Source organism: Alnus glutinosa, chromosome 4 (assembly GCF_958979055.1).
Source record: "Alnus glutinosa chromosome 4, dhAlnGlut1.1, whole genome shotgun sequence".
NCBI lineage: Eukaryota > Viridiplantae > Streptophyta > Magnoliopsida > Fagales > Betulaceae > Alnus > Alnus glutinosa.
In genome coordinates this window covers 29,852,123-29,959,768 of record NC_084889.1, presented here as the reverse complement: position 1 = coordinate 29,959,768, position 107,646 = coordinate 29,852,123, and the positions used below count along the sequence as shown (strand labels likewise).

General features: G+C 36.2%; 7 protein-coding genes and 1 pseudogene across 7 annotated transcripts; 3 read left to right on the top strand and 5 right to left on the bottom strand.

Moving 5' to 3' along the window:
• Positions 1 to 2,239: 2,239 nt before the first annotated feature.
• On the top strand, positions 2,240 to 5,670 carry LOC133866805 (probable beta-1,4-xylosyltransferase IRX9H). The gene is made up of 4 exons (XM_062303451.1): positions 2,240 to 3,339; positions 4,298 to 4,547; positions 4,668 to 4,875; positions 5,322 to 5,670. The coding sequence occupies exons 1-3, from the start codon at positions 2,561 to 2,563 to the stop codon at positions 4,836 to 4,838; spliced, it is 1,200 nt and encodes a 399-aa protein (XP_062159435.1). The 5' UTR covers positions 2,240 to 2,560; the 3' UTR covers positions 4,839 to 4,875; positions 5,322 to 5,670.
• Positions 5,671 to 8,243: 2,573 nt separating this feature from the next.
• On the bottom strand, positions 8,244 to 40,589 carry LOC133865510 (uncharacterized). Its single transcript, XM_062301934.1, has 27 exons — positions 40,135 to 40,589; positions 39,896 to 40,055; positions 39,712 to 39,804; positions 38,484 to 38,586; positions 38,142 to 38,304; positions 24,323 to 24,497; positions 23,406 to 23,534; positions 22,703 to 23,284; positions 21,953 to 22,576; positions 21,170 to 21,238; positions 20,753 to 20,866; positions 20,396 to 20,641; positions 18,209 to 18,256; positions 17,916 to 18,062; positions 17,417 to 17,581; positions 17,260 to 17,322; positions 16,243 to 16,353; positions 16,042 to 16,125; positions 15,905 to 15,952; positions 13,759 to 13,833; positions 12,841 to 12,936; positions 11,526 to 11,606; positions 11,046 to 11,117; positions 10,488 to 10,532; positions 10,259 to 10,342; positions 10,063 to 10,166; positions 8,244 to 8,827 (listed from the first exon to the last, which is right to left on the bottom strand). Exons 1-27 carry the CDS (start codon positions 40,335 to 40,337, stop codon positions 8,707 to 8,709), a joined length of 4,005 nt encoding a protein of 1,334 aa, XP_062157918.1. The 5' UTR covers positions 40,338 to 40,589; the 3' UTR covers positions 8,244 to 8,706.
• A 5,551-nt stretch (positions 40,590 to 46,140) lies between these two features.
• LOC133866430 (ubiquitin-fold modifier-conjugating enzyme 1) lies at positions 46,141 to 47,931 on the top strand. Its single transcript, XM_062302956.1, has 3 exons — positions 46,141 to 46,562; positions 46,663 to 46,724; positions 47,641 to 47,931. Exons 1-3 carry the CDS (start codon positions 46,230 to 46,232, stop codon positions 47,768 to 47,770), a joined length of 525 nt encoding a protein of 174 aa, XP_062158940.1. The 5' UTR covers positions 46,141 to 46,229; the 3' UTR covers positions 47,771 to 47,931.
• A 3,620-nt stretch (positions 47,932 to 51,551) lies between these two features.
• Positions 51,552 to 52,717, bottom strand: LOC133866291 (pentatricopeptide repeat-containing protein At3g16610-like; annotated as a pseudogene).
• A 5,400-nt stretch (positions 52,718 to 58,117) lies between these two features.
• On the top strand, positions 58,118 to 61,728 carry LOC133867174 (NAC domain-containing protein 54). Its single transcript, XM_062303871.1, has 3 exons — positions 58,118 to 58,303; positions 58,459 to 58,736; positions 61,123 to 61,728. Exons 1-3 carry the CDS (start codon positions 58,147 to 58,149, stop codon positions 61,411 to 61,413), a joined length of 726 nt encoding a protein of 241 aa, XP_062159855.1. The 5' UTR covers positions 58,118 to 58,146; the 3' UTR covers positions 61,414 to 61,728.
• A 2,942-nt stretch (positions 61,729 to 64,670) lies between these two features.
• LOC133866461 (uncharacterized) lies at positions 64,671 to 69,157 on the bottom strand. The gene is made up of 6 exons (XM_062302996.1): positions 68,736 to 69,157; positions 68,307 to 68,628; positions 68,072 to 68,206; positions 67,669 to 67,751; positions 65,054 to 65,159; positions 64,671 to 64,956 (listed from the first exon to the last, which is right to left on the bottom strand). The coding sequence occupies exons 1-6, from the start codon at positions 69,005 to 69,007 to the stop codon at positions 64,861 to 64,863; spliced, it is 1,014 nt and encodes a 337-aa protein (XP_062158980.1). The 5' UTR covers positions 69,008 to 69,157; the 3' UTR covers positions 64,671 to 64,860.
• A 15,797-nt stretch (positions 69,158 to 84,954) lies between these two features.
• Positions 84,955 to 90,042, bottom strand: LOC133867207 (sucrose synthase 7-like). The gene is made up of 15 exons (XM_062303919.1): positions 89,851 to 90,042; positions 89,630 to 89,762; positions 89,383 to 89,537; positions 88,924 to 89,116; positions 88,696 to 88,814; positions 88,374 to 88,590; positions 87,905 to 88,000; positions 87,651 to 87,824; positions 87,435 to 87,551; positions 86,997 to 87,163; positions 86,677 to 86,901; positions 86,036 to 86,602; positions 85,823 to 85,961; positions 85,383 to 85,561; positions 84,955 to 85,166 (listed from the first exon to the last, which is right to left on the bottom strand). The coding sequence occupies exons 1-15, from the start codon at positions 89,949 to 89,951 to the stop codon at positions 85,067 to 85,069; spliced, it is 2,682 nt and encodes an 893-aa protein (XP_062159903.1). The 5' UTR covers positions 89,952 to 90,042; the 3' UTR covers positions 84,955 to 85,066.
• A 3,284-nt stretch (positions 90,043 to 93,326) lies between these two features.
• Positions 93,327 to 100,119, bottom strand: LOC133865345 (protein argonaute 1). Its single transcript, XM_062301737.1, has 22 exons — positions 99,973 to 100,119; positions 98,449 to 99,164; positions 98,147 to 98,355; positions 97,867 to 98,016; positions 97,634 to 97,767; positions 97,271 to 97,380; positions 97,049 to 97,155; positions 96,809 to 96,947; positions 96,579 to 96,695; positions 96,289 to 96,396; positions 96,113 to 96,184; positions 95,905 to 96,027; positions 95,657 to 95,822; positions 95,302 to 95,561; positions 95,023 to 95,165; positions 94,853 to 94,915; positions 94,714 to 94,777; positions 94,455 to 94,590; positions 94,304 to 94,377; positions 94,110 to 94,204; positions 93,905 to 93,936; positions 93,327 to 93,755 (listed from the first exon to the last, which is right to left on the bottom strand). Exons 2-22 carry the CDS (start codon positions 99,154 to 99,156, stop codon positions 93,538 to 93,540), a joined length of 3,228 nt encoding a protein of 1,075 aa, XP_062157721.1. The 5' UTR covers positions 99,157 to 99,164; positions 99,973 to 100,119; the 3' UTR covers positions 93,327 to 93,537.
• Between the last annotated feature and the right edge of the window lie 7,527 nt (positions 100,120 to 107,646).

The window sequence follows — 107,646 nt, the reverse complement described above, 5'->3', positions numbered from 1 at the left end:
TTTTGGGACCATCACTAATAATGGTTTTTCAAAAAATAAAAATAATATATATAACAAATTTTGGAGGGTTGAGGGACCGTGACCCTTTTGGCCCTATTTAGGATGAGCACGAGGTAGGATTGGGCGGATTTCCGCCTTCTCTGCCACCGCCCCACATTCCTGCAGGTTGAGAATTTCTTACCCGCAGTCCGCATTAAAGAAGGGGAATCCATTTGGGACGGGTTCGTATGGGTGAAAGTGACGCGGGGCTCTTCTCCTTGCATGTGGAGTTTCTTGTCATTATATATATATACACACACACAAATATCTCACAAAATTAACGTGGCCATATTTAGTAATTACTTTAGAGAGAAGAAAAAAAAAAAAAAATCATCCCTTAAGGCCTCGTTTGGTTTGTGGATTAGACCCATGGAAAGGAATAGCTATTCCTATGGAATAGCTATTCTTTTGTTTGGTTGTATATTATTTAAGGGAATAGTTATTCCCACGGAATAGCTATTCTCTTACGAAGAGGAATAGGTATTCCACTCAAAAAGGAGTGGAATACCTATTCCTTTCCTGTGGGAATAAATAAAATTCGTCTTTTGCCCAAAAACCCCAACCATCTCAACACCCAAGTCTCTTATCCCTCTCTCTCTGTTTCTTAACTCATGGTGTGTTTGGATACGAAATTTTGACAATAAAATATAATTCTGATTCTACTTTTTTCAAAAATAAATCATATTTTATTCAACTTTTTAAAAAAACAAATTATATTTTATTCAACTTTTTATAAACAAATCATATTTAATTTAATTTTTTCTAAAAAATCAAATCTCAAAATTCGCAAACAGAATAAGAATTTAATTATGATTTCAAAAATTCATCACTCAAATGCAGCATCAGTATCTCTCTCAATCTCTGCAATTATATTCTCATCCTCCTCTCTCTGTTTCTCAACCAACTTAATTTGTTGTGGGGTAGTCTTTTTTTTTTTTTTTTTCCTCCTCCGATGATTTAGCTTACAGAATGCACTTAGACGTAGCAAAACGAGTACCTCTTAATATTGGGGGGACTCCAATTGTCTTGTGAAGGTTTGAGAAAAAATTTGTAAGCAAAGAACGAATGTTTGTTGCTGAAAAACAAATAAAAAATAATAAAATAAAAAGGGCTTTGTAGATAATTTATTTTTTTTTATGATGATTATGTTTTTTTTTTTTTTTTTTTTTTTTTTTCTTATAAATCATTTTACTTTGTAAGCAAAGAATGAATGTTTATTGCTGGAAAACAAATAAAAAAGAATAAAATAAAAAAGGGCTTTGCAGATAATCTATTTTATTTTATTTTATGATGGTGATATGATGATTATGTCTGTGTGTGTGTGTGTGTGTGTTTTTTTTTTTTTTTTTTTCCCTTATAAATCATTTTGTAGCGTAATTGTATATGAAAAAAAAAAAAAAGCCATGAACTCTATGAAATTAAAAAAAAAAAAAAAAAAACAAAAAAAGGTCATAGTATGATTATTTATGTTTCTTAAATAAAGAAAAAAAAAATGTCCTTAAGAATATAAATTATATTTGTATTATAAGGGCGTTTTAGAAAATTTGATTATAATATGATTCCATTCACCAATGTATTGTACTGTACCAAACAAAAAAATACATATGCAATGTTCTATTCCACCGTTACAACCAAACAAAAGAATAGGAATAGTTATTCCATTCCACCTTCATCTATTCCCATGAATAGTTATTCCTTTTCCTAATGGAATAGACATTCCGCAAACCAAACGAGGCCTAAAGCTTTTAATTTTAACAATTAAGAATTGAGTTTGATCATGTGACAAATAATTCATTCTATCAATATTTTGGTCCAGTTTTAACTGTATAAGTGCCGTTTGACATATTCTCAACGAATGGCCAATAAAATTGTGCCACGTAAATTAAAAGGTTATGTTATCACGCCACATATGCCTATAAATAAATAAAAAATACGAAAAAAAGAAGAAAGTGTAGTCTATCGTCACGTATCTTAATTCTTAAGTACTATTTTGAAACCAAATTATTTGAATAATGGAAAAGTTTATTGGTAGTAAATTAGCAAATGATTAAAGAGAAAAGAACAGGAGGGGGAGCGTACAGAGTTCTATACAACTGGCCACGCGTTACAATCGCAATGGCACGCTACGCGGAGCTCAGAATAAACAAAGCCCCCAACATCGCCTAGATAGAGTTTAAAACTTAAAAGCCAGGTGCCCAACCCTGCCACCTGGCACCTACACTACACTCTCCGCTGTAAAAAGGAAAAAACTCCATAGCGCTCGCTCTTTTTCATTGCACAGAGCTTTTACTCCTTGGATCTCACTACGCTCCTCTCTCTCTATCTCTCTCTCTCTCTCTATCTCTGGTTCTCTTTCTACTGAAGAGCCAATCAATTCAGCTGCTGTTTCTTGGACCATTGGATCGAGCTTGATTCAGTTGTGTTTTGATTTTGTTTCTAGTATAAAATCTTTTTGAAGAATGATTACGACGGCTCGGTGATCATGTAGTGGAATGTTTTGATTTTCGTGTATGATTCGATAATGGCGTCGATCCGCCGGACTTTATCGCCGTATCACGACCGGTCGTACCAGAACGGCGGGAGTCCGTACTCGCCGAAGCTCTTCTCCAGCCCAAGGCATCCCTCGCGGATGCCGGAGTTAGCCGCCCGACTCCGGCGACTCCTCGGATATCCGCAGCGGAAAGGTCAGCACGGCCGGCGAAGAGCGTTCTTCTACAGGTGCTTGTTGTTCTTCTTCTTAGGGTTTCTGCTAGGTCTAGCGCCGTTCGGCCACGTCAATGACGGCGACGACGGGGACATTAGCGTCCGCCGAGACAACTTCTCCTTCGAGATCAAGCCCCCTCTCGTCAACGAGCAGCTGAAAACGACGCAGAACGACGTTGTCTCGGCCGACGAAAAGCGCGAAGCCCTAGTCAGCGCGGTGAGCTTAGGCCTGAGGTTCGATTTGGTGCCGAGGAAGCAGCTGATCGTGGTGACGCCGACGTACGACCGGCCGCTCCAGGCATACTCCCTGAACCGGCTGGGTCACGTGCTGCGACTCGTGCCGCCGCCGCTTCTGTGGATCGTGGTGGAGGCGAACGCGGCGTCGATGGAGACCGCGGAGATACTGAGGAAAACCGGAGTGATGTACAGGCACTTGGTGTGCGCTCGCAACTCCACCAATGTGAAGGACAGGGGCGTCCATCAGAGGAACACGGCGTTAGAGCACATTGAGCGCCACAGGCTCGACGGCGTCGTTTATTTTGCCGACGATGATAACATATATTCGCTTGAGTTGTTTCACAGCTTGAGAGAAATCAGGTTGGTTTTCGCTCCCCATTTTTAGCTATGTTTTCCCCGATCTATCTTTGGGAATATGGCCGATTTTGTTCTTTTTGTTATTGGGAATTAGCTGGAGGATCACATCTTTTCTTATCTTATTCAGAATTGCCTTGAAAGCTAGGACATATATAATTTTTGCTTGTGGATTAGAGCTGCTGTGCTTCCTATTGTGTATGACAGAATGTATTTGTGATTAGAATAGGAGAGTTAAAGTGGTTGCTTTGAAGCAAAATAGCTATGGGCTTCGTCTTTGATTGTTCTTTTGAGTCATTGGAATGTGTCGTGAGCTCCTTTTCTCAACCAGGCCTCAATGTGTATCCAGTCTCCCGCAAACACATCGTTAAAGTGGTTTAGGCTCTTGTGTACATGAATTAACAAAAAATGAAGAAATATGATTTATTTGACTCAGGGTTTTCACACCACTCCTATTAATTACGACATAAATCCTTCAGCCTTAAAGTTGTGGGTTGTGGAGTATGTGATATTGTGATCCTCTGGCTCTAATGGTGTAACACTAATAAGTTTCAATATTTTCAATTTTATTTCACTTATTTGGGTACATTGAATGCTCCAAACACCCGCTCCTTTCTTCTTTCCTTCTATTTCGGCACATTGAATGGTTTCCTCTACACAATCTCTCCCTTCTTCTTATGTTTTCCTCCACACACCCTCTCCTTTATTCTTTTAGTAGAGTAACACATTCAGCCGGAGAAATGTATCTACTATTTCTGAAGGAAACTGAGGATTACCATACTTATTGGGTTAATTATGTCTCTTTGTGAAGCTGCTAATATGTGTTTCGATTAGTATTTATTCGTTGTGGCTATGGTGTCATAGAAATATTTAACTATTAAAACTTTGTCATTAAGAATGCATTGCATCATAACCTACTTCCCTTCTCTTGCAAAATCATGATGTTGGTCTGTTTGCGTTGTAGCCGGTTTGGTACTTGGCCTGTTGCTATGCTTGCACAAAGCAAAAACAAGGCCGTATTGGAGGGTCCAGTCTGCAACGGGAGTCAAGTAATTGGATGGCACACAAATGAGAAAAGTAAGAGACTTCGAAGGTTTCACGTTGATATGTCAGGATTTGCTTTCAACAGTACAATCTTGTGGGATCCCAAGCGATGGAGACGCCTCACTTCGGTTCCAATTCGACAATTAGACATAGTGAAGGAGGGTTTCCAGGTATACATCATACAGTTGCTTCTTCCTGATATTCTTTGCAATATTGTTTTGAAGTTTCCAATTCTAAAAAATACTTGTGCAATATTATACTTTGTGGACTTACTTCATGTATTTTTACAGGAGACCACATTTATAGAGCAAGTGGTGGAAGATGAAAGTCAAATGGAAGGTATACCGCCTGGTTGTTCAAGGATAATGAACTGGCATCTTCATTTGGAAGCTCGTCATTTTTTTTATCCCAGAGGCTGGCTGCTTCAGAAAAACCTCGATGTTGTCATCCCATTTAAGTGAATCAAACTTCAATGCTGCAATTTCGAAGCCTTGAGAGGTGAGATTTTAATTGTTTCCTCTACTTCTTTTGGACACAATTTTTCTTTTTCTTTTTCTTATTCTTTTTTAAAAGTAATTGACCCAAGGGGAAGGGAGACTTGTTCCTTTAGATGAATAAGAAATTTCATTCAAACACCTGGAAGCTCATGAAAACCTGCTTCAACCGTACACAACACAATAAGCTTAATGCTGCACACTAGGGGCACTTCAACTAACAAGAATAAAACCTTTATAAGAAAACTCAAATACAGGAAACTTTTTACACTTGTAATATTTGACCAGCCCGTTGAGTTATGAAAGAGGCCAGTACCCTTAACAATTTGAAAAGTAGCTGGACCGGAGAATACAAATAATTACATATATATAGAAATTTTTGGTTATTAAGGCAATGGCACTTATAAGAGCTTCTTCATTTAATTTAACACTTAATTTCTTTCATGACAGCATTTCGCTATTTTCATGTTGGTGGTCCATTTGTCCCTGAACGGATGTTGTTTGCTTCAACTTGCCACCATCGGCATTAAGTAGCACTGACAAAGAGCTCTGCTGGGAACAACAAAGAAATAGAAATATTTCTAAATTTTGTTTTTGTAGAATTTTTCCTGCATGATATTCTTTTAACAGAAACGAAATTCCGTTTTTGTTGTAGAGTTTTGGTACATGGTTTTCTTGGGGTATCAGCCAGAACGTGAAGTGTCGGTGCTGTGTGGGGTAAGCCTTGTCATGGATCCCCTACTCTGTATGTGATATATAGGAATTACATCAAAACTAAGGGAGGGCAACTTGATCATCATTTTAGTTCTCTCAATTTTCCTTAAAAATTATATGCTTTAGGAATCGGTCTTCCAAAAGAGATACTCTTTCCTACGGCTGACATTGATTCACTGGCAAATTCCTCTTTTATATATGTATGAGCTCATAATTCTAATAATAATAATAATAATAAAGAAAAATTATGAAAATAACTTTTATTAATGAGTAATACTACTCATCATCCCCTTGTCCTGCTTTTGTTACCCCAAAATTGATGTGGCTCTTAAAATTACCATTGGATTTATGATAGATTACTATTGAATTTTGATTCAATGGTGATTTTAAGAGTCACATCAATTTTGGGAGGATAAAAAGAGGACAAGAGGATGATGTGTAGCATTACTCTTTATTAATTAGCTCTCCTTGAGCTTTTAATTATATCAATTAAATCCCTGAGATTTGAAGTGCTATCAAATTTGTTTTTTGTCCCTCTTCCGTCAAATCGTAACAGCATATTTGTAAAATTCCAATAATACCCCAAAGGGAAAAAAAATAAAATTAACAGCATAGGGACCTAATTGACAAAATTAGAAACTCACAAAACTAAAGGATAAAATCCAAAGCCACGTGGGATTATTTGATATTTATATATAGACAAAATAACAAGAAATTAGATAATGTTAATGCACTTTTCTCTGATTTGTTGGTTGCTAAGAATTTCAAATTGACATTATAATCATTTGAATAACTTAGAGAATCGAATTAGAGTGAAAATGCGGATAGGATAGTGAAGAGTGATAACTGCGAGCGATAGTGACCTTTAAGCTTTCGCCCTAAGCGTGGGTTATAAAATAACCATCGGTTAGTGGTTATTAATCCTATAACCGCTCGGTTATAACCACTTTTCAAAGTGAGAATCCAAATGAGCACACAAAAATAACAATAGCTAAGATTCACGAACCAAAATTCTTAGAAGGTGAATTCAAAAGAATTCTTCAACTTTGATTTTACCAAAATTTTAACACAAGAAATAAATAAAATAAAATAAAATAAAAAAACAATAAATCAAAGCCTTTAAATCAATCCTCACCCAAAAGACGCTCCATTCAATCCCACAATGACACGCTCATCACTTGTGCAAAAAAAAATTATTGCATCTGTTTATGCACTTCAAGACAAGCACACAACAATAAACCCTTGATGGTGTGGGAATGAGAGGAGGAAAAGAAGAGTCATGGCTTGTAGGCGAGGATGATGAAAAGGAGTTGGGTCAAAAGCAGCATAAGGAGTAGGGCACTATCACGATTAGCAGTGCAAAGATGAAGGAAGAAAGATGTGAAAGGTGAGTGGAACGAAGGTATAACTAGGGAAATACATAAATGGGAAATTGCATAGGCTCTTGTAAGATGTATACACATTCTCAAGTTGTTAGAATTAGAGGTCTATATAAATAAGCTATTAGTAGAGAAGAAATGAATCTTTCATATGTATATATAGGCGGTTAGCGGTTATAGTCGCTACTCGCCTACTTCTATAACCACTAACTGCCTACCTCTATAACTGCTAACTGCATTTCTATAGGTAGTTAGTAGTTTTTTCTAACCTCATTTAAAAGCGGTTAGCGATTAGGCTGTTTAGGGCGATTAACAGTTAACGGGCAGTTAATAACCTCCTACCTTTTCAGCCTTAATAATATATTTTAGGCAATCTTATCTTTAAAAATATAAATTAAGATTATTTGAAATCATTTTCAATATTCATTTAAGCTCTACTTGTTTCGACGTAAAATGTTTTCTGTAAAACATTTTTAATCTATTTTGAATGTTTGGCAGCACTTACAAAACTTGGTTAACTAAAGAACATTTTCGGTGAACTATAAAATGCCTATTGTTTTCTGTAAAGTGGTTTGTGTTTTATTTAAGGCATAAAACATTTTTCTTCCGCAAGTCCCCTTCTAAATCCACCACAATACACCCCGAACGCCACCCCGCTTTCGTCGGAATCATCTCACCGAGAATTTGAATGTCAATAATTTGACTTTCTCAGTGCAAACCTAACATTGAAAAAGGTTTTCAACAAAACATTTAAGAATGCCAGTCAAGAACCAAAAACCCAAGTTTTTTCAAAAAAATGTTCAGTCAAAAATGTTTTATGTTAAAATAAAGTTTTAGGTCAAGCTCAAATATAAAAATATTTTTCTAAAAATGCCTTTGTGGTTGCTTTCTTAGTTAAAAAAAATCAATTAATTAATTAATTAAATGTTATATTAGTAATGAGAAATGACTTTCTAACCTAAAATATGGGATTTTCTTTGTACATGAATCTAAAGTGTGAGAAAAATAAAATAAAATTTGGGAAATCAATAAAAATTGTAGCTCTTGAGAATTTTGTCTAACAATCTAGCTTTCACGAATTCCTAAGAATTAAAATAGGCAAATCCTCTTCAGTAGATGGTGCTGGTGCAACTGTTATGGTGGCTTATTTTCTCACCTCTTACAAGCCTTTCTGAAGCTCAAAAGGGGAGGCAGCAGAACACCTCAGCCCCAACATAATACAATATCGATTGAAACCTGCCCCAGATAGGGTAGAAGATGTAAATGAAAATTTGAAAGATTGTACACAAAACATGGAGGATAATTATCAAAAATTACAACTTATATTACACAAAGGGGCCTGTGACAGCCTCAACTGTATTCTAAGCGACTACTCAACAAAATATGTTACTTAAACTGCCCCAGATGAGGCAGAAAATTAAAAAAAAATTGAAAAAAATTTGAAAGAATGAAACTACAAAAGAAATTGGAAATAAGATAGAATTGTAACTATGGTACATTCCTCAGGGCAGTTGCAGGCGGGAGGATTCCTTTGGCGATAGAATCGTCATCCCGATCCCACGTTACCGGACTGGTCTAGTTTCATGTTGGTTCAACAGGTCAGCAGCAGTCAAATATCCAAGCAATCGGCCGCTCTATGAGCAACAAATTTGTTTCCAACAACTGGAACCAGTGGTACCAATGTTGACTGCAGGTTTAAACACAGAGGGTCAATTTGCAAAACCTCAGGCTTTCTACTTATATCACGTTGGAGTTGCTCCTTGAACTGAAGAACTTGCGTTGTCAGAAGAGTGCAAAGATGATGAGACATGAGGTTGTTGCATATTCGATTCATTTGCAAGACCAAGAACTGCTAGTGTCGATCTGCCGAAATGCAAACCCAGTAGGTTAACCAAAAATACAAAACTAAAATTCAAAGAGTATTAAAGAAAAAAACAAAAACCAAACAAAGGTGAATACCTAATTTATTGACGTGGTAACACTACAGCTAAATAGAAAAACCAAATAAATTTTCTAGAAAGTATTATCGTTACAAGAATACCCAAGGGTGCCATGACTTTTTTCTATTTAGTTTCCATATTCCACAACTTCAGCAGCTGAAGAAAAGCTTGATGATATGTAGAGAATCAACAATTTATTTTATGGATTTAGTTTTCATGTCACACTGGCTAGCGTGACGTATTTCAAGTGGCTAACACTTTTGGTTTTTTAAGTGACTGGCATGAGAGGCCACTCAAAATATGTCACGCCAGTCGGTGTGGCATAGGTATGATAATGGGTGTGAAGAGTCACCTTACTCTTTGCTAGTATTATCCCCACCCTCAAAGAGCCCGTGATCTAAAAGCTTAATATTAGTATTAATGTTACTGCCTCGAGAATTTTGAACCATATCTTCCATATTATTAATGTTTTTAATGTTATGATCAGTTTTGCACATATGCAATGGTCTCTGACAGCTCAATCATTAGGAGAACGTTATCAGATGTGTACTAAATGGAAAAATCATGTACAAACAGAAACAATAATATACGTGACTACTTTAGATCTATAATAACATCTTTTCTAATTCAAAAGGTCAAACAAAACAGTATGTGCTGGTAGATGTTTGAAAGCACTTACAGTTAATTTATTAAGGCTTTCCCAAACATATTATAACTAATTACACTTCGGGGACCAAATCTCAACCAAAGGTTGGAATTCTAGATTTTAACTTTTTTCCAGTTGATTTGAGTGATGAACTTCATGAATTAAACCCACTTAATGACCAAATATCACTATATGCCAAACTTTGAAAGGTTGAATGAATTTCAATTCAATTGAGAATGATCCAGAAAAATTCTTTCCAACAGTAAAGGTAAAGACAGTACCTTCTGACACCTCAAATAAATTCAAAAATAAAGAAATATGATAAATATCTATAATTCATTTATATACTGTGAATACACAGCCTTGTCAAAGAACTAAAAGTTTGCAATATTGCATAGGAAAGGCCTCCAAAAAGACCAGAAAACACTAGTTAAATATAAAAGCAAAAGGCAGCAGCTAGCAGATTTATTTGATACAGGGTGGACAGTTGATCAAATCCAAGAAAACTGTACCTAGGTACTGAGGTTCTAACACTTGGCTGCCTTGCATAGGCAGCAAGGGGACCTCTAAGTTTAGAGTGTTTATTCAGAGAGCTTTCAAGTTGTGGTGCTGGCAACTGCAAAGAACACGAGGAAAAAAAAATTTAAAGTGAAAATACATTAAAGCAAGAAGAACTCTCTACACTTTATAATATATATTATAAGATACCTGTAACAGCACATCAAAAGAATGTGGCTGCGTCTGAGAGACACATTTCAAAAATCCTACCCACAGCTTAGGCATTCTCCACACCTGCACTCAAAAAGTACGTATAAACATCACATCTAGCACAATTATGCTAACAATCAGTATGAGTTGATAAAACATAGAGCACACATGGTTAAATTTTTTGGTTGTATGCTTCAGAAAACCCTAATTCTATGTTGAGTAAGCATACCTGTCTGTTCACAAGTTTGGAAAGAATCTCCATCACGAAATCAACCTAAATAGAACAAACGTGATGGTTACAAATTATTCTTCATTTATAAGTTGTATCTACCACAGACAAATAGCACATTCATATTCAATGAGATGCTTCATGTCATCGAAAGTAACAAATACCACTAATTATTGAAAAAAAATAAAAACAAAAATAGAGGGAAAATCCCATTTAGCATAACCAACTACTGATTTATGTACTGTATGTGACCACAAATACTGATGGATGCACCCAAAAGGCCCATAACTTGCACAAACTTCATAAAACAATACCTGGTTACTTTGGTTTGACCGCTGAAAACAAGTAGAAATTATTTTGAAATGTAATAGAAAGAAGCAGAAAATCTTTCCTCAAAAAAAATAAATAAATAACCTGACCATCCTCATTGCAACGAAGTGAAAATTTCACATACAGTCCATATTTTCACATTGTAAACAAAATATATATGACTTCAACATAGACATTACCATAGTAACAAAGATGTCAACATAGCATATTTTAGGAAAAAATCTTTACCAGTTTAGGAAAAGCATCAATTGCCTGAATCACTGTTCTCATGAAGAGTAGAGGTATAGGAGTTTCATCAACCTGAAAATACAACAATTTTTTTTTGATAAGTAAGATTAGTTTTATTGAAAACGTAAGGCGCCGCTACGTACACTAGAAGTATACAACAGAAAACACCTAACTAGAAAGCGAACAAGCCCAAAAGACAAAACACCCTAACAACACCCACAAAACCCTAAAACGCCCGCCCCCCCCCCCCCCCCCCCCCCAAAAAAAAAAAAAAAAAAAACACCCACTACAACAAAACCCAAAGACACCCATAGACCAAGCCTATTGAAGACGACCTAAACCACAATAGACACCCCAAAAACCCAAGCCAGCCGAAGCCGAACTACAAAGCAAAACCAAAAAGCACTGAAAATACAACAATTACTACTAACAAAGAATTGAAGATGATAATATTCTAGATCATATATGATATTCGCATACCATCTGGTTCAATGCCTTTGCCAAGACCTGCTGCGTGAAGACTGTGCGTTGCTCAAAACAGGCTGAGCAAGCATCTGTTATCTGATAACATGAAACAGAAGCATAAAAAACAAAAAATATTGATGCATTGCACAGTACATAAATGGCACAGCCACTTAATTGCCTGTAACAACAATCTACATGTGACATGACCACTAGCAAATGTGATGCAACTGGAATTTAATGATTAACATCAATCAGAAATCCTATGAGCTAATTCAAAACATTTTGCAGAGATCCACTCCAAAAGAGTTAAAACCAGATATTCCTGGATTGGGCTGCATTTTGAGCAGGGCCATAAAACCTCCAAACCTACCTTACCCAACCAATAGTGAGACTGGACCAGAGTTTTCAGGCAATCTCAAATTGACCCATAGTTGAAGTGTTGCGCACTTAAGAAACAAAGGTCAATAAAACAACTTGGGGATATTCAACCAGAAAACGCTAGTCAACAGAAAACATAATTTCAGGACAAAGACTGATGAGTGGCCACAGTAAAAAGAAAAAAAGATTAAACTAGTACACGAACACCCATCTTGAGAAGTGAAACCAATTGACAACAGATGAGGGAAGGTGTGCACTGTCAAATTTAATACTGATGAATTAAAGCACCAGAAGGAGACTAATTCAATTGAATTTGGTGGCACCAAAAGGACAAAAAGAAAAGATGATACTGATATAGGTGGTGAGATAAGATATGATTGTCAAACATTATTCGGGTAGTGGTATAACCCTAAAAGGACTAAACAGTAAAAAAGGAATTACAAAGTCACCTTTAAGTGATGGGGATTGGGAATCGTACAATATAGTAAGTTTTAGTTCATGCCATTAATTTTCATTTACGACAAATTATGTAATCCAATAGACATTGCAAAAAAAGTAATAAACTTACAACCCACACAAACCTCAACTTATGCTGAACTAGGGTTTGAGCTATCCTTACTAGGGTAGTGAGGTTGGAATGTGAGTGACCCACTTGATCAATATAGGTGCCATACTCACCCCGTTACGTCATCCCAAATTTATATTGCTTTCACATTTATATACAAGCACAAACAACTTTACAATATCAAAAGACTATGACGACTCTATTGGGTGAAATTTGGGCATAGAACTCCTATTTGTGAAAGATGGAACAGAAGGAAGAAGCTTGCAGCAGAGAGGCTGAGCATAATATGAATATGCAGTTCATATAATATCTTAATACTCTACCATATGGAAAGCTAAGGCTTGCTTGATGAATAAAAACAATTACTAAAAAATATAGAAGACATGCCTTCTTAAGTGCAAGGCCATCTTTCTCAGGAACTATGTGATGGATGGCGACCAACACTTCCACAGGAGTTAAAGCTGGACCCATATGAGCTGAACCCTGGCATGAACAGATATGAACTCTCAATGTTTGTTGACTTGAGGTAGGGGAGGGAAAGAGTAATACTAATGTTTTCTTTTAATAGCATTAAAAATCAATATTTTTGCTAAAAATGCAAATGCTAACATACTTCCAAAATAGATGGAATGCAAGTTTTTCTTTCTTTCTTTCTTCCTTTTTTTTTTTTTTTTTTTTTTTTTGTAGTCAGAAGAAATGAGAAAGAAAGAAATGAAGCACAATCTAATAATTTCAATTCTTGACTGAACTTCTGCTTTAACAAGTGCATCAGAGAAGAAATTAGTTGCTTTAGAAGCATGACTGATCAACAAAAGCAAATTATTCATAACATCTTCATATAGATTTGCTAGTTCTTCAAAAACAATCTAAAGTTAGGGAACCTTTACTTTACCCCAGCCACAACTACAATCAACAGAAGTCTTCTTTTTCCTCTCCCTCTCTCCCTCTCTCTTCAAGAAGAATCTAAGGTCAAAGAGCCTTGACATTAGCCCAGCCACAACTAGAATCAACTTCAGTCTTATTCTCTATTAGAATGATAAAATAACAAAGGAATGTGGAATCAATTCTTTTCCCTCACTATTAAACTGATAAAATAACATAGGAATGTGGAAGGAGAAAAGATTTCAAATATGTGAAGATCCCACTCCTACAAACAAACCTACATGTCAGGGGGTCCATTGATAAGTAGAAAATAAGAGTGACTTCATTATGTTACAATTATGAATTATACTTGAACTTTGTTAAAAAAAAATTGAAAAAAAAAAATACAATAAGAGATGGCGTAGGTAAAACATTCACATTTACCTGTAGTATGTGAGCAAGCGCCATCTGGAACTTTTCTAATGGAAGGTCAACAAGCCGAGGGAAAATAGGTAAAACCTGCTAGCACAGAATGATTAAAGTCCACACACACAAGAAAACACGTATGTCAAGTAAACAACACATCAGAGTCGATAATGCAACTACTTTTTTGTAATTGAGGAAAAACTTCTGAGAAAATATTTAAGGAGTGGATGCAAACACTAAAATCACACAAACATGACATATTCTCGTGAATGAAAAATCATCTCGAAGATGCATTTCTTTTTTTCTGTCGTAAATGTAAGATTGAGCCTTGTCTTCAACATGATCTCGATCTGAGTCTATTTTGAGGATGCCTTGAGGTTCATCTCAAAAGGCTAATGCAGTGTGGAATAATATCATTGAAAGAATGGAGAGAAAGTTACAGGATGAAGAAAAAAAATACCTATCTAAGGAGGGAAGGCTCTTATCAAAAGTAAATTACCAAGTTAACCTATATATTTCCTCTCTCTATTCAATACAGCTATTCATTAAGCTAAAAGAATGGAAAGGTATAACATGATTTTGTGGGAGGGAATTGCTGAACAATTTAACTTGCATTTGGAGTGTAGTGTGTTCTCCTATCAAATGTGAAGGCCTATCTAAGGAGGGAAGGCTCTTATCAAAAGTAAATTACCAAGTTAACCAATATATTTCCTCTCTCTCTATTCAATACAGCTATTCATTAAGCTAAAAGAATGGAAAGGCATAACATGATTTTGTGGGAGGGAATTGCTGAACAATTTAACTTGCATTTGGAGTGTAGTGTGTTCTCCTATCAAATGTGGAGGCTTGAGTGTCAGAAAGTTGAGCGCTTCCAATCATGCCTTGCTGGAACGTGGTTGTGAAGATAGGTACGTGAAAGAGAGCACATTTGACAACGCCTTATTGGGTGGAGATATGGAGAGTTAGATAATCAATGGACATCAGCCATGGTGAAAAGCCCATTTGGATGTATTCTATGCCAGAGCACTAGGAATGAGAGGTAGCGGTTTTATGGTTTCATTATGATTGTGGTGGGGGATAGCAAAATGGTTAGCTTTGGCATGATGAGTTGTGTGAGTAGCCCGTAAGGATTTACTTCCTGATTTGTTCTGTACTCCTGATGACAAAGAAGTGTTGGTAGAGGGAAGAGGTGGATCAAACAAGGAATCATAGATTTGTGCATGCATTTCAAGATAGGGAATCAGAATTGGATGCATTCTTTGCACTTCTTTATGCTTAATTTCTGTAAGGTAGATGGTAAGATAAGATGGTGCAGAGACAGAATAGAAATGGTAAGTTCGATCTACACTTTGTTTTTATGGAAGTCTGAGAGAATCTTCTGGTGTACCCTCCACTGGAAAAGTGGTGTGCAAAGGTAGTACGCAAGATAGCTTTTTCTTTTCATGGACTGCGTCTATGGGCAAAATTCTGACTGGATAATCTTATCAAAAGAAAAATTATTATTATGGATTGCTGCTGCAGTGGGGGGAGTCAGTAGATCATTTGTTACTTCACTGTCCTGTTGCAAAGGGTTTGTGGTTGTTTGTCTTTTCTCTCTTTGGAGTTTCATTGGATGATAAGCGGAAAAAAAGGTGGTAGATATGCTTCATTGTTTGAGTGGAAAATATGGCTGTCACAATGTCTGGAATGCTGTCACACTTTGTTGATGTGGATCACTTGGTGTGACAGAAAAGCGCAGATATCTTCAAACACACTGAAAACTTTATTTTATGATTGTTATTTAACTGGATGACTACTTTGAGTAGTCTTCCTTCTTCTTCTTTTGGGATTTTCTTGATTTGTTAAAACTTTAGATTGTTCTAAAGCGAATTTCTTGTATACAGCCAGTATACTTGAGGTTTCCCTTTTGTCTTAATAATATTTTATTCACTTACATAAAAAGAAAAAAGATATAATTTCACTAGTCAATTTGGATTTGAGTTCAGCTCGAGTCTTTCTAATCCAACTATGTCTGGTTTATTTTAAAGGTACTCCAAATTCTACACTTCTTGAAGAAGGAAAAAGAAAAATAATGAACTAGACAATAACACACCAAGAGTACAGCAAGACTTAGCAATCACATAAAGAGTAAAGATAGTACAAAGAAGACAAAATTGAAACAAACCTCATTTTTGGAAAGTGATGACAACATTGGAATAAGAATTGTGACATCCTGCAAAGAACAATAGGCTACATGAGAACCAAAATGGCAAAAAAATTATTTAGGTAAGAAACAGAAGAAGTTTTAGTTACAAGAAGAACCTTTAATTTAGTTTCATATAAATGTTTAACAGTGGCTATCAGATTAGAAGAAGGCGTTGTCTCTTGAGTCAATATTTCCAACACCTTGCCAGAAAACAAAACCACTATCAGCATCATTCATGTACAGGATAGGACATCTGAGAATAAAATAGTTTCAAGGTTGAAACAGATAACTGTGACAAAAAATGGAAAGTAACCTACCAGCGTCAAAAGATTTTCACTTCCTTTGGGTGGATCAGATATTATATGGAGCAATTCAGAACAAGATGACCCTAAGGACCTTACAAGAATGGGGATATGGCGATGAAAAGCCTGATCATCCAAATAGGTTACAGAGCAACAGTTAGACAGTGTACATATAATCATCATGTATATCACATTTATGTTGACAAACTTGTCAAAAAGGGCCTTGTTTAATGGTAATGACAAAAGATCTTAGTTACATTACAGAGCATCTAGCCAATCTGGTAAGACTGCTCAAAATTTTCACTGCATATAGATGATGAAGTATAAATATTTCCATAAATATTGTATTCATTAATCCGTCCCCCAACAAACAAATTATGTGAAAACAGATGGAAAGGACAAACTTAGAGAGATGCTATTCAGTTTAACAAGTTTACAACTAACATCAGGGAGCTACTAGCATCCAACAGTTGGACAAACAAATGGATTGGATTTAATATTCTTAGCACTATGGTATGAAGACATAAACTAAATTGAAGGCCTAGAGTTTCATCCAAGAGTCACACACATGCCAAGATACAAACATTTATTTATTTATTTTATTTCAATCATGCAGAAATATAGCATTAATTTATAAAATTATCTGCTCATTTTGAGTAAGTTTACTTGGAGACCCAATTTAGACCAACCTGACTGGAAAAAGTCGGCCCAAAAAACTTAGTCTGGAAGTTGTCCACAATTGGTTTAATTTTACTAGGTCATTAATTTGAACCAACTCAAGTAGCACCCAACATATTTTCGATAAGTTCCTTTTTTTCCCCTTATTTTCCTCCGTTGATTTGCTCTCGCAACTTTTTTCAAGATAGTAGAGGCTATTACTAAGATGTCAGGTTGCTACACAGGCTACACATAATGCAGGTACGTCAACTTTCATGTATTAGGTCGCTGGAAGGACATGCTAACAAAGAGTTACTTAACCTAGTCTGTTCCAACAACTACATGACAAAAAACATTACAACCAACAAAAAATACCTGCTTTAGAGATTTTGGAGCTTGGCAGTAATTATTAAATACAAGTTGAAGAAGAATGGGTTTCTGCAGGGCAAGAAAACCCTTGTCAGTATTTCCAAGAGATCAAGCGTTCAAAGCATATATTCTAGTCACCAGTTATGGAGATACATAGGCAAACCTTTGTACATAAAGCAAAAAACAAAGAAATGAGTCGTTGAGCTTCAGCTAACGACATAGTTGAAGTGTTCTGCACTAATGATTGTGCACTCCTCGTGAAGTCATTCTCAGAAGTCCTGGGCTCTGAAACCTGAGAACCACTAGTGGATGTTTCCTGGTTTTCAACCTGAAGAAATCCACATGGTATAAAAAAATCAGTGGGTAAAACCAAATGAAAGAATGCCCCTTTTTTCCCATCCCAAGAATTAGTCGGAACCTCAAAAGGCAAACTGATTCTGGCTAAAGGTCAAATTTCTTTCTTGGGACCTAAATAGCTACTGTTAGAATTATATCAACCCCACAATCCACTCATTGTGTTCCAAGTACCTTAACAAGATTCATGGTGGAAATTTTCACATCAGTCAACCCTTCAGAGTTTAAACGCATCAAGTACCAGGAGGAATCAAGTAGAAAAATTAATATAACAAGGGGAAGGTAATGAAAGAATAACGGCTTGATACCTCCCCTTGGACTCTATGCTCGGTGGACCCAGACTGTGAAAGTTCTATATCTGGAATATGCTGATCTACAGCAGCCAGCAACATATTTGTTGCAAATTGCTCAATACTTTCGGATATGTAGCTAAGTTGATAGAGTTTGTTTGCCACCTATCCAACACCAAAAAAAAAAAGGGGGAAAACCGACACGTTATTAGCACATAAAGACATCAAATAGGATTTTTGCATCCCCAGAAGAAGACAACTTCTTCATTTCAACAAACTCAAGGAGGTTATATGGTGCAAAGTTAAAATACCAGCCGGATTGCTCTGGCTCGGATCTCATCTTGTGGATGAACAGCACACTGCCAGCAGAAAATAAATACCTTAGTAGAATATCTACACATATAAAATCCCTTTGCACAACCAAAAGACAAACAAATGCACACCCCAGCAATGGGACTGCACTCTGTGTTACATTTATTTATCTTGGCCAAAATACCAGAGGACACTAGTAAAACTCTACATTTGAGATCCTCAAGAGCAACATTATGGAAAATTTTGATATCTTATCGTTTTGGTAAAAAGGGAAGCGTAAAAACACACTTTGTTTATAATATTACAAAACAAGTCCATTATATCCGCATCATGTTGCTCAGCAAGACCATTGCACTGAATAAATATTCAACATAAACAATGAGTAACAAGCTTTTTATAAGTAAACGCGTTTTACTAAAATGCACAAGAGGCGCAAACCAAGTACATAGGAACCAAGTACACAGGAAGTATACAAGAGAAAAAACCTAGCTAGCAGAAAAAAGAAAATCAAGAAAAAAACATGAAAGTTAGAAATATTTAAGTCAAAAGTAGCTGCCAAGTTGAAAGCTTGCACAAATTGTCTGGATGAATAGATTCTACATAACAGGTGATAAAGGGTCTTGAATATTTATCACAATCCATGAGTAACATGAAAAGCTAAACATCTTCTCATTCACTTTGAAAGCTTTGGTTCATTTACAATAACTAACAAACTTACCCCATATTTGAATGTGGTGAAAACTCTTTCTAAATACTGAAGTTAGAGCTCTTCCCAAGAATCTTTAATTCAATTTCCATTTCACTTTTTTATTGAAAATGAAGAGAAGCCAATGCTTACCTCCTCCCCCCAACACCCCAAAAAAGGAAGAAAAAAAAGAAGAAAAAAAAAAAGATATATCTGAATACAACTTCTTCTTTTTTGCTATATAATGGCAAGGAACAAAAGAATGAAATGAGGTGAGAGGCCGCGGTTTAGGGATAAGAAATGAGTTCAATCAGGCTGGCCTGACAGGTAGAAGCAAAGCAAATTAGGATTTAGCCGAAAAAGAAGCAACACTAGGGATATTATCACCCTCAACCTCAATGAAGACAGAAGATTTTTTTATAAGTAATCGAGATATCATTAAAAGCGTAAGGCGCCCCCAGATACACAGAAAGTATTCAAGAGAATCCACTTGGTTAGTAGGGGCAAAAAGAACAAGAAAATCATGAAGGCAGGAGTTAATCCATGCCTTTCGTACTATCCTCTGCAGACCTCACCAGCAGGCTAGGGGGAACTTTCAAGTATTGTTGCATGTTCTAAGCTATCATATGATGATATGTCAATACCAAGGACAACTCATTTGACACACTAATTTCACCTGGTCAGTATTAACGCACATATGACTCCCAGTTCTCATCCACTTAGTAATGATCAAGTCAAGAATAAGAGTCCAAGTGAACCTCATGATAAGAATCCAAGTGATAAGGCATGAGAAGATAAGTATAAGAAGAAGAGTTATAGTTGTACATGTATCAATAAACAGAGTCCTAGCAAGATGTGTATCAGAGTTAGAGTTAGAGTTGGAGTTAACTTGTAAACAACCTCATCATGTAATCTCTATATATATCATACAAGCTCACTTAGATGAGCAAGGGAGAATACAGATCATTAACCTAATATTCAGTTCTTATAGTCAGTGCTTCAGATGATAGATTCAGATCCATTACTTATTGATACTGGAAAGTGAACTTCACAACATCCAATACTTTAAGCTGTACATAGAATCTTAGATCATTAATCATGGTATGATTTAAAAAGCTTGATTCGTTCATCAGCTAAGGCAAAGATATAGAGCATTTTAGAGATGCTAATTAATTTGCAATTCGACAGTCTGGCAAAAAAAAAAGTGAATCTATAGAAGGATCAAGATTGTTACATGGTCCTGAAAAATGGTTTTAACACTAAAGAATAACTTCTTCCGCTATATCCTACACTTAAAAGAGAAAAATATAATCTTTTCCTGAAAGTCTCAGCATCCAAATAATATCCTATATGTTGGACAGGAGAACTCCTAACTGCAGACACATTATACACGGTAAATATACGATAACCCACAAATTAAATGCTATGAGATGCTTACTCAGAAAAAAAAAAACAAAAAAACAAAAACAAAAAATGCTATGAGATGCTCGAGTCAAGTTACCTTCAAAGCTATATCCAAGCAGTCTCGCCGATTAAGTGGGCGTCCCAAAATCAAAATCCAGACAGCACCAAGGCCTTGAGTAACACGCTCAACATCACGTTCATCTTTCCCAAGGGGATCAGTAACATCAGCATAGCAGAGTTCAAATAATAATTTCAAGGCTGAGTCAGGCAAAAGTGGGACTTCACCAAAAAGTCTACTAAAAGACTTGTCTGAAGCTGGAAAAGAGTCCAGCAAAGATTTGGCCTACAGTGAGAAAGGATAAAATATATCTCACTGGCATGCAAATGTTCAAGAACAACAGGATATTGAAATAGGTGGTGAAAATAACGTTAAACCAGCTAAAAAGGTGCCTACCACTGCCAAGAGGAGCTTCTCGTACACAACAGCAGCGACCGAAGAGTTCTCCGCAGAATCCAAGATCATGAGAGTGTGCAGATGATACAAGACATGTAATACAAGCTCATGCCCCTGGAAACCAGTTCTCTAATATTAAATATGGTTCAAAAATTAATCACTTAACAGACAAACATAAAGTTCAAACCATTAAAAATATACTCGTATGCTTGGGCATTACCATTTCTCCTTTTTCTTTTTCCCATATACATGTTCATTGGAGCATACTAATAACTTTATGAATAAGTAGAAGAAGTTCAAACAAAATGAGCTGGAGGTAACATATTTCTGTCCCACAAATAGCAGCAATCATACTAAACAACATTTACTCACAGAAAAACTTCAGAACAGTCATCCAGACAAAACAAAAAGAGATACCTTTTGCCATTGGTATTGCATGACAACATGATTTTTCAGCATTGTTACAACATCATCATCAGTACCAATCTGTGAAAAAAAAATGACAGATTACAATTATACATGAACATCATATGAACGAAACATTAAACTTTGATATACAATAAAAAGCTTCATCTATTGTTTACTAATTCAATATAGTTTTTTACTACATGCTGAACGCTGACTTTGACAGAGCATTTCAAGTGCAGTTGACTAAGCACATGTCAGTTGGAACCAAAGAATCATAAAGGCACAAGACATGCTGGTTTAACAAGCAATGTCCAGAACCACTTTTATCTTGATCATACTTCCAATCAACACACAAAATTTACCAACTCAGCGAGCTAGTCTCTTCAACTGACATTTTCACCATTGATTACATTCTGGCATCGTGGACTTGAGTAACTTTCAATTTCATTAATCCCCAATATTACTTGCCACAAAAGAAGGTTGTTTACAACTCAATGGACCTTATTTACAACTTAAATCTCCAGTAGATGATGGAACTTTTAAGTTTTAAGAAGGTTCTCAATATCTACTATACTCGATTACCAAGAGAAAGTGCATAGATTTACACCAAACACAAAGTATGTATGCCAGTGTTTGTTAGTGTGTGTGTGTGTGTTTCTCTGTGTATAGATACACATTAATTTAGGACATAATTCTTCCTGATCTTCAATGACATCCCACTGTTTGCTTGGTTTACAAATTTGGAACAAAAAAGTTACCTATTTGCATTAGAACAATTAGAAGATAACCTACCTGAGCAACCAATCGTGCAAGTAATGCCATGCGCATGTGGCTACACTCAGTCCCACATGAATGCTTGTATGATTCAATAATTTGTTCAATTGCCAATTTCCTCACACTTCTTTCTTGCTCTTGGGTCAGCTCTACATATGACGGAAGCAGAGGTAAATCCTGACAGGTATCTTCAGATGCAGATGCGTTTGAAACAGTTGGAGAATTCTGATCAGATTCTAGAAAAGACAATTTATCAGCCCCATTTGCCACTACAACATCCGACAACTTCAATGCAACTGAGTCCTCATCAACTTTGTTAGCAGGGAAAGGTGCGGGATCTGAAGGAGTAACCTCTGTGACTGGGTCAATTTCCTCGGTTTTATCCAGAACCTCCTTTTTGGGAGTTAGCTGATCAGCGCCAGAAACCAATGGACTATTCACAATCTTATCTTCACTTCTAATCTTGGACATGAGAGATGTAGAAGGATTTTCAAGACTGGTTGTAACAGCAAGTGAAATAGGTTTACTCAAAGAAATACTAGTGTCAAACTCAGATTGCACAACCCCAGTGTCCTCCACAACAGAAATTGAAGGTGCCCCAACTGGGGCTACTACACGCCGTGGATCCAGCCGACGGGGATCCTAGAAAAGTTACAAGGAGTTCATTTTAAGGTATCTAAAAGTTTTAAATTTGCAAGGGATTAAAACAAATTCAACAGTTGCAATAGACACCAACATGAATAGCAACTAAAAGCTGGTGAAGTTTACCCTACGCAGATCACGTTTAGAATCAGCAGGGAGATTATTGACCGGAGGTGTATCAGACAATGTTGAACTAGTTGCAGTAGTTGAAGAAAGAGGTGCTTGTGCACTGACATCTGAAGATTCCTCAAAATTGGTTGGAGCAGAGATTGAAACAACCTGGGCTGGGCTACTTACAGAACCTATTTGCCGCAAGTTCCCAAGCCTTGTTAAAGGTGGAAGCGTCTTTGGCAAGTGCTTCATATTTGTTATGACAATATCGGCCAACAGATCAGGATGGATTTTTGAAATAAGGATTTCAAGTGATTCGGCACCTCTTTCTCCTTCAGCAAGCAAAGCACCTATCATGGCAATCATTTGTTCCACAGGAGTCAATTGACCATGCAATGTGGGAGATACTCCATTAAGAAGAGAAGAATCCTGCCCAGCATCATTTACTTGAACTGGCAAAGCCAACTGGTCAGGACCATAACGGATTCGCTTGGAACCTGCCTCATGACCATTAGCTAGCTCTTCATTATCAAAAGGCAAAGACCTTTTTTTAAACAGATCACCTGATACAGGCAGCTGGCTTGATAATTGATCGTCCTAATTAGAAATATAAAAACCAGTGAGTAGATTTCCAATAAATAAGAAATTGCTACAATGTTATACACCCCCAATAAATAAGAAATTGCTACAGTATTATACACAGTTACTTTGTAATTACCTTGCCCAACCGAGCATCACGTGAAGCGCGCTCACTATTTTTAATTATTTTATCAACTTGCCGGATAACCTGATCAGCAGCATCCCCAGCATTCATAGCCCGGAGAGCCCTGAGCAATCTATCTCTTGACTGAAAATGAAATAGAAGACCAAACTTGTCAGGCAAGACCAGGTGAACAACAGCAAAATTTTAGGGGCTTTTTGCATTTAATCATATAAGACATTTTTTTTTTATAAGTAATTTCAAATTCAATAAAAAGCGCAGAGGGACGCAACCCTAATACACGGGAAGTATACAAGAGAGCCCCTAAACGGGAGGAACAGCATGCCACATAAGACATTATGGGCCTCACCATTTCTTTCCTTTACTAGCATGCCACATCTACAAAGAGCACAAGAAACATAACTTTCTGTCTTCTTTTTCCCATTTTGGAGCTTCTTGCTACTAAACAAATGCTTATATCTATTAAGATCAAAATGCAAAGATCCACCCACTAAATAAAAGTCCAGACACACAAAAAGAGCCAGGGGAAGTTTTGAAGTCAATTTTAAGTATGGTATATTCTGCTCCTGGCATCACGTTGATAGGAAATGTTCTACTAGTAGAAATACAAGGGACAATCTAGAATTTCACATCACTACAAGATACATCATAAGTGTTCCAGTAGCTAAGAAAGAATTGAACTGAAAATTCGAAGACCGCATTTACTAAAAGAAGCTATGTCAACATTCCTACAAACAGTAACAAGAAATAAAATTTATTTCTAAAATCATCAGTGACTCCAAATTGTAAATTTACAATAATTCAGCTAATTTAAAGCTCAACCATCCACAATGAAGAGGAACAGAAAATCCATAGTTAAGGAACTTATGCAAAGGGAACTAAAAGAAAAACGAAAAATGTAAAAATTATTTTACCTCTATGATGGCTGGATAAGTACACCTTAGGAATCCCAAAAACGCAGTTCTTAAGGAATACTGGATACTGGCAGCATGACATCCTTTGACCGTCTCAAAGTTTAGATCAAAATCAAGCATAGCAGAAAGAACAGTACTATAGTGGATTGGCCTCTTCCTTGCTATGGCTGCAAGACTGGGAAAACAAAGAGTTTCAGATTTATGAACAAATTAAAAATATATATAGAAAAACATCCAATACCAAGAGTGGCAGAAGGAAGAAAAGTGCAACCAAGATTTCCGGCAAAACTAAGGTCAACGGCTAAACAATAACACAAACTACAGCAAGAGAAAAGAAACAACTACATATATAGACACATTTTCAGATTCAAGCACCATGAGATGAAGCACGTGTTCACCAGTTGAACAACAAAAATAAGGGCCAAGTGGCAACACAAACAACAAAAGAATCAACAAAATATATTCAGATCCAAGCTCCTTGAGATGAAAACTCAATTTTCGAAACACATAAAATCAATTTGAGCACATCATCAACATTTGCAAACTGACAGTTGACAATGAAGTAACACAACCTGCAGGAATCCGCAAAGTAAAAATAAAGTGTCACCTCAATACTACTGAATGACTATCAAAAGACCAGCTACCTCAAGTTCCCTATCAGGAGTTTTAAGACCCTCTAGAATGGTTTTAAATAGAATTTGATTCAGATACATAATCACTTAATTTGTATGCCAGGTATTCTGCAAACTTTGGGCTTCTGAGTTGTGACAACAGCCAAAAGTTTCAGACATTACAACTTCTTCAAGCATACATCTCATAGTACATTCAATTAGCATACCATACATCTCATAGTATATTCAATTGTGTATGCTATTCAGCAAGGCGAGATGGATAGGAATGTCCAACAAGTCAACCTCAAGACAAGATGAATTGTGATATGAGTTGCAGTACATGTAAGAGTACCGAAAACAGGAAAATAAGCTATATTAAAGTGCCCTAGTTACAACACCCAATAAGGCATCCCAACAACTTTAAAAGTCATTTAATGCTTTTCAGGATCAGATGCCTGACTCCTATCTCACTGCCCAAGTTTTACGGGAAAAAAATAATAATAATCAATGGCATTTGAAAAGGCCATGTATGCCGAAAATCGAAAAGAGATAATGCACTAATGTCCATGTAAGAGGTATATATTTCATAGATAAAAAATAGCAAACTAAATTGTGGACCTCCAGAAGCAACATTGTAGTGTGTGGACCTTCCAAGACAAGATTGTAGTGCGTTATGATTAATGTATGAGTGAGAGAGACAGACAGACAGAGAGAGCTTCAGGATAGCTGGTTGAATCTTGAAGAAAGACGCAATAGTTCTCAAAAATTCAACAGTTGCAAGGAAGAAAGATACAATAGCAGAAAGATGAAATTGAAAAGAAAGCGAATACATTTTAAGCAGCAAAAATTTCAACAGCAGCAAGGTTGATCTAGTGAAGTCCAAATGGTAGATAATTGAGTTCTAATAGAATTTAAGGCTTGATAATGAACTAGAAATCATTTTTTTTTTGAAGTAATAATGAACTAGAAATCATGAAACAAAAGAAGCACCGATGGCGCACCTTCTTGCTTTTTACACCTCAAATCAGGAGTAGTACACTCTAAAACAACTTTTCTATATTTTTTTTCTTTATAAGTAACAAAAAAAATATTAAAAAAAGTGTAAGGCGCCCCTAAGTACATAGGTAGTATACACAGAAACAACCAACCAAGCCCAAACAAAAAAAAAAAACCAACAAACCCGCTAGACCCTAAAACCCTTAAAACCCAAGACCCACATGAGGCAATCAACACTACATCATGTGAGCCTTCCCTTTCCAACGCCGAGAGGGTGCACTTGCATCGCCGTAGTTAATGGAGCTTTTCAAGTTCAACAGCTCCCTCATACCTTTGGTCTTTTGGCACGCAACCATATTTTTCCGATGAAACTCCTCATCAATGGCATCTAGGATTGCCAAGGACGGATCGTCGCTCTCATCAGCATCCATGCAGGAAAGAAAAAAAAAAAACAAACAAAACAAAACAAAAGAGGCCGACACTTATTTTATGGTTTGATTATGCTTTTCTCTTGTTTTGCTTATTAGTAATGCCTTTTCTCTGTCCAGTCAATCTAGTATACTCCTAAAATGTCTAAAAAGTGGTTATATTTTGTTTATTTTGTTCTCTTCTTCAATATCTTAATTATATAAAAACCCAAAGGCTCAAGTGTTATGACATGAGCCTCACGCATCACCTTGCATGAGTAAAATGCATTATACTAAAATCATACTTGAAATACGCATACAAAATTGGGTCAAAACAATTGTTAATATGACTCCAAAAACAAAACAAATGCAAACTACAGAGAAGAAAAAGAAAAGGTCGACATGAAAGTCGCAATACTCAAGCAGGGTGCAAATGAAATCACATAATTCCATGCAGACCACAGTAAAAACTTAAATAAAGTTGTACAGCACTTCATGAACAAAGGCGAACTAAAAGAGTGACAACCCCACCACACAACCCTCAACAATCAATCTTTAGGTTCATTTCCAATCATAAAGAAGAAAATAATAGTATTGTATAATATGGATCTCCACAAAAATTGATGAGTTCCTTTACCACATTGCCATCTCAACCACTATCCTAAAAACCATACCACATTGCAACTACACTAAGGAAATCTCCACAACAATTTACCAATCAGAGCTTTGTTCAACGAGGCCACACTTACCAACCAAAGATTAACCACAATTTATGATTACATATATAGGGTAACTGTAATTTGATTTGTGATCAAAAGTTCTTTCAGTTACATGCCACAGGAGGCTTATTTCTCATCTAGAAGGCAACTTTTCATTAGGTACAATATTACATTTAACTAGCCCCCGAAGAATTTAGCATTTTTATTTAATCTCTTCCTCCTCCACCTTGGCAAAGGTCTCTTACAGACAAATTATGTCAAAAAGCATACAAGATACTCATTTTAAGTTCCAATGCATTATAAAACCATGGCAAGCATCTCTATAAATAGAATAAGAAACCATTGAGAGATTGAAGTAATACGTAGCAACTACGGATCACTTGATTCATTCTTAAATTTCCAGGAAAAAAAATTAAGAGCCATTAGGTATTGATTGAGTATAACAGAAATTTTTTCCAATATTTACAGAATGGGAAAAAATAAAGAAACAAGATGATTACTTCACATAAAGCTTGAAATGGTCATAAGTTTATAGAATAAAATAATTTTTTTTTTTTTTATAAGTAATAAGCCAATCTCATTAAAAGCATAAGGCACCCATTAGTACACTTGGGAGTTCACAAAAAGAAACGCCTAACTAGAGAAACGAATAAGGAAGTCAAGAAAGCTAAAAGATAAGGAGAACACATAGGCCGTAATCCAAAGATACAGAGTATGATAGAAGGAGGATAAAAGTTCCTGAGAGGTCTTCCCCACGTCCTCAAAGCTCCGGTTATTTTTTTCCATCCATAAGTAGCAAAAGAGGCAAGTGGACCACCAACAAGCAAGCAGATCGATAACCTATCGTGGCATAACCCTAGACAACCCAAAGCAAATAAAAAAAGATGAGCTTATCATCGCCATCATCATTCTCATAGTGACTCCGACCACCATCTCCTTCAACTTGACATTATCATTGACACTAACATGGCCACCACCAACTCCACCGGTAACTTTCAATTCTCATCCCCAACACCACCAACTTTTCAACATGACTCCATATTCAATATCAATAATTCAAAAGGGAAAGAATTCCATTTATCCAGCTAATTTCCAAAGTTTTAAACTAATAGATCCAGTTCTCCAAATAAAGCATCCATCAGAGATTCAAAAGATCCATTCTGATTCCTGCACTGAACACAGTCTACCTTAAAAGGTCAAATCGCTGCTTAATGCATTAAGTATTCTACACAAGTCATTAATTCATAAACAAGCCACTATGATCTCTATAGGACGTGGTCGAAAAGAATTTCCTCAATATTGAGGACAGAGAAACCAGGAAAAAGGCAGTAGTCACATAGACGATTCTCAATCAACAAGGGCAAATGTAATATGTGTTTATGTCCCTATAGGTCAAAAAGTATATTGTGTGGCTCAGGTAGTGACTACTTTACCACAAAGGGGAGAAATGGAATACATGGTTGTGGAGCAAAAACAGCAGATTCTCTAGCTACATTACAATACCTTGATCCTTATACAAGAGCAGGTTTGATATAATATTTTATGTACCGTGAATGACACTTCAATCATTTACGATGATCCTTCCAAACGAGTGCAGGCTTATAACCAAATGCCTCTTCTATTACAAAACCTACCAGGCCACAAAGCTTATCTAGGAGATGCATCAGATAGACTTGAAAAAGAGTATAACGCATGCTAATAATTTTAATAGTTCCCCTGCTTACACTCAGCCATTTTAAACCTAGTCAATGCGAACCAATGAGACAAGGATCAAATGAGGATATAGTAATAAATTTCTATGTGCCTAATCACACACTAAAATTATATCTTAAGTAGTCTCCCGCCCCCTGCTGAATGTATTCATAACCATAAACTTGCTAACTATTCCATTGGCATCAACCAAGATCTTATGTAAATTTGAATTTCTTGAGAGTTATTTGGAAGACATGATTGTGTCTTCATAGAGCCATGCCACCAATAACACATTTGTCACCCAACAAAACACTCCAAGTAATATCTTCAAAACTAACTGAATCTCCAAGAGCTGAAAGTACAAATTCCAATTTGTTCCTACATATGAGAAATGGAGGAGCAATCTACAACTGTTCCCTCACCAAAATATGGCTACTTGGGAAGGCCCAGCCCTCAATGCTACAATGATCATCTCAAATTATATTTTCCCAAGTGACTGTCCATGAGAGTAGCACTTGTAATGATATCAGCTAACCATGCTTGCTTCTTTGAAAAGTGAATGATGCCTGATTCACATTTGTGAGAGTACCATTAAGAAGAAAAAAAAAAAATCAGTGTTAAATTCCCCTTTTCAGTTTATTCAATATCTCTTAACTGGAACACTCTTCTCCAAGCTAAAAATCATACCACCAATTACTTATTGTAACTCCTAGTAAAGAAACTTAATAAAATGAAACAATTATTTGAAGCTCTAGGGGCTCAAACCGCTTCAGTTACAAGACACGCTTTTGGTGCATGGTTAGCCTAACCTACAAAACACATTTTTCCCCAACAAATATGGAAAATAGACACGACCATTGCTAATCTAAACTAAGCAAACATAATGTTTGAGCAAGCCTTTGTAAAGTCACACCAAGCAAGATTAGTTAAGTTGCTGACATAGAAAAGACAGCATTGACTGATGAGTAAAGTATCTCCATATCCATGTAGTGCACCAAATAAGAACAAAATAAAATATGGCAACCAGGGCAGCGAATTCATTTATAACATTGCATGGGACTATGCCACAACAAAGGGGGAACTTGGTTGCTTCATAATTATGACAAGAACATAGTTATGCATCTAACTCATTGCAAGTTGCCAGAAAGTTGCATCCATGAACAAGACCAACTCAACTTTGATTCCACTGTTTTCCTGACACATTCCGGAAGAATATCTCCCCTATTATAGGGCTCACCCCAAGTTCACAACACCAGCAGTCTCCAATACTTCATGGCTCTTGAACTTCTTTATAACAGCACAAAACTGTCGTTACATTCCATTTCATCAAAATAAGGGATCCTTGATGAAGCACCACAGACTCTACTTTAGCATAAAGTACTCTATAAAATCTTTCCACATTGTCCTCAGAATGATTGATCATTTCTGTATCTATGATCCTTTAATCAAAACAAATTCACCATTTTCTTTATTAAAATCATGTCTCAACACCATTTGAATATTACAAGGTTCACACAAACTACTGAGATGAGTATTACCTTCCTATAAATTGGCCCATCTTCACCAAATGATAGAAATGGAATTTAAAGATTGATCGACTATTGCTAATCTAAACTAATCAACATAATGTTTATCTCCAAATGGAAATTGGCCCATCTTTTATAAATTAAAAATGAGTTAAGAAAAGCTATGTTTTTCTGGATGATGTCAAGATGTGTCAGCAGATGTAGCTCATCTAGTGGGCTAAAATGACTCTACTGCTACATAGTATATTATGAGGCCATGCATTATTACTAGCGAGAAAAAACAATATGAGTACCACAAATTGACATAAATGCATCTTTAATCAACCTAGATTTTTAAATTTCTTTTATCTGAAAGCCAAAAAAATATATATATAGTATGTAAATAAAGTATAGGAAAAAAACCAAATATGGAGAATAAACAATGAAGAGGTGCACTGCACCCATATTCCAAACAGAATGCCCTCATTTTTATGTAAAAGAATAAAGTATTAACCAAATATGCTTCCATTTCCAAACAAGACTATCTCCCAGCAAGACTCCATTGCCAATGCCTGGTCACCGTTATATAATTTTTTTTATAAGTAATTCAATTTTAATAAAAGCGCTAAGGGGGAACAACTCTAGTACACAAAAAATATCCAAGAGAAATATCCAATAACTCAGAAAAACTGGTAATGGGCAAACTATTGAATGCTGCTGTCCATGTGTAGAGTGATTGGAGCAACATACTTCTCAGCCCAAACATTGAAGCCACTCGATCTTCAAAGCTCCTTTCATTTCGTTCTATCCAAATACACCACATTAGACACAAAGGAGCCAACCTCTACACTTTTAGAGCATTTCGATTTCTCATTTGCCCTCTCCAACATCTCTCTCACCCTTCTAGGCATTACCCAAACAACACCGAACAATTGGAAAAGCGAACTCCATAATTCTCTTGCAATTGTACAATGAAGGAGGAGCTAATCAATAGACTCCCCACTTTTCTTGCACATACAGCACTAATCCACCACAATGACGTTCCTCCTCCTCAAGTTATCCAAAGTTAAGATTTTCCCTAAAACTATCGTCCACACAAAGAACGTCACTCTTGACAGAGTCTTAACCTTACAAATACTCTTCTAAGGAAAAGGGGAACTTGCATGTATGGATAACACATGATAGTAAGACTTCACATCAAACTTTTTCCTTTTAGAAGGGATCCAACAAATTTTGTCCTTATCTCCTTGCCTTACGCGATGAGAATACAACCCCTCAAAGAAATAAGAGACTACTTTCACCTCCCAATCATGCATTGGCCTAGTAAATAATATATTCCAATGAAGATTTCCATTTCAGAACTGCACATGATCCACCACCCACGCATCCTTAAAATGTGTAATACTAAATAAGTCTGGATAAGAAATCTTCAAAGGTTGTTCCCCGCACCATAAATCATGCCAAAACCTCACCCTAGATCCATCTCCCACCTCATACCTAACAAATTTATTAAAAAACTTCCCACCCCCTCCCTATACATTTACACACTCCCACTCCGGAAGGCCCCGCAACCTCCTTAGAACACCAACCTCCCTTCAACCTACCATACTTAGTTTCCAGCATTGCTCTCCACAACGCCTTCCTCTTCGTAACACAATGCCACAACCATTTTCCCAAAAGAGATCAGTTAAACTGAATCAATTTACCCCCAATCCTCCTAATTGTATCGAAGTACAAATCGTCGACCACTTCACTAAATAAAACTTAAACTCATCGCCAAGTCCACCCCATAGAAAATTTCTCTTAAGTTTTTCAAGTCTATTAGCCACACCTATCAGAATAGGGAACAAAGACAAATAATATGTTGGCAGATTAGAAGAGTGCTTTTACTCAAAGTCAACCTACATTCCTTAGATAAATAAAGCCTCTTCCAGCCCGTCAAAAGATATTCCATCACCCACATCACCAATGGGAATTATCTCTTATTTAGACAAATTAATCTTCAGCCCCAACAGCACTTCAAAACATAAGAAGAGAGACCGCAAATAACGAGATAATCACCATTAACCTCAAAAAAGTTCAAAATCTCATCCACAAACAATACATGCAACACTATAAACTCTTCATTATTCCTCAACCCCACCAAAAATCCTGATAAGAGTCCCTTGTCCACAATAGCAGACATCATCCTACACAGTAACTCTATAATAACCAAAAACAATAATGGAGACAATGGATCCTCATGTCTTAATCCACGCAAACTGCTAAAAAATCTAGGAGAATTATTAATGAGAATGAAAAACAACACCGTAGAAATACAATGCGCTATCCAATCTCGCCGTCCCTCCCCAAAGCCACATCTCTTCAACAAATATAGCAGAACCCCAAATTTTTTTTTTGATTCTCCAAATCCAATTTACACAACACTCCAGATTCCTCAGATTTTACTATCCAAACATTCATTATCCACTAGAACAGAACCCAGAATTTGTCTACCTCTAATAAACGCATTCAGCGAATTTAAAACAATCTTCCCCAACACTGATTTTCAACCTGTTTACGAAGACCTTAGAAATAATTTTGTACACTATCCCTAAACTAATAGGACAAAAACCCATAATCTTGGCCCCAGCTTTCTTAGGGATGAGGAACACAAAAGTAGCACTAAAGCTCTCAGCTATGAAACTATGAAAAAAACTTCCATGATGTCCTCTTTTAATATCTCCCAACACTTTCGGAAAAAAGCTATAGAAAATCCGTCAGGTCCCAGAGCCTTATCACCATTGGACTCTCGTACCACTCCTAACACCTCACTCTCCTCAAAGTCTCTTTCCAACTAAGTTCTCTCCTCCACATCAATAGATATGAATGATAGGCCGTCCAATTTTGGTCGTCAATTATATTGTTCAAAGTACAATTGTTTGGAGAAATACACAACATGTTCCTTTATTTATGGAGAATCATAAAACATAGTCCCATTAACAGCTAAGGACTCCACTGAGTTATTTCTTCTACACAAGTTCGCCACTCAATGGAAAAAATTAGTATTTTTGTCGCCCTCTCTCAACCAAAGTGTCGTTGACTTATGCCTCCAACTTACTTCTTCAAGAAGGATCATGCTCTCCAACTCTCTACAAATAGCTTTTTTCTTTAACCTTTCATCTTCAGTTAAAGATCTTCCTTTTGCGATCATATCCAACTCACTTATATGATCCACCATCTCCTTCTTCCGCTTCCTACTTTACCAAAAACCTCCTCATTCCATTTCTTCAAATCCAATTTCAATGCTTTCGATTTCAGTGCCAACACATAATAGGAGAACCATGAAATTTATAGGACACCCACCACAATTTTACCATCTCCACAAAACCTTCTGACTTTAGCCACATATTCTTAAATTAAAATACCTACTGCCCTGCTCACCACACCACAATCCAACATCAAAGGAAAGTGATCCGACAAAAGTCTAGGAAGACGTCTTTGAGATACATCCGAAAAATGTTCTTCCCAATCCGGAGATAGAACCTATCAATTCAAAACCATGCTTAAAAATCACGATCTTCCACTCACACTCAAATCCAAAACACTACCCACACCATTTTGATTTTGACTAGCTTCAATCGCAGTGAACAAAGCCAACAACTGATCCTCAAAACCTTCACCTTCACATGACAGCCCCACAACATGACAAAAACTTTTTACCCTCTCAAAATGTAACTTATTAAGTGATAATAAAGAAACTTTAGATGATAATAACTAATGACCATGGCACAACGACACCAACAACAAAAATACGAACTTTAAAAAATAAAAAAGAAAAAGAGGGAGCACGCAAATAACTATGGCTTAGCATGATAAACAAACAAACAGGGGAATTAGCCAACCGAATTTAACAAAAAAGGTGGAAGATTAGAAGCACAAGCAAGACCTGATTTGCAAAAGGCATCTAAGTGAAAGAAGTACAGCTAAAAGGCAATCTACAAGTACATTTTCAATCCATCACGATGAAATTATTACTCACTGGTACAGAACCGAACCAAACCAAACCAACCAGGCCTTCTAGCAATCTTATGATCTCTTTAGCAATTGAGAATTCAAATATCCAATCTATGCACATAGAACTCAAGACCATATTAACTTCAACCAAGACAAAGCATCACCACAAAAGTACAACCATTCACTTTCAAACTCACCATGGCTTTACAAATACTTCTAAAATGTGGTGAGTTTGGAAGTGAAGGGTTGTACCTTCAAACTCACAATAGCTTTACAGGCACTTTTCAGCAGGTATATAAAGTTCCAAAATTTCAATCACATTCTTACCATTTCAAACATCCTCAAAAAAGACATTGATATCCATAATTAAACAATTCATATTTGTTCAAAATTTATAAGAATTTGATACTTTTAATGCTTAAAATGCTCTCACAGTCCTCAATCATTTCTGAAAATTTCTTCTTTTTTTTAGTGACGACAATCTATACCATTATTTAAAGCTGCAAATCAAGCACATGCACATGATCCATGCAAAACAAGAATATTTACGTTTCTATCTATAGAAACTTACAAAAGAAATGGTCAATAGCTGCAGTTCATCAAACAAAACACACTACATTCCATCTCATCTCATCTCATAAAACTTGGTGCATGATTCCAAGCGCGAATCCTGTGCATCACATTTTTTTCTTGCTATTTTCAGTTTCTTATCTCTCTTTTTTATGATTAATCAGTGGCTTCCATTCCATTAAAACAACAAGCACAGGCTGTGGATCAAAATGATTTTTTAAAAAATAAAAAAATAAAAAAATGTTCAGAATAGGCTTTGATTAACGAGAAGATATCATTGAGAAACGGCTATGACAGTTATAATCATGATAATAAATTTTTATGTCAAAGAAAACAGAACAGTATGTAACTATTTTTGTCAAAGAAAAAATTCTAATCTAAGTTATGATTTCATACAGATACCAATATTAAGCCTTCACACATTTTACAAGCATTTGACTGTGTAAGAACTGATGAGAGCCAAACGAACTGAGTGAACAATTTCTACAAATTATTCTGGAATTGCTTGCCTCTAAATTTGTTCAAATGCATGATCCTTATGAAAATGAATCTGGATCAAAACCATTGGATGAATTAGTCATATTGTTACTTCAATGTCTTTCATTCTGCAGACATCAACTGCTTGAAATATGGCTTAAAAAAGCTGCTATTTAAAATTGTTTCAGAGATGATGAGAAGATTCCATCAAGGCCAAGTTGACAGCAGACACGATGCAATCTAATTTCAGGGAACCAGGATTGTATCACCTATCGGGTAAAGAAATGAAATATGAGATGACAACTCATTTTATTTAGACCTAATAACCAAACAGGTTAAGAGTCATTTTCTTTTTTTCATTAGTAAGTTACAAACACACCCAGTGTGTCTTAAAAACATGACCTCACGCTGCACCTCATTCTTAATAGGAAAAGTGCTATTTGAGCCATAGCTCATTGGCCAAACAGTGTAGGGTCATTACTGCTGATTGTCTAAAAAATGCATGTGTAATTTGTAAATCATATAATTAATCAAGTATTGTGATCAAAAAAAAAAGAGAGATGAAAAATTGGGAAACATAACAAAGAAAAAGAGCTAAAATTGCAGGGTCATCCCCAGATAAAAAGAAATTTTGATTATTAGAGGTATTAAGTGTGCATCAATGTAATAATCAATACATTTTCAAATAGCTCGCCATCATTAGCTGTACGCAAATACAGCATTAAAACTCAAACAATGTTAAAGTAAATGGTCTTTCTAACAGTTTACAAAGCATAAACTGCGTCGCTTGACCACCATATTTCCCTCAGCACACGAGAAGACCATTTTTATCCATCAGTTATCCATTCCTATCACTGCCAATGATGCTCCACTGTAACCAAATAATGTGCAGTCTAACATTGTCTAGCCCTGTAACTCCCATAATCTGAACCACCAATGCAGCAGTATCCAATGCCATTTAACTCCTCATAAGAGAGCTGGTCAGCATGCTGCAATGATATCACAAACAAGCAGTTGAACTTGTCCTACAACCTGTTTCCAAGCTTCAGTTATCCCTCCATAATTTTCAAGATAGTAAAAATGTGGGCAAAATGAAGTCTACCACCTATATGTTAAAGTTTTAAGGCCTTCATTACTCTGAGGATATTTAATGGAATAAGCAATTGTAAAGACATGATAACATCATGTAAAAAGGAAATAAAATATTTATGCTGCAGAGTACTAGAACTGCTAGAGACAAGCTACCTTTCTGCTTGGAAGGAAGAAGGAAAATTAACTAGTATATATTTCAATATGTAAGGGTATTATACATCATGGACTTGAAATAAATAAAAGGTGGAGAAAACATGCAAAGAGGCTGCAAATAAGCTTCCGAGTTTACCATTGAAAGAAAAATAAATAAATAAAAAAGGATATCCTTCAAGTTCAATCCAAGAAACATTATCGTGCTAAGCAATTAGGCATATATTGCTGCATAAGGAAACACTTCCATCTTACATGCATATTTAGCATATGCGCACACAAATACTGTGTGTGCCTGCGAAGCATTGAAATTTAAGTATGATAAATCAATATATACATATATCCATGTTCCCGATGAACCTGCCTTTAAGCATACCAATATATGCTTTCATGCTGTATATTCATAACACTGACACAGATATATCAATAGACACACATATTTACATATGCATCAAATGCTCGTTGTCCAAAATGGAATCAGCATATTAGTATCTCATTATAATCTTTCAAATGATTTTACAAGTTTGGCATTACATATGCAGAAGAGCCATTTGGAATTTCTAGGCACATGTGCACATGCACATGTGAGTGTGGATGTGTGTGTGTGTGTGTGTGTGAGAGAGAGAGAGAGAGAGATTAAAAATGCTTCATGGTTCTGTCATCCCTCATGTTTTTTGATTGATTTCTACTCATTCCTCTCTTCTCTATTGAAATTTATGTACTATGAATTAAAACTTTTGTGGAACAAATTGACGATTGGTAAGAGTTGTTATGTCTCAACTTTCCAGAATTTATAAGTCTACATAAAATGCTATAACAATTGCTACCAACAAGAGCTTCTCCCCATGGACTAGAAAGATCCATTCATGCTAAAACCACATCATTCAAACAACGCCCCTTGCATCTTTCAAGGGAAGATCCACATCAAAAGCCCTTCAATAACTAGTTATACAGGAGCCATTCAGGTTCATTGAAAAGAAACAATCAACATGAAACTTAAGAGTTCACAAGCTAGCACCTACAGTGAGGATAACTGACCATATAAACAGGAGCTCATCCAACTTAATCCAAAAGAAAACAATCACCACAGAGTTCAAACTGCTAGCAACCAACCACAGTCAAGGTAACTGATGGTTACCTTCCCCCAAAACTTTTCTCTATTCATAAGTTGTTGATAGTTGGAAAGATTGTATTTAATAGTTTATTAAAGTGGTCAGACAACTTTAAATATTACAGTCTGCCTGACATATATCCTATACTGACTCATTAGTTAAACATATGCTACAACAGATTCTCTGGGCACAATTAGATTTAACATATACGAAATTCATAAGGCAGTATATGAGAGACCATTTATATGACCGTGGTTCATTTGAATGCAATCTACCCATCAAAACCTGCTTAGTTGTCAACATCCTCTTCTTTTACAAGACTCACACCACGCACCATGACAAATTAAAAAATAAAACAAAACAAAAAAGAACCACATGTATTCAAAGGAAATGTTTCGCCTGTAGGAGTGTCATGAGAAAATGGAAGATCACAAAAAAATGCAAAAATAAAAATGAGATAATATTTTTGAGTAGCACTACATGAAATCTCACCAGTTAATAACAGTTATTGTCAATGAACCAGGGAGGCCATTGGACAAAGGCAACAAATTTAATAGATTGGCAAGAGTTCTGTCTGCTTCTGACATAAGCATAACTGGGTCCAGAACAGGGTGACCACCAACCAGCCGCGACACATTAAAAGCCCGCCTATTTGCTGTTGTAAAGAACCAAATTAATATCCAAATGAAATAATGGCTGAATAAGTCAAAACTCAAATTCCTGAAAGAACACTGGCCAAGGAATCAGAAGAGAGAGTAAAATGCAACCATGTGAAACCTAAACCACATCATTCTCAGAAAAACCATTAAAACCTCGAAAGTCAATATGCATTACCTTCTGTGACAGGCTTTTCCAACTCATCGGTGTCGGACGTAAAAAGTAAAACATACGTTTCCAAAAATTTCAAAGCCAGCAACTTTGTCCCAACAGAACCAGGCTACAGAATCAAGTTAATACTACTTTCAGGTTAGATAAATATTGCAAATATTTAACAGCTACAAAATAAAGGTCTATTTAGAACACAACACTTAAGTTCTAATGACAAAACCAAAATGCATTGATCTCACTGGCAGTATCATAAATGATGCAGAAAGAAAATGGAAATGCAAGTAGATGTGCAATTGCAAGTAAATTTTGTGCCAAAAATTTCTACTGAAACAATTAAACTTCGGACACGACCTAAACAGTCAAATATCACATTTCTTATAAGAGACATTAAGCAAATAGCAACAAATTTGTAATGATCACATAAAATGCATTTTGGAAATCCAACGGGTACAGGAAAATTTTATAATATGAATGCAGAACACTTTCAGCCATAATTATTAACTGCAATGTGCAGCAGAAGAAGACGTGATCAAAAAACAGTGTAGCAAAAGAAGACAATGCTAAAGTAGAGACACGTGGACCCCCTATCTCTTTAGTGACCCCACCCAGCACACGCACCTACCCGGCACACCTTGCCAAGGCCACAGCCTCAACAACCATCAGACCAATTTAGTTCACCACTTCATGAACTTGAGCATTGTCACTTAAAGTACATGAAGCTCTTTTACTAAAAAAAAAAAAAACCAAACAATTCCTTAATAGAGCATCATAGTTCATGTCATGATCCGCCACTACACAACAAATATAGCATCAGTTGTCCCCAATCATAAATTAAACCGAATAACCATAACAGCAAACCAAACACCCAAAATATGCCAATCTCTTGAAGAAGCTACAAAAGTGTTCACATAGTTTACAATACAGTTTCTTTTTTTTTTTTGATAAGTAAGAGAAATATCATTAAAAAGCGCAAAGCGCAATCAAGTACACAAGCATAGTTTACACTACAGTTTCACCACTCAAAAGATGTTGTTTGTCTAACCCTGTATTGAATTTATACAATTTATAATGGAGATATTAACTTTTTCATTGCTAAGTATCGCATCATCAATGTAAGATTACCATGATGAGTTATACTGTAAGTTGGAAAAAACAAAAAGAAAGATAAGCTTTAGAAACTAATTTGCATTTATAGTAGAAGTAAAAGGGACGAGTCAACATGATCTACACACACCTCCAATGCAATGGCAAGGACGGAGTCTTTGAACTTAACCATCCACGTCCAAAGCTCTTCAAGCCACCTCTCAACTTTACCACGGCGGAGAAACTACAATTTTTCAGAATGAGCATGAGTAGTTGAATTGGGAAAAGTAGGAAAAAATAAAAGGGAATCCAACTAGGAATTGCGTGTGTTTTACCTGCAATGCCAACTCCTCCAGAACACTGCAGAAGAAATTCGTGCCACTAACAATACATTGCTTTGCAACAATGGAGTCGCCATCTCTTACAAGTGCCAATAACACAGACATTAGCACCGAAGAAAGCTCCATTGCTTTCAACCCAACCTCTTCAACCACCCTATCAACCACATCAAATAAGACCAAACCAGAGAGAGAACGAAGAGAAAAGCGATAGAATATAGGGTTTTGGAACTCACTCGACGAGCAGTTTGCGGACGAGGCTTTCGGGGGAGGACTGGAGCTCGACCAAGTAGGGGAAAAGCTCGGCTGCCAAGGACGTCTCTACGGACAATAGAATGTCTCTAGCCTGCTTTAGAGAAGACATCTTCACCGCCAAGTCGCCGTGGTTGTTGGCGGCGGCGAGGAGAGCGAGCGCCTGGTCTCTGGGAGCTCCGGCCATGCCTGACAACCCAAGAATTCACGGTGATTATCCAGTTAGGGTTTCAATTTTGGTTGATTAGGGTTTTGAAAAGGGAGGGAGATAGAAAAATCGAATCAGTATGAGCGATGTGCTTCTCAATTGGGGACCAACTTCATACGAATCATACGATCGCCTCACGTGTGTGGATATAATCGTCCCAGGTAGGAATCGGGTTATAACATGCACGAATTGCTGATTAGGGTTCAATTGAAAAGGAAGGAACGGTGGGTGTGCATCCTCTCCGGTTTGTCTTTACATCTGGACCGTTCATTTATCTTTCGGTAAGTCATAACTCCTAATTTTGTTAGTGTTTATCAGTTGAAAATTGACAATGATTCTGAGTACTAATATTTTTTATTTTAATTTAAAAATATATATATTTTCATTTGATATAAAAATGAAAAGTATATTTTATTTAGGGTTTATATTTAAAAAAAAATTATATTTTAAGAAAAAAAAATTGTGTTTTGAATTATATATTAATAATTTAAAAAAAAAATCATATTTTTATTTTAAAATTTGACCAGTTAATTAACCACATTGCTTCTTCTGGAAACTGATTCTAGTCGATCGATCATGCGATCTCCATTTTTAAATGCTTTAATTTCTTTTGTCCTTAATTGTGTTATTTGACAGTGCCATCGATTCATTACGCCCACCTTGCCACAAACGGAGACCGCTTCTATATAGAGCGAGAGGCCAAGCATATTGGAGAAATCAATAATTAACCTTTTAGAGGAAACAAGGTTGCCTTTATAACCTTTGAATGGGCGAGATTAGCAGAAAACAATATTTGTTTTCCTGGTTCCAACAAAACAATATTTGTTATGATAACATTTGCTGCATGTGTGGAATTAGGTTATTTAAGAGACTTTTTGCAGGGTTCTTGAAAACTCTTGAACAATGAGAACCCATTGAACAATTTTCAAAATCAACGTCTTAAGTTGTAACCATAACCATAAAAGCTTTAAGAAATGATAAAAAGGTGTGGGAAAATCCCAATGTATGCAAATCGTGGCAACAAATGTCTTATACTTTGCCCACAAATATCTATTAAACTATGAGTAATGTTACTTAATATATTGTTATATGATTGACATACCACTGAGATAACATGGCTGTGAAAATCAACCATTAATCTTCTTTTGCAAGTACTAATCTAATGACTAATTTTTAATGTCACATCATCAAATTGTACGACAGTTGTATACTAAATCTAAGCCACATGGCAATAGGGATTAACAGTTTGTCATCAAGTTTACAAGCAAACAACTTTCAAAAAAATGAATGCATTAGATCATGATATAACTAGGAAAAATGACCCACTATATTAAAAACCCATTAAATACAGTAATAAAACTTCGAGGAACCTAGAAACCATAAGCTGGTAGGAAAGTTTCATGGAAACATGTAATGAATCTACAATGTACATCAAAAGTTTCATGAGAAACAAATCCTCCCTTATTTTTATTTTTTATTTTTTTTCAAGATCTTGTAAGTTATGAGCTCTTATTGAGATATCGATGGTGATAAGTTTTTACTTATAACTTATGACTAATTTCATTGAAAGTATATATATAGTTCTTGTGACGGAATCCGCCTTGTGATGGCTCCAAAGTGATGTCATATTAGTGCTAATTCAGTCGGTTATGTTATGTTTTTTCAATAAGTTAATTATGTTATGTTTATTCAATAAACAAGCTTGGCCCAAGCAAGCTAGGTTTAGGTTTTATTATCATCTATTTAAGCTCTTGTTGTAATAGAATAAGGCATCAGATTATTGAATTCAAGCACTATGTTTTTCAGCCTCCTAGAGATGGACTTCTCTTGTCAATGGCAAGACTCCATTGAGTACTCTTTTCGGTTGTTGCTCTATTTCTTTTTGCAAAGTATCCTATTTTCAATTAGCAAGTAGAATTCACATTTAGAATCTTGAGTTTCTGTTACTACGCTGCGTCAATTTGGTATTAGAACACAATGCACACATGGAGTGGCCGAACCTATGGAGAGAGCCGTTACACCCAACAACAACGTGATGATGCTCTATTTAACTTGATTGAAAAGTTTGGTGATTTGTGCGGATCGGTGGATGCCATGTCCAAGAGACTTGATCACTTGTGGGAGACTGCATCCCACAAACCAGAAGGATCCGAGGATCGTGACAAGGATGTGCTGAATGATTCATTTATTAATCAAAAATCATAGAGGCAACCCCAAAAGCAATAATGAAGTTGATGAACTCGAATTTCTTGACCATATTACAAGTGAAAAGTCATTTGCAGGAATAATTTATGTTTAAAACTCTGTTTGTGATATCTTCCAAACATGTATTTATATATATATATATATATATATATATGAGTTTTTGTTATTTCCCATGTCTTTTGCATATATCTTATAGAAATACCGAACTACACGGTACATCCCAGAATCTTAACAGGGTATGTCTTCTCATTTTCCCTATAAAATAATATTGTAAGGTATTCATGGAAGTTTCTGGAGTGTTATTTCATTTTGCATCGATCCGTGTAGCAGTTATCGTAAATACATACTACTTATGGCTAGGCATAATTTCCTATGAGCCTAATTTAAATACAGTTATGTGACTTGACATTTCGTGTGCTATTATTTATCTTAAAAGTAGTGGAAAATAAATGACAAATTTAATCATTTTATTAATGTTTAAAATGTGAAAAACCGACAAATCCGCCTTATATGCCGCAAATTAATTTCAAACCAACATAACGAAAAAGAAAAGTAAAAGGCAAATCTTGATATGACACCTGTCATATTAAAGTTGCCCCCTAGCTATCATTCTCAATTAGGTTAGGATTTCCTATTAAGGAGAAGTCAGTTGTTATTTCTGCATTATTTTTTGTTGCTTACTTGTGTCCCACTCTACCGTGGAATCTCTTTATAGAAACCCACCCACCCACCAACCATAATCTATAAAGATCCTGTGTAAATAATAAATGATATTTTTTACATATCTGTTGTGTGTGTATATATGTTAAATTTATTATTGGATTTGTAGGACGCACAATCATGTTACATATACATTTTTCATACAACTCTCATACATCTATTTTCTAAATCAACAATTAGAAAAATGACATATGAGATATGTAAAAAAGATATACACGTAACATGTCTCGTATGTATATATACATGTATGGGTCCTATATATATGAGACAGGTTACAAGTATATATTTTGTACAAAAGATTAAAATAATTATTTCTCTATATATATCTCTATTTTCTTGCCTTTATTCCAATATATCTTTGTTTTCTTCATTGTCATGGCGGCTGCTATCACCTACTCTACTGCCGACCTCCACTCTCTACTGGGGGTGCAATGGATAAAAAGTAATAAAAATTCTATAATTTATTCCAGATCTTTTTAGTTATGAGCTCTTATTGAGATATCGACCGTGATAAGTTTTTACTTATAACTTATGACTAATTTAATTGAAAGTATTTACATATATAGTTTTTGCTTACAAACTTGATGTGAACATTGTTCTTCCTGAGATACTGTTAGGGATGAGCTATTATTGAGGTATGATATCTTGATTATAAAGATCATTTTCATCATAGAACTATAATTACAAATACTTATCTATACTAATTTCATTACATTTAATCATTTTAAATTGGTCACAAATAATAAATGCAGGAATAAATTATCCACAAACATATCTTTGATCATTTAATGCAATATTTTTTTTTTTTTGGGTATGTTTTCATCTCAATTTACCTTCTTTTTTTCATGCAATAACGAAGCGCTCATGGTAATGATAATGAGATCTTGAAATTCAAGAATCTTATATCAATTGGAGTAGCTGGAGTGTGGCTATGATGATGGATATTGGAGAGAGATGAGCGACTGAAGATCCGACTCTATTCTCGATGATTATATTTAAGTGAACATCCATCTCTAATGGTTTTTTTTTATTTTTTTTCCTCTTCCTTATTTTGTACTTAAAATTTTTTAATTTTTTAATTTTTTGACATTTTACCCCATAAGGAGCATTTTTAAGAGTTCAGTCTAAAAAAGTTACGTACATTGCACATGACTGGCTTTCCGTCAAAAGAGATTAAAAAAATTGGTGGAAAATCTTAGTTAGATACTTTGGGAGGTCAATTGTCACTTTTTGAATATTTGACGTCAACACGAAAAATGGTATATACTTCGGGAGTTAAGTGTATTTTCCCTATAAAAAATATTATATCATTATCTTTCATATCTATAAAGAAAATTAGCTGCTTTTAAGTCATTCATTTTTTGTGGTGTTTTTTGGATGACTTTGCTGTTATGATGGCATATTTATAGTAAATTTGATCCTTTGATTTTACAAGTTATTTAGGAGTGTATTCGAGAAAAAGACAATTTTTTAGTAATTTTTTCTTCTTCATATTTTCAAAATATAGACAAACAGTATGTTTTTAAAAACGCATGATTATAAAGGCTAAATAGTAATTTTAGTAATGCTCATCTCATTTTTAACAATTATATTTTGATCAACTACCTTTTAGAATTGCTATTTATTTAAGCATCACAAAGAGTTAAGCTTTTCTTCGTAACTTTTCCAGTTTTCCTATTTCCATTTCTATTCGCCCTGTTGTTTATATTGTATTTATTTTCAACTCTAACCATTTATCTTTTTATTTATTTATGTTGCGTAAATATTTATATTGGTACGTTTAGAGTACGAGATGTGTTATACACTTTTTTTATATCATTCTCACATCTTCCTATTTTTTAAAATTACTATTTGATATGTGAAGCGTATATGAGAGACTAACATGGACCGTATAAATTCAATGATAATTTTAAAATTTAGAAAAATGAGAGAAGAACATGAAGATGAAATATCAACATAGATTGTACAAATTCAATAATAATTTTAAAAATTAGAAGAATAAGAGAATAATATGAAGAGGAAAGATTAACATGAACCGTACAAATTCAATAATAATTTTAAAAATTAGAAGAATGAGAAAAGAACATAAAAAAAGATGCGAATAATAATATGCTTGTAAAAGCAGCCGTAGATTTGACTCGTCGTTTTACTTAAAAAGAAAAAAAAAAGAAAATGGAAAATTTTCATTCCATTTAATCATATAAAATCTGCCTTATGAAATATATATATATATATATATATATATATATATATATATATATATATAATCTTTTGGTTTTCTTACCACACATACTTCAATAGAAAGTTATTTTGCAGTTTTAGAAAACTTTTTATTTTTTCAGCATAATATCAAGGAAATTATTCCCAAATTTAATAGTTTAAGAAGATTTTTGGATATTTTTTCCTTACATAAATAATAACAATTACATAAAAATACTTTTAAATAAAAAATTAAATAAAAAAATAGAATGAAATAATGACGACGAGATAGGATAGATTTACAACTTTTATACAAATCTAATAATTTTTTTTTTAAAATCAACTATTAAATATGTTATACCTACACGTAGGAAAAGAGATCCAATCAATAGTTTAAAAAGATTTTAAAAAAATTATTAGAATTGTATAGAAATTGTAATTGTATCATATCTTAATTGTGATAGTCTCTATATGTTTTTTTTACATTTTTTTTTTTAATATGAATGACATAATAGTAATTTTATATAATTTTAATTTATTTGAGAAAAAATTATGTCTTAAATTTTAAAATCTTAATATCAATTTTTTTTTTTTTTTTGGAGAAACCAAACGTGGCAGAGCACTTGTCCTTAGTATCGATCTCTGGCTGTTATAATTATTAATTACGGACCAAAAAACTAACGCAGAGAAGAGTAGAGCGATTCCGAGAGATTTGAGCAACATCAAATCTAGGGTTAAGAGAAAGAAATGGAGGGTTGGGACCCGAACACGAAGTCGACGCTGACCCAAATCCCTCTGCTGACGACGAAGGCCGGGCCGAGGGACGGCGCGGCGTGGACGCAGAGGCTGAAGGAGGAGTACAGGGCGCTGATCGCCTACACCCAGATGAACAAGTCCAAGGACAACGACTGGTTTCGGATCTCCGCCGCCAATCCCGAGGGCACGCGCTGGACTGGCAAGTGCTGGTACGTCCACAACCTCCTCAAGTACGAGTTCGACCTCCAGTTCGATATCCCCGTCACCTATCCCTCCACCGCGCCCGAGCTCGAGCTCCCCCAACTCGACGGCAAGACCCAGAAGGTTGCCTTTTCTTTTCTTTTTTTTTTTCTTTTTTTTAACCCCTCCTTTTCCTTTTTATTTTTTCGTCGATTAATTAAATTAATTGGTTGTTTTGTTTCAGATGTATAGAGGGGGGAAGATCTGCTTGACCGTGCATTTCAAGCCGCTTTGGGCAAAAAACTGGTACTACTTAATATTGTACCTTTTATTTTCAAATTCAAAATTTAATTCCAATCGTTCGTTGAATTAGTATGATGTGAACCATAATTTAAACTTTACTCCCTCCTTTTTTCTTAAAAAAAAAATAAAAAATCTTCAATTACTTTACATGTTTAGATTTATTATTATTAGAATGTTGATCAAATGATTAAAATGTCCTTTCCTATCTAAACAACTTATAATTTATCACGATGTCATGCCCTAAGTTTGAAACTTGTCATCTCATTATACTTCCCATAATCTCATTAAAGTTAACTGTTTCACATGTGACATTCCACTTCCATTCAAATAATTTAATCATGGTGTCAGAAAATATGCTAATGTTCATAGTTTTCATGATTTTCCTTTTATTTCGAATATTTATAAAAGAAGAAGAAGAAAATATGGTCATGATTCCTGAGTTCAATCTTTGTCTTCACATTATACTTCCCAAATCCCATTGAAGTTAAATATATCACGTGTTGTATTGTATCCACTTCCACTCGTTGAGGGAAGTTTAGGCATACGCATGAGGGAGAGTATATTAGAATATTGGTTAAGTGATTAAATTTATCATTTTCTATCTGCGTAGGCAACAACCAGTAATTTATCAATTATCTGGGGAAGAAGGCTTTTAGAACTAGTACATTTTCGTTTTAAGATAAATTTGCTGAACATTATTATTTTAAGAATAATATTGTTAAGGGTTTTGTTCCTGGAAATTTGCTTCCCAATTTTTAAGATGGAGCTTTGTATTTCAATTTGGAGCAGCAATGAATTGTATATTAACATGGTGACAGTGGTTTTAATTAGGATTTTTTCTTTTCTTAACCCACTCTGTATTTGATAGTGGACTTGTTGTAGACTGATAGATTTGTTGATCTTGCCTTTTGTTTTGCAGTCCTAGGTTTGGTATAGCACATGCACTCTGCTTAGGGCTTGCGCCATGGCTTGCTGCAGAGGTCCCCATTCTTGTGGATTCTGGTATGATTAAGCACAAAGATGATGCAACCTCATCAAGTGAAACTTAGTTATTTCGCCCTATGTTGAGATTGTAGACCTAAACATCGTTTTCAAAAGTTCTTGCAGCTTATTCAAGGAAAATAACTGTTGAGGTATAAAAGTGCCATTAACAGGTGTACAATTATTACCCTGCTATTACAATCTATTAGATCAGATACATACCCTCAAATTTTCTTGCATTGAGCTCTTGGTTCCAAAATGCATATGCATTATTACTTTCTGTCAACATTGTATTTACTTTCTGGTTACATTACAACCTAAGATGTTCAATTAGGCACAGTGATCTCTACCTTACTCTGCATTACATCTGTAGTATCCTTGTTGATACATTGTTTGAAGCTGTAAATTGGATAAAATTTGGATCATTATGGGATCAAATTCCAAATTTTGTGTTTCTAAAGTTTATTCAACGTGAGTGCTTTTCCTTCTCTATACTTGATCCTTTACTACAACTCGGCCGATTTGTTACTTTTTTAGAGCTCTTCCACATCTTCAAGCATTCCATGTATATAAGCTGTGCACTTTCTGGTTTGTATACCTGCATTTTAAACTATTCCCACTTGGCCAAAGTTTCCAAGATTGGAGATGCGTCTGCCACGAATCTTTGTTAGATCTACTAATAGACTCTTCCTGTCAAGGGTCTCTTGTAGATATTATGGCAGTTGGCCAATCTTGTAGTGTTTAAACTCTGACGAACAGTTGGAGTATAATTGAAAAAGTGAGTTTGATAAAACTTTTTAGAATGTGCTATTTGTTTTTTTGGTTGAATAAGTGTTCTGATGTAAATAAAGGTGAACATAGTTTGGAGTGTTTTGTGTGTAGAGTTGTTTGTTAACAAGCAGAAAAGTTTTCTAAAAAAGCGGAGTCAAACAAGGCTGCTTATTTGTTTTCCTTGGTTTTATATTTCAGTTTTAGCCATGTGCATACATATCATGCTATGCAGTAGCAGCAGTATAATGTGATTCATCGATATGAAAAAAAGAGAAATCATATTCAATCATTAGGTAATGATATACAGCTCGATAACTATAGATAGAGGGGGATACTTGTTTTTCATGTACTCCCAATTTGTAGTACATGAACAAGACGTACTGATGTGGAGGCAATCTTGAAGATTTATAGAGCCAACATGATATTCACTAATAGTTTCCAAAACAGATCCTTAGAAAATTCTATTTTCTGGAGGTGCTTTTTGTTATTTTACATATTTGACCAAAGTTAATAGTTGCTTGTTCTTTCGAGGATTTCATCTTAACCATAGTTTGAATGTTAGTTATAGAGTGCAAAAAAGGACATAATATAAACGGATTTAAGATTTGTTTTGTGTGATGAAAAATGTTTGGGGTATTATAGGCTTTGTTTGGCAAATGTTGGTACAGAACAGAGTAGTGGGTTGTTAATTTTAAAAGTAGTAAAAAGTAATGATGCGATATAAAGTAAAAAGAATTTGTATAAAAAAGTGAAAAAGTTTTGTATTGAAGTAAATTTTTTTATCTGAATAATAATAAAAAATTATTGATATGATATAAAAAGTGAAAAAAGTGGGAATATTTTGAAGTAGATTGTTATTGAAAAATGTGAAAAACTGAGAAAAATAATGGGAATAGTGTGCTCCACTATTGTGTAATGGTATGTTGTTTGTCAAACATACCCATAATTTAATTTCTTGTGACAATTCATATTTTATGCATCAGTTTGTAAATATGGTAAGCGTTGTCAAGTGATAGTTTACATTTTAATTGGATGATATGATAAGTGTTACATATCACATCAATTTATAAAAAACTTATAATAAAAATTGAAATATCAAACATGGATAAACATGGATGCGCTCCTTAAGTGTGCCGAGAAAACAAACTAATGCATACAATTATCCAAAAGTTACTTATCAAAAAAAAAAAAATTATCTGAAAGTTCCATATTGGATAACAATGTAACATGTTCTATAACAATGGCACATGATTCTGCATGGCCGTTGGAGCTATGGAGAGCGACTTCCATGGGTTTCCACGGCTACAGAGGGTCTTTACTGTTGTGACAAAACTAATTTTAATGATAGAATAGAAAATAACAGAATCATACAAGACACTAAGATTTAAGTGGATCGGCTTAACAACATACATTCATTGGCGGAGATGATTCGGAGAATATTCACTAACAAAAGATTGAGTAGAGAGAAAAATCACTCAAATCCAAAAGTTTCAATACACTCAAATTTCATTCTCACTCAAAAGAAAATTATACAAAAGAGATAATAACAAAAGAGAGTTTTCTCTAAATTCTCTAAGTGTTGCGCCGTATCACAAATGTGAGAAATATTGGGATTGAGAAATCTCACAAAAACTCTATGTTTAACGCTCTCACAGGTATCTCTCCTTTATAGATATCGTAGTTTCTGCTTCTCTTGCTCTTCTTTTATAAATGACCGAACAATGTTAAATCTTAAAAACTTTACATTGAAGTAAAATCTTAAAATTTAACTAAGAATGACACATGATTCTGCATGGCCGTTGGAGCTATGGAGAGCGACTTCCATGGGTTTCCACGGCTACAGAGGGTCTTCATTGTTGTGACAAAACTAATTTTAATAGTAGAATAGAAAATAATAGAATCACACAAGACACTAAAATTTAAGTGGATCGGCTTAACAAACATACATTCATTGGCGGAGATGATTCGGAGAATATTCACTAACAAAAGATTGAGTAGAGAGAAAAATCACTCAAATCTAAAAGTTTCAATACACCCAAATTTCACTCTCACTCAAAAGAAAATTATACAAAAGAGATAATAACAAAAGAGAGTTTTCTCTAAATTCTCAAAGTGTTGCGCCGCATCACAAATGTGAGAAATATTGGGATTGAGAAATCTCACAAAAACTCTATGTTTAACGCTCTCACAGGTATCTCTCCTTTATAGATATCGTAGTTTCTGCTTCTCTTGCTCTTTTTTTATAAATGACCGAACAATGTTAAATCTTATAAACTTTACAGTGAAGTAAAATCTTAAAATTTAACTAAGAAGCAAACTTCACCGAGAAGTAAAACAAGGAGAGACAAAATGTGTAGCCAAAGAAACCAATGAGGCCCACGTTTGAGAAATGCAAGTTATAACACGACATCCACCACCGTAGAGGGACCGTCATGGATGTGGGCTTACATGGAAGTCGTTTCATGGTCATGGAGGCATGGGCCAACTCCATGGCTATGGACTCCGGCAATGCAGGTACGTGTGTGTGGAGAGGTTTTTATATTTTATTTTACTAGCATTTTTTTTTCCTGAAAGTATAATTGGTATTTTAGAAATATTCAGTTACAAAAAATTGATAGAACATTAATTGAAGAATCTATTTTTAAATTCTTCATTAATAAGGATATATTTGATTTTTTTTTTAAGGATATATTTGATTTAAAAAAAAATTCAGATAACATTTTAATAGTGAGTAAAAGCACATGTGTGAATTTGATATTTGTTGCACTCAAATGGTGGCACGCCATCCAACTTAGTGAGACTCCTAGAAGGTCTTCTTAGTGAGATTCCGAGGTGTCTTTATTTTTTTCTTCTCATTTTTCTACATCCAGCAAGCAGGGTGCCCCATGCATGCATGAACATTAGGCTTCAATGGCATTGTTTGAATGAAATTGTGTGCCTCATCCAACAGTCCAGCCCGACAGAGAAGATGAGTCTTGCATATGTAATGGTCAATCCTTGGTATAATGTTGGAATCTGAACTCATGGCATAATTAAACCAGTGTTTTCCTTCTGTGACGTGTCCTGAATGACTGCAAGCTAGCAGATAAGAGACCAATGAAAGTCACACCGTCTTGGCTTTAAACCCATTTCTAGAAAGTTCTTGAACAGTCCAAGTGCTTCCGCACCACGCCCATGGATACCATAACCAAATATAATTGCACTCCATGAGATGATATCCCACGTATCCATCCGATCAAAAAATCGCCTAGCAATACTGATCTTCCCACGTACACTTTGAGTACATATCTAAGCGCATTGCAAACAGAGGTCTCAGTCACAAAGCCATGAACAAGCGAGTAACCATGGCAGCAGGCCCCATGTTGGAGAGCATCCAAATGTGAACAAAGAACCCAAGTGCATGCATCATCTATAGCCCCACACTTAGCATACATTGAAAGTAGGGTATTACATACCATTGTGTCTAACTCTAACCCTTATTTGATTGTATAACAATGTAAACGTCTCCCTCTGCCAAAATCAATTAGCCTTGCGCAAGCTCGAAGTATGACTACAAGAGTTATTGGGGTTGTTATCACAGTTTTGAGCACCATCTCATCATCTAATGACATACATCATACGCTCCAATCATGGCACTACAACAAACCTCATTCTTGACATCCATCATGTCAAATATTCTCCTCGCATAAGATATGCAAAGACATTTACCATACATATCCAAAAGCCGGGTTTCAAGCACCACATCGTTACAAAAACTTCTCCTTACAGAGTAGGCATGCATACAGCCTTCCCTTGGCTCAATGCATTTGCTTGCCCAACCGTGGGAAGAACAACTACTATCGTTGAAGAGTTTGGAGTTGTTCCCGCTTTCTGCATTTCGACTACCAACTGTATTGTGTCATCATAGAGTCCATCAAGCGAGAACTCAGCAATCATAGAATTCCATGCTACAACATCTCTATGCGGCATACTATAGAACACCTTTCGTGCATCACCTAAATATCTCCGAACTTTGCATTGGGCATGGAAATTGGTCAATAATCCTCGACTATTGCTAAATCTGCAGAGACGTCTTGCTCCCCATATCATCTTCTTTTTGGGTGCGCCAATGCTATAATACCTTTACCAACCGTTTTTCAAAATTTTCTTTTGAGAGCTCCAAAAGTATATACCACACAATTCGGGTTCGGGGCGAGCATGTTGGGCCTAATTGTTGATCTTTACTTTTTTTTCTTTTTTTGGGAAGGAATTGTTGATCTTTACTTAACAATATAGAGTAGCCGTTATTTTTATTGCTACTAATCTTTTCTTCTTATAATGTTAGGCCATATAACTTATGACATGCTTGAAGCTTTTATTAGATACACTTTTTTTTTAAAAAAACTTTTTGAAAAATATGTGTATTTAATAAAAGCCCCAAACTCATGGATTGAGCTTTTCTGCTTCTGTATTATTAAGTTGCCCAAATTTTTAAAAAAATTCGGGTAGCCTATTAATGGAGAATTCTCGCCCCCAAACTCAATAGTTGTAGGTTTTTGTGTTTAATAACGTCGCAATGTATTATATTACATTATTATTGAAAAACTCCTAAATACGTCAATCTCTCTAATAAATAGTATTAGAGTCGATAGTGATGTGCATAATGGTGAAATAATAATGGTTTCTTGTACTGTTGGAATCGGAATGGTACGCATGCATGTATAGAGATGTTATATTATAGCGTCACTAAAAGGAGTTCCAAGATATCAATCTCCTTAACACATTTGATATCAACATTTAGGTTGGTTTTAATCCCTAATGTTAACTTTGATCATCTCAAAGAAAAAAAGTGATTATTTTTCCTCCAACCTCCATGTCATTTGAAGTCTCCCGTTGCTAATCTCAAAGGTTGGCTTAACTATTCAAGTAGGATAAAGTTTTTCTTTCAAATTAGGTTCGAGAAATGTTCTCTAATCCAATCTATTAAACTAATATGTGTTTAAAATGCATGCGAATTATTCACTCAAGTGCGTACTAAAGGTTAATTAAGGGAGCAATATTAGGGGGGGTTAAAATGTAACAATTCTTAAGAAATAAACTTCTTAATAGACATACTACCCACTTTTCTATTGACCTTGAAGTATGTTTTGCACATTATTGACCTTATAATTGAAGCCACCTAATTGTTGTCCCACAGTATATAAAGTTCAGCAAAGCATAAGTTAGATGATGAGTGCTTTCCTTCGTCACATACATAGTCTGAAAAAAGGTAAGAGATGTCAAATAAGAACCTTATTTTTTTTTTACTTTATCTGAGAATGGGGAGATCTTGAGGAACCGTAGGGCAAAGTGGAAAGAGATAAAAGTGTAGGGGAGGAAAAAAAGTTAACCCAAAGTAGATTGATTGGGGGTCATTTGCTGAGTAATTATTATGCAAAAAGTTGGGTTATAAAGAAAAAGAAAGTTCTGTTTAAAAACATAAATAAAATAAAAGAAGAAAAAAAAAAGAAAAAGAAAAAGAAAGTCCATTAAAGAGTAGCACGCCATGGCTTATCCAAAAAGTGCATGTCCTTAATTAATTAATCCCTAATGCTCCTCTTCACCATCACGTCTTAATTTGTTATCATGTTAATTATGTTTAGTTATTACAAAAAAAAAAAAAAAATCATATAAGTCACTCGGGGAGAGGAGGGTTAGGCCCCTATATAGAAATTAATCTGAAAAATCCTCATTGTTTCTTAAAAATAAAAAATACTTAAAGAAAAAAAAAAATACTACTATGGCCTTATACATTAAAAATCTGAAAAAAAAAATCCCTTCGCCCCTTCCCCCCAAAATTCAGAAGAAAATTACTACAATCTCCAAAATTCAGAAAAAAAAAAATTACTACAAGACACGTGGCTAGTTGCCCGTGTGTCTACAGTAACCAGTACTGTAGACACACAGCAAATTGCTTCTTTTTTTGTAGTTAAACCTTGGATCCTCCAAGACCGATGACCAAAAAAAATTTGGATTTTTCTCTAAAAGAGAAAAGTTTGATCCCCAACATTTAAAAATAAAAAATGTATGGTAGTACCATAAGCAAAATACATATCGCATGGAGAATAAGTTATCAAAACATGGTAGTACTATTTGGATTTCCGAATAGCATATAAAAGTAAAAGAAAATGTTTGGAGGACTACAATTTTTATTGTAATTTCTTTATAAACTTACGTGATAACCCATAATTAGTGAAATGAATAATAGTGTATAGTTGATAAGTCAGCCATTAACTAAATAAGTTGACAAGTCAGATTTTTTATTTAGTTATTTTATCAATTATGAACTGTCGTGTCGGTTTGTAATTAGAAAATTTGTAATAAAATCTGTAATACCTCTAACAACGTACATTCAAAAGTATAAAACATCTTAAACTGTGGTCTTATATATATATATAGCATTTTCTTATAAAGGAGATATGAATTCATTGGACACCTATAAGTGTGAGATTAATTTGTGCTGATTTATGGGATATAGATCAAAGAGAAATATTTCTTTGCATTCTACTATCCATCTCACGTATATCTTCGCTGAATTGGTATATTTTATCCATCGTATCCTCTTTAACAAACATATTATATGCTTTTTTTTTTTTTTTTTAACCTACAGAATATATGAAGTGTTTAATAGGCAAAATGATTCCTGGTATAAGTAATTAAGATATTGTTAAATATCATTTAACCATAATACTTAAACAAAAGGTTCCTCTCCATTTCATTTAGGAGTAGGTTTACGGCTACGATACCTTTAAAACAATCTAAGGTTAACAATTGGCCATGTCATAATTAAGCATAAAGTTAACGACATCTCAAAGGAAAGAAAACGTTAAGTTGAACGCCAAACGTTCACCTCTCCCATCCAAAACCAAATCCCCCTCTTCCCCCACGCCTGCAGCTGGGAGCTTCCTCAACTTGCTCGTGATCACCACCAAGCACCACCGCTTCAGCTTTCTCGCCGCCGCCGGATCTCACTAATTCTGCAAGCACCGCCATCGATCAATTGAGTAACAATGGCTAAATCATTCCTAGTATAAGTAATTAAGATATTGTTAAATAAAATTTAGAGGGCACCCGTAATTGAGTAATAATGGTGGTGATCTATGGTGGTAGCTACTGGTCATGTTAGATGAAGTGGTGGGTACTCCAATTATATATATTTAATTTGGAATGCAATAATATTAACGAGCTCTTTTACTAAATAATATTATGAAAGGAAGTATATATTCTCTCAAAAATATAAAATATATCCAAATGAAATTACTTAAATGATTTTCATCCTAGCTATATATCAAGGAAAGGAGGTCAAGTAATTAGTTTATAAATTAAGCACGTGCGATCATTAATTTCCTTATTAATTCTAGGGTGTTTTTTTATCACTCAATCATTGACATTTATTTATTACAAAGGACTAAAATCCATAATTGGATAGACATGATATTAAGATAGTATATTTAAACTAGAGTTTGTTGAATGAATTTTAATGTGTTTCTTGAAATCATATTACTGGTAAAAAGATATCTAAGGATCTTATAATTGAAATAATTAGATAAAAGTATCAAAATAATAATTAGGTATATATACTACATCAAATATTAAAAGCAACCTCCTCATATTATAAATGATGGGACCTAGTTAATTTGTAAATGATTAGATATACCACATGAAATTTTTTAATTTAAATTAGAGGTAAATTACAAAGATCGACAATGGTTGAATTATGGACTGTACCATTGTTATGGTATCATGTTAAATAACTATATATTCCAAAAGCTTAAACTAATGAAATAAGATTAATTTAATGATTTAATTAATATTCTAACATTCAATAAAAAAAAAAAATTGTTAAGTGTTTTCTTTCGTTGGTTCCCCTTGAAATATAATAATACATCATCTAGATGTTTTGTCCATCTCACAATGTCGGTGTCAATATTTTGTTGTGATATTCTCTCTCTCTCTCTCTCACTCATTATATATATATAGAGTAATGATTCACTACCACCTAAATATACAACTTTTCACCATCTTGCCTATGTGGCAAGGTGGTCACTCACCTTAATTTATTTTTAAAAAATAAAAAAAATTAAAAAGTAGTGGGGGACCACCTTGCCACATAGGCAAGGTGGTGAAAAGTTGTATATTTAAGTGGCAGTGAATCATTATTCATATATATATATATATATATATATATATATATATATATATATATACACAATGCCGCGCGCACGCACACAAATACACAACTTCTTTTTATTTTATAGATGAGTAAAAGAACTATAACAGTATACCAATACAAAAGAAGAGTGTTACACACATAAAGAAAAGACCAACAAAATAATACTATCCATGCAGCAATCCATTCTACATCCCCGGAGAGGATCCTCAAGATGAAAGGAAGATGCGGCAATGCTTCTAGCTAGCGGCTCATGGTGAAAATTTGTGAGTTCACACCTTGGACCGTAAGACAAATGACAACAAATTCAGTATATCCTACCTAAGGTTTAGATATGGATCTTGACTTTTTTGCAGCAAAGGCTTCACCGGAAGAGAGCTGGAAGAGCATGGGTAAAGATCTATCAGATCTACCTAGAGAAAGAAAAGACAGCAGTGGCGAGTGGCATGATACAGCGCTGTAACGAAGGACGTCAGTGGAGCAGTGGCTTGTGGCTTTTGTGGGTGAAAAGGTTGCAGTAGATCTAAGATCCAAAATTAAAAAAAAAAAAAAAAAAAAAAGATGTTGAAACTAAAAGGAAAAGAGAGAATGGGGAACCAAATGGAGACATGAAAAAGTTTATAAGGGCGAGGGTGGTGCGGAGGAGGGAAGCTCTTCCTCCATGGCTAAGAGCGGAAAGATACACACACACACATATATTTGGAAGAGCTGAGAGATCGAGAAGGTATCACACACACACACACACACACATATATATATATATATATATATATATATATTTGGAAGAGCTGAGAGATCGAGAAGGTATTAGAAAGCTACACACACATCTATAACTGAAATATACATACCTCACAATTTATAATGATAATGATTAATTAAAGTTATAAAATCGCCAAGTATGTTCTAAGACATTTCAAGTGTCATTTAATTAGCCACTTCATTGAACACATATAGCTAGCTAGGCATCAACTTGGACGTATATATCTCATGCTTTTTCAAGAAAGAATTAATAACGTGGTTCATTGTGATTAATTGATAGATTAATTGTATAAAACAAATAGATATACAAAGTAAAGAATCATCGATATCTCTCGCAGCAAATAGGTCCAAAAATAAACCCTAGGTTGTTTCATACATATATTATAATATATATACAACCGTACCTATATATATGTTAATAGTGATGGGACCCGGCCAGTCCCGATCACATTGACCTACAAAATGTTGTTGATGAAAATAAGACAGTACTCAATTTAATTAAGAGTAGATCAAAGCAGGATTAGTGGTGCACATATTTTGTTGTTGAAGATAACTTAGACTAGAAAGGGCTTGCAAGAAACGTTTGTCTGAGAATCTGTTAAAGAGAAAGTGAAAAATGAGCCAAAGACAAAGGACTTTGAATCCTTTTCTATATAAATCATGCCGGTGGTAGTCATTATATGAGAAAAATTAGTTTTTACGAGGATCGGAGCTAGCTCAGAAGAAATGGCACCGGTCGGACTCCCTCCTGGTTTTAGGTTCCACCCAACAGACGAAGAGCTTGTCAATTATTATCTCAAGAGGAAAATCAACGGCCAAGAGATCGAACTCGACATTATTCCTGAGGTTGATCTCTACAAATGTGAACCTTGGGAGTTAGCAGGTGTTTGATGTTATATATATTTCTTGTTTTAATTTTACCAAATATATATTTTCCTTACTCATTTTACAAAATGATCAAGTGCATGTAGTTTGATATTTCTTCTTCGATCTTCTTTTTGAACTTCTGCTGTGAAATTATAAATATATGTCGTACAGAAAAATCATTCTTGCCCAGTAGAGACCCAGAATGGTACTTCTTTGGACCTCGGGACCGAAAATACCCAAATGGGTTCAGAACAAATAGAGCGACTCGAGCCGGATATTGGAAGTCTACCGGAAAGGACAGGAGGGTTACATGCCAGAGCCGACCCATTGGAATGAAGAAGACGTTGGTTTACTACAGAGGGCGAGCTCCTCAGGGGATTAGAACCGATTGGGTCATGCATGAATATCGCCTTGACGACAAAGAGTTTGAGGACACCTCCGGAATTCAGGTACTAATTTGTTCATGCCTTACATATACATACATTCTTTCAACAAAAGTTTGTCATGTTTCCCTATATATTTGGTTTTGATCTTCATCATCACTAGCTGATATATTAATTAAGTTCTGCAAATTCCTTCCATCTAGAGGAAATACTTATTTATTCAGTATTGGATCATCCATATAGTAATTCCTTTTGATTATCATTGTTTTAGTTGATCTCAATATCGGTTTTTTATTATTATTATTATAATAATAATATGTATTGGGGTTTCTAAGTATTGCTCCCATTGGACTTCTTAATTATGTCAGGATATGGTTCAAATAATAAATATTCATTTTTCGATTAGTTATGAAATACCATTAACCCTAGCTATTGCGGTTCTTTCTTCATGAGTATTCTAATGGTAATATTCTTATTAATTATTTCAAATAAATCTATTTCTATCTTTTCAAAAAGTAATTCAAGATTATTGTTATTCCTCTATAATTCTTATATATATGTGAATACGAATCCGTAGAGGAGAAAAGGAAAAATTAAACCCCGACCCACACTCATACACATACACATACACATTCACATATATGCATGCAATAATACTCTAGAGCAAAATGCATTAATGTTTTAGATGTAGAAATTTTTATTCCTTCCCAGCCTTCTTCAATAGTGGAAATGTCAAAATATTAATTTAAAAATTAAATTTACAATTTCTTATAATTAAGATTAATTTTTTAGAATAAGCGCTGATTTAACGACATGGTATAAAAAACGAAATCCTAACTTCAAATATTAACTCTAAAATTTATTTAATTTCTCATGACAATGGTAAAATAATTAATTTACCATTTCCTAATCAGATCCTCATGGAAAAAATCACCCTTAACAATTTTGATGTTTCCCTCTAATTTATTTTTGGTAGAATGTTGGGTTAGTGTGTTGTTCATTACTTAACAATTTAATTGGGAAATCCAATTGATCAAATTTCTTTGTCTTGTATGGTACTTCTTGGCTCTAAATTAGCTCGATAAGTGATGAACTTTTTAATGAATGAATAATTCATACGGATTTTCACCAAAAGCCTTACATTTAGGAAGCCATTTTGCAAAAGTAAGTATTCTGATGTCAAGAGCACTCCTTTTAGAATTAGTCCCCAACCAACCTCATCTAACTCAGCTGACTCTCTCTCCCTCTTTTTTTTTTTTTTGGCAAGTACTTTTTAATGGCAAAAGACATGAATCCTAATTAACAACTACTATAATTACCATTTCTTAAATTTATTAATTACATGATATTTTTTGATTTCTTTGGTTCTCCTTCATGAAGCCGATGCTTAATTCCCCCAATTATGAGAAAAGCATTTTCCTTGCTTTATTTTTTTTCCACCACCTCTTTTACACCGAAGGGCAGAAAGCAATTAAGTTAAAGCTAGCTAGCTTCTTCACCAATTGCCACCATTCTACTGTTGAAATACACTCCCAAACATGAGGTATTGAGGTGTGTGTAGGAATGTGGGAAATGCATGACGTGCATGCAAAGTTAGGATCTCTCTCTCTCTCTCTCTCTCTCGTGCCTTTTTATATGTTTATTATATCTAACATGATCAAACAATGACTGACATATTCGTTACTTGCACTGTTCTTAGATCTCTTAAGTGTCAAAGTGTTTTCTCCACTTTGTCTTTCTCTCTAATGAGACAAAAGTGTTATCCCAGTACGACCCAAATCCCTGCTAAAACCGTTTTATTAAATAATTTTACCAACTTTTTAACATTCTCTGATCTACAAATCTAGATTCCATGGCTATTGTTTATGCAACTCAAAAAGCGTTTCTCTCTGTCACTTTCATGCCTAAGAAGGTGTCGGCTACTTTTTCCTTTATTCCAAACAACCAAACAAGCCACATATCAATCTAGTTAGCTATCCATCCATTCCCTAATAACGTGACTCACGACATGCAAATGTTTCAAGTCTTATCAATTCTACTATACGACTGTCATACAACTTGATAATGTTACAGTTAAATTAATTTTCAATGCCACGTCGTGTATATATATATAGCAATTTACTAAATAGACATGTGATGAGTGATTCAAAAGCATAAATATTTCTTTCACCTATAATATTGTTAGACAGCAAGGAAACCACTGACAGAAGCAGAGATGGAAGATCTTCTGAAACTTTATTGTCTATACTATGTACAGCCGGCCGGCTGATTCCTGCCGGTGAAAAACTAACATATATATCAGTTTGAGCCCCAATAATTGACTGCTTTAAACTTTATTTGGCCTTGTATGCAGCCTTTAACTATCCAGAGAGATATTATATATATAGAAGATCGATTTGCAGTTTGATGAACCAGCTTTATCTTTATCATCTGATCTCTCTCTCTCTCTCAGGATACATATGCACTTTGTCGTGTGTTCAAGAAAAATGGAATCTGCTCTGAAATTGATCAAGAGCAAGGGCAATGCAGTATATCATTACTGGAGGGCTCGCAAGGTGTAATCAATGATTATGAAACCATGTCACCGGATGTTACCATGGCATCATCATGCATGGATGAGGAAGATAAAGATGACTCATGGATGCAGTTCATCACAGACGATGCATGGTGTTCTTCTAGCGCAGCCATGGGTGGTGGTGGTGGTGGTGAAGAAGTCTCCGGCCGCATGGCATTCACAAACTAAAGATTAATAGCATGATCGATTGGTGGCGAATAACATATAAACTGGATATATCTTTTTATATAATAATTAATAAGACACTTTTTGCAAATCAATTTTCGTAATTTGTAGATTAATTATCTTTAATTGGATATGATGGTTTGGTTGGGTTGCTTCACTACGTAGGGTCATATTATATATCATCAATGACTCTATGGATTTTATTTTTTATTTTTTTAAATTTTTTTTTTTTTATATATATTTTAACCTCTTCTTGGAGGCGTTTTGGATGTTACTTGTGGAATAAAAGGACAATAATTGAGATCATTGTTTTTGTTATTGTTGGATTCTGAGAGCTTACCTATACATGCACGTACACATGGAGAAATCGAGCAGAGGCAATACGAAGAAAAGACCTGTTTAGTATACAGAATGGTTATTACATTAAAAAAATTAATAATTTTTATTGAAAATAAAAAAAATATGAAATGAAATAACTTTGGAATAGTCCTTCCCTAATTGGCAGTGAGAATGACTATTCCAAGTTTTAGATCTTCATCATATACTCTAACATCAAGACTATATATTTTAGTTCATTTCTTCCATTTTTAATAAAAATTGTTCATTTTTTCTAAAAAAATAATCATTCCGCATACCTAATGTAAGATGTTAATAATTAGCTTTTATGCTTCTTTTATCTCTCATAACAAAACGGTCGAGTGCATGGGGCAGGTTACGGGGATGTATTTATACGCCACTTTGCAGCCTTCTAACTCCTAAATAATTAATCACATATTTAAATATTTTAAAATAGAAAATTTAATTAAAATAAGAATTAAATTATAGAGACAAGGTTCAAACTGACCTATAACGGTAAGCCTAGGTATCCTCCAACCCCATTGGTGACTTCAATTCCTGTTCCTTTGCCTCCACGGTATTGAATATTGCATCACTAAATCTCCATTTATTTAATTAGCATTTCATTTATATTACTTCTCTATATATGCATATCAATTCTTCTTCATGCTCCTAAACTATATATATATATACACATGTATGTATATAAACAAAAGCAGAGTTACAAAGAAAATTAAGAGGGGTGAGAGCCCAACAATAAACCTAAACTCAAAAAAAAGCGTCGAAGTGCTAATGTACTATATTCTTGACTTTAACTTGAGTTTAACCTTTTATTTTGGTCAATACATTCTTAAGGTACTATGTTCTTTGCTTAGAGTTCGTTGGCCTAGCGATTTCACAGGTAAAAAGTGCAATTCTAAACAAAAACACAAAAAATATACCCTTTTTTGGTGCATTTTAAAAAAATTGTAGCTTGAAAGCGTAGAAAATTCTGTGTTTTTAAAAACACACAATTTAAGAGATTAAACTGTAATTGTCAAGGCCAAATCACAATTTTATCAAGCCTTAATTGCGTTTTTAAAAACCATGTTTTCAAATTGTACGTTTTAAAATTGCTATTTTAAAAAAATTACACATTTTAAAATCACAAGATCCAAACGACCCTTAATGTTGAAATTTGTTCTCGTAGCTTTTCCTAAAGCATATGTAGCTTCTCCTCCTCCACTTACGCCACCACCTCCGTCCCTCCTCCTAAGTTTGTTCAAGAACTTGTACTGTCATCCCGTCCTGTCCCGTCCCTACGTGACTCGATCTATCGGCTTGTAGTGGATAGGTCCCACTCGACCACCTCCTCCTTACCGTCATTACCACTTTCCTTTCCCAACTCCTATGTGCCGCCACCGCCACCGCCACTGCCTCCCTCTTAATGCCACACCCTCCTCTCCCATTCCCTACTTCCCGACTGTCATCACATGCTCGAGTCTCTCCCTTCCGCTCTCCCAATTACTCTCCACCAACTTTTAAGGGGTTTTTCTTTAAAATAATAATATAGAGATTTTTAGTGCAACAATATATTGGAAAAAAATTTGTAGGGTTTTTTCTATCAAAGAAGCTGCCGCCACCACCTCCCTCCCCCTGCTCTATGCAGACACCTCCACGACCACCCTCTTCACCTCATTCCCACTATCATTGTCTACCAATTTTTTATGGTCTTTTTATTGTTTTAACATAAACATTTTTCACTTCCGATAATATTTATTGAAAACATTTTCATTTACGTCAAAAGAAACGAGGACTAATTAAAGTTACTTTTTTCTCATCAATGTCACAAAAGTAGGGCTGTATTCTAGTCGAATCGAGCTTGGGGCTGCTGAATTCGGCTAAAATACATAAAATAGGGGCTCGGACTCGGCTCGAGTAAAATTTTGAATGATTGTTCGAATTCAACTTGTTAAGAGCCTAGCCAAGTTTGAGCGAGCCACCAATCGAGCTGGATTAGAGTTTTATAATATTTTTTTACTTGAAAAATATATATTAAAATTCAGTACAATTTTAACTTTGATTTATGTTTCACATTCTAAGTGGAACATCACCGCCAGGTTTGGAGCTACTTGTAGAGTCCTCAGCAACCCAAAACTTTTTAAAAATGTTTACAAAAATTATTACTTTTATACTCTAGCCCCGGTCCCATTTGATATAAATTGTTTTAGATTGTAATATTGAATGCGTTCTTAAGTGGCTCCTTGGTTAAACCTTTTTTTAACTGAAATTGGGAAAAAGGGTTTGAAATGTCTTACCCGATGAATTTTTTACTCTTGAGGTCTTTACATTTAGTAAATTTTACTTGCAAAATTGCATGGGCTCAAACATGCGCCTAACAAGATGAAAATGTGCGCATTTTACCATAGGTCAACCACATAAGTTAAATGTGAATATAACAAAAGACAATATTAATAGGTAATATGACAATATTAATAAGTAATGGTCGGATACAGTTTTTACTTTTTACTATATGGAAAGTTAGCTATCTCTTTGCTTCAAATTCTAGTTCCGCCTCGGTCATCGCCTAATAATTAGATAGTGCCCAACCAATCTAACCTACAGGTTGTAGCCCTCAGGGACGGAACTAGGGGAGGGGCCGGTGGGGCCTCAATTCCAAAAAAGAAAAGAAAAATTATGAAGTAAAAAAAAAATAAAAAAAAATATCGTACTGGTTCTTACCAAGAATTTTTTTTGGCCCCTGATCCTTGCCCATAAGAGCTTCTAGCTCCGTACCTGATAGCCCTCCCTCATAATGTAACAAAAATAAATTCATATCATATCATTTTTTTTTAATAAATAATAATATATTAAAATAAAAAGGCAAAGCTCTTGTACACTAAAAGCATACAAGAACCAAAAGTATACAAAAGAGACAACCTTCCTAATCACGTGTAAAATCTAAAAAGTTAACCAAATCTAAAAGAAGAAGAGTAGAAATTATGAGCATAGACTACAGCAAAATCTAAGAGAAATCTCAAAAAAGAAACACATTGAAGAACACTTAACGTATGAGATTTAAACTTGTTGGTCCATGCGTTTCAGAGGGCCACCTTAATGACTATTTCGCTTTGCCTATATTAAAGCATTCTTGTGAACCTTCCACTGCTCCCATTCTGCTGAGCTTAACATGAAAGAACCGGCACTTGCATGTCCACCACCTCCAAATTCCTGAGAAGAAATGGCAAAAGCACATTTAGCTCTTTCAACTGCATTTAAGGGAAGGAAACAACATTCATTTAGCAGAATATATAAACAAACAAACAACCTCTGAGATGGGTGTTGTGTCTTCATTTTCCACACTCCTAAGGCTTATTTTCAGCAACCTGTCATTTTCCAGCCCTGGGACTCTGTATACAACAGCTCCGATGCCCCTAAGAGAATGTAAAAATGCACAATGGATAAGTAAGCATGTAGAGGATGATTGATCTCTCACACCCACAAAAGAAAGAATGCAGAAGATAACATATATGCATCCAGAGGCGAAAACTTAAATCTATAATCAGAGAAGTAAATGAAAAAGATCTGCATACATGTAAGTTGACAATATTCGAGTTGAATTCTAAAAAGAGGACAGGACATGAAAAAGAAATTAGTATGATAGAAACGGAGAGTAATTAGAATCTCCAAATCAAATTATTTTCTAAACAATTATGTTGTCAGAGAGAATCCTCTGTGTCACCAGACATGAAAGCCCATGGCCCCAAGAATGTAGCAAAAACACAGCACGGATGCACATGCCAAAAATGCAGATGATGGGATGGGACCTGCAATGGGTTCCATGATTAAGGCAGTTCTTGACATCAACCTTATTCCCAGTCTAAATAAATGAATCCTGGACTTGAGTTCAAAAAGTTCAACAACTAAAGTTACACGCACAAGAAAATACACAAATTAACATCTGAATATATTCAAGAGCATCGACTTTCAAGTAAGCACATGCAAGATATGGTATTTATGCGCTACTTGAGTTGCGAAATGAGCCTATGGCCTGAAAAAAGTAACAAAAACAAAATGGATGTACTTTGAAAAAATGAAGATAATGGAATGGGACCAGCAAGGAAATTTCATGTTTATGGAACTAAACGTCCAAAATAATGCAATGGATCTCGGTAGCTGAGGTAACCTTCATTTTCAATCTTAAGGGCAGTAAATTTGATCAGTGGCACTATCTAAATGAAGTGGGAAGTGGAGTGACTGTTGACCAACACATCAATCTGCAAGGACAATTTAATGGATTCAGAATGAGTTCCTCTAACCTCTTTCTGGGTGAAATCAGGTTCTCATTGGCTTTTATGAGCTTTGAAAATAAAATTATTAGGCCAGAAACAAGAAGACTAAGAAACCCACATTAGGTCCTTAATTAAAATCTATTTTCTTAATTCTATTCAACTAAATCTTAATTGAAATCTATTTACTGGAAATTAAAAATTTCTACAAAATTAAAGCATTGATATATGGCTGCCAATAATTCCAATTTGAAAAAGAATTAACAGAAGTTTGAAAATTTTATACAAAAACACAAACACAAATTAAATTCTGAACCTCTCTAAAGGTATCAACTTTCAAGTAATCACAGATTCACAAGCAAGATAATATTCACAAACTACCATGCACATTGCACAGATCGTTTGGAATCTTCATGCAATCAGTGACTGGCTGTTACGTTAGTCAAAGAGGTGGAAATTCTTTTGCTTTATATCACCAAGTAATGTTCGCAGTTTTATACCACCATTCTCAACAAGGAAAATCCCTTTGGATACCCTCGAATCTGGATGCAATCAGTGATGGATAAAATTGATTATGGATCATCAAGTTAGTGAAAGACCTTTCAAAAAAGGTCAATCTTTCTCCTTAAGATAGATAACAGAGGTTATTGAGTTGCTTCCAGTCAACCTATATTTGTCATGCCACTTCCAAACAGTGCTAAATATTATTTAAAATGGCGTTCTTTCTTTGACAACTGTCCCATCTTGAATTCAGCATGTACTAACTTCCAATGTTTGACCTTCTATATTTAGGACCCCTTACCCAGATGCATTTTGTGACATCCATCTTGCACACATCGATGGATTTTAAGAAAGGAGCAGTATAGATATAAGAAAGAATTTTTTCCTTTATCATTATGAGGTCCTTTTCCAGGACAAAAAATAGGCGCACTATTTCAGCACAGAGTTATGTGGGAAGCTGCAAAAAATAGAGGCTTTTTAGTATGTATTTTTCAGGCTGCAAGTGTACATGAGTAGTCATGTCCCTTTATCCGTGCTATATATAAGTGGTTTAATATCATATACCCTTTCTGCTAAGGGTATCATTTTTCTGTTGCTTGTATGTTTTCTACCTTAGTTACCAGAAAAAAAAGAGAGGAAGTCCACCAGAATTGAATTAGTAAACATGATCCACTAACAATTTTCTACATTACTTACAAAAAAAAAAACAATTTTCTACACACCATATTCTGTGCACATGCATAATTACAAACACAAGAAGTTGACTGCGAAAGGCTAAATATCGAGTGCTAACTTGCTGCCCTTCTAGAAATTCATAAACTCAAGAAAAAAATTTAAGGAGAACCACATGACAAACAAATATATGAATCCATTTGGAAGTATCCATTTCATTTGAGTCACCAAGTTTCTTCATTCATGCTACTAGTCTATTGATATATCAATGCTAGGTTCAAATGAAAGGGAGTCCTAATATTCTTTTTCATCAGCATTAAGATGATAGATGCACTGAAACGGAAAAGAGTTAACATGGAGCATTTTCTCAAGTATTTGCAGAAAAACTAGAAACGAAGGAGAAATAATTTAAGAGAACAGAATAAAAAATGAACTAAGAAAATTATCCCAAAATCACAATAGGAAATAAAATGCCACAAACCTCAACTTCAAATTGCTACTTTTTCTAGCTAATTGGTGTCCCAATTCACTCCTCAACTCGGAAATGGAATCTGCATCAGCAGCCTACAAATTAGAGTACGAAATTAGGGATTTGTATTCATTTATTTATCTTTAATAAGTAAGCATACAAATAAAGCCTTCATAACCCCCCCCCCCCCCCCCCCCAAAAAAAAAAAGAAACTCATTGTGTGAAAAAATAAGAGTGAGCGTTAGGAATCATGAAATCTATATATTTTACTTATTAGAAGATCTGTTTATACATCAATAGCCATAGTAGACAAATCCCATAACAGAAAGTGGAAATTATGAAAAGCACAGAGCTTTATGGAGGTGTTAGAAACCAGAGAGAGAGAGAGAGAGAGAGAGAGAGAGAGAGAGAATACCAAGCAATGTCCAAAAACTCCACCACCAAGTGCAACTTCATACGACTGGCTGAGACATTCATCTATTAACTTCTGCTTGTGTAACAGACTCAGCTTGCCTTGGCTAATCAGAGACTCCACATCCAACGAAAGCAACTACCAGTTTGAAGATTTACACTATTCCTTATCAGTAAATGTACAAAAAAAAAAACAACACCATTGGAATGAAAATCATCAAACCCAACAAATTAATCACCTGTTGAAACAAGGAGGGGTTCAACCGCACGTCAAACTCAATGCCTGAATCTTTCAACCCGCTATTAAAAGCTTTGCTATTGGGAAGCCTCCATCTCCACAGATCTCCATCTTCAACGTACTTAAACAGTGGTCCAAGTCGGTCAAATTCACCCACCTCCACCGCCGTCTGATTAGGATCAAACTTAAGCTTTTCCTTGAAATAATCAAAAGCAATGGTGGCCCCACTCCTCTCCATGTCTATCACCTTCATCACATTCTCACCTGCCGCAGTCTCGGATAGCTTCTCAAGCGCAGTCTTGTGATGGTCCAAAACGACCACTCTGAAGAACCGCACGCACACATGCTCACACACAGGAACCGAACAAAAAAGAAACAAAAACAAAGAACAAAGCCAAAAAAAAAAAAAAAAAAAAAAAACAACCCAGACCTGTCGACTCTGGAAGAGATCTCCTGGACGAAACCTGGGGACCCCATGAAATCAAGGAGGTAAAGATCGCCAATTTCGCTGAGAGGAAGCTGTTGCGCTGTGATGGGACTGTAGACGGTGTTGGGAAAGAAGAGGGCGGGGAGAGAGGCGGCGGAGAAGTAGAGGTGAGCGGCCAAAGCCGCGAAAGCTCCGTCGGGGCACGGGTAGTGGTATAGTATTGCCGACGCCTTTTGGGTTTTCTTCACGGACTTCATCGTGTTGGCCAAGCCCATCCCGGACGTTGCTGGCACGGCCGGTGATGCCGTTTGGCTACGTTCTAGAGAGTTATTTTATTTTATTTTTCTGAGCAGATTTGAAAGAGAAACAAAGGGCTATGGATTATGGGTAATTTTGGATGGATATTGTTGGTAGGATTAAAATCCAACGTTATTCGAACAGAATAAATACTAGAAATTACATTTTTATTCCAATATTATTATTAATCAATTCTTTAAAATTTAGAACTAGTTGGATAAGTGCTACATAATGAGAAGTACGAGTTGGTTTAGATGTTGAATCCCTGTTGTTTCAGACTTTCACGTGAACTTGTAGTTAGACTTTTATGTGAAGTTGCGAACTAATAATGTCTAAAACATTCTTATCCAAATAGAACACGTTATCCCCTCTCTCCTCTTTGGAAAGACAACTGAAGACTCGTCTTCTACTTAGTATTCGTTTCCAGTTGGTTACGTCTGCTGTGATTTCCTCTTCAGATCTCAAATCTTTGATTTCAGAGACGGAGGCCCTAAAGTTTGATTTTTCAGTTCTGATAGTTTTGGAGGAACCACCACCAACTAGAGAGGCATTTGCTTTGATTGGTAAGGTTCTGTCACTCAAACTTATTAAGGATCCGGCTTCTATACGGTAGGGTGTTGTACTGTTTTTCATTTAAAAAAATTTGTAAAACTTAAACTTAATAATAAAAAATTTATTAAAACTTAAAAATTATAAAAATAATAATAATTAAAAATCAAAAATATAAAATATAAAAGCCTAAAAAAAAAAAAAAGGGTGGCCGGCGTTGCCCAAGGGGGTGACCGGCCACCCGAACCACCCCAGTTGGCTTTGGGGGTGGTCCGGCCACCCCCAAAAGGCCAAAAAAACAAAAACAAAAACAAAACGTTAGGGGTTTGGGGGGTGGCTCGGCCACCTCCTTGGCCAATCTGGGGTGGATCGTCCACCCCAGTCGGCTTTGGGGGTGGTCCGGCCACCCCTAAAGGCTTGGGGGTGGTTTCAACCACCCCATACGGCCGATCTGGGGGTGGCTCAAGGCCTTTGGGGGTGGTCTGGCCACCTCCCAAAGCCCTAACGTTTTTGTTTTGTTTTTTTGTTTTGTTTTTTGGCCTTTTGGGACTGGGGGGTGGTTTCAACCACCCCATACGGCCGATCTGGGGGTGGCTCAAGGCCTTTGGGTGTGGTCTGGCCACCTCCCAAAGCCCTAACGTTTTTATTTTGTTTTTTTGTTTTGTTTTTTAGCCTTTTGGGATTGGGGTGGTTCGTCCACCCCAGATCGGCCTGGAGCCACCCCCTTGGCCAAAAAATGAGGTGGCCGAACACCCCATTGGGCAACGCCGACCACCCTTTTTTTTTTTTTTTTTTTTTTTCAGGTTTTTAATTATTATTATTTTTATAATTTTTAAATTTTAATAAATTTTTTATTATTAAGTTTAAGTTTTGCAAAATTTTTTTAAGTGGAAAACAGTACCGTTTTCCACTACAGAACCCATGTGGTAGTTTAAACTACCGCATGGAAGCCGGATCCCTTATTAATACTCAGGTTGTTAGGCACTGGGCCATCCCGATAAATTTTGAAGCCTAAGACGACAAGTTTAAGTGAGACCATTTTTTTTTTATATTTAAATATTAATTAAATTTATTTTATTTAATATTTTTATTTAATATGTCAATTAGAGCACTTTCTTGTATTTGTAAAATGTATTTTTAATTCTTTTTTAAAATTTTGTAACTTATTAGATATAGAATGACTTATCACTTAATTTAAAGACATGAAATAAGAAGATTTAAAGAAAAATAAAGAGAAAAATGGAAATAAGTTATATAACGATTGATTTGTAATAGAACATAATGCGGGAAAAAATTATTGGATATTGAAGACTCACCAAAGGTGTAATTCTATCTATTATGCACAATGCAAACAATGAGAATTTATGCACTTTGAAAACTTTTCATATTTTTCTAAACATTCAATTCAAATAAACGTTAGAGAAAAACTTATGCACATTGAACTAATTTCATAAATGTTAAAATAGAACTTTTAAAAAGAGTAAATAAGTGAAACTTACTAAGAATTTATGGATGTTTTTTGAGACTTTCAATTTGTAATTACTTTTTACCATGATTGAGGGCCTTAATTAGAAATTATTTATTAAATTTTTACCATATTAGAGTCTTATAATTTGTTTTGAAAATAACATTTATTGTACAATTATTAAGTGAGTGCCTTAATTAAAGATTATTTTATTAATTTTTTACCATATTATAGTCTTAAAATATTTTTTTGAGCCTTATTTTTTTTTTTTAGAAAAAAACATATGTTTATTATATAATTATTAATTAGGGCCTTAGGGGACCTCCTAAGTCGCTAAGGCTCGTGCCATCCATGTTTGGGCATGTGTTGGCAGTTTCTTGGAGTTTTTGCAGTTCCTATTGCTGTTGAAACTTTAGCGCAAAACAAATTTGTATTGGGTGTTTCGGACCTGGCACCTGTGGATTCTGTCCTTAGCCAGGGTCCATGGAATATCCGGGGTTCCCTGCTTTTACTTAAATTATGGTCACCGGAGCTGACCATTGCTGAAATTGAGCTCACTCACTATCCCTTTTAGGTTCAAATTCATGGGCTTCCTCGTCATAATATTGCTATCAAAAATGCCATTACTATAGGGAAAGCCTTGGGTGATATTTTGGCAGTTGAAAATCTTGATACCTCTGGCTTGGTATGTCGGCAATATCTCAGGATACAGGTGAATATAGATACTTCTCAGCCTTTGAAACCTGGTTTTCATTTACCTCGCTCAGGGAAAAACGATCTTTGGATCAGTTTTCGTTACGAACGTCTGGGGGATTATTGTACCAAATGTGGGTAGATAGGTCACAAAAAGCTTGGTTGTCCTCATCGCCCGGATTTGTGTTTTCCTTTGGTTCAATATAGTATTCCTCTTCAGGCTCCATCTGGCCCAAACTCCCGCATGGTTATTTCTGGAAATAGGGATGATTCTGATTCTGGAATTTCTTCGGATGGCCCGGCTCAATCTCGCACCAAGGTCAATTCCAACAGTTTCCATGGCACTGAGTCCGCCCAGTTGCAACTTGTTCCTCATTTCCAGTCGTTGGATTTTGCAAGCCACGTGTCGTCACCCCAGGGGATGCCGTCTGACTTTCGTCTTCATGATACTCAAGTGGTTGCTCCTTTGCCTAGGCAAATGCGTGAATCTACTATGGACACGTTGAAGACTTCTGGATCTTCCTCAAGATGGTCGGCTAAAGACAAAGGGAAAGGTCATCAGCCGCAAGTCCCCAGTGACACCAAAGCTTACTCGCTTCCATCCTTACAATACCCGCTCCTCCAACCACTCTTTATCCAGCTCTACAACCGTTTCTCCGAAACCGGTTTCTGTGTCACTTGCCTCCAAGAAAAGGCCACGGAGGGAGGATGATGAATTTGATGAAGTTCCTTTGGCCGTGTTAAAGAAAATCAAACGAGGTCCGACTATCCAAAGTAATATTCATCTCATGGAACAGGCAGCTCTCTCACTTACTTCTTTGAAGTTTGCAGCTCCATATTCGGCCTTGTCTCCTCCAGGACCTCTTGCTATTGCGGCTAAACCACCGGATATCTTACAGCCTTCTCTGTCATATCCTAAAGGTTTGTCCACCGAACCTTATATTGGGCTCATTCATTCTCCTTATGATGATGCCCCCTCTGCTATGGTTATTGACATGGAGGCTACTTTATCCCCCATCTGGAAGTATTATCTGAAAGATATTGAAATATTTCTTGTATTGCTTAATGATTACAAGTGAATGCCTCAGGGCATTATATACACAAAATGTTGAAGTAAAAGCAAAAGGTAAAAATGTACACAAGGAATGAGTATAAATGCAATTCTTTATAAGGCTGACTTTGGAGGGAACCGTGGCTTGATATGTGGAGATCTTTGGTCTACTTTCCTTGCTACTGATGTGCATAATCTGGTGACGGGTGGCTTGCCTTGTGGATGATTTGGTTTCCTATTATGGACTGCTGCATTGGCTGTGAGTCCATAATGAGAGGCATGATATGCGATATCTTGTCTAAATGTGGAGTCAGGAGCTGTATTAGGAAAGGTTGTAGCTGCATTAGGAATGTGATCAATGTGATCAATGGCTGTGTCATCATTGCCGTGAGCTGGAAGGGAGGATTCTCTAACAGCCCCCCTCAAGCTAATGGGGGAGGAGACCACCATGAGCTTGGAACGAAGAAGTAAAAACCTGGCAGAGGATAATCCTTTGGTAAAGGCATCAGCAAGTTGGTCATGAGTGGAAATGAATTTAAGCATAATGTCACGATTGATAACCTTTTCCCGCACAAAGTGATAGTCAATTTCTATGTGTTTGGTGCGAGCATGGTAGACAGGATTGGAAGCTAATGCCAAGGCACTGACATTGTCACACCAAATGATGGGAGCTTGAGAGAGAGCAAACTGAATGTCACAGAAGAGCATTCTTAACCAGTAGACTTCAGTAGTGGTGATGGCAAGGGATCTGTACTCAGCTTCAGTGCTACTTCGAGAGACAACGGGTTGCTTTTTAGCACACCATGAGATCAGATTAGGGCCAAGAAAGATAGCAAATCCAATTGTGGAACGTCTATCATCAATGCTTCCAGCCCAATCACTATCACAGTAGGCAGTGAGATGGAGAGAACCTTTGGAGTACAGGAGTCCGTGATTAGCAGAGGCTTTGAGGTATCGTAAGACTCTCTTCACAGCAGACCAATGAGTAGTGGATGGTGCATGCATGTGTTGGCAGAGCTGGTTGACTGAGAATGAAATTTCAGGACGTGTTAAGGTGCAATATTGAAGAGCACCAACAACCTGCCTATATTCTGTAGGGTCCGGCAGTGGATCACCATCATATTTGGAGATTTTCAAGCCAGATGGGGAGGGTGACTTGGCTGGTTTAGCATCCTGCATATTGGTGCGATGAAGTAAATCAGAGATATATTTGGCTTGACATAGGTGCAGCCCTTGATCAGTGTGAGAGACTTGAATGCCCAAAAAGAAATGAAGAAGCCCGAGGTCTTTCAATGGAAATTCTTGCTATAATTGAGCAATGATTGATTGGATTAACTTGGCATCAGTCCCTGCGATGATGATATCGTCTACATAAACCAACATGAAGATATGAGTAGATTTCAGATGTAAAGTAAATAAGGAGGAATCCAAGAGAGAAGCAGTGAAGCCAATATCCAGTAGGAAGGATGAAAGGCGATTGAACCAGGCTCTAGGAGCCTATTTGAGGCCATAGAGGGCCTTTTGGAGCTTGCAAACAAAATCTGGATGAGCAGGGTCAGTGAACCCTCTCGGTTGCTCCATGAAAACATCTTCGAGTAGGTGACCATGAAGAAAGGCGTTGGAAATGTCCAATTGCCTTATAGTCCAATCAAACTGAACAGCTAAGGAGAGGATGACACGAATTGTAGCTGGTTTGATGACTGGACTAAATGTTTCAGTGTAGTCGATGCCATCTTTTTGTTCAAACCCCTTAGCAACCAACCTGGCCTTAAACCTCTCAATTGATCCATCGGCTTTCTGTTCAATTCTATAAACCCACTTATTGCTGATGATGTTTTGATGAGGAGGACGAGGACAAAGTGTGTAAGTGGCATTAATCATGAGCTTGGAATTCTTCTGTCATGGCTTGAACCCACCTAGGATCAGAGGCTGCCTTTCGATAGCAAGATGGTTCAGACTCAGTGTTGGTAATGTGGAACATTTGAGGAGGATATTTGGTGGTTTTATAGGCTTGGTTTTTGACCGAGTAGTCATAGGATGCTGAGATGAAGGTGTAGAAGTAGTGGTTCCTGGTGGTCTTTCAGAGGTAGAACTTGAAGGCATGGAAGGTAAGGTAGTAGGCTGTATATTGGACACTTCAATTGAAGGTTGATGGGATGAGAGAGGGGTTCAACATCAGAAGATGATGCAGGTTCAGCACTGGAAGTGGATTCAGGTTCAAGATGCAGTACGGGAGAGTTACTGCTAGGAACAGAAACTGAGTTGCCAGAATTAGAATTAGACATGAAAGGTGATGGAGAAGGAAGTAAACTTACTGGGAGAGTAAAGGGCAAGTCACCAATTGCACTGATCTTGGAGGGCAAGTGAGATGAGGCTTGATCCTTGGCTGGAAAGTTCTGCTCATTAAAAACCACATGTCGTGACAAGTAAACTTTGTTAGTAATAGGGTCTAAGCACTTGTATCCAGCATAGCTATAACCGAGGAAGATGCAGGGTTTGGAACGATATTGGAGTTTGTGTAGGCCAAAGGGACGTAAGAGTGGAAAACATTTGCAACCAAAGACCTTGAGGGATTGATAATCAGGTTCTTTGTGATAAAGCTTGAGATAAGGGGAAAGATTGTCCAGAATTGGTGTAGGCAGCCTGTTTATGAGGTGAGTGGCTGTGAGGAATGCATCAACCCAATAAATATTAGAAAGGTGAGAATGAGCTAGGAGAGTCAAACCTGTTTCCAGAATGTGCCTGAGTTTCCTTTCGGCTAGGCCATTCTGTTGAGAAGTATAGGGACATGATTTTCTGTGGACAATACCATTTTTGGTAAGGAAAGATTGAAAATGCAATGATGTGTATTCACCCCCTCCATCTTATTGAAGTTGTTTGATGGAGGAGGAGAATTGCTTCTCAACAAGAATTTTAAATTTGATAAAGCATTCATAAACAGCAAATTTTGTGTGAAGAGGGTAGAGCCAAGTGTATCTTGAGTGATCATCTACAAAGATAACATAGTATTTAAATCCACTGTTAGATGTGATAGGTGAAGTCCATATATCTGTGTGAATTAAATGTAATGGGAGAGAAGTTTGACGATTTGAGGAGGAGAATGACAGTTTCTTACTTTTTCTCATTTGACAGGAATCACACAAGCCAATTTTATTTGAATTAAAAGATGAGACAGGAAGCTTGAAAGCTTTAACAATGCGAGAAACAACATCATTTGCTGGGTGACCTAGTCTAAAATGCCAAATCAAGGCTAAGGTCTTTATTCCTAACAAAGCTACAAATGCACGACTGGATTTGTGTGAGTTCCCTTTAAATCGCAAAGGATAGAGCCCATTTTCACACTTGCCTGCCAAGAGGATTGCCTTGGTGAGAATGTCCTTCACAAAAAAATGAGATGATGTGAGTTTAAAATAACAATGATTATCTAAACAAAATTTTTGAATAGATAAGAGGTTAGCAGAGGCATCTGGACAGTGAAGAACATTTTTAAGATGAAGTTCAGAAGATGAGTTTGGAATAGGGATAAGAGTTGAACCAGCATTGTCAATCTTGAGGCCAGCTCCATTGCCTACAGCAACCATTTCATTTCCTTCAAAAGGCTGCTAATCTGAGAGATTTTCCAGATTGTTGGTGATGTGTGCATTTGCACCACTATCAGCAAGCCACTCTTGTTCTTCATCATAAAGGGCATTTGTTTGAGCTGCCATGGCTGCCAATTGAAGTGGAGGATGTCTGCCTTGATATGAGTAGTTCATCCTATGGAAGCAATCTAAAGCTTGGTGGCTTGATTTTCCACAAATCTGGCAAGGAGCACGATTTGAGTTGGATGAATTGTTGGGAGAAGAGTGCTGACTTGTCTTGTTGTTGGGAAATCCTGAATTGCTATATTTGGGAGCACCAGATGAGTGATTTCCTTGCTGTGATCTGAATGCAGGAAAGCCATTTGGCTTGGCATATTGGTTGTGATGTGACTGTTGTTTGCTATTGGACTGGTATGGTCCTTTTTTGAAATTGCGAGGACCTGTCTTGTGAGCAAATAAAGCAAAGGTGGAGGCATCAGGAACAACAACTTGATGATTGTTGAGTAGCATTTCGTGATTCAGCAACATATCCTGAAAATCATCAAAACTTAGGACTTTGTCCCTAGTTGCAAAGGCAAGATTAGTCACAAAGTGAATAAAATTTGGATTGAGACCATTGGTGATAGAAGATATAAGATCTTCATCATCCAGTGGTTTGCCAATGACTGCAAGTTGGTCAGCCATGTTTTTGGCAAATTGCAGATAATCTGAACATGATTTGGAACCTTGACGCAGGTTCTGTAACTGCTGCTTGATGTTGGAAACATGAGTGCGAGACTGACTGGCAAATCTGTTGGCCAATGCAGTCCATACCTGCCTAGAGGTATTTAGTCCATAAACAGTTGATAGGACTTTTTCTGAGAGAGATGCATTGATCCAGCTTAATAAGTGCTGGTCTTTCTTGATCCAGATAGAGTATTCTGGATTAGGAGTATCTTGACCTTGTGCATTGGTTAGATACTTTGGGGGACAAGGTTCAGTCCCATCGATGATGCCTAGCAGTTCATTGCTGCGTAAGACAGGCAGAAAAATGGACAGCCATTTTAGGTAGCTGTTGGGGCCTTCTAATTTCACTCCAGACATTTAAGTGTAGTTGGGCAGGACAGGTGATATGGTTGGTGAAGGTGAGGATGAAGCAGGAATATCGGAGGAAGCCATAAGAAATTGAAAGAAGAAGCAGGAAAGAGAGAATTTTGAGATGTGGCGTTTGCCTAATGCTCTGATACCATGAAAGATATTGAAATATTTCTTGTATTGCTTAATGATTACAAGTGAATGCCTCAGGGCATTATATACACAAAATGTTGAAGTAAAAGCAGAAGGTAAAAATGTACACAAGGAATGAGTATAAATGCAATTCTTTATAAGGCTGACTTTGGAGGGAACCGTGGTGATGTGGTCTTTTGTTTACCAAAATATATCAATAATAAATAACCACTCGCAATAGGACGAATCCTTGTAGGATAAGGCTATAGAGAGGGTGTCGAACCTCAAGGACTGCAGGGGTATTACTATCAAGTTTTTCGAGATTAAATATAACTTAATTAAAGAGATGTTTGATTTGGTTTTTTGTTTTATAAAAAGAAATACATAAAAGTAAAAGACATAAAAGTAAAGATAGTAGGGATGAGATTAAGAATAGGGGATTGATTTTACCACTCACCGCATAATAATGGTCAATCATAAATTAATAAGGAAAATTCATACTATGCATGATACAAAGCTCGTCTCACTCGAGTAGTCAAGAAATTACCTCTAAAGAATAAGTATAATCCATCTTCGGTTGGTATGGACCGTCCACCTAACCACTAAGATGCGGTACGACCCGTCTTCCCTAGGCATGGACTAGCTACGTCTTTAATAGGATACACATAATCAATGGAATAGTATAACCCATCTTCGGTTAGCATGGACTGTCTACCTAAATTACACTAAACTAGGGTGTAGTACAATCCGTCTTTCCTAGGCATGGTCTATCTAATCCTCTTGATCATATATCAATTAAAACCGTTGTATAACAATCATTCACATAATCACAGAAAATATGAAGGATTGAGTTCAATCAATATAAAAGACTTTCTAAGACAAGATAAGAAATTCATAATGATTGAATATAAACATTAAAATCAATTCTCACAGTTATACAACCATCATGCATAGAGAAAATCCCAAACTAAAATACAATTAAACCATTGTTACTTGGAAAGGGCTACATCAACACCCTATTAGAAATTTAGCCGCTCATCGTAGTGCTGGGATGGCCTCCTGCCATGTTCTTTTCCTCTTCAACTTGTCAGGCCTCCAAGAAGAATTTCTGTCTAAATCTAATTAAGCATAAGCCCAACCACCAAGCACCAAGCACCAAGCACACATTCTCTTGAAGCTTAGGGGTCTATTTATAGGGAGCACACAAGTCCTACAAGCCCTTGAAATTCCAGAAAAATCGTCTCTTGAGTCTTCTTGTCCAAGTAGGAGATTGAAACTTTAATCCAAGTAGGAAAAGGATTCCAAATTCGGCCAGGATTACGGTCTTTTATTGCAAGGCGATTTTGATATAGTAAACGTCCGAATTTGGGAAAAGATATTTCTGATATATTTGTTGGATTTTTTGTTAGCTTTCCAACGCCACTAATTTCATCACAATCCAATATCTGATGCAAAAGTTATGATTAAAACACTGAGACATGTGCAGAATCCAAATTTGAACCCAATCCGATTTTGACTCTTATTAGAGAAATTCCGATTTAGTCATTCCTTTGATTTGATTAAACTTAACCACATCACATAGGTATTCTATTATGATTGGTTAAGTTTAAACATATCTTCTAGGTCTTCTCAAAGTGTGCTTTAAGCCCAAAATTAATGGAATTAATTGCATCTTTATTTAAAACCTGAAAACAATAAAACAACACAAAATCAAGCAAATAACAATGCTAAGGAATTAACATATATAGGTTAAGGGGCTTGAATGTGTAACATTCAACGCTTATCACGTGGCTTGATATGTGGAGATCTTTGGTCTACTTTCCTTGCTACTGATGTGCATAATCTGGTGACGGGTGGCTTGCCTTGTGGATGATTTGGTTTCCTATTATGGACTACTGCATTGGCTGTGAGTCCATAATGAGAGGCATGATATGCGATATCTTGTCTAAATGTGGAGTCAGGAGCTGTATTAGGAAAGGTTGTAGCTGCATTAGGAATGTGATCAATGTGATCAATGGCTGTGTCATCATTGCCGTGAGCTGGAAGGGAGGATTCTCTAACATTATCGATCTATTAGAGGTTCAGCTTTGCCTCAACAGAGCCAGTCCGCAAATGCATCCAATCAGGAGGATACAGCATCCACCGAGACTTTTAAGGGGGAGGATTTTTTTCCTCCCCCTACTGGTACTAAAGGGGGTCTTTTGTTGGCATGGTGTAATGGTGTAGAATTGGAATGTTTTGTTACTAATGTAAATACTATAACTACTTGGTGTTATTCTGATCATGTTCACTCCCCTGGATGCTGTCTTGTGTGTATGGTTCCCCCTATCACCAACGTCGAGCACAATTTTGGGATAATCTTCTGGATATTGGTGCAAATTATTCGGATGCCTGGTTGTTTTTAGGTGATTTTAATATGATTTTAGACCAATTTGAGAAATCAGGTGGCCTTTCGTTTGCTTGTTCTTCTAGAGATTTTTTTAGGGATTTCATGAATACTCAAGGAATGGTTGATTTTGGTTTCTCTGGAAATCCTTTCACATGGTCAAATCATAGGGCTGGTTGTCATCGTATTAAACAGCGTCTGGATCGAGGGATTGCATCCACCTCTTGGATTTCTTTATTTCCGTCCTTTTCACTGCGTCACCTTCCAGATGATAGTTCAGACCATAATCCACTTATCCTCGATACCGTGGTATCACAACTTTCTATTCCAAAACCTTTCAAGTTTGAGGAATTCTGGATAAAGCACCCGGATTGCCTTTCAGTTATTGTAGCTGCATGGGCCTATTGTGTTACTGGATCTCCTGGTTTTATTTTGCTAAAGAAATTAAAGTCTGCCAAGCATACTTTAAAGATTTGGAATCGTCTTTCTTTTGGGAATATTCAGAAATAAAATAAAATAAAACTTCTCTATCTCAGATTTTAGATGCTATTCAGCAATCTTTGTCAAATTCAGATCTTCATAGGCATGAAATTGATATCAGGGTTGAATTGGATTCCCTTTATCAGCAAGAAGAAATCTTATGGAAATTCAAATCTCGTGAAACTTGGCTAACTTGCAAAAAGATTTAAATACGAAATATTTTCATATGTCAACTTTGATTAAAAGGCACCGAAATGCTATTGATTTTCTGAAGTTGCCTTCGGGATCTTGGATTTCTGACTGTCAACTTATTGGTAATGCTTTTTGGCTTCATTTTGCTCATCTTTTCCCCACTTCTAGGACATCTGAGACTCTAGATTTCCTCCATTTATTTGAGCCATTGATATCAGATGAGGTAAATCAAGATCTTTGTGCTATTCCTTCGGAACAGGAAATTTATGAGGCCCTCTTTAGTATTGGTGTTACCAAAGCCCTTGGGCCTGATGGTTTTACGGGCCTCTTTTTCCAGACATATTGGAGTACTGTCAAAGAAGTGGTCCTCAATTGTGTATGAGATTTTTTTAAGGGACATCACCTTTTGCGAGAGCAAAATCATACTTTTATTACTCTTATCCCGAAGCGTCTGGGACCTTTCATGGTAAATCATTTTCAACCTATCAGTTTGTGCAACCTTGTCTACAAACTTATTTCGAAGATTTTGGCCAACCGCTTAAAAGGTATCCTTCACCTGTTCATCTCTCCACAATAATCTGCCTTTGTTCCATCACAGACTATTCAAGATAGCTCCATTTTGGCACAAGAATTGTTGCATACTCTTAAGTCTAAACAAGGTCGGGGGGGCCTTATGGCTGTTAAAGTAGACATGGAAAAGGCATTTGATCAAATGGAATGGGACTTCCTTTTATCCATCCTAGGTAAACTAGGTTTTCATCCTACCTATATTTCGTGGATTCGCATTTGTATATCTACCACTTCCTTTTCTATTATGATTAATGGCTCTCCATTTGGGATGTTTTCCCCTTCCCGAGGTCTTCGGCAAGGGGATCCTTTATCCCCTTTTCTATTCATCATCGGTACAGAAGTTCTTTCTTGTTTGATTCATTATCAGGAGTCTATTGGTCTTCTTAAAGGGATGAAAATAGGGAAGCATTGTCCCCCTATAACTCATTCTTTATTTGTTGACGACCTCGTCATTTTTGCCAAATCTACTTCTATCGAGGCTCATACTATCAAATCTTGTTTAGATTCCTATTGTGCTTGGTCTGGACAACAGGTAAACGAGGCTAAATCATCCATTCTCTTCACTAAAAATACCTTGGCCTCAACGATCCGAAGCATTAAAGGTATTATTCCTTACCAAGATACATCATTATCTGCTTCTTATCTCGGCCTTCCGTTTTTTATTGGGAACTCAAAGAAGCGGGCTTTTCAACCAATTTTGGATAAGGTATTGCATAAAATTGAGGGTTGGAGAGCCAAGACTCTTTCTCAGCCTGGCCGTACAGTTCTCATCAAAGCTACTGCTTCAGCCATTTCATCTTATGCCATGAGCACCTTTCTTCTGCCCGATTCCCTGTGTTTATCGCTTGATCGCCATTTTAAAAATTTCTGGTGAGGTTTTCCCCGTGATAAATCCAGGAATTTATCTCTTAAAGTCTTGGTGTTCCATTTGTCTCCCTAGGAATAAAGGTGGTTTGGGGATTCGAACTATGAAGTCTACCAATTTAGCTCTTCTGACAAAACTTGGTTGGACATTTATAAATCAGGGCCATAAAGTCTGGGTTCAACAGTTGACAAAGAAATATATTCCTTATGGGAATTTTTTCTCCGCCCCCCTGCCCCATCTTTTTCTTGGCTGTGAAAAGGTATTTAGAAATGTAAACCTTTGCTTATTGCTAGTGCCTGTCTCCAAGTCTCAATCTCTTCGGATTTTCCTATCTGGACTATTGCACGGGTTCCTACTCTACCATCTTTTCTCCCTAAAGCAAAGTTTCCAAATAACAAGGAGCAGCCGGTGGGTTTTATCTCGGATTTTATCCAGATTGGCACAAAGAAATGGAATCTCAATGCCTTTCATTCAATCTTTGATGATGTCTCGGTTTTGGAGATTTCAAAAATTCATATTTCTCTCAATACTCAGACCTGTTATTTTTGGAATTTTTCTACCTCCGGCAAATTTTCTACGAAATCTGCCTATCTTCAGCTTCAGGAATCCCAGCCTGCCCTTCCTGCTTTGGATGGTGTTTCCTCCTCCTTTTGGAAAAATCTCTGGAGCTTAAAGCTAAATGATCGTTTGAGACTCTTCCTCTGAAAAATTGCTTGGAATATCCTTCCTACTAGGGAGCTCTTAAATTCTCTTTTCATTTTGCCGGACTCTATAGCCTCCTGTCCATTATGCAATCATGGGGAGGATTCTCTATCCCATCTGTTTTTTCGTTGCACTTTTGCTCGGATAATTTGGCATCTTTCCCCCTGGCCGATTGATACTACGGTTCCTGCTTTTCCATCAAATGTGGATTGGATTAAGGTGATTCTCACTCCTAGGAAATACTTGCATATTCCTATGGACGAACATCATTATTTTCAAATTTTTGCTGCAGTGGCATGTGATTATTTATGGACTTCTCGGAACAAGGCTTACCATGACGGTATTTCTCTCAATGCTTTATCTTTATCTTGTCAGATCAATAAAGTGGCTAAGGAACATTCACAGGCTTGGTTTTCTCTTAGCCCTTTTCCAGTTATTGAAAAATGGCTTCTTCCTCCTCAGTCTTCATACAAAATAAACTTTGATACTACCATTCGGGACAATTTCTCAGCTCAATCAGCCGTATGCCGCAATCATCAAGGGCAATTGTAAGGGTTTTTCTTAAGGAAAGGTAAAATGGCAAGCTAAAATGAGGATAAATGGTACTGAATATTGAGGAGGGCTCTTAGAGAGGCCCGATCTCTCGAGTTACAATGGAAATACTCTGAATTCTCGTCCCCTTTGCTGACTACCCTCCCCCTTCCTTTAATAGGCCAAGCGGTTAGAATATATTCTAACCGATTGCCAGCTCTCCCTCCAATTACACGACTAAAGGAATAAAATGAAAAGATGCTTCTAGGCATCGTTACATGGCTAAAACAGTAAATAACATAGATGAGGTGGACTCATTCTCGAAGCTAGGTGAATATCCCCTCTGCAATGTAATTCCTTCTATTTCCATGGGCTGCCTCTCTTTTGTTACTATGGGCTGCTGCTGTCCAAGGAGTATTCCTAGTTGACCCATCTAGTAGGCCCATAACAGCAAATCATTAAAACGGCTTCCATCATCAACCCCCCTGCCAACCAAATATGGGGGAAGCCCTTGCGGCTCAATTGGCCATCTCCTTGGCTGTCTCTTTGAATCTCTCACAGGTTATTATCGAAGGAGATTTCCAAACAATTATCTATGCTTTGCAGGATCCATCTATTACTCAGGACATCCACTTGATGCCCAAGGAAGACCCAATCTGGTACATAATCGGCACCGGACTCCACGCATCAACCCGGAAAAACCCACTGAATCAAGCCCGGTGCTTGCTTAAAGGAAAAATCCTCCTCCAAAATCGTCCCACCGAACCAAGAGAAGAAGCTATAACCAAAACAATAAAACTACTTCTCCGTCCCAGAACAGGACGAGAAAAAGAAAACACCTTCTCCTATAAGGGCCGACTTCACCCCAAGAGAGAAGAAAACACCCATCGTAAACTACAAGCAAAAACAACCAAAAAGAAAAACCTTGGGAGGAGGGAAACAGGGGCTTCCCTCCTCCTCCACACGAAGACGCCTAGCCCTTGCCCTCTGCACTCAGGAATCGGAAATCGCCAGAGAGCTTTTTTTTTTTTTTTTGGCACTCCTTTTTTAACACGTTATACTACTTAAAACATGGTCACCTCAATTGATGGTGATTTGATAGAGGTTACTGCTTTCATTCATTGATGCATAATCTCATTAGATGAGCTGCTTCGATAGGCAAGAGTGAAAGCATTTCCTCTTTTATGTTTTCCTTTAGGTTCCCCAATTCTTCTTCTTCCCCTGTATGTGCTTTCATGATTTTTTCTGTTCTGTGTCGTTTTGTTTTGGTGTCTTTGTACCATGTTCTGAGAAAGAAAAAACAAAGGCTAGTGTTTCACTTCAACTCTGGAAGCATGGACTTTTCATGGTTTAGCAAGCATTCGCTTCAATTTTCACTGAGGGTTTTATTTCTTCTATTAGAACTCGTGAACATCTGGATTAAACATCCAATGGAAGCCCATGGAGCTCTACGCATTAGAAATAGAGGAAGAGAGCTCTTTCAAAACATCCAACGGTTAGAAATAATCTCTCTTCCCTTTTTCTTCCCTTTGGAGTTTAGAATTTGTTATCTGCAATTTAAGTATATACTCTGGTGATGGAATGGAATGTGTACAAATTAGGCACCCTCCATTGCAGGCAAAGCAAATAATATCTCTAAAATGAACTTGTCTCATAGAGAAAGAATGCTGCAAAGACATCTTTGCATCTTATTATTATAAATAGACTTTTACAAATTGAGAAATTTGAGTGATCTTTCTTATCACTTCATCTTACTTTCAGCAAGGCTATATGAATAGACGATACAACCTTATTATGAAGTAATAAATTATAAAGAAAACAACAAGAACGAAGGACCACCAACTCCAAGGGCAGCCTACTGCAATCCTGTGAAAAAAATGAACCACTTTTGAGTTAAACAAAGATTCTAAAAACAATCTGATGGGTTTTAATGTATATTTAACTGTGTCAGAGTCAAATCTGCACTGAAAAACATGCAAAATGGGAAGAAGTTTGCAGCAAGATACTAGAATGACTAAATAGAAAATCAAGCAACTTTTGTTTTCAGCAAGTTTATAGTTTGTCTGAGAGTGGACGACATGCCTTGGTGTTGGCCGAGGTTCAACTGGCAATGTTGGCCCTCGAGGTTTGGGCATGCCTTCTGGTGTTGGTTGTCCGGGTGCACTTGGCTCCTTTGTTGCTGGTTGTTTGGGTGCAGTTACTGGCGCTGCTGTTGGTTGTTCATGTTGGGGTTCTTCGATTGGGATTGGCAAATTCCTTGCCTGTGCCACAATAAGTATTGCTTAGTATAAATTGTCTATGATTCGAATATTTTCAAAATAAATAAATCTTATTTAATAGATTGTTATACGATTGTCATACGATTAAAATAACTTAGCAGTGAAAATCAACCTTCGGTTTTTTCTTTTTATAAGCTCTTGTTGATCTAAAGATTATTTTTCACTGTCAAATCATCCTAGTTGTACAACAGTTGTAGTAGTCAACTAAATAGCATTAATCCCAAAATAATTGTCAAAACTCACCAGTTTCCTAAATTGGAGATTGTAGAACATGTGGAGGTATCTTTGCTTAGCTAGCTTCTGCTCCTTGTTCAACTGCCTCCAGAATCCATAGATTGTTCCCATGTTCAGCGCCTTCTTTGCATAAATCTTCCATGTGTAGCTGCAAGGAAAGAACAACCAGATATAAAAGAAAATTCACATGGTTCTCTCTATATCCTGGCATAATACAATTACCATTCATATATACGCTTGAGACCAGCTTTTGACATCTTGTTCCAATATTCAGCATCGATCTTGCATTTGTCAAAGAAATCAGCAATCTTGTTGCTCGATTCATCACCATTGTTGGGGTCAACATGAAAGCCTGAGATCCCATCAACGATAATCTCTGCTGGGCCTCCTTGGTTTGTTGCAAAGGTGGGTAATCCACAGTTCATCGCCTCAATGACTGTCAGGCCGAAAGCCTCATACAGAGCAGGCTGTACAAAAGCTCCCTTTGTATCTGCAATACAGCGGTACAACTCTCCATTTCGATATCTATCAGTTTGAGCTGCTATCCATCTGATCTGACCCTTGAGTTGGTATTTCTCTATCAAGGCATGCATCTTTTTTATTTCTGCTATTTCTTCTCTGTCCTTTGATTTCGATGGATCAAAAAATCCTGCTACAACTACAAGATTTACCAAGCTTCTCAGCCGCGTGTTCTTTCCATACCATTCTGCCAGTCCTGTAATGTTCTTCACTGTATCGAGTCTTGCCATCGAGAAGATGATTGGTTTCTTCCTGTCTGCCAGATATCCTCTGTTCCAGGCATATTAATTTTAGTTTCAGTGTTGTTATAGTAATTAAATGGAACCAAGAGACATTAGACTTACATGTGCTCCTCGTTATCCCCCTTACTGTATAGTAGTTCTTCAATGGCAGGGCTAAAAGGGGTTAACCGCCTGTGTCTCTCAGTGTGGGGGAAGTAAACAGATTGGTCAGCCCCAGGGGCGGCAATGTTGAACTTTGGATCAAAGACATTGATGCCTGAGACTACCCGATGAAGTCCTGGCATGGTAAATGCTGTATGGCTTTCATACTGTCCAGGCCTATCCTTACTGAAAAATTAATTCACATTTCTCTAGTTAACAACATAAACAGTTGATGTTAGTCGTGTGATTGTATTCAAGATAGAAATGCAAAAAAGTCTAACCTTCCAGCAATTTCTTGATATGTGCTTGTTATGATAAAATCGGCTGCATTCATTGAGATTATGTCAGCTGTGAACTGACATGAAAAGTGGTACTTGGGATCCAAGTCCTTCCATTTGGCATCTGAATCTTCATACTTGGTTTTTTCTAAAGCATGAGCAATAGTTCCCTGGGTTTGGAACATGTCAAATTTTAGATTCAAGTGCTTCAAAACTAGGGGAATTGAAGCTTGTTTAGTCTAACAAAGATAAAAGTTTGAAAAAACCCCACGAGGGTCGGCTCAAATGGTCGACTTGTTTGGTTACTACCACGAGACCAGCTGTTTGAGCTGTTCGAGTCCTCACTCAACTGATACTCAATTTTAACTTGAAGGAGTTTCCATGTCATCAAAAAAAAAAAAAAGGTGTTTGAAAAAGAAATCTGAAAGAAAAGGATTAGACCTGAGTTATTCCAAGTTTGCTAGCCATCAAAGATGCGACCAAGTTTCCATCACTGTAGTTCCCAATGACGAGGTCCGGTTTGCATTCCATGCGCTCAAGGATCTTAGCAGTAGCATCCTAGTGATGAGAAGCAGAAAGGGAGAAGGTTAGAATAAGAAATTTTTGTTGAAAAAATCCATTGAGAAAAAAAATGGTAAGACTGATAGAAAAATATGCCTGTGCAAATCTCTCAAGGTAAGGGTAGATGTCAAAACGGGAAACCCATTGCCGGAGAACTCCATTCTCTGTCATGAATGGGACTCTAAGGATGTGAGAGTGCTTAGTGTCAACTATAGGCTCTAGCTCCTGGTTGCACTTTGTCCCTCGAGCCTCTGGTATAAGTCTTGTTACCTGTGAAATAAAATTAAGAAAGTGAAGCACAAAACTATCTCCAAAGCATTTCCTACAATCCTTTGTTTATTATAGCTCACCACAAGAATCTGAGGCTTCACAACAAGACCTTGCTGCTTAATTCTGAGGAGCAGTTCTTCTTCTAAAGCTCTTACTTGATCCAAAATGTAAACCACCTATATTAAGTTAACAAGAGGGAAACTCGATACATTAGTCAAGATCTGTGTTTTGGTCAAGAATCCGTTTGGTTCTGCGATTTAACAGGCAAAAAGTATGAAAAATGTATCGTTTGGGAGTGCATTTTTAAAAAAATTGCAGTTTAACAACGTAGAAAAATATGTATGTTTAAATCGTAGGTGAACTGCGTTTGCAAATCCGAACAAACCCTAAAGCTTTTACATGATCCAGAATGTGAACCACCTATATTTAAGTTAACAACAGGGAAACTTGATACATTAGTCAATAATTGTACAAGGTTTTTCCATGGTGATTAGTCATATTATCATTGTTATTTGTTATTGAATAATGATGCTTGGATGCATTATATACCTGGCCGCCAGTATCAGGCAGTCCGAGAACATCTGACTGACCAAAGTAGCCATGAGGAGAGAAGATTACAATGTTGAAAATGGTGGGCAGCCTGCTAAAGAGCAACTCCAATTTTTCGGGGTCTGGTGCTTGGAGTGCCTCAGAAAGTATCCTTATTGTCTCCTTAACCCTTTCTGCAGTACTTCCCCATCCTTTCTCGAAGCCCCACTCTTTAAACCTGCCAGAAAAGTAATACAGAATTGAAGGGTGTACTATCCAATATCTATGGAATTTATGAGAAAACATTTTTTTTGGCTTCTTGAACATAGAAAATAATGGTGACCTCTGTTCAAAATTTTGAAATGGTGTGTCTTTGGGGAGCCCAGACACGAATACTTCAGCAGCAACCAGGGCATTTTGAAGCATAGACACTGTATTTACAGTTCCATTTATCATAAGACTCTGCAAAATTGGAGCAACATGGATTATTGTCATTAAGTTTCTAGCCACAATCTTTTCTAAGTAATTGCTTTCTTCCATTTCTGGGTTTGCTTTTGAACCATGTTTGTACCTCTCCATGATGATTTAGTGCTTGTAAATAGTCGAGCAATGGCTTTGCACCATCACAGCTACCATGTAGCCTTGAGGTCATGAATCTTGAGATGAATCCCACCCCATTTCCAATAGAAGAAGAAAGTGCCATGCGGGGAGTGGAAAAGTCCATGGCTCCAAAATCTATCTCCAAAGCATTTTCATCGTTTGCCCTACACATCAGATCACAATCAGCAATTTTTTATCAACAAGATGAAAGACCATGTTAAAAGTAAAAAACTTGCTCGAGGCAAAACTGTACTGTCATGCCAAAGTATGAATGAGAGGTCAAGCCTAATTTTAATAGGGGCGAGTCTAGTTGTTAAGCCTTAAAACATATATATAAACAGAGACGAAACTACTAATAGGCCATGGCAGCCCCACTTTTTTCAAGAAACTATACATAACAAAGTTTTCAAGTCATTGCAAACCGAATTACCAGTTCTCGTCAAAGATCATTTCTTTAAATTTCAAGTATTCTGAAGTAGCGATACCGTCCACTGACAGATCCTCAGCGTTCACCTTAACAAATTCCCAAAATCCAGGGTTGGGTCTTACAGCAAAAGCAACATATGGTGGAACAACAGCTGCTTCCTGCATAGTTTTCAGAGGGAAAAAAAAGTTGGTCTTTTTAGCACTTGTGGGTGTGCATGAAACGGAGAGGTAATGAAGACTGAAGAGAGTACCTTGGTGGAAGTCAGGATGTAACCAAGTAAGCCCTCCAAGACCTTGCTTCTTTCATTCTTGTCTTCTATTGATTGCTCCATTTCCTCCATTATTTGCTGTAGTTTCAGTAACCTTTTCCCTGAGGCGACAAACCTTTTCTTGCACCACAAGGTAACAAAAGATGGTCAAGTTTTGCATGCAAATCAACCAATTGAATGAGAAATAATGTATCAGAGATTACCTAGCAAAGCATCTTTTCATATGATACCGGCTCTGCCTCAATGCATCCGGCATGCTATCTGCAATTGAATCCGATCGCTTGAGGACTTGCCCGGAAGCCATTTTAGCCGAAAAAAAAATGAAATAAGCACAAGATTCTCTTGGAAAACAGAAAGTTTTAGAAGTCAGAAAGTTGTTTTGTATGTTGTTTTTTGTGTTGATGTATTTATAGAGAAGTGCTTGTTGAGAGAAAGAACATTCATTGGTGTCATTTGTGGGATAGAGAGACTGAAAAGCAAGGAATTTGTGATTGGTGGAAGCAAATTTAGATCTGCCTTTTCCTGCAATATCTTTGAAAGGGGAGGGAAAGAATTTTGAGGAATTTATGGTTGTTCTTTCTGATGGATTAAGTCATTTTTATTCTTTCCTTTCCTTCTTCCCTTCTGAAAATTGCACGCTGTTATGGCGGCTCCTTTTGGACGTCCATGATTTTGAAACTTGAAAGGTTGCCCTCTTAATTACTACGTTCTACATCTTCATATTGGTTACAAGTTTTGTCGGACAAAATTTTCCTCTAAACTCGGTTGGAAGAATTTTCTTTCCGTCCAGTCTATTAAGTTGACATGTGTTCAAAAAAAAATATGTGATTCTGACGATGCTCTATTGAAAATACATTTGAGATTTTTATTTTTATTTTATTTTTTATTTTTATTTTTATTAATGTGGATGTGAGAATCATATACATTTTGGATACATGTTAGTTTAATAGACTCGATTCAAGGAAATTTCTTGAACCCGCTTTGGAGAAACTATTGTTTGATTCCATGCTAACCTCTTTTTGTGACGTTTATAAATATAATCAAGCTACTCACACACTGTCAATTGTTATACCGAATTAACCAATACTCAAAAGTCCCCTAGTTTAAAAAAAAATTAAAAATTAAAAAAAAAAAAATTAAAGAAAAAATGTTCCCTAGTTCAACAAACAAGCTTAAAAACAAGGATAATTTGTTAAATTGGTCCATATTGTTTGATTTTGTAATCAATAAATTCATGTGGTTTCAAAATAAACTTAGGAAAAATAGCATCATTGGTCCATGTGGTTGGCCTAAATTTCAAATCACTTCTTGTGGTATCAAAATTGATTCAAAGATCCCTGTGATTAGCCTAATTTTTAAGTCGCTCCTTAGAATCAAATTCCGACACATGTCACTCTTAATAAAAAAAATATAAATATATTAAAAATATAAATAAATAAAACTTAAAAACTATTTCAAAAAAATTGGAAGGAGGAATGGGCCGCCACCCCCATTGGCTGGGGCCGGTTTCCTTTTTCCTTTTTTTTTAAAAAAATAATTTTAAAGTTTTATTTATTTATATTTTTTTTATTAAGACTGATACACGTCTGCCATCTTATTGGCGTTAGCTTGGTACCTTCAAAAATTTTAACTGAATTTGACTCTCATGAGGGATTTGTAAATTCGGTTAACCACAGAAATTTCTGAATTAATTTTAATACCACAAAAATTAATTTATAATTTAAGCCAACCACATATGCTAATAGTACAATTTTCCTATAAACTTATAAACCCATCTGGTATACCTTTGTAACAAAGTGATCTTCCACACAAATTATGGCCATTTTTTCTACAGAGTCCTTGGTTACAAATTTACCCTCAAATAAGAAATTATTAAGAAATAAAAAATAAAAAATAAAAAATAAAAATAAAAAAAATTGGCTGGGGGTGGTCGGTAGCCGAGCTACCCCATACATAATCGGGCAAAGGGGGTTGTAGGTTGGTAGCACTTGGGGGTGACCTACTACCCCACCCCAAATCTTTTTCTTTTATTTATTTATTTTTATTTGAGGATAAATTTATTAGTTTTTCGTAAAAACAAAGTTTGACCTTGTGCGATTTAGCAAAACAGAAAATACAAAATAAACTAATGATCGAATTGCTTGAGCCATTTGGGACTTAGAATAAACAACTATTTTGGCGTGGAACATTTTTCAAAAACAGTTTCAATAATGTTGCATGAAATGGTCATGATAGTTGCAATCATGTTTCAAACATGTCATTTGCCACGCAACTCAGAATTGGAAACCACTTCAAATTCAAAACCTTCTCAAAAAGCCTCTCAGAAAATTAAGAGATAAAAAATCAATAAACTTATGCTTCGTTTGTTTGGTGGAAAATGATTTCTAAAAAATGATTTCGGCATTTTTCGGTGTTTGGTAAGTGCAAAAATAATAGTCAGCCGAAAAATAATTTTTGTTTGACCAAAAATGCTTAGTAAATTTCGAAAAATGATTTACGCTTTTCAAAAGCGTAAATCATTTTCCGAAGACGTCAGACGCATTCGACTCTTTTTAAACGACACAGTTAACCTTCACGTTCAAGCCGTCGACCATCACCGAAATCTTGCCTGTACCGAAATCCGACAACATCCGGTCAATATCGCCAGAATCCGGCGACGAAATCCAGCTATCTTCTCCGAAATCCGATCAGCCCAGATTCCGACGACTATTCTGGTCGTGTTCCGGCCATCTGGCCGGAATTTGGCCAGAACGGGCCGGATTTGGCCAGAACGGCCGAACAGATTTGGCTAGAAAATCCCAGCCAGAACCCTTCCAACTAGCCGAGATTTGGCCAGAACTGCCGAATCTGACCTACTGGCTGGATTCCAACTGTTCTGGCAAGATTCTGACCGTTCTGTGCCAGATTCTGACAGTTTTGACAAGAATCCGGTCACTTTTACCGGAATCCGACCAACCTGAATTCCGATGAAACTGTCCGAATTTCGGCCTTTATCTTAAATTCTAGCTATAATAGCCAAAATCCTATCGGTCAGTGACGGAATCTCGTCACCGGTAATTTTTATATTATTTTACATTAATATTTATATATTTTGAATAAAAATTAATTTTTATAAATTAATATGATCGAATAAAAATATTAAAAATATTTGTAATTTTCAGTACACGCTAAACACCCAGAAATACTTTCAACGAAAAATAAAATGACTTCCTTGAAACCAATTTATGACGAAAACCATTTAATGTCAAAACAAAAATAGCATTAATGAAAAATAATTGCAACTGAAATTTTCTTTCGAACAAAAACACTAACACTGAATCAAACACAACATGAAGTTTTAAGGGTAATAGATTGGTCTTATGCTGAAAAGGTGAGACCCAAGCGCCAATTAATGTCTCTTTCTAAGAACCAAATGAACGGTAGGAGAAACTGCTAAGGTGTTAACTGCAAAGCCATATTTGATTTGAGGATGAAGTTATGAATAAATAAAAATGCATCCAAAGGCAAGTGCAATCAATTCTAGCTGAATAGTTCCTTAGAAGGCACAACCACCATCACATACACCAAGGGAGGTGGATAACCAAAAGAGAGAAAACAAGCTAGATCCAATCAATGCTTGTGTAATTCAGGAGCACGCACCTAACACCACAAGGGGTTAGTTAAGGTCTAAAACAGCATATAAGTAATTCAATCTCCTTAAAATAAAAAACAGACATTAGGGCGCAACCCAAGTAGAAATTCTAGAACATTAATTAGCAAATAGTCTGAAGCATTAGGTTTATCCAGGCAAATCGAAAAACTGCAAACTAAGTTTTGACAAAATAACAGAACGATTTAACCAGTATTTTAACAAAAACGATATAGTTGACCTCCGCCAGGGACCCACTAGCCTAACAGTAGAACATAACCCTTTTAACATTCTCCTTGAGTGCAGGTAGCGGTCTCACAGCAGAACTCGGACCGGGTGCCCGCGTACCTCGACCTGCTCCGCCCATGCCACCTCGTCCGGGAGGTGCACCACTTGTCATTGAACCAGTATCTGATGGATCTGGCTCCATATAGAACCGAGCTCGAAATGCCGCAAGATGGGCATAGTACGCCGGAGGCACTGCCAAATCAAACAAAAAATCAAGCATCAGCACAAGATAAAAATATGCACCCATGTCCAAACTGCAAACCTGTACAAGCCTGCACATGCAATAATCTACATGCATGCTTCTATGTGTGTACCACGCGTGAGAGGGAAAGAGAGCTCACCAATGGAAACAGAGCGAGTGCACCTTGCATATCTGGAAAAAAGGAAAGAAAAGAAAATTAACATTTTTAAGAATAGGAAATCAAAACGAAAATGATAATCGCCAAAACCAAAGTCTCATTTAGCCTCAAATGTGATGGCGCATAAAAATTATAAGAACCATTATTATGATAGTAATCTGCTATTAAGGGGCCATCAAGGGATTACGTGTAGCAAAGGTTATTGGTAAGGGACTGCAGCCCATCAGCTGTAAACTTGTTTTCATCCCAAAGCACATGGTAATGAGCTGGACGACTTGTACCCTGTTTGACATGATAGGTGCAACACTAGAATTAAAATCCTCATCCTTAACCACACCAATAAGTGAATGCAAACTATCAGAAAATATATTAGAGTCGTACCTGAATACCAGCATGAGAACAAAGGTAGAAATCAAATTCAGTCGGGTGACAAATTTTAGAGTCTACAACAGTACCTGTATCAAAAATAGTTCAGCATCACAAAAATAAAATCTTTGCAACAAAAATACAAATTTCAAAAAAAATCAATTACCAGGCAATATGTTTCCGCTTCTATCAACTGCACTGTGGTCACGATGGTTGTCGGCAAACAATCTCGTGTGATGACGCTTCTGAACCACAACAAAAGTCACCGGAGGCTGATAGTTTGGCTCCAAAGACGCACATGCCTAAGAAAATGCTAAACAGGTAAGATGGACAGGTACGACCCCAGTATATTCCAACTTCAACACAAAGATTGGGGGGGGGGGGGGGGGGGGGAGGACAGAAGACTGAAATGCTTATAACCCCACCTTACGGATAGCATCTAGTTCATACAGCAAAACTTGATAGAACTGCCCTTCACTCACACCATCCCTGCAAATAATATATACTTCATTAGATAGCAAGAAAAAGTATCTAGAAAGCAGTAACATGAAAACATTACAATACCTGTAAAATATGATGCGTTGTGGTTTTTGCCCAGTTGCTCTCCTGAAAGACATGAGTAGCTCCCTGTATGAAAAAGCAACAAAAACAACTCAAACCTAGGCCGTAAAAGTTCCCCTCCAAAAAAAAAAAAAGCTATTGACCAAATTAGAGAGAGGGGGGCTCAATCATACTTGATCATGCCACCGGACACTGTCCCTCTTACAGGATCCTGCCATGTCTTGAAGAGATCTTGAATCAGCTCTTGTCGATGGGCTTGAGCACAGACTAAACCAGCATACTTGGTGACTTCTGGCCAGTCTTGAGAGGCCACAACCTGGGGTTCAAAGTCAAATTATCATGTTATGCTGGTTATTAAAAAAACATTTGAAACAGTTAAAGATATACAAGTATGGAATAACATAATTAAAAGCATAAACAAACTAAGCACAGTAATTAACTTAATAACAGACCGCTGCAATTGATGGGCTTGAATCCTCTCCTGGATGAGGATGGGTAACATCAGCACCAAAAATAATAGTAGGGCGGTCACTGACTAAAGGAATACGCCTTGATATTGCATCAACAAGCACAGTATTCCTTCCTCCCACCTTGACATTTATCTTCAATGCCACGTTTGCCAAATATTGTTTGCTCATCTTAAAGACATGCTTTGTCAAACAACACTGAGAAACAAGCCCAAGATCTGTCTCACAGATTCGTTTCAAATCACCTGCCAAAGAAATCAAAACATTTAAAAAAGTGGGCCACAAGACCAGAAACAGTTTCTAGAAGCAAATGTGGTTAATAACAAATCAAGTTTCCTACCATAAAGAGACCCATTGTTATCCGGCAAAATAACGATAAGCAGGTCAAGCTCCTTTCTCTGAGGCTGGAGTTTAGTCATGGCATCATGATACCGAGTTTTCAGGACTCTCTCCACCTGATCATAACGGGCACTCAAAGGTGGAAGCACTGGTTCATGATTAAATATCTACATAACACATAATCAAATGTTAAGAGATAAAACAATTGACAAATACTACCAACAAAAACAAGTCTTTCAAACACCATACCATGCCAGAAGTGAAACACATTTGCGCAAGTTCTTGGCAAAATCCACGGGCCACACTGTCTTGCACACTCCGCGAAAAGTTTATGCAGATCCAATTGTTAACTGTTCCCCCATTGACCATTTTCTGCAATAAAACATACCTATTTTTTTTACTACATATTCGTACTAAGATATTCCATTTCAAAAATAATTCTAATTTTAGAAAATACCTTATTCATCATATTCCATTGCCCAACTTGGGGCAAGCAATCCTTTTCTCTGCCTGTATCATGATATTTCAGCTGCACAATGCAAAAAGCATTTAGTATAACAATAATATTGAGGCTCATAAAGGTGGCTGGATAAAATTGAAAGAACATATGGTAAAGGGATACAGATATAATACCCATGGTGCTGGAAGAATGCGAGCCTCAACTGAAGCAAGCCTCTCACTTATTCTGATTCCAAACTCCTTCGCATAAGGATCCTCATGGTAAGCATTGTGACGAACCGTCTGAAAGGTCAGAAAACTGAACACATTAGAATACGAGGGTTCCACAAAAGTTGTTACATCAAAAGTGTCATTAGACACAAAACACCACCTCTGCAATTAAAGAAAAAAGGAAAATATGACAGAAAAACCAAGCAAAACACACACTTAAGGGCAAATAGAACACAATTTCCACACAAACCAACCTGCATTATATCCCGCTCCCTTTCATGAGGACGCTGGCAGGTCACCTTCAGTAAAGCAGTAATTTGTTTCTCATTCAATCTCTTGGAGTACCTCTGACCCTCAACAATCTTGCAAACCTAAATTGAACAGAAACTTACTAGCATTCATATCCATATAAGTTGAATACATAACCATTAGTAATGGATATCCATTCATATATGAAGAATGAAGCTTATAATTATGTCTTTACCTCCATTGGCAAATAATTCGGTCGTTGTTGATTCCCCACTTGCAAACAAGGCCACTGTGTATGTTGAATAACGAAACCATAGGTTTCGTAGAAGTACTCAACAACAGATTTCAGTGTACCTCTTTCATCAACCGGAAAACTAGAAGAATTAACAAACAGTATTAAAGAAACAAGTTTGTTTTCCAACTATTACCAAATTATGGGAAAAGAGGGGGCGGAACATAAAAAATTGATACATACGTCAGCTCTCGTGTGGCCTGCGATGTTAAACCTGATATACGGTACTTTCTGCGCATATTTCCACGGTGTGTAACCTCAACTTTGACTCCTCGCAAAGCCTTTTTGATCTGTTAAACAAAATTAAAGCAACAATCAAAAGACCTCATAACATATAACTTTAACAGCAACATTGACCATGTAAAAACTACATAACATAGCCTAAAGCAACAAACAAACTCTAACCTTTATGCGATCCGCATCTGACAATGGCCTGGAAGTAACTTCCCGATTCAGCAGCTCTGCGACAAATTCAATTACTGGTAGTGGCTCAATGAATGCGGTAGAAGACATATCTGCAAAATTGGTGAAATTGCCACCACAACAGCAATACGAGATATACCGAGGAAACATAAGAAACTAGAATACTGTATATCAACTAAAAACCATAAAGGAAAAGGAAAATTTAAAGAGAGAGAGAGAGAGAGAGAGAGAGAGAGAGGGGAAAAAAAGAAAAGAAAAAGGGGGACAAATTGAAAATAGGATATGAACCGAAGAAAGAAAATATAACAAAAACTAAACAAATGGTTAGTGAAATACATTACACACCAATATTCAGAGACAGTCCCATCTGCGTTGGACGAATACTTTGATAGAAGCCACGCCAACTCTCCAACCCCTCACCCAATGACTGCCTTCTCCCCAGATCAGGGGAATAAAATGATCGACCCACAGGAGAGTACCTATGATTAATCACATAATATTAACACTACAACATTTCAATAAACTGCAGATGTGTTATAAATTAGTTAAATACAAAAGGAAAAAATCAGATTTAGTACCTAGTAGTAGGCAATTCCCGCAGGACAATATCAAGAACTTGAAGGGCTTCCTGTGGAGCATCGGCTTGCCGACCCTGCAAAAAGAGTCCTAAATGGTGCAGGTCCGCACGTGCAGCAAATTTTATAACAACTTTAAACTCTCTCTCTCTCCTGCAACAACAAAAAGAACGTCATTATAAACACAGGAGAATATATTTTGACAAGTAACAGGAGAATATGAAAAACTATGAAAAGAAGAAAAGAAAAGAACAAAAGGATAAAAGGACACTCAAATATGAACCTTGGTCCACCAGTTCCGTCATCTTCATCAGTAAGTGTAATTCTGAACTCCCTATTTTGAAATGGTAGGGGCCCGGCAGTATACAAACTCTTTCGCCCATCATAGGCAGGAAGCCTGTTTCCAAGATGTGTCTCCTTGTACAATGACACCAGCTGTGCCATTACAGCACGGTTGACTCCACGTGATGTCACCTCCGGAGTAATAGTAACCTATCATGCATTAACAACATAATATATCAACTTGAATTGAAGGGAGAAAAGAAAATTTCACGAACACACAGAACCAGTATTGAGATGACTCACATCATACTGGTGCAAATCCTTGTCTGGTAATTCAGCAAAGAAATGATTTGCCTTAACTATACACCTTGTTCCAGTACTACCCTTGCCAGGCCGCTGAGGGAACCTCATTGCTTTACTAGACGGTGGCACAGGTTGAATTGGCTGGCTGGAATCTCCTTCTTGGATGTCAAGTAGCTCAACCTGCTGGACCACTTCAGATACGTCGGGTGGTCGGGTAGACGAACTTGCCTCGGAAGGCGTCGGCTGAGGTGGAACGACCCCAGGGTAATGTGTAACCTGGGTTGCTTGGCGCAGGGCGGGATCTTGTGGTCTGGATGGGCCACCAGAGGAAGGTCCTCCGCCACGGCCACCACTCATGCCGCCGCGGCCACCAACACCATACCCTCCACGACCACCTTGCTGGGGTGGCGCACCCCTTCCCCTACCTTGATATTCAGGTGGGCCCGCACCATACTGCTGTTGTGGTGGCATTCCACGACCACCGCCACGCCCCCCACCATAACCCCCGCCATAACCACCCCGGCCTGCTTGCGGGGCCCAACCCCGACCACCTTGGTATCCTCCAACTCCCTGTTGCTGCTGGGGTGGAGCACTCCCCTCAGCAGCCCGCTGTTGGTAACCCCGACCACTACTACCCCCACTGGCTTCCTGCTGAGACTGAGAGCTTTCGCCCTCACTAGGAAGCTCAGTTCTCCTTTTCCTCACCATGATGATGTCTGAGTACAGAAAACCATAATACATTAGCACAGGGACCCCCATCAACCAACACAAAGACACAAAACCCAGACCATCTACAACATTGATACTATCTAATCATCATCATCATCAAAAGAAAAATGTGTAAATTACATAAGAGAACAATCAAAAAATCTAATACAATAAAAGAACGCTTAGATCTTTACGGAAAAACACTTCGTGTTCTACCATTTCCGTCTCTAAAATGAAATAAACAACGTTATTTCAAGTTTTATCCCTATATATTTGGAGCTTGCTGTGTCACATCTTTTTTTTTTTTATCAACGAACACAAACAATAAAGTGCACAGAAATCACCCGAAGAAACACCTAAGAACAAATTCAAAAAAAAAAAAAAACGAAAAGAGGAAAAAAAAAATCTCTCTCCGCCATCCCAGACACAACCCAAAGCGAAATCCCAATAATCCAAGGTCACGTCGTACAACAAACAAAAAGGAAAACCCCTAAAACCCTAACCTCCGACTCCCACTCACAGCCCCAGAAAAACACACATCCCACTTTAGCGATCAAAAAATAATATCAGAGTCCAATAACACCAGTTAACCCAGAAAGAAGAACAAAAAAACCATCCATCCATTTTATAGAATCAAATCAAACAGATCCGAGTGAGAACAACACCAATCACAGTCAAACAAAGCAGATCTACAGAAATATACACTAAAAACAAATTTCATAGAGCCAAATCAAAATACCAAAAAAAAAAACCAAGCACAAGCCCTAACATTCACGAATCGAAAGCAATGGAAAACCCTAAAACCACCAAGATTACCTCAGAAATCGCTCTCGGAAAACCGCTTCCCCTTCCGCTGAAACCCCCTCTCCTTTCCACTTCAGAGAGCAAAATCCAAAAGGAGATGAGAGAAAGAGGAGAGAGACGTAAAAATATATTTAAGCACTGCCCCTCTTTACTTGCAAAGTAAGTAGTGGGTAGGCATTTCTAAAATGACAACTCTATCCCCACACCTCTCTCTCTCTCTCTCTCTCGCTTTTGGGTTTTTGGACTACGCGTCGCTCTCTCCACTCTGGATTGTGGGGCTACGTGGGTGGGGACGAGGAGGCAGGTCCCACGAACTTCTGTGAGCTTCCACGTGGCGCTGACATGGATGGAACATTGGCTCTGAGTGGCTTTATGATGACATGGCGAAGTGTGGACCCAACCAGAAGCAGACAAAATCGAGAGTGGAGCCGTGGAGGGTAGCGAGGGATGAGGAGCATTGTCACATGATTGGCCGCGACCCACGACCCGTCTCGATAGCACCACTAAGGCATGAAAACCCTCCAATTACGCTACTTGCAGTGGTCCGGATAAGTCTTCTACTCGCTGTCGATGTCCGACACCTGTCGCCTCTGGCAGCTCGTCTGCTTTGTAGTACCGTGTATGGTAGATTACGAAAGTAACCTTGTACGACAATGTACTAAATACGGGCGAGTATGGGTTTTGCAAAACGGAACGTTGCGAGCAGTCTTCTCCGTTATTGGCTGAAACGGTGGCAATGAAAAAGGTCAATGGCATTATTATTGCTAAACGCTGCCTAAATCAAGCTTAATTAGTAAACTTAACACCATCGATATTCTCAGAAGAATCTTTTTTTAAACAAAAAAAAAAATTGGACGATGCTTTCTAGAAGTTTCTTTCTTGCGCTTCGCTAATATTCTCCGATGCATTGGCTTTAATTTGCAACCGTCGGATCTGCTAGCTCTTGCTCTAAACTTGAAGACAACCGTCCAAATTTTGTGTGCGTAATTTGAAGGATTTTAACAGTATTGTGATGTGTTTTGTCGTTACCTGGACTTCCGTTGAAAGCGAGACATCAAAAGTGCTTTTTTTTTTTTTCTTTCTTCTGGGTCTCTTTTGAAACGTAATATCTGATAAATTTATTAAGTTGGTTATTAAATAATTAAATTTTGTTGTCACTTATTTGGCAATGCCGTCAATTTAAAAGATGTTATAATAAAAAATAATGCTATAAATCACAATTTTTTTTTTTTACGATAATTAATCCAAAAGTTTGTTGGGAATGATACGTCAGCAACATGAAAAAGTTATGAAATAAAAAAATAATTTTTATAACATTATGTTATGAAAGTAAAATTCTACAACTTGTAGAAGACGGTAACATAACTTGCGTTAGTTTATCTTAGAGTAATTATAGCTTAATTAAATAAAAATAGTTATAGTTATTTATCTAAGTTTAACACTATGGTACAAAAATTAATTTAGTAGTAGGTTTCTCTAAGTTAGAGTTAGAGTTTCTCCAAGTAGTTTATTTGTATTAAGAGTTTATTTTATGATAGAAGTAGGAGTTCATTTCCTATTCTATCTTTATAATTCTTTTATTTATATGCGTGAATGATTAATAAAAAGTAAGCAGGTAATTAATCTCAAATTTTGTATTTGAAAGGTATAGGTTCCGTCATAATTTAAAAGATCTAAGATTCTCTTAGAATTTAAGGTCTAAAGTTCTTCAAAACCTATCAAATTATCGTATTGTGTTTTAAATAAACCATTAATGTAACACACTAATTTATAATAGTATTCAAAACATTTTTCTAACTATAAATGCTTTCGCATAAAAATATTAATAAAAAAACATTATAAATATAAACCACATGGTAAGACAATAGTGTATTTTAAACTGCTGCTGTCTTTTCTTTTTTATGATACCAACCAACAAAATTGAATGTGTAATTATACAACAAGCACGTATGTTATAATGTCTAATTATGGGTGTATTATAATTCCAACCTTTTTCCCAATTTATGTAATTTATCATTTTTAATGGCTTCGGTGTACCAACTAATCTTTCGATTGTTTCGGCGTAAAATGTTTTCAGCATTTTATGGTGTTTAGTGGAGGCGAAAATAATGGTCAACAAAAACATTTTTAGTTTGACCGTAAAAGCTTCTTTAATTTTTTAAAAACATTAAAACCGTAAACCGTTTTTCGAATTTAAACTATTTATTATTGCCCGCATGTTTGAGGGAATCTGCTATCGCCGAACATTGGAGTTTGTTGATAGCCTGAATCTACCATCAAAGGTCCCGAATTTTGGTATCCGATTGCCGAAATCCGGCTAATGCCGTCGAATTTCGGCAATAACATCGATTGCCAAAATCCTGGCATTGCTGGAATTCGGCGACATTCGGCCGCCGTCATCGAATTTCGGCAGACCAAATTCTAGCCAAACTGGCCTGAGTCTGGCAAGAGAACGGCTGGAATCTGGCCAGAATTTCGGCAACAGTTACTGGATTTTGTTTTTTGCCATTTGTGATTTTTTCATACGAGTCAAACGCCGAAAAATATTTTCGAAAAAATTATTGTTTCTAAAAAATAATTTCGTCGAAAATATTTTACGACATAAATTGTTAGGGAAAATACTGTCCTCCTCGGTAGCCAGGCCCAGCCTGAACGCAATGCCCGTTGGGTTCGCCTAACCGGGCCAAAGCGGTTCATGAGAAATTAATCTATCCAAGCCCGCCAAGATCATCAGGGCCTAACCTGTTCAACCGATCCGACTACCCGACCCGAATAGCCGACCCCGGTACAAATTGATACCAACACCAGCGTAGATTTCAGGATTACCCGAGATCTAGGGGACATGGGGCACGAAGCAAATATGGATTGTGCGCCCGGAGCTTCACCAGTGAAGTCAGCCATAAAGGATCGTGCACCCGGGATAAGGGGTTATGCACCCGAAGTATTCGTGCGCTCGAAAGCCACGTTTTCTTCAACACCCGATTCCTGCATATCCAAGGAATCGATTAACTGCTCTTCAATCTCTATAAATACCAAAGATCCTTCAGATATTGAGGTACGCTGATTAATCTCTCCAACATTACTCTGCGTATTTACTCTCAAACAATACACTTACTTAAACATCGGAGTGGGATTGTCGACATTCCCCCGGCGCAGTGTTTGTTCTTGTTTCTAAATACAATAAGGAATACCCTGACGAATTGCTGATCTACACGTCACCTACCGGAATCTGTCTCAACATAAATCATTTTACATCGAAACAAACGGAATATAAAATTATATTAATAGATGAGATTTTACCTAACAAAGGACTATTGATTTTTTTTCTATTTAAAAATTGAATCATGCTTTATTTAAGATATTGATATATTATCAATGAATAAACTACGTTGTGTGATCAACACGACTTCTTCTTATTATAGTAACAAAATAAGAAAAAGGACAACAATAATAATAATAATAATAATAATAATAAAAGAAAAAAGGAAAAAGAAAAAGCAGTCTGTCACCTTGAGTTGAGCTGGTGTACCTCCTAAAGATGGCATGGACATCCATCCAATCAAAGAAAATCTGAAAGTCATCCAACATTCTTTCATACTTTGTAATACAACCTAATACGGGATTGTTTGGTCCCCCGTCTATCTTGAAATTCATAATACCATGTGTATTATCTATCTTAATAAAACAATTTTAAAAGAAAACTTGAAAAATCAAGGAGGGCCATAGCCCCCCTTGTCTATATCACTATATGTGCAATGAGTGTATCCATAATTACTGCCGCAAAGGCTCATCAAATAGCCCATGCATCGTATAAATTCAGATGAACAGGAGAAAGAGCTAGTTCATTGCATTTGAGGGGTATAGTTGTCCTTAAAACTGTAAAATGACAAAATGGCCTCTCAAATATAAGGAACCGGCCTAGCCTAGTTCAAATGAACTTGAGAGGATTCGGTTCCATATTATATGTACTCAACATGAATTCTTATAATTTTTACTGCAACTCCTTACAGACTGACGTGAGACAGTAAGCCTACGTTGCGTTGACATGTCAGTCACAATTAAATTTAATTGTTTACTGGTTGAAATAGTAAGTGTCACGTGAACTCCCATATCAATTCGTGAAAAATTATTATACCCTTAACAACACAGCTATATAATTTCATGTTTATGGAGACGTGTTTTGGCCCTTAAGCATATTGGCACCAAGCATCACAATTTGGTGATAGGACCCTATCTCTTTAATATTAATAGAAGATCAATAAATGATTCTAGCTAAACAATTCACATAAAAAAAAAAAAAAAAAAAAACAAGAGAATGCTAAACCCTCCATCTTAATTAGCATCCTCTCTCAACTTATATTTGATAAAAACCAAAGTAAAAATATTCTATAGAATGATAATGTTATGACTATGTATGTTAATGTGTTTTTTTGGGGATTTTTTTTTAATTTTTTGTTTAAAAAAATATTATGACATAATATAAATGCGAAAACCGTTTTTGTGTTTTTATAAGTATTTTGTATTTTGTTTGTACTCATGTGGGTTAAATGATCTATATCACACATGCACTGGCACACACATTTGGTGGGGGATTTTTAGAATGTGGAACTTTCTGCAAAACACACAAACAGAATTAAAAATAAAATAAAATAAAATAATTCTCCAAAAGTTTTGTGTAGGATTAAACCCCCATTAACACTATTTAGTGAACTTAGTAGCTAGGGTAAAATGGCAACTCTGCTTTCCAACATACTAGATTATTTTTTCTTGTGCCAATGAGAAATATTAAAATGAGGACTTATGTTTTATTTGAGTCATTTTAAAATTGACGTTGCTTTTAAAATTACCATTAGACGTGTGATAGATCATTATTGAATTTTGATTTAATGATGATTTTAAAAACCATATCAATTTTGAGATGACTAAAAAAGAACATAAATCCTCATTATAGCATTACTCGGCCAAAAAAAAAATTTCCCCTTTAAGTTTTTTCTACACCTCTAGAGAGAAAAAATAGTAGTACTGTTCTCGTTGATTGCTTAAATGTATTTTTTTTTGGGCGTATTGGAATTGAAATTGTTGTTCGTGACTATGATGGTATAGTTGTAGCTGCACACAGTCCTGCAAAGAATTTTTTGGTGGAACCTGTTGTTGCTGAAGCTTTTGCAACTTTTCATGCTATGGAGATGCGTAATGTAACGAGATGAGCTTTGCTGATATAATTTTGGAGGGGGACGCCATACAGATTACCTATGCGGTTAAAACAATAGGCAACAATTTGAGCAAGTTTGGGCATATTGTTGATGGAATCAAAGTTGGGTTGAGCCAAATGAAATCTTGGAGAATCGAACAAGTCAAGCGGAATGTGAATACAACCGCTTATACCATAGCTAAAGAGGTTATTTTGTGTGTCATAAATAAAGTTTGGGTTGAAAAATTTTCAAATTGTATCTTTTGTATTATTTTTAGGGAGCTCTATGCTCCTAGGTGATTGAAGTTTGTTCAATAAAGATTGATATTTATTAAAAAAGAAAAATAAAAAGAAAAAAGGATAGGACTGAATTTTGAATTCTCCTATATCAAAGTGGAGAGAACCAAATCGTTAATTAACTTTTATTATGTTACGGGTCTACATCATATGACAGAAGAAGTCTTGTAGTAGCAAGACTCTTAATTTAAAATAAGAACGTATAATTTTATTAGGAGTTTAAGACTATAATAACTTAGAGATAATAAGTTATCTTTATTGATACTATTAGAATTAAGATAAGATTAGGATTTAAATGTTATAGATATTAGGTTATCATTATTGATAACAGTAGAAGTGGTTTATTCTAATTAATCTTTTACTTATACTTTGCATTGTAAGTGTCTATTTAAAGACGCCATAAGTTCTTTAATATAATTAAGCAAATATTATTATTATTCAGCTCGATCTATAATTGATTAGAGAAGTGTTATGATTCTTTGAATTACTTTTATTCTATTCGTTATGTGCTTGAAAAATTAAGCCAGTAACGTATTGACACTACGTTAATTTATGATTAAAATAAAATGATTGGCAATTAATGTGATTTCATACTCAGACTATGATTGTAATTGGCTGTCTTTTGGAAGCAATGCCAACAAATTAGAGCCAACTGTTTTTACTTGGTTTTGCTCTAAAGATCGATGGACCGTTCATCTCTTCTTTTCTTTTATTATTTTTCTTTCACTTTTTCTGTTCATCCATTGGATTGAACTAATAACCTTTTGAAAGTTGTTCGTCTTATATTAAATTGGTCACACTCTCTTCACTTTTCATTAGTTTTTATTGATGGAGATTGGAGACTATAACACGTCAACAACATATGTTTCATCGTTCAAGTCATATCGTCACATAGGCCTCATGCTGAGCCAGCTTCTCACGTGGTTAAAAGATATATATATATATATATATATATGAACTCACCCTTAAGATCTGTTTGGGTTTGCGATTTTAAAAAGTGCGATTTAAAATAACGATTTTAAAATGTGCGATTTGAAAAAAGTAATTTTTAAAAACGCAATTAAGAGTTTGACAAAATCGCACTTTTATGTTTTGTAATTTCTTGTTTTCATAACTGTGTTGTTATTTTTTAACTCGTTCTTACTTATCTACTTAATAAAAAATAAAAAATAAAAAAAGAAGGGCAAATCGTGCTCTTTGGTGATTTATATTTTATTTAATTTGATATGGTTTCCACTGTCTTTGATTCTTTGAGATATCCTCTGCTTTTAAGTTGATTTTTATATTCTGCAATCAATTTTTGAGCCAGTAGTTAAACTAATGACTTGATGTTTGATGAACTAATTAATCTTCTTTGACTAAGAATCTTTTATTTTTTAGCAATATATTACAGATTTTGTCTTATATAGTTCTTTTTATATTGGAATAAATATTTTTAAATAATATTTAAATTACGGTATTCTTGAAAAGTCAATATTCAAAATAAGAAGGGTTTTTATCTATCAGAATATAGTCAATAAAATTAACAATAATTATAATTAAAATTGCCGGACCAAATGCACCCTAAATTGTTTCAAATTGTAGGAAAATATTAACATCTAATACTAATAATAGGAAAAAATATATATTAGCCCCCAAACTACTACCAATGCTTAGATTCTGGCCCCCCAAACTACCAATGCTTAGATTCTGGCCCTCAAAACTATTGCTTTCTGATTTTTTGAGCTCATCCGTCCATTTATGCCGTAAATTCTAAAAAGAATTCTAAAAATACCCATCTACACTTTGAAATTCTCACGGTTAAGAAAAGAGTATTTTCGGATTTTTGGCCAATTTCTGTTAGAATTAATGATATAAATAGACGTATGAGAGTGTAAGTATTAATAGTTTAAAGTGTCATCCAAACAAAAAAGTGTTTGTTTTAAGGGCTAATATATATTTTTTCCCTAATAATATATGTAAGTGTAGAAGTCGAGTGCATTTGGAGGATCCCATCCCAGGCATTTATATATTTTCTTTGGTATGATCTCCTTGCAGTAACATCTGATGTACAAGTACTGGAAGTGCCGTAAGTTTTGTTGGAGATATATGTAAGAAGAAACATGTATAATCAGATTGATGTAGATGTGACCAGAAAAAAAGAAAAAAAGATTGATGGAGATGTGGCCTGTTTTGACTGAGACTCTCATGGCTGTCAG

Coding starts and splice junctions, on each gene's coding strand:
- LOC133866805 (XM_062303451.1), top strand. CDS start 2,561: ATGGCGTCGATCCGCCGGACTTTATCGCCGTATCACGACCGGTCGTAC. Junction 3,340..4,297: donor CACAGCTTGAGAGAAATCAG/GTTGGTTTTCGC, acceptor TTTGCGTTGTAG/CCGGTTTGGTACTTGGCCTG. Junction 4,548..4,667: donor TAGTGAAGGAGGGTTTCCAG/GTATACATCATA, acceptor GTATTTTTACAG/GAGACCACATTTATAGAGCA.
- LOC133865510 (XM_062301934.1), bottom strand. CDS start 40,337: ATGGCCGGAGCTCCCAGAGACCAGGCGCTCGCTCTCCTCGCCGCCGCC. Junction 23,285..23,405: donor GTGATGCTCGGTTGGGCAAG/GTAATTACAAAG, acceptor ATTTCTAATTAG/GACGATCAATTATCAAGCCA. Junction 21,239..21,952: donor TTGCACGATTGGTTGCTCAG/GTAGGTTATCTT, acceptor TTTTTTTCACAG/ATTGGTACTGATGATGATGT.
- LOC133866430 (XM_062302956.1), top strand. CDS start 46,230: ATGGAGGGTTGGGACCCGAACACGAAGTCGACGCTGACCCAAATCCCT. Junction 46,563..46,662: donor TCGACGGCAAGACCCAGAAG/GTTGCCTTTTCT, acceptor GTTTTGTTTCAG/ATGTATAGAGGGGGGAAGAT. Junction 46,725..47,640: donor CCGCTTTGGGCAAAAAACTG/GTACTACTTAAT, acceptor TTTGTTTTGCAG/TCCTAGGTTTGGTATAGCAC.
- LOC133867174 (XM_062303871.1), top strand. CDS start 58,147: ATGGCACCGGTCGGACTCCCTCCTGGTTTTAGGTTCCACCCAACAGAC. Junction 58,304..58,458: donor TGAACCTTGGGAGTTAGCAG/GTGTTTGATGTT, acceptor TATGTCGTACAG/AAAAATCATTCTTGCCCAGT. Junction 58,737..61,122: donor AGGACACCTCCGGAATTCAG/GTACTAATTTGT, acceptor TCTCTCTCTCAG/GATACATATGCACTTTGTCG.
- LOC133866461 (XM_062302996.1), bottom strand. CDS start 69,007: ATGGGCTTGGCCAACACGATGAAGTCCGTGAAGAAAACCCAAAAGGCG. Junction 67,752..68,071: donor GAGTTTTTGGACATTGCTTG/GTATTCTCTCTC, acceptor TCTAATTTGTAG/GCTGCTGATGCAGATTCCAT. Junction 64,957..65,053: donor ACACAACACCCATCTCAGAG/GTTGTTTGTTTG, acceptor ATTTCTTCTCAG/GAATTTGGAGGTGGTGGACA.
- LOC133867207 (XM_062303919.1), bottom strand. CDS start 89,951: ATGGCTTCCGGGCAAGTCCTCAAGCGATCGGATTCAATTGCAGATAGC. Junction 88,815..88,923: donor CACTAAATCATCATGGAGAG/GTACAAACATGG, acceptor CCAATTTTGCAG/AGTCTTATGATAAATGGAAC. Junction 85,562..85,822: donor ATCTCCAATTTAGGAAACTG/GTGAGTTTTGAC, acceptor ATTGTGGCACAG/GCAAGGAATTTGCCAATCCC.
- LOC133865345 (XM_062301737.1), bottom strand. CDS start 99,156: ATGGTGAGGAAAAGGAGAACTGAGCTTCCTAGTGAGGGCGAAAGCTCT. Junction 97,381..97,633: donor GGGACTGTCTCTGAATATTG/GTGTGTAATGTA, acceptor CCAATTTTGCAG/ATATGTCTTCTACCGCATTC. Junction 96,185..96,288: donor GCATTCTTCCAGCACCATGG/GTATTATATCTG, acceptor TGCATTGTGCAG/CTGAAATATCATGATACAGG.